Source organism: Cydia pomonella, chromosome 8 (genome assembly GCF_033807575.1).
Source record: "Cydia pomonella isolate Wapato2018A chromosome 8, ilCydPomo1, whole genome shotgun sequence".
NCBI lineage: Eukaryota > Metazoa > Arthropoda > Insecta > Lepidoptera > Tortricidae > Cydia > Cydia pomonella.
In genome coordinates, this window is record NC_084710.1 from 13618301 (window position 1) to 13762479 (window position 144179).

Sequence of the window (144179 nt, forward strand, 5' to 3'; positions counted from 1 at the left end):
TATGCAGGAAGTTTTATCTGGCAGCAATAATTTAATTGGACATTGTTAAACAGGCCAAAATAATAAACTTAGACGTATGCGTAGGCGTATCGCGATTGGATCAAAAAGAGAAAACGTTTTTCCACGTCTAAATATTTTCTATTCTCCATGTTTTTATTTTTGTATGTTATTGACACAATGAAAAACTAGGTTTATAGGTTTTCCTTTTTTTTTTAATTTGCAAAAATTTTTTTTTTTAAAGCGAAACCTATAAACCTAGAATATATTATGCAGAAGCGATCGACAGCAAGATCAAAGTGATTTGTTAAGATTTGGTTAGTGGAAAACGTTTTCTCCCGAAATGGAATTACATACACTTGTAGCCGCCTGCCTCTTTTCATTTGTACCGTCCATAAAATATTCAGAAGCTTAAAGTAGCAATTTCACAAACTTTACTTAGTGGTAGCAGCACCACCTATCGTCGAGTAGAAGTATCAGGTTTGGTTTATTATTCTACAAATAAAACAAATTGGAGCTTGTAGTGCCATCTGTTATCGAGTAGATGAACTCAAACCATATTAGAATATTAATAAAGTTACGTTTTTGGTTCGTGCGAAGTATATAAGATTGTTTTATTTTATGTATTCCATACGAAAAGTATTCCAATTGAAATATCATTAATTTCAATCAAGTGATTCTGCAAATTAAAGAGAAGGCTAAAATTTATTTTGGGGCTTTGGTATTTTTGTGCGTTTTTGGTGGTGGTTTTAGTCGTTGACGTGTATTTTTATTCTTATTTGAATTGTGTTAATATTTTTGTATCTTATGGGCATGTAGTCTAGAATAAATAATTTGAATTGATTAAAAGAAATTAAAACGTGGTGATTTGTTTACGCTACATTATAACATAAAATATTACTAGGTACCCTTACAAGGCTTACAGTTTACATTAAGTAACCATTTATTAACCTCGTGAGACAGAGTCAATTGTTTTGTTTTAGAATTTGGATCCCTGTTAGTTCCTTAATAAAAGTTCAGAATAGATTGTAGTATTTGTATAAACATTGTAAATCGTAACATTTAACAAATTTTACATTGTAACAAAATATTACTCTAATTAACATTTACATTCACTATTTTTAATAAAATGATGTGTGTCAGTGTCATTCGCATGAATCGCATGTGACCGCTAGTGACATCTAGTGAGTATTTTTTAACAAAGCCGTGCCTTGGAATAGAATTACATATTTCCTTTAACGGATTATATTACACATAATGTTCGTTTGGTATAATTTGGTAAAACAGTTTTATTTCGAGAGTAACAATCGCGGAAATCGAAGACAATATTAGGGCTGTGCCTCCTTTATTTTACTGACATCTAGTGGAAAAATGTTAAACCATTTATAAGAGTAAGCACCTAACTACATAGGTAGTACCATATTCCTTGGTTTTGTTGGAAGTGGAAATGACCTAGAACATGTTTAACACAACAGATGGCAGAGCTAACCAAGTATTAAAGATAATTGATTGTAATAGAGAGTAAAGTCATAGAAAAAAGTGCTCCTTATTCTGACATCCAAAACAGATGGTGCTGTTCTGCGCCATATGTTTAGCGGTTACTTAATTGTCAAACGTCAACTTTTGACAATCAGAGCTACCGCAAAATGTATGGAACTGTACAGCACCATCTCGTTTAAGTACACAACAGATGTGCAAGTTGCGGAAAGGTTAATAAAATTGGATAGGTTTGCGCAAATTTCAGGAAAATTTCATGGGAAATGTAGGAAACTGACATTTTCGAAACGGAAAATGATATCCATGCAGAAATATAAAAAGTTTCCGAAATTTTTCAGTGTGGAAATTTCGTAACTTATTTGTAAACTATAAGACGGCCTAAAACCTATCTGGAATATAAAAGTAGAGCTTAAGATTCGGCATGTCACATCATTCTTCGACATGTCTGGAGACTGATGCGCTTATACCTACCTAATAGGCTTCAATGTTCGCTTAATATCAGGCATTCAGGTGGGTCGTGCCCTACTTGTTTATCGTCACCTTAGTGCGTAGGTAACCTATTACCTATTAAAAAAAAAGCATCTACTGTTGGTAAGTTCTTAAGCAACACCTATTCCACACGTGCGAGGCCGTATTTTGACAGATAATGATTAATTTATCAAGTGCGGCCATGTTCGGCGTTATAAAACTTTAAAGGGATGCAATTTAAAAATGGTGGAGGTGATTAGTCGGTAAAATATATTATTGTGTCGTAAACGACGCCACCATAGCTGTTCAAGCACGTTGTAGAGTACAATAGAATATCTAACGGACTAACGGTACTAATAACACCAACTTTCTCTGCTGCATGCGGCGCTCCCTATGCCAATAACCAAGTCTCAAATAGTCTTAATTTTTCTAGAATTAGTTCCACTATTGTATGCAATAAGTGAGTTAAGTGAAGTGGCCACATATCCGGTTCACGCTTGACGAATTCTTGAGCCACCTCGACTTGCGTGTCCGAGTTAAGTTGCGGTGCCAGTGCGGTGTGGACGTGTCGCTCTTTTTTTTAAGTGTTTTTTTTTTGGGACAGTTATTTTTTAAAGACTCTTTTTAAAAAATGTAAGTATTATATCTTCAATTGTACTACATTTTTTGAGCTTATTATAAAGGAGTTTTCATAATTTAACTGAATTTTACATATTAATTAAACAATAATATTTATGTAAGATACGATATGGTTAAAATATATTATACTTCGCGAGTTGATAGTTATAATGTAAATCGGTTGCGTATTCAGTTGTTGTTTTATAACAAGTAAATAGAAAGTTTCGTTTGCCAAAACCCGCGGACGTTACGGTCATTTCGCTTTCTTTTAGTATTGCGATTTCCCGCCAAACTTTCTGCGGTGGCCGATTAGTTGGACGACTTGTCATAATTCTTCAAGTTATTTTGACTTTTACCGGATTGCTGCAAGCTATATTGGTTGATCTGTGATAAGTTAAAATTCAGCATCTACTATTACAACTTGTATTAAGTTAGACCCTGTCGGGGTCATGAACCCTGTGTTTTTATTAACACATATGTGATACATATGAAACATGTTTTCACATATATATGTTACTTTATACTTATTATGTAGTACAGTCGCCATCAGATATATCGGAGCGGCGAAGGTGTTCAGAAATATTTAAACGAAGCCTCTAATCTCAAGGCGTTAAAGTGCATGTTCAGATATTTTTGAGTACCTGGGCCGCTCCGTTTTATCTGATGGCGACTGTACAATGAATACAATGAATAAATAAATAAATGATTATGCCGCATCCTTGTTCGAAAGCGTATTAATTTTGATTTATTAATTTTATAAGGTGCCTTTTTTCGTGTATTAATATTTTTCTTATTCATTTATAGTTTTCAAACCTAACACACGTATGTGTCAATCATGAGACGTAAGTTTATGTACTGATTCTATGCATTTCGGAATAATTAATCTAAAAAAAAGTTAAAGTTTAATTAGTTAATTATAGGTATCGTTGTTACATTTTAAATAAACCACAATTTATCAATGATAAGTATTAATATAATTAGCAGAAACCGCAAATTCATCATTTAAATACTTGAAATCATTATTGATCTAATTACCTACTCGTATAATACTAACCTAGTGATAAAATGCCTGCAATCCTAATTCTACAGTCTTTACTATTAACACTACCACCCAGGGTAGGTCCCGGTAGGTACAAGTGTTCTTTAAAAAATCAGTCCCAGGAACCGGGAAATCCCGGTTCTTGCCATCCCTACAGTCAGGCCCGAGAGCATTCCCCGACATTCCTAACTACTATTTGTTCCGTAACCAAACTGTATTTAATTGTTCGCTATAAGTTCTTGGCTAGAAATGTGTGCCGTGAGTCAATTTGATTGTGGTAATAGATACTAAACTGTAAATTCTAAACCTAACCTGCATCTACGGGGCTCTAGAATCTCTAGATCTAGCTGTAAGTAACGGCCCAGTTTCTATTCACGACGCTTCACGAGCTCATCGTGAATCGTGAACCCTACCAATCCAATGTGAGTGTGATCTCTGATTGCGTACTCGTATCTCGTGCTCACAGTTATAATGGTTTACGAGTATATGAGTGGAACGCTTGTCGGGAAGCGATGAGAACGACGTGCGGCGCGCCAATCTGATAAAAAAATAAAACGGCTTACAAACATTAATAGGATCATACGGCCCGATTCGAACTTTAAGATACATCAAATATTAAGTCTAGATACGATATGGCTCGGATGTCTCATTTATCAAAAGTGACGTTTCTTCAAACAAAAACATCACTTTTGGCACTGACATGTCCGATCCATATCGTATCTAGACCTTATATTTGACGTATCTTAAAGTTCGAATCGGGCCGAATATACACATTTTAAAGTGTGCTTAACTCGTTCACGTCTTTCTTATAGACATCGCAAAGTTAAGAGAATCAAAAGCTAATTTTTCTGGAAGGTTAGCCGACTTGGACAACCTGCCCCATAAATATATTTTATTTTTGTATCAAAAAAAATCTTCTACTTTTTCCTAATCAGAACACGATATTAAATATGCGCTTAAACGGATCCCCACTATTTTTGTTAGACCTTGTATATACCCGGGTCGTTAACTTTATCGTTTTGTCCACAGAAGTGAACCTTCTCTGAAATAAAGTTTGACCAAGTAGCATGTCGAAGATTTTCGAAGTCTATGACACTCATTGTAGGTATCTATGTTCTTAAAAATGTCTACTTATTCATAGGTTTATGATAACTGTCCTGTTTAAAGAATAGGTACAGTAAGCATATATCAATAGTAATGTATGAAACAAACGCAAAAGTATCCGCCACAGCTATCAGTACCCCTAGTGTAAATTTGATCGACATCATAACGTGACGAACGCGTTTGCGTTAAGTCTCATTTTGTATAGGATTTTGAGTTTCCAAAACGTCCCGCTTGGCGCGCTCTTTCTAAATCCAATACAAAATGAGACTAAACGCAAACGCGTACGTCACGTTTCGAAATCGAATTTATTTACACTAGGGGTACTGAGATTGATAGATACTTTTGTCGTAGTCTGATACGCTAATTTTGATGCAGACAGATGAGAGGAAAAACGGATAAAAATATCGTTGTGGATGTGCAATATTATAAAGCACAGTACCCAACAAATCAAAATCGGTAACTACCTTTTCAGTGAGGGTCATACTCGTATAATAGTTCATTTAACATGATTTAATCCAATACGTAGGTACGACAGTTGCCAAAAGTGAATATCTACTTTGTCGTTTAACCGGTATCTAGTCATATGCTGCAATGATATTAACAGGCACATAATTCTAAAGACCACCACATACTAGCGTCTTTTGAGCGTCGGCGTCTTGTCAGCGCTGTGGAAAATGGTGTCGCTGCGCAGGTTGCGTTAACGTTGCGTCGAGCAGCAACATATAGAGTTGACTAGACGCCGACGCTCCGAAGACGCTAGTGTGGGGTGGCTCTTACTTATAGTTAGTGCAGTAATACAGGTTCACTCAGTGCAGTATTTGCTACCAGGAGAATGGGATGGTTCTAGAGAGCAATTCCGAAGCTATTGATTTTATCTATTTTATTTCGGTATGTGGCTGATAGTTTCTTTTATTTTTGGCTAATAATAGAACATAAACGGCAGTACCTATTGTACAAAACCAAGTGGTGTATAATACAGTTCAGACAGTTCTCGTGACCATTTTCTCTCGTCGTCTCCATCAGACACAGATCGTCTTTATGAGCCCCGATGCAGTTCGTCTAGTGAAAAAAAACATATGCATATAAAATTTAATGAATGACGTAAGTAGTAATGGGTCCCATAATATTAATGTTTTAATGTAGTTGACATGGAACGCATCCTTAACGAACGCAGTTCGAGCTCTTCCGCGTTTTCCATCCGTCAGCTGTCATCAACCGTGTGCCGAAGGATTAATGTTTTACGTTACTATCGCTATTAAAATATTATCAAATCAGTTATAAGTATCATTTAACATTACATGGTGCCGAAACCAGGGATAGCCATCAAAAAATGGCAGAAAACAACATAAAGCCGCCCAAACAGTTCATCATAAACTCTAATGAAGATGTAGCGAAAGCGTGGAGGCTGTGGCTCCAACAATTCGAGTGGTATGCCATCGCTACAAACCTGGAAGAGAAAAAACCAGCGGTGCAAGTGGCGGTCTTCATGGCATGTATCGGACCTGACGCGGTGGTTATATACAATACGTTCAATCTTTCAAGTGATGAGAAGTTACAATTACAAACCATTAAAGACAAATTCACAAATCACTTCACTCCAAAGATCAACGAATCATATGAAAGATATATATTTAATACCATAATACAAAAAGAGGGCCAACCATTTGATGAATTTCTCACAGAACTTAAAAGTAAAGTGAAAAACTGTGAATATGGTACCTTAGAGGACAGCCTCATTCGTGACAGAATTGTAATAGGAGTAAGGAGCGACTCCCTTAGAGAGAAGTTGTTAGCTGAACATGACCTTACACTGCAAAAAACTATTGACCTCAGCCGCTCAGCGGAGCAAGTTAAAATGCAAGTAAAAACAATGAAGCAGGCTCCTACTGTAGATGCGGTTACCTGGAACAGTCAAAACACCAACATTAAAAAAAAAAAGATAACATCAAGATGAATAATAAAAAAAGAGAAGATAAAAGTGAAGAGACATTTCATTGTGGTAGATGTGACACTATACATGGCTGGAGAAATTGTCCTGCTTTTAAGAAAATATGCTTGAGATGTAACCGGAGAAACCATCTCACCAAATGCTGTAAAATAAAAACTGTGGATTCACTTCTCCAGAATGAGGAATATGATAGTGAAGACGGATTCATGGTGTCATCAATAGATACTGATGATGACGTGGGTACAGAAGACTGGTATGAACCATTAACCTTACCTAATGGAGTCACAGTGATGTTCAAACTTGATTCAGGCAGTCGGTGCAATGTTATTAATCGTGAAATAATGGATAGAACAAAATCACATCTCAGTCCCTCAACAACCAGATATCTGACATCCTATTCAAAGCATAAGATGCAAGTATTAGGCGAAGCTAAACTGGTGACTATAATTAAAGGACGGCAAAACCTTATTAAATACTATGTTGTTGATGAAAAAGTGTCACCAATTCTTGGCAGGAAAACATGTGAAAAATTAAATTTAGTGAAGAGAATTGATGCTATTACAATAAACGATGACTTGTTTGAAGGAATTGGTTGCTTGAAACAGTACAAATATGATATTGATTTAGTAGACAATCCAAAGTTACCAATATGCCCGGCACGTAAAATTCCCCACACAATAAGACAAAAAGTCAAAGATGAGTTGGATAGCATGGTAGAACAGAAAATAATTAAACCAGTGACAAAGCCTACACCAGCTGTTTCACCTATGGTTGTGGTAAAGAAAAATGACAAAATAAGACTTTGCCTAGATCCCTCAGAAATAAACAAAAATTTAAAAAGGAGACATTACCCACTTAATACTCTTGAGGAAATTGCTGCCAGAATTCATGGCTCTAAATGGTTCACACTGCTAGACTGTAGAAAAGGCTTTTGGCAACTACAAGTGACACCCCGCACATCAGATTATCTCACATTTAGTACACCCTTTGGAAGATATTCTTGCTTAAGAATGCCCTTCGGCTTAGCATCAGCTCCAGAAGTCTTCCAGCAAGTTATGAGCTCACTCTTAGCGGACTTGGAAAATACAGAGGTATCAATGGATGATGTACTTCTACATGCTTCGAAAGAAGACTACACAGAAAGTACTGGAAAAGCTTAGGAACGCAGGTCTCAAACTCAATAAAGAAAAGTGTGTATTTAGTACACAAGAGGTCAAATTTCTGGGCCACATAGTAACTAGCAAAGGCTTAAAGCCCGACCCAGAAAAAATAGAAACCATCACAAAAATTAAGAGACCAGAAAATATAAAAGAACTGCAACGGTTTCTAGGTTTAATCACCTACTTATCAAAATTCATAAAAAATATGGCAGATATTACCAGCCCCCTAAGACAATTATTACACAAAGATGTAGAATGGATTTGGGATCAACCACAAGAAGAAGCGTTCCTCAAATTAAAAGAGCTGTTAAAAAACCCACCTGTTCTGGGATTTTATGATCCTCAAGCACCTATTTTGCTCTCTGTTGACGCTAGTAGTTATGCCTGTGGTGGTGTAATGATTCAAAAAGAAAAACCTATTGCTTACTGTGCTAAATCTTTCACTAAAACTGAGCAAGGCTACAGTCAATTGGAAAAAGAAGCCAATGCAATCTTAGTGGCTTGTAAAAAATTCCATAACTATATCTGGGGTTGCAAGGACTTAACAATAGAATCTGATCATAAACCTTTAGAAACAATTTTCAGAAAACCACTTACCAGTGCACCACCAAGACTGCAAAGAATGTTATACCAGATTTTGCCATATAACCCCAAAGTGACATATAAAAAGGGTTCGGAGATGTATGTAGCTGACACTTTGAGTCGAGATTGTGAAAAGCTAAACTGTGAAGATGTTAACTCAGAAAACTTGCAAGTATGTGCCATCGTGCCATTTTCAAAAAATCGAAGACAAGAAATCAAACAAGAAATTGAGAATAGCAGTGAGTTGAAGACCTTAAAACAAATTATACAAGATGGGTGGCCTGAAAAAATGGAGCAATTACCAGATAACTTAAAAAAATACTGGCACTATAGAGAAACGCTCAGTGTATATAACAACCTCATTTTCAAAAACGACAGGGTACTAGTACCCATATCAATGGTACCACTAGTGATGAAACAATGCCACCTGGGTCACAAAGGTATTCAAGGCACTATAAGGCTCGCCCGAGACAACGTATTTTGGCCAGGTATGACTACGGATTTAGTAAATTACACGAAATCTTGTACAGCATGTGCAAAAGTACAAAAAGATAATCCAATGGAGCCTATTGTTGTACAAACAGCACCAGAACGCCCCTGGAGTCTTGTGGCAACGGATTTATTTCATTTGAAAGGCAAAGACTATATATTGATAGCAGATGGCTACTCAGGATTCTTTGACCTTAAAGAACTGAATGGAGTTACCAGCTTTGACATAATTGATAATCTGAAATCTTGGTTTGCAACATTTGGAATTCCAGACATACTATTGACTGATGGTGGTAAACAATATGACTGCCAAGAGTTTAGACAATTCAGAAAGGAATGGAACTTCGAACACAGAATATCAAGTCCACATTTTCCACGCTCCAATGGATTATCAGAACGCTATGTTCAAGAAGCTAAAAACTTGATGAAAAAATGTATGGAAGACAACACAGACATACAATTAGCGTTACTGCATCACAGGAACACACCCCGACTGGACCTCGGATCACCAGCACAAAGGATGTTTAATAGAAGGACTAAAACCTTACTCCCTACAAACATTAAACTCTTTACACCAAAAATAATAAGAAATGTTACTAAACAATTACAAAAAATCAAAGAAGACGAAAAGAAATATGCAGACAGAGGAAAAAAGGAAAATAAAGAGTTTGTTACTAATGAAAACGTGATGCTACGAAAAGGTCATCGAAACTGGGTCCCAGCAAAAATAGTGACAGAAGAAGGTCACCGAGCCTACAAAGTAGAGACTGATGATGGTGCAATTTATAAAAGGAACTCCTGGCACTTAAAACCGACAGAAAATTCTATAGAGCTGGCCACAAAAGATCCAGTGCCAGGAACAGAAGATCCAGACCCTGTCGGACAACCGTCACCTATAGACCAGTCACCAGTCTCTGTAGGACAGCCGTCACCTATATCACCAGCAAAACCCACACTTCCCGTGGCGGGTCCAGAACCACAGCCGCTACTGACAGCTCCTCAACCTCGAAGTACTCGCAGTGGGCGGTTAGTGGTCACGCCTGCTAGATATCGCTGAAAAGGAAGGATGACATGGAACGCATCCTTAACGAACGCAGTTCGAGCTCTTCCGCGTTTTCCATCCGTCAGCTGTCATCAACCGTGTGCCGAAGGATTAATGTTTTACGTTACTATCGCTATTAAAATATTATCAAATCAGTTATAAGTATCATTTAACATTACAGTAGTCTTACCTTATATATATCCTAGTATTCCTCCAACTATATAAGACTTATATTGTTGAAAAAGTTGATAAAACAACATTGTCCTTTGCTACTGCACTTCTGATTTTATTATGGGCTCGAAACAAAATTGACAGCTGGTAGAGCCGTGTCGCTTTCCTTGGTAATACTTAGTCCTTTCTACATCTGTTAAATTCCTACCTTATTAAAAAAAAAAAAAAAATTTCTCATTATATAATTGGTATTTCTTGGATTATGAATATTTCTATACATAATTAATAGTACATTATTGCAGAGGCCGGGAAATGGCAATTCGTGGACGAGTTTCGATTTTGTCGGACGACGCGCAGCGGAGTCCGACAAAGAAGACGAATCCACGAAATGCTGTTCCTGCCGAGGCCTATATAGTGCTTTTTTCCAAACATGCGAGGAAATCAGGTAAAATAATTATAATTTAAACATGAACCATCACTCAAATCGTACCTTCACATCAAAAACGTCAAAATCAATTTACCTCTTTAATTATTTTTTAAAAGTTAAGGGCACAACTATTCTGCCATTCAATACCATTCAATATTCGCTCATTCAATATAACTGTGCAATATAAGCTGTATTTGCACGCATGAGATCCTTAAAAAAATATAAAAGTTGTATAGTCTTTGATTTTATTCAGCAGTATTCACACGACCATACACGTCAGTCTTACACGACTCTATCCTATAGCTTGAAATGATGTTGACCGGGTCATGTAGACGCGGCCCGCAGCTATATTAATTGGCTGTATGCGTTTTTCTTAGTGGATACATGTTTTTAAAAAGTAAAAAACAATACAGCAATAACTTTCCCGTCCGCTAAAACACGACAATAATGGTTTGAATTTTTTTCATTTGTGTTTGACTATAACGAAGAACTTAACGTACTATTTTTGCTACAATAAGGTGAACATTTCCGAGTACATTGGAGAAAACTAAATTAATATGAGTCTTCAACGGTATTGATTTCTAGAGCTCCGTACAAAAATTTCTTGGCGGAGCTCTTATGGAATCACTTCGGTCTTGCAAATTGGTTAAATGCATTTTTTATATAAAATATTTTCTTGTACAGGGTAGAAACTCAGAAAATGCTCGGACAAGACGAGAAGTTATGCATCGGGACATAAAGTCATCGGTTCCAGTGACTTTATCTAAATAAAATAACTAGCTGCGTAAGCATTATAAAATTAATATATTAAGAGTTAAGCTATGCGTTAAGTTAATGATGATATTTGCTTATTTACACAGTCGAAACTAGTTAAACCGCTAAGGCGCTAATGTTTGAGCACGGCGTACATAACTAATATAGGTACTTATAGCCGGTCTAACAACTTTGTCAGTAGAAAAAGGCGCTAAATTCAAAGGGCCATGGGTAATTTTGTATGGAGCCTGGTCCAAAAGTGAACAGACATGAGTGTTAGGCCATAAATAGGTAGGTATTTCTATGTACTTCATATCGTTCTATGGGCACCAAGCGAAATTCCATTGCAGAATTTAGATACTTATTGATATTTTAGTCAAAATGTCACCCTTACTACCTAAGCAATACAGTCCAAGTAAGTAAATTAATTGCTGCAGGGTAGATGTTCGCGCACTGGTGGGCGAGCGCGGCGAATGGCTTGCCACCTTCGCCCAGCGGTGGACTCTATGGCCTGGGTAATAAGGGTGACGACATTTTGACTAAAATACCAATATCTCAGGTCTGCAATGGAATTCCGCTTGGTGCCCGTAGAACGAAAGGAAGTTGATAGAAATACCTATCTAATAATGATTAATGACCTAACTCTCAACTCTGTTAGTTTTTGGACCATTTTGACCCATATCCCTTTTCTATTTCTATCGTCGCCTACATTTTTTTTTAATTGCCGCTTTTTTCTACTGACGGAAGTGGCTTGACAGACTTTAACTATATTATTTGCAGTGTTATGCAAGTACTTAATACAGCCATAATTAGTTATGTAAAATTTACCCAGGTTCGCTTTAATACTCGTATTTTGCTATAGAAATTGACCAAGTAATTATCCTCGTCCTGCCCATTGTGATTCTTAAAGGACATATTCCATTTTTGGCAAGTTATGAATGAAAAGCCGGTGTAAGTTGAGTTTACACTGAAACTTCTTTTTTAACTTAAAACGTGAAACAACCCTATTTCCTAAAAAAAGTGGTTTACATTTCAATGGCTTAAACTGAGTATGGTGGGCACGGCGAGGCTATAGCGTCGATAAAATGGGGGGCTTAGTCAAGATCAAAATGGTTGATGGAATAAATAAATAAATAATACCTTCCGTTTCTGTATAAATCGCAAATTTAAGGGAATCTGAAGCAAATGTTTACGCGGCATCTATACAGGCGGGATTTGTTTTGACTGAAATAAGAAAAACGGGATATATACCAGAGTCGTTAACTTCTATTGTATTGTCTACAGGAGTGACCTTATTCTAAAATCTGTTTGACTCGTATATAGTTCGTTCGATTGTACAAGTAAGGGAGTGTCATACAAATCTGATATTAATGGTGACATTAATATCAAATTTCTATGATATTTTTCATCGCGAATGCCATGCAAAATTACCTTGGTTCGAGTCTAAGCGCCACTAGTAACATCCCACTAACCCGGGGTTAAGCGGTTAAATCGTTAACCCAGTGCACAGAAAACCGCCTAAATCGTACTGGTAACCATGGTAACTCCAGGTTTAACCGGATGGTGCAATAGGATTGTTTCCATCTACAAATCTTAGGGCAGAATTGTATCCCAATAAATTCTTTTGGATTATAAGAACATGTTAAACTACTTTTAGGGGACCTGTAATGACCATATTTTAGTAAATATTGAATTTAAAATATCTTTTGGCACACGTCACGTGACCAAACTCGAAACGTCTTTGAAGATTAGGATGACGTCACAACTCTCGGATTGACACTATTGACAGTTAGGCGATAAACAACGAATGACAAATGTCAGTTGACAGTTCGTATCTTCTACGTGTGTATGTAGTTATGTCTCAAACCGTAAACTGTGACGTCACACAATTTTCAAAGAGCGTCTTGGGCGCGAAAGCATCTGTCAAAATATATTTTGTTAATTTAACATATTTAAAGCCGTTTTTAGCATAAAAGTTGAATTTTAGGGCAACTTTTAGTTAATATAGAACGTAATACAAGCGTTTCAAAAAATTGGAAACAACCCTATTGGCGCTAAGTAGGTCGACACCTGCTCATGCGCTTGAAGTGTCAATGTCAAGTTTACATAAGTTTTCCATTTAGACCACGAGGTGGCAGACTACATACATATATACAAACAAATGCAGCAACGCTATCGCTGTAGTATCTAACATACCTACAACATCCAAAACAGGGTTTTCCGTGGTCACTGTCAGCTAACAACTATGGATATTATAAAAAAAATAAAGAACTCAGTTTAAATATTTAAGTTTTTAAATTCCAAAATGAAAAAAGGTTTAATTCGATATCTAACATTTTAGTGAAAAATAAATTAAATGGCAACAATATACATAAACGCAATATTTCACCCTCAAAATAACATATAAATTCATCCCCAAAACAAACCGGATCGACATATAAATACCATGTCATTTAGATGTAGCCTATTGATTGTCAATTCATATCCCAACTTTACCAAGAGTAACAATAAATTGATTATTTATTATAAAAAAATGTTTAAAAATGATAATGGTAAATATACGTGTCTTCTAATATAATTATCTCTGTAATGTATAGCATACAATATATTGGTGTTGTAGTAACCTAATAAATTAAGTCTTGTCTGAGCTATCATAAATAATATTAGTCTAAGTGGAAACTGTTTTGGCTGTGAATTATCTAAATTAAATATTTTATTGTACTATTTTGCCTGTTTGTTTCCCGTTTAAATAAAAAAAATATGTATCTCCTCCCGCGGACGCTCCGGCTGTGCAATAAGTTTCTTGCCGAGGTTTCCTCGGGGAACTAATACAGTATGGGGTTCTTCAAAAAGGAGTGTACATGTTTTAAAGGGTAGCCAACGCGCATGTAACACGTCTGGAGTTGCAGGCGTCCATAGGCTACAGTAACTGCTTACCATCAGGCGGACCATATGCTGTTTTGCCACCGACGTGGTGTATAAAAAATAAAAAATCTTTCGTTTATAACCGCTCCCGCTGTGCCACTACAATACAACTACAAAGCTCAAGAAGTCCTTGCCATTTTGCCGTCCTTTCTCTGTTAATGTTTTTTATGAAGTTTATTTATACTAACTATACTATCATGGCATACCTATTTAGCAATGCATTTTGCAAGCAATCGCTGCTTTAACGCTCGACCGTTGCCATGTTTTTATATAAACTTCCGGAGCGATATTTGATTTTTTAAATTGAAAGTTTCGAGTGATATACCCAATTCCCGTTTATTTAGGAAAAGACCGTCATCAGCGAACTTTCAAATCTTGTTATTTAAACGCACAGACGCATCATGGCACACTGCATCCGATTCGCACGTCGCTCCGAGGTTTAAGTGAAACCACGCTATAGCGTAGTTAGCGTACATCCCGCTCGCGCGTCAGAGCGGCCAAAGTTGAAATTTCAACTACATACAGTACCTACTCGTAATCACAGCATATTTGCGCCAAGCCACGCCGTTTTATATTTAAGGCTTCGATGTGATGTATTCGATGATGTGGTAAAGTGAATATATTATTTATTAATTAATTTATTCAGTATATAGTGGTCAACATTAAGGGGACAAGCCCGCCTATGTACTTACTTTATTCATTTTATCTTCGTTAAGTATAGAAATTTGTTATTGTAGGTACTTTTCTTATATTTCACTATTAATATCACAATAGAAAATATCAGACTACTCTCCCAGAAATTCGTGTTTTAGCTCTCGTAGAAGTTTTTCATGTAAGTTTCTGAAACAAACTTGCCATCAAGAACACTATTCATTAGATTTAGGTAATTATTTTGCTAGTCAGGGAAGAACAAGTACTACAAATAATATTTTGTTAATTTTGAAGTATTTTACAAAAACGTTCATATCTCCGTAACTAGAAATGAGCATAAGGAAACAACCCTTATTTCATGGAAAGGTACATATAACTGTTTGAACACAAATTGTCCCAATATACCTGTCCTATGTAACTTAAGTCCCAGTAGCCAAAGTACTGGTTTAACAACAATGAAAACAACGTTCTTATTCCAAATTTAAACCGATTTATCGAACGGCCCTATTCGTTCAATGCCCCGCGTTGCACGCCCAAGGTTAGCAGATCCGTTAAGTTGCGTGCAAAAGTACAAGTAGGTACAATGCAAGGTACTTTTAAGTATGAGTTTGCGTAATTGCTTAAGTGACACGAACTATTCATTACTTATGAATTATGGGATAGTGGGATTGGTGGGGCAATTTTCCATATCTTGAAATCATCTTGAAGTAGGAAATGTAGAAGGATATTTATCTTCATTTAGAACGAAGTACTTTTAGATTACTTACGAGTATTCTGCAACAAATTTTTGGATTTTAACAAAACAGAACTTTAAGAATAGGTACCAGAATTAACCAACTGGGCATCAAATAGGGTTGATTCCAATTTTTGAAACGCTTGTATTACGTTCTGTATCAACTAAAAGTTGCCCTAAAATTCAACTTTTATACTGAAAACGGCTTTAAATTTAAATATGTTAAATTAACAAAATATATTTTGACAGATGATTTCGCGCCCAAAACGCTCTTTGTAAATTGTGTGACGTCATAGTTTACGGTTTGACACATAACTACATACACACGTGGAAGATACGAACTGTCAAGTGACATTTGTCATTTGTTGTTTATCGCCTAACTGTCAACAGTGTCAATCCGAGAGTTGTGACGTCATCAGAATCTTCAAAGACGTTTCAAGTTTGGTCACGTGACGTGTGCCAAAAGATATTTTAAATTCAATATTTACAACAATATGGTCATTACAGGTCCCCTAAAAGTAGTTTAACATGTTCTTATAATCCAAAAGAATTTATTGGTATACAATTCTGCCCTAAGTAGATGGAAACAACCCTATTACTCACAACCATATTTACAAATTTCAATAACATCCTAAATTCATTCAGTTAATTTTATTAATTGAACGTTAAACTAAAGATGGCGTAGGTATATGTATAATCAGAGCCCCTAGTGTACATTTATTCGATTTCGTAACGTGACGTACGCGTTTGCGTTAAGTCTCATTTAGTATGGGATTTAGAAACGGCGCGCCAAGCGGAACGTTTTGGAAACTGAAAATCCCATACAAAATGAGACTTAATGCAAACGCGTACGTCACGTTACGCCATCGAATAAATGTACACTAGGGGTACAGTACGCCGAAAGTCTGAATGAATGATTTTGGCGTAAAAGGCATTAATGCAATTCTTAATCGGTTAAGTCAATGGTTCTCAACCTTGTCTTAACTAACGGGCCACGTTCATATTTTTAAGCACCTACCGTAAATTGATGATGAAAAATTAGGTTCTGAATATTTTATTATTCAAAATTAGTTACCGTGGTTATGTTATAATATGCCGAGATCCTATGAATTGCTGAGACACTCACGAACTACTTCTGGCAGTTGTCCGACTAGTGACGAGAAAGCAACGAACGATTAACTATTTTTTCGCACAAGAAACGTACTTCTATATAGATTCCTTAAGTGAAATGTATACCAATGTCAATGTATGATTATTACTGAATAAATGATATGATATGATATGATGCCGTGCGAAAAAAATGAATCGAAATATTAAATTCATATTGTAGTGTGTTAAGTACTCAAAACTTCGTCACATTCGTGTTGCATTTGTCTCTTTAAATGGCAACCGAATGTGACGAAATCACACCAAGCAAAATGAATTGCCGTTATAAAACACACGTCTGCAAAAAAACTCGCTACTTGCTGATCGTCTCCAGTCGGAGGTCTATGCCTCTAATCTAATACACCATTTGAGAACCACTGGGTTTAGTGAAGTGGCGAGTCGAGTGATGCAAGCGAGGCTCGGCTGGCCAACTGACATGGATTTGAGCAACTAATGGTTACTACACTGTTGACCGCTTCGGTTGTGTTTGTGCCAATGTTTGGACGAAAAAATGTGAATGAATTCATACTTGATTTTGATTACTGGTGACACACTTTGCAATAAGCCTCTAAATCTAATACACTACTACTCTCACTTGCGTTTTAAGTAGGTACTAGATACAATTTTCAATTCATTTCCTTCTTTTGGTTAGAATTAGATGCCGGCTAAATGCCATATGCAAATATATGTCTATTAATTGACTAGGTACTCGTCCTCCACGACAACAAACTGTTGCCAGAAAAGTGGGCTAGGTTAGAACTGCGTCTCCCAAGATAGCCAAGTGAATATTACAGCAAATAATATTAGGGAATGCAAAAATGTAACTTGTTTTCATTCATTTTTTCTTCGTTTTCCCGTTGTGTTTTTAATTCCCGCTTATGATGCATTTTTGATGTGGTCCGGCGGCTTGATAGAACAAAGAGCAGTTAGTTTATGATTATGATACAGCGCATTTCTCGTACGATGGCACGAGCTAAGCTAATCAGTTTGACCGTAAGACTAGCATAATGCATAATATAAAGCATCATCTCAGTCATGTGACAAGAAAGGTATTACAAATTAATGTGGAGGGAAGTATTGGAGAGGAAAACCGAGGAAAGGTGGATGGATTGTGATAGAGATGATATGAAACGGACGCGAGTGAATGATGAGGTGACGGGCGAGAGAGGTATGGAAGAAAAAAACATGCTGCGCCGACCCCAAATGAATGGGATAAGGGCGAGCGAATGATGATGACCTCCGCTCTCACATTTCAATTAACAATAATGATAGGACCACAGACTAGTAGCCACAAAACCACAAACATGCTTGGTTTGTTACAGAGGTGCCGTCCGAAAGTTTCCTAAATTGTGAAAATCTACATTGAAACATTTTGGAAAGTTTTACTTTTGTATTAAGATCGAGATTTCCAGTTTCCTTAATTTCCTTTGAAATTTTCCTGATTTTTCAGTGTATTTTTTCCATTTTTCGCAATTTCCACATCTGCAGGTTTGGTGTTCGTAGCTGTACTAGCTGATCTCAAACTCAAATATTTATTGAGCAAATAGGCCACTAGGGCACTTCTACATGTCACTTAAGAGGCCGTTATCGATTTTAGTCGCAAAAATGTCAAATTGATAGATTTAGTCGATGAAATTGTACACCTTTTGTTAACTATTAGAAATAACAAGTACTGGTTTATATTAGCACGTCTTGTTATCTTTCATTTTAATAAATCATTTTTTTTTCTGATGGACGTTTAGGTTAAACGCGCGTAAAGCACTGATTTTGTCGAACTTATTTGTAAATTTCGAAAAGTAAGGACTGCTAAAAATGGTATGTTTGTATTACACATATCCTGTACTTTAACTTTAATAAACTACATTTTTGTTATTATAAATTTGAAGTAGTGTAAATGAAAGTTAGACGAAATCCATTTTCTCCAGAAATTACTTCAAAACAAGTGACAATTTCTCTGAAATTCGACTTAATTTCAACGTAATTTTGATACATAAATAATCTACAACATTTGCTGAAACCGTTCTTGTACATTATTTTGTACAATATACCACCATATTTTTTTGATGAATTTTTAAAAACTGTCTCTTCTCGTCACATATAACCGGGGACGGACGCTTGCGACCTCATTATTAAAAAGCAAGATAGGAAGACTTGCTAATAGAAACCGATACTTGTTATTTAGATATTACGTAACAAAAGGTTTATAATTTTAACGACTAAATCTATCAATATTACATTTTTGCTCTAAAATCGTTACCTGGCTCTTAACATTTTAAAAGCAATAAAAATAAATCACAATGAAAACTATTAGAAATGGCAATTCAATTAAATATTACATCATTAATTAGAGTGTAAGGCCTGACCAGTAATATATGATCACGCGCCATATTGTGGAATTTCATTGGAACTAAATTTTTCATACTTACATGAGAGAAACAGCGCCCTCTTGACAATAATCATAGATTTCTGGTCGGGCTTTATATACTCTCTAAATGTCGAATTAGGTACAAAAAGAACTAGAATAAAAAAATAACAAACAATAGACAAAAATTTTAAAAATACGGGGATAGACGACCAGTCTGGCCTAGTAGGTAGTGACCCTGCCTATGAAGCTGATGGTCCTGGGTTCGAATCCCGGTAAGCGCATTTAATTGTGTGATGAGCACAGGTTTGGTGATCGAATATTTGTTTCTGAGTCATGAATGTTTTCTATGTATTTAAGTATTTGTATATTATATATATCATTGTCTGAGTACCTACAACACAAGCCTTCTTGGCTTACTGTGGGACTTAGGCTATCTGTGTAAGGATGTCCTATAATATTTATTTATAATATAATTCATTTATGTATTTTCTTTGGTTTGCAAGCAAAAACAATATCTTGAAATTAGAGTTAAGAGTAACGTTATTTTTATTTATTTATAATAACGTAGGAAAAAGACCTACATAACACTAACTACTAGCAACAATTAAATTTAGTCTAAATTACTAGCAACTTAGTAAGAAATATTTACTTTCCGAGGAACCATAACTGCTACTGCTACCGATGCATTTATTAAAGAACAAGCTGTTACAAGATAATGATTGGTTTCACGACCGATCTGGCCTAGTGGGTAGTGAGCACAGGGTAGCAGACAGCTATGAAGCCGATGGCCCCGGCTTCGAATCCCGATAAGGGCATTTATTTCAGTGATGAACATAGATATTTGTTCCTGAGTCATGGGTAAGAGGAGATGTGTGTGGATGGAGTAGTAAGTATGTATTTATACGTATGTATACCGTTGCCTAGTAGCCATAGTACAAGCTTTGCTTAATAAGGGACTAGGTCGATCTGTGTAAAAGTGTCCCCAAATATGTATTTATATCGATAAATGGGGTTGGCAACTGTCATGCAAAAGTTTTCGTGGATGGCGCCAGAATAGGTTTTGCCTGTCTCTAGCTTTGTTCTATGAGATTTGTTATAGAATCCAGACCATAAAGACAAAAAAAAAATCATAACCTGCTCACTAAATTTCATGACAATAGGTTGAGAAATGCGACCTGGAGAGGAGAACATCGGGACATACGAAAACATTTTTGCCCCAGCTGAAACGATATCTTTCGCTAACGCTCGCCCAATAAACCGTTTTGAATTTACTAGAATAAGTAACATAAATTAAACTTAACATTCGATACAAACCCAGACGCTATCAAGCCATGATAGCCCTAATGAAGCAATAGTTTAAGTACTAACGCAGAGATAACAGTTGTACCGCCGACCTTTCGTACAGAGCCGGCCGTTGCGACAGCGCGTCTCGATAATATACAATATACTCATCCGTATATCACACGTACGAGATGAACTCTTTCGTATTCATATGTACCACGTTCATTAACGCTAGTCTAAACGTGTGTACACGTGTGTTCCTACTAGTGCTGAGTGCGAGTGTGTACCAAGGGTTTGTGCTCGTGGAGGTGTTCCTGAACAGCTACAATTTGGTGTATCCCCCGTATTTTGCGAAGTCTATAACTAGGGGACAGTATTATGTGTCGAGTGTTGTCGGTGGGGCTGTGACGATAGTAGCTACAAAGGTTGGTTTATTTAAATTACTGAAGCAAAAGCTGACACAAAACCTTTTTTGTTTTAGAAACTTACGCGATATTCTTGTTGCAGAAAGTCCGGTACGTAGAAGTATCAAAAATATGATACTGATTTATCGTTAGTGCTATACCTTGTTATTGGTCCTTTTATTATGAGATCCCTCCCTCGGATACCTACTGCTATAATAACATAAAAAGAACTTTTTAATAGACAAAGTCTTCTATACCTTAAAAGATTTTTATAATTATGTATTTAAACCTAAATGTATATTAATTAAAATATTGTTTGAGATAAAATTAATTGTATGCCCGAAAAGGGTGAAACTGTTGATACTCATCAAAAAATGTACCTAGTTATATTCTTGTACCTACACAATTTACACAATAAATATTTCTGAGTTCTCATATGCAGGGTAACAATACACAAATGAAAATAAGACACCTTTTCCTGTTTTTTTCCATAAGAACAAACTTTTGGTTGGAGTTTGCCCTTGCAAATAGGTACAGTTTACTTTCCTTGTGAATTTTTTCAAGGTTTTTCCCCTAGATTAAGATATAAAAAATGTAATATGTATTCTTATTTCTTACTATAAACGAGAGACACATATTTTTCACTCTATAACCTGTACAACCGTGAACTGTTTATAATTATTAATTTTAAATGCATACATTTCAGCAACAGACCTTCACAAGAATAGCAATGAATGTTGCGAAAATGCAATGTATGAATGTTGCGAAAATGCAATGTAAAATGCTGTGTTCAGGTACAAACGAACAGCAGCAAACGTTTTCTTGTTGATAGTTGATTTTATAATTCAAGGGGATCCATTCATAGTTCTCCTGTTTTGTTGCGTGATGATGAGACTAATTAGTTTGCCTTGTATTATTTAAATAGTCGAACAGTTTAAGTAATGACATTGAGCGTTGATTATTGACTTTCGCTTAATTTGTGCTGGTAACGAAATGAAAACTAAAACAAAAATAAGAATATACCTAAACCACATCATGTTGAAGTAATGAGGACATTTAATGCAGGGAAATGAACAGTCTAATAACGAGCTCATATCAAACTTTAATGATATAGTCACGTCAAGAATGGAAAAGCCAAACCAAATTATATAATTAAGACAAACGGTCGTAATAATGTGTATTCGCATCTAGTTTAAAAGCACACGTTGCTTTTTTTCTGCGCTCTCATCGAATCCTAGGACTCCATCCACGAGCGAACACTTACTGCCATGTAATCTTTTCCAGACCATCATGCTAAACGGCTTCATGCGATGGCTGCTCCGTTTCCTAGTGTCCCTGATAGCCATCGGGGTGCGGCCGCTCACGTATCTGCTCACCGTGCGCCGCACGCGCAAGTGCCCGCCGCCCGTCAACCCGACGCTCTTCAAGTCTGCCACCGTGCTCACAAACATGATCAGGAACAAACAGGTGGGGATTGACACATGATATTCTAGACCATCATGCTTTGGCTGCTCCGGTTCCTGGTGTCCCTGATAGCCATCGGGGTGCGGCCGCTCACGTACCTGCTCACCGTTCGCCGCACGCGCAAGTGCCCGCCGCCCATCAACCCGACGCTCTTCAAGTCTGCCACCGTGCTCACCAACATGATCAGGAACAAACAGGTGGGGATTGACACATGATATTCTAGACAATCATGCTTTGGCTGCTCCGGTTCCTAGTGTCCCTGATAGCCATCGGGGTGCGGCCGCTCACGTACCTGCTCACCGTGCGCCGCACGCGCAAGTGCCCGCCGCCCGTCAACCCGACGCTCTTCAAGTCTGCCACCGTGCTCACCAATATGATCAATTGATCAGGAACAAATAGGTGGGGATTGACACATGACACATACATGCAATTTGTCACCTGAAATAAACTATGGTCACGTAGACCTGACCATTGTCATCTAAAATGGACAACACTAATGTGACATTACTACTGTGGGTGAGATGAACGCAGATTTGTAGTGTGATGAAGCCTAAACCTCTTACTATCCGCGCTAAAAAGCAACGTTTGCTTTATCATTAAATTATCACACAATAACAGCATCCTTTATTAGGCCTGTCCATTCAACATGTGGGGGATCGGCGTGCTTGTCTTCGACGTAACACCACATGATGAGAAAAATGAGATCAAGTGCGTTATTCGACTTGAGTACGCCAATTTTTTCATTATGTCACTTATGGAACTCAAATACTTATGCTATGCCTAGGAAATAGTAGGCGATTATGATTAAATATGCAGACCTGTGATAAATACTGAGAGTTGTCGTTTTCAAAATAAATAAAAAAGGAACGGCAAAAGACCAATGGTTCGATTCAAGTTTCTTTCAAACGCATTTACTTCTATGTACACATTAAGTACGAGTATACCTGCCTAACATATAGGTATTCTGCGATTTTTTTAAGCATTCGATCCGCGTCCGCGAATGATTCTTCATCAGTTATTTACTTACTAGTATTTAAATACTTATTTATTTAAATAAGTGGGTGGTTACAAGAAAAGCACGTACTTAAATAAGTATAGGTATTGTCGTATCGGATTCGACATGAAAATACTTGTCAAGATTTATGCAAATGTTAATGAGAAAATAAGACAAAATAAATATTATTGCAACATAGTACAGTCTGTAGCAGAAACATTTAAACAGGTGACGTGTTCAAAATGGTCTGATCATAACTTAATTGTTAAGAGAATCAGATCGGGTGCTAGTCATTCTGAACACCTGAGCCGTCTAACTACTTCTGTCGCTGACTGTACATGTTTTATAATATACTTCGTTTATTTTGGCATAAGAAAGGACTTTCAAGAAGTAAGATTGAGGTTCAAAATCGGGCACTTTTTGCAGTACAATTTTGAAGTAAATTATAAGCACTGACCATGCTATATCAAATAATTCCATTATTATTAACAAATAAAGAGCCCGATAAAAACTGCGCGCTTACTTCCGTGGAGTTCTTTTTAATGCAATGCAAAAAACAAAGCCTATTCTCAGAGTTTCAGATTATTAACGCAATGGTTATTAAAAATATTATAAAACTTTTCAGATCACGTCAGAAGAAGTGGTGGCGGCCTACATAGAGAGATGCAAAGAGGCGAATCCGTACCTCAACGCCATAGTGGAGCCGCGATACGAGCAGGCGCTTAGAGAAGCCCGGAGCATCGACAAGATGATCGCTTCCACTGATCGCACGCCAGAGGAGCTGGGCAAGGAGTATCCCCTGCTGGGTGTGCCTATGACTGTCAAGGAGAGCATTGCTGTTGAAGGTAACTTTCAACTAGAACACTTTCGTAAGACTCAACCCCGTGGATCCCTGATACAAGCAGGCGCTTAGAGAAGACCGGAGCATCGACATAAAATGATTGCGTCTACTGATCGGACACCAGAGGAGCTGAGAATGGGGTACCCCCTGCTGGAAGTGCCTATGACTGTCAAGGAAAGCATTGCTGTTGAAGGTAACTTTTATCTAGAACACTCTCTAAAGGCTCATCGATACAAAGCAGACGGCTAGATAAGTTCGGCTAGATAAGCATCGACAAGATAATCGGATTCCGGAGAAACTGGGCAAGGAGTATCCCCTTCTGGGTGTGCCTATGGCGATTAAGAATGGCGATGATTTTGTATGTACAATGATACGAGTAGACTCTGCGGGAGGCCCAGAGCATTGACTGTATGGTCGTGTCCACTGACCATAGCCACAAGCTGGTGGGGCTGAACATGGACGTAATAACTTTGTGTTAAACTTAATAAATAGTAATTATAATACCCATGCACCGCTGGTACCTATCGAACATGCTTGCTACTGTTGTTTGCTTGCCGCATTTCTCCGGTGTATCGAAAAACTAACTCGCCTGTAACTCCACTAGAGTTACAACCGCCCATAGGCTGCGCATGTGTACCCGCAAAAAGCGTCATGCGGCTCGCCAACCGTGACTTGCCAACCTCAGTCCTAACGGGCTTAAGTTTGGCCTTTTTATAAAATACAATCTACCATAATTTTAGGAATGAGCAATGACAGCGGCACCCTTCGTCCGAGCCGAGTGCCGGCCACCAAAGACGCTGCCATCGTCAGCCTGGCGCGCGCCGCGGGTGCCATTCCCATCGCCGTCACGAACACACCACAGCTCTGCATGAACTGGGAGACGTACAATAACGTCACTGGGCTTACGATGAATCCTTATGATCAGAAAAGGACGACTGGAGGCTCTTCAGGTGGAGAGGTGAGATACACTTTATAAAAATACTTTAACAGATAATATCACGTATAATGAATTTTAACGGGAGACGAAGTAAAAATACAATATTCAACTCCGTCAAAATTAGGTTCGAACAATTCGAAATATCTGCCGTCCTATCACTAAAACCTATCTAACCCACAAATTATAGTTTTGAGATATGGGCAAAAAACGTTCAAACCCATATCTCTAGAAAATGTGTACATTTCTTCCGGATTTCTTTTGTGCAAAAATTAAAACTAAATTTATCCTTACTTTGTTTGAAAACCATTTCCTCAAATATTATATTATTAATTAGAAAATCACAATTTTGTGTTTTAGTGTTGCAAATAATTACTAAAATATGTGCGATATTACTCCTAAAACACCGTTAAGTATACCTTAACCGTTCTTTAGAATTGAATAACATATAAAAAATAACTAAATAACGGCCAAGTCAATTTACGTGTTTATAGTATCGTAATTGTGAATTGTGTAATAAACAAAACATAGCTTAATAACCGCAAAGGTACTGAACAATTTTATAGTATTTTATCTGTTAAAATATTACCTAGAAAACATTTGTAATAAACACGTTATTGGACTGTAACCGTTTTTTAGCTATGTAAAGACTATACATATTGAAGTAATTTGTGTGCATTCCTATACTAAAAGCCCGTTAAATGACGAACTAGTAATGCTCACTAGGTTTAAGTCTTGGAAATATTCACAAAAAATGGTTTATCGTATTAACAAAATCATGTTAACCTGCATTATACTACTAAGTTTTAAGAGAAATTCAATATGTTAAATCACATCTGTATCGTATATGTATTTATTCGCATGCAAAAATAAAACCAAAAACTTAAAAAATACTGACAAATCAGTCGTCAACTTTTTAAAATTTTAAAAACGCAAATTGTGTCAGTCTCAAAAATGTATTAAATTTTATATAAAAAAATGTACGTGAAGAAGTAGATTACTAGCCATTGTAAGGTGTCTGATGCATGTAAGGCCCAGTGTCTAATGAAGCCCACTTTTGAAAATGCGCTTTGATTGCCAGTTCAAAAACGACTACACTAAAATCTATCATTTCTCAGATACCTACTAGTTTTTTATACGGAATTTGTGACTTCCTGAGTTTTACTACGGTAAAAGGTAAGTGAACATGCTACTTACTGGGTTTAGAGGCATAGAAATCTGTAGTAATCATAATAATTGTGCCGATTTTGGAGCAGGTGTCTCTGTAATCGGGTGAGTACTTACGAGATGGATACAAATAAGATAAAAAACGAATTTCCAATAATTAGTTACCCACCTTACCTAGTAGGTTTTTATATAGGGCAGCCAAAATCAGCCTTTAACACCCTTCGCATAAAAATAAAGCATTAATCTCATGCATTATGGAATGGCTGTAGTACAATATGCGGAGATGATCAGAGGCTTCACTTTCATAATTCCATTGAATTTAGGGACCCGCTAAAGTGTGGTAGTTTCTTAAGTTACTTGGGAGTTAGTAAATATTACAAAGCTCAATTAATAGCTTTTTTTGATTTCGACTCCATTAATCTGCACTTCTTTTCTTCTGAATTTTTTTCTCGTTAAGTAGAAAAATCTAAAACTTCCCTTCTAATGCATCTACTTAACTTTTTTTAATGTTCGTCTCGTCTAAGGCCGTTGGAAAAGACGATGCGAGCCAAAACATGATCCTCCCTCTAATTGACCTTATTGATCATATCATCATATGTATCCTCGATAGCTCTATTCTTCTTATATTTTCCAGTCGCTTTAGTAAGATGCCGTTAGAAAGTCCAATTCCTTCTCCTTCTCAAACTACCGCTCTATTTATTTCCATTTCTTTGTTTCCTCTCTTAAGTTCTTGAGTGTCTTTTGTACATAAACAGATTACCGTTTTGAACAGACATGCGCTCATGAACCCATATTAACCCGGTTACCCTACTCGGCATAGTACAATTATCGCTCTTGTAAAAATACTGCAGATATGGTATATCACGGTGTTATCATTCTTGGATTTCGGTAATGCTTTCAACACGGGTGACTTCGACATCTTAGTAGGCATATTGCGTTCTCTTAATGTATTTCCTGTGACAGTGAACTAGTTTCATAGTTATTAATTAGGGCGTCAACAGAGGTGGATTGCTCTTAATCTTCATTGTGCCTGCACAGGATGGGGCAGCGTCTCCTGTTTCATTTCCTTACTTTATATACTCTAACACGTTATATTTCCTTCTTCTACCACTTTAAACACACTTTAAACTACCATAGACTACATATCTGCACCATGAACATGAACACTAATTTAGTAAGCATTTTGATTTGGACTTTCACGTTACGGTCTCAAGGTAAATCCACTGAAATTTAAGTTATAGTGATAGGTACCTAGGTCAAAGTGTTCTGCCAAGACTGATTTTAGTACTCTACCTGCCATTATTTTTAACGGTACCTATTTAGATTTCCTACTCTCCCCAGGTCTCTTAAATCTCGCTATTTCTCTATCATGGATACCTCAGATGAGCGAGTTTAGAAGGAATTTTTTTGATATAAAAGCATCACTCCGCAGAGTTCGAAACATTACGCCACTAAGATTGCATTAGCTCAATCCCTCTTACTTACTATATTAGTTTATGCTGACACTTGCTACTTAGACCTTTGGAAGACCAACTCAATATGTTTAAGCAATTCCAGCAACTCTCTATTAAGTATATAGTTGCTTTTTAAATTAGATCATGTCTTCGTAGTGATCATGTTCTCGCTACGTAGAAATCCACTACCGACGTGAATTATCATTGGTTTATCGTTCTCCATTTTTGTATGTAAATCGTAGCACTTACTTTCGGTTTTCGGATTTTTTTTATATAAGCATGCATCCATCAGTCACCGAATATAAAAGACAACTTACAGCGCACGGCGCATTGTTAAACTGTCTGCCTTACGTAATAAAATTCAAGGGAATGTTTTACACTTAGCGGGGTTTTAGCGTGGCATTGTTGGTTGGCCGTGTTTAACTGTTGTATTATTATTCTTTTTCTCAAACATAATTACCCGTTAAGCACACTAAATAGGTTTTAGTGATTTATTTGTTACATGAATCGCAATAAAAGTCTTTTACACTAACGGTTAAAGAACGTTAGCCATGTTTAAGCATAGTAACTGTTTTTTTGTGTAGTATTTAATAAAAAAAATTGTACTTGATAAAACATATTAATAGTTTTTCCAAGTAAATGTGTTTTAGCTATGTATAACGTAAAAAATTAATTAAAATAAAAAACTGGCTAAGCGCTTTTATATTACTTATAGAAGAATAATGTAGGTTTGCGATTTTATAGTATTGAGAAGTATCAAATTATAATGCAGTTAGCGTGTTAGGTCGAGTCTGTATCTCCGTAACTACAACAGATAAAAATATGATTCCAAGACCAGTCGATAGAGAATTCTTTTCTCTTTTAGAATATTTGTCCAAATGAAAACTGGTATTATGCAGCTTTGAGCGGTTTTAGAGATAGGACGGCAGATATAATTCCGATAAAATAGTTTTATTTCAGGAGTAACTGTCGCGTGCGTTAACCGTAGACAATATTACGCAACTACTGAAATTTACCCGTTCTACTCGTAGGTAGTCATTTTGTTAAATCGAGGTATGACTTTGGTTGCAGGCAGCGTTGATCTCATCGGCAGCGTCCATCGTCGGCGTCGGCTCAGACATCGCCGGCTCACTGCGTCTGCCGCCCATGTTCTGTGGGATCTTTGGACACAAGCCCACTCCTAAATTATTATCCATTGAAGGTATCTAAGCGGATGAAAAATAATGAACACTGCTTAACAAACGACCTGTAGATCATCAATGATGTTATATAACTAAAGATAGGTTATACTCATAAATAAGGAGCACAAAAATTAATTCCATATTTATTCCTATACCTACGAAAAAATCTGTTAGTTTCTTCTAAGTTTCGCATTCCATTCACACTTTGTCATGCTCGTTGTTAAACATAAGATTGTCTATTTCGGTGTACATTTTGTGGTATGGAGTTCGTTAGCATTTTGCTCATTTCTCGCTTGCCCAGACGCGACTATAAATGCAACTTGTACAATTTGTAAAAGGTAAGCGCTTCAATTTTGGAAAACCTATAACCTATCTGGCGTTATAATATCTTTGCCTGTAGGTAGATGGATTTTTATGTGAAATGAAATTTGTTGCATAAAAAGTTACGATTATAGATATAAGTACACCTTAACTTATTAGCTACGCTCCGAGCGTACTTAAATAACACGGAACAATTGCATGTTATTCAATCATATTCAAAGATGTTCCAAACCGATAAGCTATCATCAAAAAAAATGTGCTACTTTTACGAATCAGTCAAGATGCCTAATTTACAACGCCACGCCATCTAACGCGTACTTTTCAATGCTAATCAATTTTACTTTAACGCCATCTAGTGACGAATAGTGAAACTATAATTAAACGATGGATGTTGTGTTTAATGAAACTTCAGTATCGCAATAGTTTAATTATTTGACACTAGGTGGCGCTAAAATAAAAACCATTTTAATAATCTTAACTTTTTATTTACTGTTGCCAGGTCATATTCCAGATTGTCTGGACTCAGAATTTGAAGAATATTTTGCTTTGGGACCTCTATGCCGTTACGCAGAAGATCTTGCGTTACTTTTGAAAGTTTTGAGACAGCCTGGCGCTCCAGATGTGCCTTTGGACAAACCCGTAAGTATCATTATAATATTAGGTAATCTTCATAAAGAAAATAAATGAATACTTAGTTGGTACCAATTTATTTTTTTATCTAGAATAGCAGTATACGTATTCAAGGGTTTTGTTACCTACACTGGTAGGTATACCTACTATAACATTGTGATTCTGTGTTGACTGTTGATACTTATATATGCATTAGTAATTATAAACCATAAATTTAAGGTGGATGTGTCCAAGTTGAAGTTTTATTACATGGAGGGCGACAACAGCAACGTCACAGACAAAATCGGATCCGATGTGAAAAAAGCGATGGAAAAAGCCAAAGCACACATTAAGAATACATACAATATTGAAGTCAAAGAGGTACAAACCATTAAGTAATTAATTAATAGTAAATAGTCAATTGTATAGACATACTTTACATTATTGTAAACTTATATTTATGTAGTTGGAAAGGGTTCTCAGTCCTATATAATTGTTCTCACTCATTATATGGTGATTATAAACTTACACCCATATTTCGCACTTTTTCTACTCAAGTGATTGCGCTTTCAATTTTTTTTTCCTTCAGCTCAAGATAAAAAACATCGAACACATCTGGGAGATCAGTATTAGGGTTCTAATGAATATTCGTCACGTTCGCAACATCTACACTGATCCTGAGAAACGAGACCAATGGGTGTCGGTCTGGCCAGAAGTTCTAAAGAAAATGGTCGGTCTGTCAGACCATAATTTCACTTGTGTAGCTTACGGACCGCTGCAGAAGTTTTTCGACTCGTTACCAAAGAGCTATTATGCGAAATTGTTGAGAATGTTTGAAGAGATTAAGCAAGACTTTGAGGTAAGTGGATTATATTAGTTGTATTACGTTTACTTAGATAGAACTTGACGTAAACGAGAGAGAAACAGACTTTAGCATGGTTATAAACTTACATAAATGCCATATACTAAGTAAAAGTGACCAAGGCCTCCAGTGCCCCAATAACTCTGAAAATAATTTAATTTTGTTCTAATACTTCTAATAGTGCTTAGCATGGTATTTACGTTTATAGGGTCGCTTTCATTTCCCAAGTCAGTACTTATGTGAAAATTATCGGCACCGATTAAGCTTTAAGATTACCATTTGATATGTATAAGAACTGTGTACCATGGTTTGCAAGAAAGTAATACCGAATACTGAATACGGATTATCTAAGGCAAGATTAACAAAGAAAAAAAAATTGTAATAGTCATTTTAAATTTCTGATTTAGGGTACAAGGTCGAAGATCTTTTAACGCACACATTCCTAACAGTCACTTTTCTATAATTTGGTTGTTATTTTATACCTAATTTATCATCATTTCTTTTACAGAAAGCGCTAGGAGACGACGCCGTATTAATATACCCAGCGTACCCCTACCCAGCCCATCTCCACTACCGGGTATACTACAAATTCCTAAACTGCGGGTACCTGACCATCTTCAACGCCCTAGGTCTCCCAGTCACCGCCTGCCCCATGGGTCTCACAGAAAAAGGCCTACCAGTGGGTCTACAACTTGTGGCCAATAAGTGCCACGATCATTTGACGATAGCTGTCGCTAAAGAGTTTGAAAAGGCCTTTGGAGGCTGGGTGCCGCCTAATAGAGAACCTGTCAGTGTCTAATTTTATAAGTTAATTGTATGATGAGATTATATATAGAGAAAACTGCGTTAATCGGGGGAAAAACCTACTTTTCAAGATATATACCTACGCGACTGCAACCATTACTTTGTTATGGGAGCAACCCAGAATTCGTAAAAGAATGACGTGTCCCATACTAAAAGTTCAATTCGACATGGTACACGATGTATGGAAACTAGGATTTTTATTTTTTGTGATATCAGAGTTGCTGCTATAGTAGAAGTTACTATAGAAATGAATACAATCGCGTGCTTAACTACATATACCTTCCTCTTATCGCCTAAAGATGTTACTTGGCACCCGGTATTGCGCTACACCATAGAGAAGTAAGGAAGCATAGAGTTCTCGTTCACTCCAAAACGCTTATTATTTTCGTAGTCGACATCTAGAGTCAAGTAGCAGATTTATCAGTAGGTACTGCTACTTGACAATTGACGTCGTGACGAACGAAAATTCTGATGCTCAACAATTTTCAGCTAATATTATAATTATAACCGGATTAACCGGAACTGTATTTTCGACTCCTTCTGCTTGTAATATTAGTTGTTGATCAATACACTTTTCGTCAGTGACATCTAGTGGTACTGATAAATCTGCTATTTGACGCTAGATGTCGACTACGAAAATAATAAGCGTTTTGGTAATAAAATTGATGTATGGAGAGAGCAATCTATGCTTACTTATTTCTCTTGTTGTCACTGCTGTCGTAACCTAAATAAATGAGATGTATCATATCATAAGAATAATTCTTCCTTCGTCTTGGTCTTATATAAATAAAAACTGTCTCATGAACGGAATTGCACCGGTTGACTTTAGAATAATACAGGTACGATTTATTTTGAATTTGTAATGTGACTGAAAAGCAGTTCTTTATATACATTATACATACTTAGTATGTATCTAATAGATATTAAATTGTAGTATAAGCAATTAAGCATAGGTATTTTAGAAGTCTTAATATCTTTGTAACTTGTATAAGTTTCCACTGTGATAATGTCATTACAATAATAAAACTAAGTTAATAAAATGTTTAAATTGTGGCATTAGTGGCAGGCAGACGCACATCATAAGTAGTAGGTGCCTTTTATTTAAAGGAATAATGGATAGACAAAAAATACTTAAATTGTTCACGTGACTGCACATAGCTAATACATTATTTATATGTTTTCCAAATAAAATTTTATACCAAATTAAGTATTTAGTTTGATGTCTTTTCCGTACACGAAACAAAAGGTGTCGAAAAAACGGTGTCTCGTAAATTTGTGAGACACGAACTTTCCCGAACTTAACAGTGAAGAAGTAAAACGGACATGACGAATCTATAAGGGTTCCGTTTTTTGCCATTTGGCTACGGAACCCTCAAAATGGGTCTTACACATTTTATAGTATGCTTAACGCGTTCGCGTCTTTTCTGGCCCTTACAGGCTGGATACATATTTTCTGTATCTACTTGAGACTCAAGGAAAACGGGGCTATATATGTATCAGTGTCGTTAACTTATTGTATTGTCCACAGTGACCTTTTTCTAGAATGCGTTTGTCCCAAATGTACCTAGTAGTTATTTTTTGTTGAGAAAGCTGATTTTAAGTCCTAAGCAAACGATATATAATTTGGCATATAACTATAGCTTTTCACCTCAGCAGTGAGAACATGTATTAGAAGGAAAAAATTCTAAGATATATTTTAAAGATTACGTAATCTTAAGAAAACACATATGAATACGAAAATCGAATATTTCGCACTGTTTTTAACTATCAAATCCCCTCTTATAGGCTGTAAGCTGGTGGGGGAAAAATAAATGACCCTACTGAGACAAATAATAATAGAACTTGGCTCTGTGAGCCGTCGGTAGATCTCGCGATAAGCTTTCGAAAAAATAAGTTCAAAAACGAAAACCACAGCGAACTCACAAGCCTTAAGCACCATAGATCCTAATAAATAATGCTTAAGCCCTTCGTGTGAAAACGAAACGGAAAATAAATTATATGTAAATATCGAACCTGCTTGCACAATTTGATGAGAATCGGTTAAGAAATGCGACCTGTACAGGCAAACGTCCGGAGTCCGGAAGCATTTTGGCCCAAGCTGAAACGGAGACCTTCGCTAACGCTCGGTCAAAAATAGCTACAAATAATCAGTAGTATTTACGTCTACTTATAAACATATCTAGTTGACGGCATAGTTACAGTTACAGCTGGTCTCTGCCAAGGTTAATCCCTGTCTAGGCCGACACATGACATTGTGAGGTAGGTTGCTAGTGGGGCTTCCTCCATTTCTCGTACTAGTACGAGAAACCTATGCCCATGCATTGCATTCTACTTTCGTATATGAAGACAAAAGCCACTTATTTATTGTTCCACTCCATTTAGTTTGACAAATGCACCAATGTAACCTATAAATAATTTATGTACGGCTACAAATCTGGTATGCCCATTGGAACCATTAAAACGTCGCATTTAAGGTATCTAAATATCATTTTATAATTCAACCCTTGGACCTTAGATTCTTTCATCTTCGTTTCCAAATGTAGGTACAGCTTCTTCTTAACCAAGTAAATTATGTACTTACCCCTTCTAAGACGTAATATACGACGGCTGGAATGGTGGCATTTCCGTGGAAGGGCGTAAAATATCAAACCTAAGATACGCCTGCGGTATTTCCGAACCGATACGACCTTCAAACGTTCAAGGAAAAAGCGTACTCCTTAAATCCGGCAACGCACTTACAACCCTGGTGTTGCAGGTGTGCATGGGCGGCGGTAATCGCTTACCATCAGGTGACCCGTCTACTCGTTTACCTCCTGTGTCATAAAAAAAAACGCTGTCGACACCACTCTTCTGACAGTCAGCGAAGCAGGGAGGGACTGTCTTTTAAACAGGATGGAAAGTATGAGTGAAGAACTCGGACTATCGATCAATAGTTCCAAAACTAAAGTCATGATATTAGCACGCAAACGGAAAACAACTTCATATGCCTTGGCTCTACCATAAGCAACAATAGGTCCTGTGATATGGCTTATGTGAGGAAAGCTGACTGTAACCGAATTGATACCTTTGAGATGTAGTGTTGGAAGTTCGATTCTAGATGAACTGAACATCACAACCCGACTGTCTACCATCTGCTTACGCAAAGTGCTTGTGTATTTTGGCCACAAGATAGTGATAACCTAGAAAAGTTGGTAACCACTACTAAAATCGAAGGCGACAAGCTGAGATGCAGAAGCCCAATGAGGTAGACAGACCAAATTCACTCAGCCCTTGATGTAACACTCCACGGTGCCCTAAATTCAGCGACAGGCAGAAAGAGGTGGTGGAGGAGAGGTGTCAAAGAGAAGCTGTTCCCTAGAAGTGGCCACGACCCTCAGTGATGAGGAAACCGATGCAAGGAGGACCTCTTCTAGCTATCATAAGACATGGCTTCCACGTAAGCTTTATAAATATAAATATAAATAAATCGTCAAGGGGTGTCGCGAACGTATTGCGAACCAGCTAATATTTGCCAACGTCATGGAGTAGATGGCGCTAGTAGTCACGTTTAATTTAAGTAACCGCTTCTAGGTTATTGGGATTTTTTGAGGGAAGTTGAGAGGGTAGATGAGAACGACAGTAGGAAAAAGGAGGTTGTGTGCGAACAAATCGACGCGGCAGTGATACTTGCTTTTAGATCAAGTCAAGAACGTTCTTATGGTGTTATTAGAATAATGATGTGTCTCTGGTATATTGTGACCAACGTTATCAGTACTCAGAGTGAACAGTGATCCAGTGAGGCTAATATGAACTTAAGGTAAACTTTGTGTGAGGAATGGGGTCGCTATAAGGGGAGGTTTGGAGGCGACTATTAAGCTCAAGAAACCAGGTGGATAATCATGTGATAATAAAGTCGGACACCAGCACAACTCATATCGTCATCTCACTAACATCCAGGCCTCGTATAGGTATGTAGTACATTTACATATCGCTTTCCAGTATCCGTAAAAGCATTAGCTCATTCGATAGGTTAATAAGTATGGTGAGCTTGACGACAAGGGGTTTATTTTAACGAGATTACAATCGCCTTTCGAAATATGTACAAAAACATCATTCCAATCGACTAGGTATCCCCAGAAAAACTGCGTACTATGCGCTGTCATGCGAAGCCGAAAGCCGAGCTGTACGAAAAACATTACCTAGGTACACGTAGGCGTAGGACATGTCCTACGTAATTACCTACAGGCTTAAAAATCGAATAGATAGTCCATAGGAGACTGTAAATACTAAAATTTGGGCTTGGCGAATGGCCAAGTGCGGCATACACTTCGGCTGCGTCCTGATATCATCTGCACATCGTCTATTTTGATTTCAGAATCTATAGGAATATAGTTTGTTCTAGTTATCAGAAGATTACCTAGGTAACATCAATCGCTATTTGCTCACAGTTTTAATCTTATTAATACACGTGTGGGGGAATAGCCATGGGTTTCTTGAATCTAGTTACAATAATAGGATTATACGGTCGCTTCACAAGGTTCCACGTTCGTGTATATAAACGGATTTCAAAGTGTTTATGTCGGCAGTTGACAGCAGCGTGTATGTATACCAATCATAAGTCGCTAGGCCCAGTGACCGGATTCTTGTAGTATTTAATCGTTTTGCGTTCGAATGGTTGTTCGCGCGTTGTGTCGTTGGTACGTGATATTGTGAAAACTTTTGTACTTATGTCTAACACGCGAAGTGCTAATGTGAAAAACGTATTTGTGAAAGTGGTGTGCCTTTGTTGAAAGGCTTACTGTAAGGACTGGTTCCCGCGCGTGAGGAAGGACTTCGGTCCTCGACCCCCACCAGCCAACATGGATTGCTGCATGTCAGAAGAAGCTAAAGAACAGAAAAGAATCAACCAAGAAATAGAGAAGGCGATCAAGAAAGACAAAAGTGCTGCCAGGAGAGAACTCAAACTTCTACTTCTCGGTAAGCTATAAGTAGTTTTGGTTCTACCTTAAACATGGGGTGGATGGATAGGAAAACTCAGTAAAGTCAGTAATCTCACAAGAATATTTCACACTGCCAAATATATTTTTTGATATCTCTCCATTTTGTAGTTGTATGACGATTGTTTTCAATGAAAAAAAACACAACTTACTTAACTGCATAACATAACAGTCAGTAGTTCAGAAAATTTTTCGCAAATTTTACTTTCTAGTAAATAAATATTCTAAGCCACAAGCTACATAAGTTTGAATGCAGGTTTCAAGTAATAATATATATTGAAAAGATAAACACGTTCACAAATAGCTAAACCATATACTACCACAGACAACCACCTATGACCACCCTCAACAACACACAAGCCACAACAATGGAGCGCTCTTCCCAAACTCCAAAACGCCAGCTGTGGTCAGCTATTAGGTTAGTTTTTTACACCATTTTACACCCCAAGCCAGTTGTATCTTCATGGGAGGTGTAAGTACAGAATTAACGCCAAATGGTCTCAGCACTCTTAATGTTTCAAATACAGATAGACTTAGGGACAATTGTCCCACGACATTGCGAGCCTTTCATATGATGTCGCCCGACATATCGAGCGAAGTCCGGCAACGTCGCGGCACTTCGCCCGACGTCGCTGGTGGCACGTGCCGTGGTCCACGACTCGTATCCCTCGTGGGACAATTGTCAATAATCTATCCGTGGCATTAGTGTCCCCGTAAGATGTCTGGCGTAGTGACTAAAAACTACAAAAGAGTAAAGCCGTAAAATCTTCCAGTATCCCGTATTCTTGAAAGCCTCAAAGGCATACTTGGACAGTTGGATACTAAAATCCTTATTCATAAAATTTCCAACCTCTGGTATGAACCTTTTTGAATTATTTTTCTTTCTAACAAACATAAATGTCAAAAAATATTAATAACGCCATTAACTGTCTACGGTTCATGCATGCTCCCTAATGGCGTTATGGCACAGAAACCCCCTAATAACCCCCTATTCATTGATGCGAAGCATTATTTATTTATTATTATTACAATATATTTACACAGCATTACAGTTCGCACCAAAGCGCTGGCAAAGGGTCTAGAAGGCTAAGGAAGGAGAAGTGGCCCCTGTGACGAATATCAGATTTTTATAATGTAATTTGTTGGCTATCTTATAATATAGAAACACCTTAACTTTCAGCCCCCTATCTTGAACCGTCACCGAGATAATGTCAAAAACGTCATTTTATGGACACATTTTTTAAAGTCGTTTTTCTCCTGTAGGGCTAAGATGGTCGGCTCTTTATCATTTGTCACCATACCTGTCACGTTCTAACAAGTATGTAAGCGCAAATGTGACGGGCATAGTGACAAGTGATAAAAATGGAACCATGATGCCACCACTGAACTATATACGGTAGAGCAATCAAACCAATTCATAGCTACAAAGAATGAGTAGGAGTACCTATAACTCAGATTTTTTTAAATATTTAACTCCCCGAAAAAACAATGATTAAAATGTCAGAGATTTGTTTGCCAGCTCTTTTCAACAAGTATTTGTAAAGGTACCTATGAAAAAAATCACATAAACTGCAAATAGTATGAGATAATACCATGCGAAAAATCAATTCAATATAATTGGTGCAACATAGTACCTACTCGTACTATGCAAAAAAGAGCTAGCGTGAAGTGTAGGGAGCTGCACATGCTTAAAAGCGTGAATTGTTTTCGCTTTCAATTCAGCTCACAAGTTGGCAGACCCCCCAACACGCATGGTCTCTATAAATACTTCCGTGATTTAAAAGACCAGCTACAATAAGCTACTAAAGTTCTGACGGAAGATCAGCGCTGTGGTCTCCGCAGCATTTATGCTGAGTCAACGCCTATTCTGTACCACAACACATGACCCACTACTAATCTAAAAATAAGACGTACGTGTTCATTGTTATAACTATAAGTGTCAAATTGTATGTTACTTTTTCTTTGTCTCTTGTCAATTTTCTTTTTGCCTCTTGTTATTTGTTTGTGTCACCAAGCATGTAAGTTGTGGTTGAATAAAGATTTTATCTATCTATCTATCTAGGCAGTACCTAAAGTTTTAATTTCGGCACATTGCGTATGTTCTGGCCCACAAGATCAGGCGCAGCATGCATTTGGCAACATAGCATACTTGCTTAGAGGCTAGGATACCTACTTGTAGGACGTTAGTATATCAAATATTAACTTACTTGTTCACCAGGTACTGGTGAATCGGGCAAGTCAACATTCATCAAGCAGATGAGAATCATTAACGGTGCGGGTTACAGCGACGATGACAAGAAAGGTTTCATCAAGAATATCTATCAGAACATCTTCATGGCGATACAGAGTATGATCCGCGCCATGGATATGCTCAATATACAATACGGGGATCCATCTATGACGGTAAGTGATCATAGCAATGTACCTTTTAAAAATAAATAAATAAATATTGGACATTCTTACACAAATTGACTAAGCCCCTCAGTAAGCCCAAGAAGCTTATGTTGTGAGTACTCAGACAACGATAAATACAATATATAAATATTTAAATACATAGAAGACACCCATGACTCAGGATTCTCAGGAACAAATATCCGTGCTCATCACACGAATAAATGCCCTTACCGGGATTCAAACCCAAGACCTTCGGTTTCATAGGCTACCCACTAGGCCAGACCGGTCGTTATTTTGCAGAACCTTTCTACAAAAAAAGATTTTGGGAAAGATCTCGACAAAATAACTGATTTGGTCAATTCTTTTTTGAGTCATGCAAAAAGGCAGAGGTCATACATAAGGACTAGATAAGACCAAATTGGATTAGGTACCTATATATAATTGCCGGATATTCTTGTCAGCAGCAGAACTGTACAATGCACATATATTCGCACAAATAATTGTATCATATATTTCCAGCCTCAACCTAGAAATCGCAAAAAATAAAATTTTCTGCTTCATACATTTTGATGTCGATATTTTTATTCACACTAAGTATTCCACGATTTTTTCAGTAACATTTTTTTTTACTATTTCAAAGTTGGGATTATATTTAGTGCTTTCGGTAGTACCTACACAACCATTTTGGCTCAGGGTTGAAAAACGCCTGTTTTTGACACATTAAAAATGATTTTCAGGAAAAGGCGGAATTGGTATCTTCAATCGATTTTGAGAGCGTGACCTCATTCGAAAGTCCGTACCCGGAGGCGATCAAAGATCTCTGGAACGACAGCGGGATTCAGGAGTGCTATGATCGCAGACGAGAGTATCAACTCACAGATTCTGCTAAATAGTAAGTATGTCTCCAAATAATATTTCTGTCTTACTCTTTTTTAGAAAAGGCTTAGAAAATAAATTGAATTAATACGCGTTTATTTTCTTAGTACAATAGTCTTACTCTGGATCGACCACAGCGTGGACTATTAAGTTTCATTCAGGTCAAATAAATGTTATCTTAAGGCAAGCTTTGCTAAGCTCACAGAAAGATTATAGGGTAAAGGCACCTATTACCGTGGTAGTTAAGGAACTTTTCAAAAGAGATCCAAAAATTAAGGGTATCAATGCTGTCTAACAGCCAGGAATTTTTTTTTTCATCAGAGCATTTAATGAACTTTCCGTTTCACACGTTTTTGGATTCATTTTGGGTTATTATATGTATTAAAATATTTTTTGAAGCCAAAATGACCAAATCTTCTATTACCGTGGCAAGGGACAGGCTGTGATTCTATTATCGCGAATTGAGCTTTCATTACCGAGGGTACAATTGGCATGATTTTTCTGCAATCGTTAACAGAAACCAAACTCAAAATTCGAAACCTAATACCGAGGGTTAAAACAATAATAACGACGTGGGTTCTGTATATTATTTTTGTGTCATTAAGTTTAATAATGACACAAAAATAAAAATAAAACTATAGGAGTATGTTTAAAAATAAGAGATATATTCGAAGAGATTATAATTACACTTTGGCACAATCAAATACTATTAAATAGTTAACTTACCAAGTACCCACGAGTACCTGTATAACAAGTTATAAGTTGAATGTTTTACATGTAAAACAACAAAAAATATTGATAGTAAAGTTTTACTAAGGACGTATATGACAAATAGGCCTGCCTGTTATTAAATAAAGTAATTTTTAAATGCTATAAAGATTGATAAGAGTTTGTCTTACTGACATAATTAGCTGCACAAAAAAACAAGTAAGTAACATTTTCTCATAAGGCACAGCGCAAATTATAGTCGAAACTTTATAAGCTGGACGTTTACCACCTGAGTGAAAGTTTACCACAGTGAAATGGTAAACGTCCACCTTATACAATTTCGACTATATATAAAAACATGAAAATTTTTAATTCTAATATTTTTGATAAGGTAATTAAGTTAAATGAAGTCTCTCACATATTATGTGTTATAATTTACCCGTTTATAACTAACAAATCACAGTACTTTTCTTATTGCTGATTCTTATAGCTAAAAAAATCATGTCTGAGATTTTGGACTACTGTATAAATAAAATTATATAAAAAAAAATCTAATCGGAATTGTCTGGCAGTTGGGTACCCTTCCTTGTCTGTCAGAGTAATAACTGAATCAGAAAACAGAAGAATTTAAATCTGATAATGATAACTGAAGTCTAAATTTTATCAACGAAATCTGTACTTGCGGTACCCTAAATGCGATATTTCAATACAATACCAAATAGTCACTCGGTAATAGATAACTCTTTAAGAGCCTATTACCGACCCATTCGATATTTCTCTGGGTCGGTAATAGATTTCTATACATTCTATTACCGAGGGTAATATGATCATACCATCGGTAATAGGCTTAATTTGGAGTTTAATTAAACCTAATTCCGACCCATAAAAAGAATAAAACACAGATGTTTTTTCAAATCAAATCAAACACGTATATTACAAGCTTCTTGTAAAGACAAAATCACATAACTGGCAAGTAAATTTTAGGTTTTAACTCAAAATAAAAAAAGTTGACAGATTAAGGGTTCCCATAGAAACAAGGAAATCGGTGCTGAAGTTTTTGTTAAAAATTAAGGGTTAGTTGAATACTTTCCATACCACGGAAATAGCTCTTTAATAGCGTGAATAGATCAAGATTGGAATAAATAAAAAAAAATATAAAATTGATAATTTGTACCAAAACTAAAGAGTAAATAACAAAACTACCACTTTTTCTATTACCGTGGCATACCACGGAATTACTTACCACAGAAGTAATTGGCGCCTATCACCGCTGTATTTTATTTTCAATTTTAAACGTATTTTCCGGTCAAAAACTAAGTTAAAAGTAATTCAAAATCGTGTAGAAAACAATACACAACCTCTTAAAAGGCATTGCACTAGTTTATTTGCCATAACTATTACGTAAAACACTAAGTAAGATTGGAGTGCACTTACCTGTGGTGTCACGCGTCTGTATGGAACAACCGGTTCTTGCGCCGCCGACGCACAAACTGACGAATCGCGAGTTTTTTGTTACACTCACACAAATGCACACTAATGGGCACGATAGACCAATGAATGAGCTTGTTTTGTGTATACTTTATTTCTTAGAGAATAGATCTGTTTGCTTGCAAAATGCGTATTTGTAAACACCGCGGTGTTAGACGTCGATTTTGATACCCGCGTTAATAGCCGCCGTTACCCTATTTTAATGTATAATTAATTAAAGAATCGGTGAATGTCTTCAATTCTGTAGATGCAATATTTAGTTGTGCATGATGTATTTCAGTTATTTAAGCGATCTGGCCAGAATTGAAGCTGCGGATTATCTGCCGACGGAGCAGGACATCCTTCGCGCGCGACAGCCCACTACCGGTATCCTTGAGTATCCGTTTGATCTTGATGGCATCATATTTAGGTAGGTATGTCTCAAAGCGTAAACAGGGTGAAAGATGTAGAAAGCTAGTATTGCCGGTACAATTGTTGCAGGGTAGGGATGAGACCCACCATATGAACTTGGTAAATAATGTATTGAATAAGCTCATATATCCACAAGCTAGAACAGAACCTTTAGCGATCTACAAAACAAATGAAGATGGCGAAGATGTTGAGTGATACCTATAATATTCTATAAGTTTTCAGCAGGCCTGTCACACTGAGAGTAACTAGGCCTTTTTGAGATTGTACGATGTTTTCCTTCTAACCGTCGCTTGATCAATGATTAGCTTTGTTGGCGTTCCACGGGGAATAAGCATCCTTTGATTTCGGTTCTACCAGATTAGAGGCAAAAGCATTCAAAAACCTCATCTGGTTTATGTAGCGACCAGGAATCAGACGAACTTCCTAAAACATTAACAATAGTTATTTGTTTGACAAGGGGACAAAGTTGTTTTTTAACCCTCGTGCTAATTAATACCCGAGAGCAAGTGAAATATTTCAGTAGTTTAGTAGTTCTAAAATGGAATTTTAGGCGTTGCGAGGGTTTCAAGGCCCGAGGATGAAACAAAAAGTGCGCCACCGAGTGAAACACAACCACACCAAAAAATACATACCATCAAAACATTAAAAATCAAATCCAAATGAACGCTGTTACATATTTATTTTATAATTTATAATCATCACATAAATGTTAAATCTGTCAGCCAAAACGAGGAATCCACTCAAGATTTTCATGTAATTACTTTGCCGCTCTTGTGGATAAAATGCAAATTCCTCATTCGTTTTTGAAGTATGAAGAGCGCTTTTAACAGCTGGTGTGGTGAAAAACTCTTTTCTTATCTAGTTTCATTAAACGTATGTATATTTTTCCCATCAGGATGGTAGACGTCGGGGGCCAGAGATCCGAGAGAAGAAAGTGGATTCACTGTTTTGAAAATGTCACCTCCATCATATTCTTAGGAGTACTTAGTGAATATGACCAAATTTTATTCGAATCTAATAATGAGGTTAGTCCTTTATTTATTTTTTTAATATTCCGTATTTACACCGAAACTAGATTGCCAGTTAAATTTTATTAAAAGCACTTAAGCCCTCCTATGCTTAGACTGTAGACCCGGATCCGTGCGTGGGAATTTAAATCGGGTTAAAGATATTTTTAATTATCAAAAGAAATATTACATTTCACTTAATGAGATAAGTCGATACAAATCTATTATTTAAATGTCAAATTTGACAGGGCGCATACGAGGGGTAAAAACCCGCCTTAGTGTGTGAAATCTGTGTATTTTTTGACGTACGCGTTTGCTTTAAGTGTCATTTTGTATGAGATTTTTGACTTTCCAAAACGTCCCGCTTGGCGCGCTGTCCAAAAACCCATACAAAATGAGACTTAACGCAAACGCGTACGTCACGTTTCGCTATCGACTAAATTTACACTAGGGGTACAGATCCGATTGAGTTCACGCAGTCGCTAACGCAAACGTCAAGTATCAACTCATGATAGCCGTACATTTTTTTTATCAAACTTAACATCCCTTTTAATGATCTGATTTTGCTACAGTCACGTCTGAAAATATCGATACGGACCAAGTGCCAAAAAGATGTCTACACTACCTTAATATTTGAGCAATAAGGTTGTGTATACATATTTTTTCACTTTGTCCGTATCGATATTTTCAGACGTGACTGTACCGCATAATAAGGATGCAATTTATGTTTATTTTCAGAACCGGATGGATGAGTCAAAGGCGTTGTTTAAAACCATCATCACCCAACCCTGGTTTCAGAACTCCTCGGTCATCCTCTTCCTCAACAAGAAGGACTTGCTCGAGGAGAAAATCATGACGTCACATCTCTGTGACTACTTCCCTGAATACACCGGTATGGAGTTTCATACTTAAACTGTACCCCTAGTGTAAATATTTTCGACAGCGAAACGTTACGTACGCGTTTGCGTTAAGTCTCATTTTGTATGGGTTTTTGAACAGCGCGCCAAGCGGGACGTTTTGGAAAGTCAAAAATCTCATACAAAATGACACTTAACGCAAACGCGTACGTAACGTTTCTCTGTCGAAAATATTTACACTAGAGGTACTGATATTCCTATAGAACTAAATACATAGATATAATATAAGAAAAGTAAAGTGACCAGGAGGTCAATTCAAACTTACATTTTGACATCAAAATGATGACATTTTGTTACCATTCGATTCGCCTGTGTATCTCGCCTGCATCAATACATAGGTATTAGGTATATGAACCAGCAAAATCACAAAGTGGCCAGGACCACATGGGAAAAGAAAATCAGGAAAACCCAAAACAAGATGGTCGAAGGACATTATAGATATAGCCGGCGAAAATTGGCCAATTTAAGCCAAAGACCGAGACAAATGGAAAAACATGGAGGAGGCCTATACCCGACAGGGGTGCATAATAGAAGTATTATAAGCAATAGGTATATAATAAATGTTCAAACTAGAATCAAAATCAACACGATGTAACAAAAATGATTATGGAAATAAAAAGGCTTTATTATTATTATTATATGAACGAGTACGAGCTAATTTCTCGCGCTAATTATAAATTTGATCATTTACATATCAAAATGTACGTTGCCTGTACATTACCGGGTCGATAAGTATTATTAAGGATAAAGTCCAGTGCAGACGGGATGATCAAATCGACTTATTTGATCAGAAATGAAATCGGCGTCAATATCCAATTTAATCAAATAATCACCAATTTTAGATTGATGATAAATGTGAATACTAGCGTCACGAATTGGTTTCTTGCGTCCGCACCTCCATTTTATCGGTAATATCGGTCATAAAAGGTCGAAATATGCGAGCAAAATTGGCGTTTGCGTCCACACGGCCTGATTTGATCAGACAATTTAATCAGATTGGCGAAAAATTGTTCCCGTCTGGACTGGCCTTAATACGTAGCGTCAATACATATTACTTGTTGGACCAGCATTGTACAGTGAATTATCATCAATGTCAGTAGCTAATTATCATAATGATGGTCCAGAGGCCAGATACGTACCGAGTCTACGCCAGACTAACAAAACGTACAAATCCTCAGGTCCGAAACAAGATGCCCCAAAGGCGATGGACTTCATACTACAGAAGTTTCTGGCCGAAAACCCCGATCCGGACAGACAGTGTTACTCCCATTTCACGACAGCCACAGGTTGAAAATCATTTCTGCGATATACCTATACTAAGGATGACTCACGTAAGACCGGCCCAGGGCCGGGCCGGAGCTTCCGGCGCTTCGTTTTCTTTGGAAAGCACCACGTTATCATAGATCAGCCGTCATAGAAAATGTAAATTTAAAAGTGAAAAAAATACTATCTTGGGTAGACTTGAACTCACCCAAGCTGCTGCAGTGTCCAAGCTGGAGTATCGATCCAGAGACCGTGAGTTCAAGTCACACCCAAGGCAGTATTTTTTACACTTTTAAATTTATTCTAAGCTTAATAGCATCGTTCGCTGACGTTTCTGCTTATTAAAAATTAACATAGAGTGTGTCGTGAGACGTACCTAGTCGTAGTCGTAGATGTTGGAAAGTGCTGGCTGTTCATATTGTCTATGATCGCGGGAATATTTGAATTTGTTTTCTTGACATGGTTTTCTATTTTGATGTCATTATATCGATCGTGTAACATGTGTTGATTTTCTCTCTGAATAAACCTAATCAATACTGCATCAATATATTCCTTTTATTTCGTCACTGCTTTCCACCATCAGTGGTAGCAGAGCGTGGTTAGTAAAAATAAAAGTGATAAATAAAATGGAAGAATAAAAAAGTGTAAAAGTGAGAAAAGAAAAATGGGTTCGAATTTTCGTAACATCGAAACATTAACGAAATCTAATTACGACACATGGTGCCTACAAGCACAAGCAATCTTAATAAGAAGTGACTTGTGGGAATACGTGAGCGGCGAAAAAAAGTTATTGGAGACCGCGACTACTGATGAAAAAAGTGCTTTTGAAAAAGAAGATAGAAAAGCAAGGTCTGAGTTATTACTGCTAATATCTCCAGCAGAACTTAAGCAAATTAAAGGTTGCAACACGTCAAAAGAGGTATGGGATAAATTAGTATCCATCTATCAAAGCTCGGGACCAGCCAGAAAAGCTACCCTATTAAAACAATTAGTTTTGAAGAAAATGTCACCTCAAGAAGATGTAAGAGACCATCTCAACAACTTCATGGATGTCGTAGGTAAACTTGAAGACATGAAAGTCACTATCAACTCAGAGCTGTTAAGCATAATGATGTTGTACAGTCTGCCTACAAATTTCGACAGCTTTAGAACGGCGATTGAGTCGAGAGATACTTTGCCTAGCCCTGAAACTCTCAAGGTAAAAATAATCGAAGAACATGAAGCAAGGACGCAATCTAAGTCCCAAACTTCAGAGGCATTCTATGTGAAAGCAAAGAAAAAGAGTTTAATGTGCAGCAATTGTAATAAAAAAGGGCATTCAACGGAAGATTGTTGGTCGAAGAAAAAACAAAAGAAAAACGTAAACAAAAATCAACAAAAGAGCTTCAATGTATGTCTGACAACTGAAAGTACTGATACGTCAAAATTCAAAAATGGATCGTGGTGTCTAGACAGCGGCTGTACGTCGCACATGACAGGAGAAGAAGATTTGTTGACAAACCTAATCCCTGTGTCTGATAAATTACGATTGGCGTCAGAGAAGCATACTGCAAATGTAGAAGGTAAAGGAAAAGTGGTACTACATGCTGATGAGTACGAATATATTTTAAAAAATACGCTTTACGTTCCGGACTTGACAAATAATCTAATGTCAGTAAGCAAAATAACAGATAATGGCTTTAAAGTCTTATTTGAAAAGAATCAAGCTAGTGTACTAGAAGACGAAAGTGTAATCTTAAAAGCAAAGAAAAGAGATGGGTTATACTACCTTGAACTTGAAGAGTCGACGGAGACAGCAAATTTCACACCTGTAGTAGAAAGCGAAATTATGAAGTGGCATAAAAAATTAGGTCATGCTAATGAGAGAGACCTGAAACTAATGCAAAGAAATGAGATGATAAGAGGACTTGATTTCAAAGAAAAATCTCTTGAACCATGTGAAACCTGTATCAAAGGTAAAATGTCAACTCTACCATTTCAAAGCTATGGTGAAATATTCTCTACTGAGCCTCTACAGATAATATACAGTGATGTATGCGGTCCTTTCGAGCATCAATCATTGGGCGGTTCGAAGTATTACGTCACGTTCATAGACGACTTCACAAGATACTGCTGTGTATACTTCATGTCAGAAAAAAATGAAGTTATCGAAAAATTCAAGGAGTATAAGAAGAACGTCGAACTATTCCATAAAACCAAGATACAGAACCTCCATACAGACAATGGTGGTGAGTACCGATCAAAACCTTTCGACAACCTCCTCAAAGAGTATGGTATAAACAGAAGACTGACTACTCCTTACACACCTCAATCGAACGGGTGTAGCGAGAGAAAAAACAGATCTCTGATGGAAAAAACAAGATGTCTAATGCTTGACTCCAATGTCCCTCCATATTTATGGGCAGAGGCAGTGAACACTGCTAATTACTTGATAAACAGAAGCCCAGCAAGAGCTCTGAAAGGAAGTTCGCCCTACGAGAAGTGGACAGGAAGAATACCATCAGGAAATCACCTACATGTATTCGGAAACAGAGCGTTTGTTTTGAATAAAAATCGCAGAGGAAAATTGACTGCGAAAGCTATTGAAGGAGTGTTTATAGGATATGCGAGAAACGCAAAAGGTTTCAGAATATACATACCGGCGAAAAATGACATTGTTATCAGCAGAGATGTACGAATAATGGAGAAGATGCATTTCAAAATTAATACTGATGAACAATATGAAAATATTCAACGAGCACGTTCAGAATCTAAAAAAGAAGAAATTGAAATTGAATTAGAACCTTGTAAAACTAATAATTATTTACCTTTTCAGGAACCTAATCAATTTTCTTCTGATTCAGAGTTTTTTTTCCAACCTGTTGTTGCTGATCCAGAAATTTCAGAGCCATTTGAGATACCTGACCCTGCTCCAAGTGCAAGACCACAGAGAGTAGTGAGGCCGCCAAAATGGACACGAGATTACGAGCTAAGTAGTTGTGTTACTATGTCTGCGTCTGAAAATAAAACTGACTGCTCGCTACTTACTTATGAAGAAGCTGTGACAAGCACGGACAAGCGAAATTGGGAGAAGGCAATTCAATCTGAGAAGGATTCACTCGAAAAGAACAACACGTGGGTAATAGTTGACAAGTCAGAAGCCAAAGGACACAAGATTCTGTCCAACAAATGGGTATTTAGAATAAAAGATGACGGTACGTACAAGGCGAGATTAGTCGTACGTGGCTGCGAGCAGAAGGGTAACCTGGATTTTGAAGAAATTTATAGCCCAGTTGTAAGTCAATCTGCTCTAAAGACATTATTAGCCGTTGCCGCATCTAAAAATTACTACTTCATGACTTTTGATGTCAAGACCGCTTTCTTATATGGCGAACTGACAGATGAAGTTTACATGAAACTACCTGTTGGCTATGACATTGGCCAAAATGGAACGGAAAAAGTTTGTCGATTACGAAAATCACTATACGGATTAAAACAAGCTCCGTTCACATGGAATAAAACCTTTACCCGAGCGATGTTTGATTTAGGGTTCAAGACAATAAAAACCGAAAGATGCGTATTCGTAAACGAAGACAAGTCAATAATAATTGGATTGTTTGTTGACGATGGACTGGTCATAGGAAAAGACCGAAAAAAGATAGACTGCTTATTGAAAAAACTTGAAACAAAATTCGAGATGAAAAGAAATGAAAATCCAAATACTTACCTGGGTATGGAAATTCATAACTCCAAAGAAGGAATAAGGTTGACACAGAAGACCTATATTAACGATACTCTGGAAAAATATAATATGAAAAATGCTAAATCTTGTGACACACCTGGAAGCAACGATGCCAAGTCGACACAGGAAACTCCTCAGGAGAAGGAATACCCCTATAGAGAGGCAGTGGGGAGTCTACTGTATCTATCGACCAGAACGAGACCTGACATTGCACAGGCTGTAAATTTAGTTAGCAGAAATGTTGAAAATCCGACTAAACAAGATGTCGTAAAAGTGAAGAGAATATTCAGATATCTAGTTGGAACGAAAGAGAAGGGCATACTGTTTAAAAGAAATAGCCCGTTAGAAATTATAAATGCCTACTCGGATTCTGACTATGCGGGAGATCCGAAGACGAGACGAAGCACATCTGGCTCAGTACTTATGATAGCAAATGGACCTGTTTCATGGACATCCAAGAGACAACCCATAGTGTCCCTTTCATCTATAGAAGCTGAATTTATTGCTGCAGCAGAATGCTGTAAAGAAGCGTTATACCTAAAATCGTTTTTAAAGGAAATAACAGATATAGAAGCAAAAATAAATCTTCATGTCGACAACCAAAGCTCGATACAGCTAGTAAAATCTGGTTCCTGCAACAAAAGATCTAAGCATATAGACGTGCGATACCATTTCATACACGAACACTTTGTGCAAGGGCTGATCAACATAAGCTACTGCCCAACCGAAGTACAGTTAGCAGACATAATGACAAAGCCATTGGGTAAAGTGAAGTTTGCTGGACACTGTGAGACGTTAATGTGTGGATAGTGCCATACTGCAGCCACATGAGCATCCACCAGGAGAAGGTGTTGGAAAGTGCTGGCTGTTCATATTGTCTATGATCGCGGGAATATTTGAATTTGTTTTCTTGACATGGTTTTCTATTTTGATGTCATTATATCGATCGTGTAACATGTGTTGATTTTCTCTCTGAATAAACCTAATCAATATTGCATCAATATATTCCTTTTATTTCGTCACTGCTTTCCACCATCAGTAGACGTGTCGGACGCTTCGGCCTGGGCACGGCCCGGTGCCCAAGTGCTGCGGCTCTATGAGGTGCACAAAGACATACCAGTTGAGTTCTTAACTTCTTAGACCACTGGAATAGTAGATTGAGTCACAAGGGAGCAAAATGTCATTTTTACGGCGAGGGCGTACGTTGAATTCCCTGAACGTAGTGTGTTACGCCTAAGATGGAAATAATTTTGCTATCATGTGATACTGCTTCATCATCTATGAGCAAATTATTATGTTTCAAAATATTATTTAAGCTAAAAAAAAATATATATATAAAAAATATAAAAAAGTGTCCTTAAACAAAAAAGTGCTACTTTGTTCCCTCATGGCAGGGAAGAAAAGTGACACTTTGATCCCTCCTGCCAGAGAAGAAAAAGCCCTTTTCTAAGCAGGTGATGTGAAAAATACATTCCAGCCTGTATATTTATTGACTGGTGGTCGTTGACTCTTCTCTAAATATGCCGAACCCTGCGCTAGACTATAAATTGTCACTCTTGTGTTTATATGATAGCGTCTGCGTTTTTTAGCTAGATAGTATGTTGTGGTGACTAAAAAAACATTTAGATATTAGGTCTGATCTTGCCTCAACCACATAGCTGTCCGTCCGTGTTTTTAGGGTTCCGTACCGAAAGGGTGAAACGGGACCCTATCACTAAGACTCCGCTGTCCGTCCGTCTGTCTGTCTGTCGGTCTGTCACCAGACTGTATCTGATGAACCATGAAGATGAATTATTTCTGTTACCGCTATAACAACAAATACTAAAAAGTACGGAACCCTCGGTGGGTTCGTCCGAATCGCACTAATTGTCCGTTTTTTTTGTTAGTTTACAATAACATAGTCGATGTCGTATAAATAGATCTCCTTTGTCCGATCAGTAAGGCTACCGCCAGTTTTACACTGACATATTCTATATACCTTTTTGTTTCTAAGTTTCATCCGACATATATCGGATAAAAACACTCTTAGGGTAAATTTAACAAAACAAATGTGGAAAGTCCATGTGACCACTTGAAAGGTTTCCAACAGGCGATTATAGAATATAGACGGATAAGCGACGAATTACGAAGCCATAAAGTATATTACTTTGATTGTTATAAAAAACGTGCTTCTATAATTTTTATGTAGAATGCCAGTACCTACATATTGCACATGCTGTATATTTTCTTTAAATCTTTCTTTTAAATAGTTCATTCACACAAAGTTCAGGAAGAACTAGTGTAGGTAAGAGTAAAAACATCAGAGATCATTTAAATACAGTTTTAATAATCAGATAATCACAAAATACGAGTATAATACGCTCTAGATGATACGTGAGCCGATTCGCGCTCAAAACCAATCTACCAGTTCTACCACAACACAAGACGGACGACGCCGCTAGTGATGTGGCACTGCCAGTTACGATTTACGATTGTGATGTGTGACCACCTAAGTGGAGTGGGTTGATTTTCGCAACTCGGTTGACTGTACCTGCATTGCATAGCGAAAAAATCGTAAATTACCACATAGCGTCAGACCAAGATGAGTTGGCAGAGACTTTGAAAGCCTAGACAGCGTTATTTTAAACGTTAAACTTCTATGAAATTTTGACGTTTATTTAACACTTACACAGGCTGGGCTATTAAAGTCGCTGCCAACTTAGCTTGGACTGCCTCTAATTTGCTAACTCTACAATCGGCAAAATTAAATAAACTTAATCTTACTCTTTTGCCCTATTTTTCGAAATGTTGGTCACCCTTAGAAACATATCTAAGGCTTAGAACGTACTGCGATTCATTTTTTGCTGTTTCTGTTTTGCATGTGCGTGCGCTTATGAAGCATGCCGTACGTTACACTTTTTGCGGTTCTGAAACCGCATGAAATTAATCGCAGTACGTTCTAAGCCTAAAGAAATTTTGTAACGCGCTGCTTCCTGCCTTAAATATTTAGTAAAAAAAAGTATTATTGTGTTGGACAAAAAAAACATCCTATGATTCTTTGCTATTTGTTCACGAAGTTTTTTTTACAAAGTTATAATACTTTCGTATGTCTGGATTTTCTCCTCTGTCTGCTTATAGTCGGTGTTCCCTTCCCTTATAAACGGTTCTCTCCACATTGACCTTAGCTTTACACCTTCTTTGCAACAACAAAAAAAAATTGTGATTAATAATTTGACACCTCTTATGGTGGTACCTCACCACTCAGTTACTTGTCTCTCGTTGGCTTGAACTGACTTATCCTTTCATCCCCACTTTGTGCATGTAAATTTCTTTAACAATAAGTATATAGAGTAAGGCCAAGATAATTTGGCAGCGATTTTGATAGCCCAGCTTGTGCAAGTCGTCATAATTTCATAAAAGTTTGACATTTAAAATAACACTTGCACTGTCTGGGCTGTCAAAATCGCTGGCAACTTATCTTGGTATGACCCTAACCTTTTATTTATTTATTGTTTTTTCATGCTGCCTTGGATTATTTAAAAGACACTGAAAACATCAAATTGGTGTTCTGTGCCGTAAAAGATACAATTATGCAGGCTGCTTTAAAAGAATTCAATTTGGCTTAATGCAACGTGCATGTGTTCTATAAATTACTTAATTAAATATATATTTTTTATGACAGTGATTGTTTTCTTTCTCTTCCCTTCAAATAGATTACATTCGGATGGCAACTGCAGTGCAGCAGCACTACTGCTGCTACTTGTTAGAAAGTGACAGGCATGATAACAGATGATAAAACACCGACCATATTAACCCTACTGGAGATTGACAGTGAATACAGTGGTCATTGATATATATCTAATGGGGCCAACACAGCGGTGTCACGCATTCGAATTCGAGCCAATCGTGCAGTCTAACGCCACAACGCGATTTGATGAGTTCACATCACGCGCGCGATTGGTCGCAAGTGTCGCAACTAGTTGCGTTAGACTTTAAAGGCCCGTCCTTAGAAATATGTCAATGACAGTGATAGTGTACTTTTATAGGGAGCGTACATAAACTGTAGGGGGCAGCACAAGGGCCGCTTGTTTATTGGTGCAAACTGTAAATGTCAAGTTTAAGCTTCCAATGTCGACCACAAGATGGCAGAACCGACAATGCACATAAAAACGCAGGTGAACTGTAAAGGGCAGCACCCACTTTGGCGTGAAGTGTCAATGTTATTATGATTCCAGTTTAGACCACAAGATGGCAGACCCTCCAACACGCACGGCCCCTATACAGTTAGGACCTTTAAGGGGAAAGGAGATAACGTCACGTGATCGCTTCTCACTACAACGTAGTCCCCATTTTCTTTGCAGGATTTTTTTGACTTTTTGATTATTATAAGAGTCAGGAGCGTTCAATAATTTGAATGAATTGTTTATCGATCGTAACTTTTATAACATTCAATAAATCAAAAAAAAGTGTAACGAAGAAACACATCTATGATTAAATACAATAAATTGTGTAATAATATTTTCCATAATGGCTGTATCCAGGGAGGAAAATGGAGTCCTACGTCTGTATGGAGAAGCGGTCATTCTCTACACTATCCTTTCTAAAGATATTTTTATGATCTCCGAGACATGCTTTTATGTACGATGTACACACTACCGGGTGTGGCCTGTAACACGAGCAATAAATTTGTTAAACTAGCAAAACTGTAGGCTGTACTCCTCAACATACTTACCAACATTTGTTCAGCGATTTCTTAATTTGAATTCTTCAGACTTCCTATTTTTAATACAAATTAAATATTACCTTCAATGTACGCTGTCATCAGTGTAATTGACGTTGATTGTCACGCTGTAAACTAAACAAAATACGCAATGCATTGCGTCTTAGAATAAACTTTAAAGTGTTCTAAAAATCAAAATAATAGTTATTTTTAAAAGTTGCTGAACAAATGTTGGTCAGTTTGAGAAGTACAGCCTACAGTTTACTTTTTTGCTCCTGTTACAGGCCACACCCGGTATATGGAATACATATGGAACGACTTGGTAGTGATGAACTTGGTCGCACAATTTTTAGCATCCATGCATACATATTTCTATGGAGGGCTGTTAAGCTAATATAATTGCTGACTGTAGTGTACTTCTCACTTTCTTACTTGATGCGAAAACTTGACCGAAACGGACTATAAATAAATAAAATGCATTATCAAATGTTTTCTTTCAAACTCGTGTCAATTTATTCAAATTCCGGACACCACTTTACTATTGATCATTGGGAATATTTAGCTTATGAGAGTAGGTACATACTTACCACCTAACACCACTACCGTGACTACCGCCTCAAGGCGAGGCGCATATACTCACTACTTTTAATGGATAACTAAATAGGTAGGGTAACTCTGCTTTGATCACTTGAGCGTTGAGCATCGAAACAGGAATTTAGCTAATTACCTCGTCAGACCAAAATTTGCCAGCGATTTTGGCAGCCCCGATAGTGTATAGTCGTTAGATTTGTAGCTGGCTCCCAACGGCTTATCCTTTGTCTATTGTTAACTAAAACGGCGCGTGCCACTACCTGCAAAAAAAGAGCCCGGTCACTTTGACCGGTTATTTAATTACAACTTCTATGGTAATTGAAATAAGATTCAATATGAATAATATGGAAAAATAATTTGCGATTTCTTGTGTGTTCCCTATACGGTGACTGAGTGCCGACGAGTTGAACGCTACCGAACCAGTCTAGAATGTGTCTCGATATGCGTAACAAAGGCGCGTTATCGGAGAGCACACATACACTGGTTTTTTGAGCGTTGGACTAGCCCGCGATCAGGTGCCAATTAGAATGATACGACCCTTTTTTGCAGGTAGTGGCACGCGCGGTTTTAGTCAACAATAGATAAAAGATTAGCCGCTTCGGGCCAGCTTCAAATCGAACGACTATAAGTGTTATTATAAAACGTCAATCTTCTATGAATTTATGACGTTCACTTAACCCTTGCACTGGCTGGGCTATCAAAATCGCTGCCAACTTATCTTGGTCTGACTCTAATACTAAGAAGGTGTAAGGCCGCTGATATGCGTCCGTTGTTGCCAATCGTGCAGCAGTCTAATGCCACAACACGATTTGATGAGTTCACATCACGCGCGCGATTGATAATTAAATATATATAAGTACATGGTAATTAAAGAGTATGTCATGTCACTAGGTGTCACTGTATCTTATCATCATCGTGACCCTCTAAAACAGTATGGAGTTATTTATTTATTTAGAGATGGAGAGTCCGCCGTCCTTTTTCCTCTTAAGTATATTCCTCTTAAGCATACCAAGACAGGTATAATAGGGTGAGAAACTGTAAGGAATCTATTACACGTAGGTAATACCTATTTTCTATAGGAAATTTAACTAAAAAGGTTTATTTACAAGAATACCTAGAATCAAAATGTTGATATTTAAATTAATAAAAAGTGATATTTAAGGCATAAAAGGTATTTGAAAAATATTGTAAACTGAAGTAATGAGAATTTACAACGCCATCTAGCCTGTATTTTTGGAAGTCAACGTAAGTTTAATTTTTACGCCACCTCTTAGACAATAGCAGAACTACAATTTTAAGAAGGTTACTAAACTATTCAAAGCTAGGTGACGCTAAAATAAAAATAAAAATTTCTTATTTTATAGACAAAACTGCTCGTTTCTAGGTGCTGACTACCTGCGACGATTTTATGACTTGAGAGTCAACAGAGTGAATATGACCATAGACAATTTTATCTTTTCTTAGGACTTTGACAATGCCTCCATAGGTTATCTTATTTATTAATAAAAGGGAAATCATTTTTAATTTCCCTTAAAAGTTAGTTTTTTAAGTTATTTTGAAATAGAAATAATTATGCAAAGTCACTTTAAATTTACTAAACTTTCAGCATTTTTTAAAGACGAAGTTAGCAACATTATGCATCTTAGCTGTCAATTATTTTGATGAGAATGAAAATTATATCTGATTTTCATAATCGGGTGGGGAAAAAAAATTCGCTATCGGACACTTTTTTTTCAATTATATATTTTTTCTTAGCTTGATTGAATTTCGGTTCACATTTTTTTTATTTTAATACTACTCTTACAACGCACGCGCAGAACATCGCCAAAAATCGCCCAGCGCCATATTGAGAGAGGCGGACGTTGTATGACTTGAGTGATTAATCGTGGTTAGTGCAATAAATTGAAGTGGAACATTTGATCGTGCCCTATGGATAAACATTCGGGTACGTAACAAGTAAGAAAGTGCACCTATAAGGTTCCTATCGGCGTCTATTATGCAGTGGCAAATCACATCGTAACCTAGACATAGGCCGTTCTAGTTATCAGTAGATTACCTAGGTATCATCAATCCGCTATTTGCTCACAGTTTTAATCTTATTAATACACACGTGTGGGGGAATAGTCACGGGTTTCTTGAATTTAGTTACTATAACAAGAATATACGATCGCTTCCTACGACTCCACGCTCGTATATAAACGAATTTCAAAGTGTTTATGTCGGCAGTTGACAGCAGCGTATATGTATATGACCGATCATAAGTCACCACACCCAGTGACCGGATTGTCGGTTTTAGTATTGAATCGTTTCGCGTTCGGATGGTTGTTCGCGCGTCGTGCCGTCGGTACGTGATTTTGTGAAAATTCGTAACGTTTGTTCAAGTCGCGAGGTGTCAATGTGAAATATGTATTTTCTAGGAGTGGTGTGCCTTGGTTGAAAGGCCTGCCGAAAGGACAGGGCTCCGCGCGCGAGGAAGGACTGCGGCGCTCCGCTCTGAGGAAACATGGACTGCTGCATGTCAGAAGAAGCCAAAGAACAGAAAAGAATCAACCAAGAAATAGAGCGGGTACTCCGGAAGGACAAACGTGATGCCAGGAGAGAACTCAAACTTCTGTTGCTTGGTAAGTTATATTTTTGTTCTAATTAACATGCTGGTGAATACTTTGACAGAAACCTGGCACAAATGAAAATATGGGGAAATGTTAATGGTTACTATCTGATAAGCCAATGTTCCCTTAAAGCAGCCATACCTACCGAACATTTTAAGTATTGATGAATAATTCTTTTGTAATATTAAGCATTTAACCATGAATTGATTCTAATGAAACAAGAATACTTTGGTTATAATGTGTGGCACTTGGCTAAATTCTGAACAACATGTTTTCTGTCAATTTGAGTATTTTTCTATAAGTCAGCACCTGTTGATTTTATGTTTTAATTAGTAAAATTTTTATTTTTCTTGCATTACCATTACTTTTCATCTTTCTACTCAGTCTTAACTACAGACTTAATATTTTTAAAGATTAGATCATAATCTGTTTGCCTTTGTTTCTTACTACAATCTTATGACAACTTTTTGGTTATCTCACTTTCATTTTGTATCTATGTATAATGTGTTAGCTTATTCGGGTTTAGTTAGTTAGTTTTTCAAGGCCTTTACTGCGACTCGACATCCATTGTACCTATTTTGCGTGAAAAACGAGGTAGCGCTACTCTAGCTACCCCAGCTCCTCTACAAAACCTAACAGTGTTTTCAGGTTGTTAAAGACCTCTTTCAGTGTGTTTGGCGATCCTAGGTATTTGTTCCTGTATACATCTACCTGTTTGCATTCTAGAAAATATGTTTTGCTGTTTCCTCCTCCTCTATGCATGCTCTGCACATGGGGCTGTCTGTCTTACCTATGTTATGCAGGTGTTTGTTTAGTGTGTTATGTCCTGTAATTAATCCCTTTTATTTCGCATAGTAGCTGTTTGGGTGTTTTCAGTAGTGTTTTTATGAGCTTGTAGTTCATTTCTGGGAGAGTTTCTTTCGTCTATCTACATGTGTTCATTTATGTCAGTATTCATTGTGTAGTGGTTTGTGGTGTTGGTCAAGTTGGTTTATTATGTAGGATACTGGTAGAGGTACTATGGGTTCGGGTCCGTATGCCGGTGCTTCTGAACCCTTCCTGGCCAGTTCATCCGCTGCATCACAGCTTATTCGGGTTATAGATGCACATTTTATAATATTTTTATATATATATATAAATATACACACATTTATTACAATACAGTTCAAATATAAATTAAGTGTATCATAATAAATCTATGTAGTGATCCCAAAAATTTCAACCCAAAAAGGTCATATACCAACTGAGGAAAACTGTAATTTTCGTTACATAGGTAATGTCAACCTATTTCAGGGGTCTCCAAGCTTTTCTGAGGACCTTGCGCTGTCTGGGCTCCTTATCTTAATTTTTATAAGCAGGCAAGATCAGTGGCAGATTTGCAGCTTTGACCGCCATGAGCCCCAGGCTGCCCTTTGCTTAGCACCTTTTTGTATAGACTGCCCCACCTGATATCTATCTGCTCTAGCCTTGGGCCTACTCAAGCCTTAGGGCAAATCCGCCACTGGGCCAGTATGTATGTCGCTTCGCTATCCTGCTTCCACCACTTGAGACCTCTCTATATAATAAAAGATTTAATTTTTGTTTATTAAAAGTCAGTGGCGGACTAGCCTAGAAGCAGCTGCTATGGACATTTTTTGTTTCAATAAAGATTTTTTTCAATATTTTACAAGATTACAATACCTATCCTATTGAGCAGTGAAAGGCCCATAGATAAAATGGGCTTACCAGCTTAACTTAAGTACGAATGTGGTACGTCGTCAAAGTTGTAATGACGTTTCGGTAAAGTTCCCAATGGTTTACCGTAAAAACACGTCAGTGGTTAAGGGTTAAAGTCTGTGCAAAACTATATTTGCATTCAGAGTATGTCTGAGTTTGTTGTAATAATGTTCAATCTTGCAAACTTACCTGTGAAGGATCAGATTGCACACAGGGACTGAAAAACCGCAAAAGACCGGTAACCTAAAATAAAGGTATCAATTGAATAGGTATCCAAAGCTAAGGGTACCCGAATAAAATCGCAAAAGACCGATACCTAAGATAAGGGTATCAATTGAATAGGTATCCAAAGCTAACGGTACCCGAATAAAATCGCACAAGACCGATATCTAAACTAAGGGTATCAATTGAAAAGCTATACAACTGTAACGGTACCCGAATAAAATCGCAAACGACCGATACCTACACAAAGGGTATCCATTGAATAGGTATCCAAAGCTAACGGTACCCGAATAAAATCGCACAAGACCGATACCTAAACTAAGGGTATCAATTGAAAAACTATATAACTATAACGGTGCCCGAATAAATAAAATGTAAGAGGTACATTTTTCAAACGGTACCGCTACATTTGAAAGGGTACCGTACGGTACCGTTTCAAGTAGACTTCTACTTTGGAATCCAAGATGGCGGCTGTGCACTCGTCATAAAAGTCGTCATGGATATCGTTTTATAGGTTTTAGGGAGTGCAGATTTCGAAAATGATGACCATTTTGGAATCCAAGATGGCGGCCGTGCATTCTGTCATAAAAGTCGTCATGGATATCGTTTTATAAGTTTTAGGGAGTGCAGATTTCAAAAATGATGACCATTTTGGAATCCAAGATGGCGGCCGTGCACTCGTCATAAAAGTCGTCATGGATATCGTTTTATAGGTTTTAGGGAGTGCAGATTTCGAAAATGATGACCATTTTGGAATCCAAGATGGCGGCCGTGCACTCTGTCATAAAAGTCGTCATGGATATCGTTTTATAGGTTTTAGGGAGTGCAGATTTCGAAAATGATGACCATTTTGGAATCCAAGATGGCGGCCGTGCACTCTGTCATAAAAATCGTCATTGATATCGTTTTATAGGTTTTAGGGAGTGCAGATTTCGAAAATGATGACCATTTTGGAATCCAAGATGGCGGCCGTGCACTCTGTCATAAAAGTCGTCATGGATATCGTTTTATAGGTTTTAGGGAGTGCAGATTTCGAAAATGATGACCATTTTGGAATCCAAGATGGCGGCCGTGCACTCTGTCATAAAAGTCGTCATGGATATCGTTTTATAGGTTTTAGGGAGTGCAGATTTCGAAAATGATGACCATTTTGGAATCCAAGATGGCGGCCGTGCACTCTGTCATAAAAGTCGTCATGGATATCGTTTTATAGGTTTTAGGGAGTGCAGATTTCGAAAATGATGACCATTTTGGAATCCAAGATGGCCGCCGTGCACTCTGTCATAAAAGTCGTCATGGATATCGTTTTATAGGTTTTAAGGAGTGCAGATTTCGAAAATGATGACCATTTTGGAATCCAAGATGGCGGCCGTGCACTCTGTCATAAAAGTCGTCATGGATATCGTTTATAGGTTTTAGGGAGTGCAGATTTCGAAATGATGACCATTTTGGAATCCAAGATGGCGGCCGTGCACTCTGTCATAAAAGTCGTCATGGATATCGTTTTATAGGTTTTAAGGAGTGAAGATTTCGAAAATGATGACCATTTTGGAATCCAAGATGGCGGCCGTGCACTCCGTCATAAAAGTCGTCATGGATATCGTTTTATAGGTTTTAGGGAGTGCAGATTTCGATATTGATGACCATTTTGGAATCCAAGATGGCGGCCGTGCACTCTGTCATAAAAGTCGTCATGGATATCGTTTTATAGGTTTTAGGGAGTGCAGATTTCGATATTGATGACCATTTTGGAATCCAAGATGGCGGCCGTGCATTCTGTCATAAAAGTCGTCATGGATATCGTTTTATAGGTTTTAGGGAGTGCAGATTTCGAAAATGATGACCATTTTGGAATCCAAGATGGCGGCCGTGCACTCTGTCATAAAAGTCGTCATGGATATCGTTTTATAGGTTTTAGGGAGTGCAGATTTCGATATTGATGACCATTTTGGAATCCAAGATGGCGGCCGTGCATTCTGTCATAAAAGTCGTCATGGATATCGTTTTATAGGTTTTAGGGAGTGCAGATTTCGAAAATGATGACCATTTTGGAATCCAAGATGGCGGCCGTGCACTCTGTCATAAAAGTCGTCATGGATATCAATTTATAGGTTTTAGGGAGTGCAGATTTCGAAAATGGTGACCATTTTGGAATCAAACATGGCGTCCGTGCACTCTGTCATAAAAGTCGTCATGGATATCGTTTTATAGGTTTTAGGGAGTGCAGATTTCGAAAATGATGACCATTTTGGAATCCAAGATGGCGGCCGTGCACTCTGTCATAAAAGTCGTCATGGATATCGTTTTATAGGTTTTAGGGAGTGCAGATTTCGATATTGATGACCATTTTGGAATCCAAGATGGCGGCCGTGCATTCTGTCATAAAAGTCGTCATGGATATCAATTTGTAGGTTTTAGGGAGTGCAGATTTCGAAAATGGTGACCATTTTGGAATCAAACATGGCGGCCGTGCACTCTGTCATAAAAGTCGTCATGGATATCGTTTTGTAAGTTTTAGGGAGTGCAGATTTCGAAAATGGTGACCATTTTGGAATAAAACATGGCGTCCGTGCACTCTGTCATAAAAGTCGTCATGGATATCAATTTATAGGTTTTAGGGAGTGCAGATTTCGAAAATGGTGACCATTTTGGAATAAAACATGGCGTCCGTGCACTCTGTCATAAAAGTCGTCATGGATATCGTTTTATAGGTTTTAGGGAGTGCAGATTTCGAAAATGATGACCATTTTGGAATCCAAGATGGCGGCCGTGCACTCTGTCATAAAAGTCGTCATGGATATCGTTTTATAGGTTTTAGGGAGTGCAGATTTCGAAAATGATGACCATTTTGGAATCCAAGATGGCGGCCGTGCACTCTGTCATAAAAGTCGTCATGGATATCGTTTTATAGGTTTTAGGGAGTGCAGATTTCGATATTGATGACCATTTTGGAATCCAAGATGGCGGCCGTGCATTCTGTCATAAAAGTCGTCATGGATATCGTTTTATAGGTTTTAGGGAGTGCAGATTTCGAAAATGATGACCATTTTGGAATCCAAGATGGCGGCCGCACGGTGGGCTGAAAATCGGCCTTCATAGAAATAGAAACCGAAGTATTAATTTTGAACTTTTTTTATTGGAATAGCTTTTGTTGGGTTTTATTACGTCCAAAAATTAATCTTAGCTAATTTGGTTGGAAAAATAATTAATTATATTTTTTTTTTTTCAAAATCTTTGTATGGCGCGTATCAGAAAAATCGAGTTTTCTCCGAAAATAAAATTTAACCGTAATATCCTGACAGATGATTTTAAAACCAATTATTCTTGATTTTTCCACAATTAGAATTTTCCTACGGGGTGCACTTTTTTTTAATCGATGTATTTTTTTAGTAATTTTTTATTGTAATACGGTTATACTTGTTACTTTGACTACAAAAAATTAATTTGGGTTTGATCGAACCAATAATCTACGAGTAGTGAATTTTTGTTTTAATCAAATGTATGGAGCGTACGAGCAAAATGTTTTTTTTTTTTTTTTCAAAAATTAAAGGTATACCGTAATATCCTTACAGATGATTTAAGTACCAATTATTAAGGATAATTTGTAGACATGCGCGAAACAGTACTTCAAAAAGTAATGCTATATCACATCACTTTTTCGAAAACGTAATGTTACAATGAGATATCACATCACTTATCACTCGAAACGAAACATTTACCCGAACGAATACAGCGCGCGGGCGCGCGCGTGATGGCAACGTCACACTCATTACAGTACTAACTACATTACGCAGCGAGTGTTAGGACTCTAGGGCGTATCATATCGGCGCGTCGATCTATTACGAATTGCGTTTTTTCACCGCCATGTGATAGATCGTTTTTGTTAATGTTTTATTTTTATAGTCGTAAAATATGCATCATAGATAAAAAAAATAAAAGAATATATCTGTTAATTAATGAGATAACGCCATAGAGAGTCACATGGTAGTATTTTTATTTGGGTATATCAATAAAATTATGATATGATACTGATATGAGAATGTACTGTAAACACTAGCTCACTATTAAACTAAAGATAAATAAGTAACTTCACTCGTGCTTCATTTAGTTTGCCGCAAAAGTCAACCAAACCAAACATTTCACAACAATAATAAACAGTAAATACGTTTTTGTTCGTCAAATTCAAACTCGCAAGCGAATTATCATTTAGCCGCATCATTATAGGTAAAATACTAAAAACATTGTAAGCTCTATGGTAACGCATTACAGTTTTAAATCGATTGCAGGTGCAAAAATCCGTTATCGTATCAATTTAATGAAATTTGCAATAACTCAAATGCGACTGCTACCGACCGGCCGAGCGGACCGATCCGAAGTGTTCCGAAAGCATTGCGGAATGAGAGCGAGCGAGCAGTGAGTGCGGGTGCGAGCGGGATAGCAAAGTAATGATAACATGGCAAACAAACATCACACATCACACCATCACGTCTCATTGCTCATTATACATTACGCGGATTGTATATAGACTTGAACGGACCTTTCGTACCGACTACCGGGTCAATCTATATTGATGCTTTATGAGTTTACGCGCGCTTCGGCCAGTCATGTGCTCGAGTAATGCTTGGTTTCTCGGAGTGATGCGTAATGCAATATTACGCGTTTGAGTGATATCTCATTTGTGATGTTACGCGCATTACTTACACATGTCTAATATTTTGACATAACGCGAACTTTTCTACCGTATGCACTTATTTAATAAAAAATAAAAAACTTATTTTTTCATGCTGAAATAACTTTTGCTCATTGTTTTAATTAAGTAGATAAATAATAAACATACAAGAGTTACAAGTAGAAAATTGAAAATAAAACCATTACATCCATAATTCACTACGCGTAAGTTATTGGTTCGATCAAACTCAAATTCATTTTTTGTAGTCAAAATAACGAGTATAACCGTATTAAAATAAAATATATCGATTTAAAAAAGTGCACCCCGTAGGAAAATATTAATTATGTGGAAAATCAAGAATAATTGGTTTTAAAATCATCTGTCAGGATATTACGGTTAAATTTTATTTTCGGACAAAACTCGATTTTTCTGATTCGCGCCATACAAAGATTTTGAAAAAAAAAAATATAACTAATTATTTTTCCAACCAAATTAGCTAAGATTTGAGCTATATGTTTGAGCCTTTTGGGGTGGAAACCCTTGGGCCGTGGGGACCTGGCGCTCACAACATTTTTAAAGAGCTTTCGAAGCGCCTCGTGTAGGCAACGGGTGACAAGGGGGCTGGCTCTTACCTCGCACAACGCATTGGCATTGCTGTCCAGCGCGGAAATGCCGCCAGCCTTCTAGGCACCTTGCCACAAGGCACCCAGCTGGAGCCAATTTTTTACTTATAACTTTAGTTGTAGTTTTAGTTTTGAATCTTTTTCCTTTTTAGCTTTATGTAGTTTTGTTTAAGGTATATTTTAATGTAGTTTTTATTTTTTTATTTTTTAATAATATATTCTTAGCCGCTACTTACGATAGATTAATTTTGGGACATAATAAAACCCAACAGCTATTCCAATAAAAAAAAGTTCAAATTTAAGACTTCGGTTTCTATTTCTATGAAGGCCGATTTTCAGCCCACCGTGCGCCGTTACCTAACTAGTGACGGACGGACGGTCATTTTTTGGTAGGTACATGGAGATTGTATTCCTTACGTCCGACTTACATATTTAAATTGTATCAATTTTATAGTGACATCTGGTGGCGTAGTTTGCATAATCGGAAGTCGACTTTAAGCTAAAGTTAGAGATGTCTCGATTCAATTAATATAAATCGCCTCCATCTTAACTAATGATAACTACATTTCTAAGTGTCGCCCCATAAGTAAGACTGACACCGACAAGGCCAGAGTCGAAACGCGAGTGCAAGACATTCACCATGGAATTCGTGGATTTAGATAAAGTGAAAAGTAAAAGTAAGTGTTATATTCATAATAATATAGGTCCTCTGGGATCCTCAGATATCGATTTTCATCTCAATCTGAGCTTAAATGCCGAAATCAAAAATTGCGTGCGTTTTCTAAAAATTTGACCTCAGATTCACAATAAAGGTCCTCTGGGATCCACAGATATCGATTTACATCTGAATCTGAGCATAAATGCCGAAACAAAAAATGGCGTGCGTTTTCTAAAAAATTGACCTCAGAATTATAATAAAGGTCCTCTGGGATCCTCAGATATCGATTTACATCTGAATCCGAGCTTAAATGCCGAAATCAAAAATGGCGTGCGTTTTCTAAAAATTTGACCTCAGAATCATAATAAAGATCCTCTGGGATCCTCAGATATCGATTTTCATCTTAATCTGAGCTTAAATGCCAAAATTTAAAATGGCGTGCGTTTTCTAAAAATTTGGCCTCGGAATCATAATAAAGGTCCTCTGGGATCCTCAGATATCGATTTTCATCTGAATCTGAGCTTAAATGCCGAAATCAAAAATGGCGTGCGTTTTCTAAAAATTTGACCTCAGAATCATAATAAAGATCCTCTGGGATCCTCAGATATCGATTTTCATCTGAATCTGAGCTTAAATGCCGAAATCAAAAATGGCGTGCGTTTTCTAAAAATTTGACCTCAGATTCACAATAAAGGTCCTCTGGGATCTACAGATATCGTTTTTCATCTTAATCGGACCTTAAATGCCAAAAATTTAAAATGGCGTGCGTTTTCTACAAATTTGACCTCAGATTCACAATAAAGGTCCACTCGGATCCTCAGATATCGATTTTCATCTGAATCTGAGCATAAATGTAGAAATAAAAAATGGCGTGCGTTTTCTAAAAATTTTACCTCGGAATCATAATAAAGGTCCTCTGGGATCCTCAGATATCGATTTTCATCTCAATCTGAGCTTAAATGCCGAAATTTAAAATGGCGTGCGTTTTCTAAAAATTTGACCTCAGAATCATAATAAAGGTCCTCTGGGATCCTCAGATATCGATTTACATCTGAATCTGAGCTTAAATGCCGAAATCAAAAATGGCGTGCGTTTTCTAAAAATTTGACCTCAGAATCATAATAAAGATCCTCTGGGATCCTCAGATATCGATTTTCATCTTAATCTGAGCTTAAATGCCAAAATTTAAAATGGCGTGCGTTTTCTAAAAATTTTACCTCGGAATCATAATAAAGGTCCTCTGGGATCCTCAGATATCGATTTTCATCTCAATCTGAGCTTAAATGCCGAAATTTATAATTGCGTGCGTTTTCTAAAAATTTGACCTCGGAATCATAATAAAGGTCCTCTGGGATCCTCAGATATCGATTTTCATCTCAATCTGAGCTTAAATGCCGAAATTTAAAATGGCGTGCGTTTTCTAAAAATTTGACCTCGGAATCATAATAAAGGTCCTCTGGGATCCTCAGATATCGATTTTCATCTTAATCTGAGCATAAATGCCGAAACAAAAAATGGCGTGCGTTTTCTAAAAATTTGACCTCAGATTCACAATAAAGGTCCTCTGGGATCCTCAGATATCGATTTTCATCTTAATCTGAGCTTTAATGCCAAAATTTAAAATGGCGTGCGTTTTCTAAAAATTTTACCTCGGAATCATAATAAAGGTCCTCTGGGATCCTCAGATATCGATTTTCATCTCAATCTGAGCTTAAATGCCGAAATTTATAATTGCGTGCGTTTTCTAAAAATTTGACCTCAGAATCATAATAAAGGTCCTCTGGGATCCTCAGATATCGATTTTCATCTCAATCTGAGCTTAAATGCCGAAATTTAAAATGGCGTGCGTTTTCTAAAAATTTGACCTCGGAATCATAATAAAGGTCCTCTGGGATCCTCAGATATCGATTTTCATCTTAATCTGAGCATAAATGCCGAAACAAAAAATGGCGTGCGTTTTCTAAAAATTTGACCTCAGATTCACAATAAAGGTCCTCTGGGATCCTCAGATATCGATTTTCATCTTAATCTGAGCTTAAATGCCGAAATTTAAAATGGCGTGCGTTTTCCAAAAATTTTACCTCGGAATCATAATAAAGGTCCTCTGGGATCCTCAGATATCGATTTTCATCTCAATCTGAGCTTAAATGCCGAAATCAAAAATGGCGTGCGTTTTCTAAAACTTTGACCTCAGAATCATAATAAAGATCCTCTGGGATCCACAGATATCGATTTTCATCTTAATCGGACCTTAAATGCCGAAATTTAAAATGGCGTGCGTTTTCTAAAAATTTGACCTCAGAATCATAATAAAGATCCTCTGGGATCCTCAGATATCGATTTACATCTGAATCTGAGCTTAAATGCCGAAATCAAAAATGGCGTGCGTTTTCTAAAAAATTGACCTCAGAATCATAATAAAGATCCTCTGGGATCCTCAGATATCGATTTTCATCTTAATCTGAGCTTAAATGCCGAAATTTAAAATGGCGTGCGTTTTCTAAAAATTTGACCTCGGAATCATAATAAAGGTCCTCTGGGATCCTCAGATATCGATTTTCATCTCAATCTGAGCTTAAATGCCGAAATTTAAAATTGCGTGCGTTTTCTAAAAATTTGACCTCGGAATCACAATAAAGGTCCTCTGGGATCCACAGATATCGTTTTTCATCTTAATCGGACCTTAAATGCCAAAAATTTAAAATGGCGTGCGTTTTCTACAAATTTGACCTCAGATTCACAATAAAGGTCCACTCGGATCCTCAGATATCGATTTTCATCTGAATCTGAGCATAAATGTAGAAATAAAAAATGGCGTGCGTTTTCTAAAAATTTTACCTCGGAATCATAATAAAGTTCTCTGGGATCCTCAGATATCGATTTTCATCTCAATCTGAGCTTAAATGCCGAAATTTAAAATGGCGTGCGTTTTCTAAAAATTTGACCTCAGAATCATAATAAAGGTCCTCTGGGATCCTCAGATATCGATTTACATCTGAATCTGAGCTTAAATGCCGAAATCAAAAATGGCGTGCGTTTTCTTAAAATTTGACCTCAGAATCATAATAAAGATCCTCTGGGATCCTCAGATATCGATTTTCATCTTAATCTGAGCTTAAATGCCAAAATTTAAAATGGCGTGCGTTTTCTAAAAATTTTACCTCGGAATCATAATAAAGGTCCTCTGGGATCCTCAGATATCGATTTTCATCTCAATCTGAGCTTAAATGCCGAAATTTAAAATTGCGTGCGTTTTCTAAAAATTTGACCTCGGAATCATAATAAAGATCCTCTGGGATCCTCAGATATCGATTTTCATCTCAATCTGAGCTTAAATGCCGAAATTTAAAATGGCGTGCGTTTTCTAAAAATTTGACCTCGGAATCATAATAAAGGTCCTCTGGGATCCTCAGATATCGATTTTCATCTTAATCTGAGCATAAATGCCGAAACAAAAAATGGCGTGCGTTTTCTAAAAATTTGACCTCAGATTCACAATAAAGGTCCTCTGGGATCCTCAGATATCGATTTTCATCTTAATCTGAGCTTAAATGCCGAAATTTAAAATGGCGTGCGTTTTCCAAAAGTTTTACCTCGGAATCATAATAAAGGTCCTCTGGGATCCTCAGATATCGATTTTCATCTCAATCTGAGCTTAAATGCCGAAATCAAAAATGGCGTGCGTTTTCTAAAAATTTGACCTCAGAATCATAATAAAGATCCTCTGGGATCCACAGATATCGATTTTCATCTTAATCGGACCTTAAATGCCGAAATTTAAAATGGCGTGCGTTTTCTAAAAATTTGACCTCAGAATCATAATAAAGATCCTCTGGGATCCTCAGATATCGATTTACATCTGAATCTGAGCTTAAATGCCGAAATCAAAAATGGCGTGCGTTTTCTAAAAATTTGACCGCAGATTCACAATAAAGGTCCTCTGGGATCCACAGATATCGTTTTTCATCTTAATCGGACCTTAAATGCCGAAATTTAAAATGGCGTGCGTTTTTTACAAATTTGACCTCAGATTCACAATAAAGGTCCACTCGAATCCTCAGATATCGATTGTCATCTGAATCTGAGCATAAATGCCGAAATAAAAAATGGCGTGCGTTTTCTAAAAATTTGACCTCAGAATCATAATAAAGATCCTCTGGGATCCTCAGATATCGATGTTCATCTTAATCTGAGCTTAAATGCCCAAATCCAAGATGGCGGGCGATCATTCAAATTGAGTGACCGGTTTGTATTCGGGTATCCGATCGCGTGGCAAGATACTTTTACTTAAGGGTACCGTTTGGACGGAAGCTTGTTTGGATACCCAAAGTATTGATATCGCTTCCGGAATGCTAATTTAACGGTCGGGTACCCTTTCAAAATTGTTTTAAAGTCTAAGGGTACCGTTTGGATGGAAGCTTGTTTGGATACCTAAAGTATTGATACCGCTTCCGTAATGCTATTTCAACGGTCGGGTACCGTTTCAAAATTGTTTTAAAGGTACTTTTATTTAAGGGTACCGTTTGGACGGAAGCTTATTTGGATACCCAAAGCGTTGATATCGGTACCGAAATGCTAGTTTAACGGTCGGGTACCCTTTAAAAAGACCGGTCAAAACCGTTTTTAAGGGTACCTTTTCAGTCCCTGATTGCACATTGTGTAATTTGACTCAATTTATGTATGGGCAGATAAGCTGAGATAGCTACACATTCCTGTACCTTATAGTCTGGGTGGCAAATTCTAAGTAATGGTAGCGTAAAATTAATAAATTATTGGCTAGCAAAGTGCTTTGTAGGAGTGGGAGGAGGGAACTTTCGAGGACCCACATTTTAGTGCCATTTGACATGAGTCAGCTGGCCAGCTGGCAAATGATTAAGGAGTCCACTGTGCCAGTCATGCCCACAGTAAAAGCTCTTTCCCACTGATATCCAGTTTTTTACGGGTACGGTTTTCTGCAGGATCCCGTTTTAATAATATATACATGCTAATATAGTAACATTCACACAAGCGTTCTGCTTGCGCATACTACTAAAAACGGGATTCTGCATAAAACCGCACTCTTAAAAAACTGGATGTCCGTGCCGTCCGTGGGATGTGGTCGGAAGAGCTCAAAATGGTCAAAGATAATACTAGTCTAAGTTTGAGATATTCCCAGTCTGACAGAGTTTGATTACCAATCTATACCTTGATGGCTAATCTTGTTTGTTTCTGGTAATGTTATACATAATTGCCAAATGATTATTTGTTTGCTAGCAACCCGGCGGCTTTGCACGGGTTAACAAATTATACACCTACAGAATGACTCTAATGATAGATGAAAACCGCATGAAAATGCGTTCAGTAGTAGTCGGGTTTATTGAGAACATACAGACAGACGGATCCGGCAGTGGACTTTGTTTTATAAGGTGTAATGACAGGTAAATTAGTACATTTGAGTTTTTTTTTTGTTGAACATGTGAATCCTTAAAACAAATTACCATATCTCTTGTAGGTACATGGTATGTAGTTTCAGATTTCTCCTGACTGTCCCATGTTATGTGATCATCCTGAATGACATGCTCCATAAATTGTTGTGAGGCACACCTTTACATTAGGTTACTAATACTAATTAGTGAACAGTAAAAGGCACATTATATTTTTGTAAGCTGTAATAGATTCATATTAGTTTCATTATTTTTTTTGTGTAATTCTGTTAGCTTTGAGTTTATTATATTATAGAATAATATTGCTGGTCACGTCCCATAATTTCGCGCGTGCCACAGAGATAGGAACAGACGGGTCAATGTACGAAATTCTTCGTGCAGCTGTCAGCTATAAATAATAGTTCCAAATCTCCAGAGTAGCACTAGAGCAGCTAAAAACCTAGGCGTATTTGACAGAGTAACTCCTCTGGAGTTGCAGGTGTACATAGGCTACGGAGGCTGCTTACCATCAGGCAGGCCGTATGCTTGTTTGCCACCGACGTAGTATAAAAAATCTTAGCAACCTCTTACAAACCTCAGTTAAATTTTGTGTTATGGAAGGTGGAGGTAAGGAAAGAAATCCCCATATACCAAAAAGAGTCATCAAAAAACCTTTCATAGGTGGCGCTACAATACCTAGAGTACTTGAACAAAAAATCAAATCATAGACAGCGCACTTCACTCCGTCAATAACGCCTAGGTTCTTAGCTACTCTAGTGCTACTCTGGAGGTATTTGGAACTATTATTTATAGCCGACAGCTGGACGCTTTTGCAACAGTTCTACCATAAGAGATTGCACTCCTTTTAATCCACACTCCATATTTTGTGTCTTTCTGACAAAAATAAATTTCAAAATGACAGATAGGGACAGTCAATTTGTTAGATTTGGCAAACATTTATGAATAACGAATATAATAATAATTTTGTAACAAAATGCTACAAAATTTTAATCAGGATTTTTTTGTACCATTAAATTAATATCAATACTGTATAACTAATAAATAAAAAACGACTGATTTTTTTAAAAAGATTTGTAACTAAAGCTAAAGTCAAATGGCGTTCTAAAAGTTTTAATCATGTGTTGAAAGATGACAGTAAATTTTCTGTGGCTACAAAGTTTTCTTTTAACAATCCACTTCTATTTCAAAATCTCTTTGCTATAATAACGTTGCTGCTATGGAAGGTAGAGGCAAGGAACAAAATCTCCATATACCAAAAAGTGTCCGACAAAAAACCATAAATAGGTGGCGCTACAATACCTAGAATACTTGAGAAAAAAATCTAATGTCACTTTTTTATACTACGTCGGTGGCAAACAAGCATACGGCCCGCCTGATGGTAAGCAGTCTCCGTAGCCTATGTACGCCTGCAACTCCAGAGGAGTTACTCTGTCAAATACGCCTAGGTTTTTAGCTGCTCTAGTGCTACTCTGGAGAGATTTGGAACTATTATTTATAGCTGACAGCTGCACGAAGAATTTCGTACATTGACCCGTCTGTTCCTATCTCTGTGGCACGCGCGAAATTATGGGACGTGACCAGGACCAACCCCTACACACTCAGTAAACGATAAAGTAAATGGTGATGGATGCTTTCATTTTAAACGTACCTAAAATAGTCCACCAGTATATATAACTTAAAAGTATTACCATTTACTGGTAAATTATGCGGTTCAAAAGCGACAGTTTATATTTCGAACGCTAAGCGCCACTTGCACCATTCCACTAATCCAGGGTTAACCGGTTAAACCGTTAACCCAGTGTCAAATTGTACTGGTAACCATGGTAACTCCAGGTTTAACCTTTTAACCCCGGTTTAGTGATTGGTGCGAGTGATCCTAAATGAGCCTGCAACATCAATGACGTCATCTCTGTGCAGTGATACCACTCGTACCACTACAACAAAATTATCTGTACAGGATTACTCGGATACGAAAAACGAAAAAAAAATTTCTTTATTTGCCTCTCTGTCGCTCAAATATGCAAGAGCGATCGGATAGAGGTAATGAATTTTCGATATTTGTTTTTCGCAGTAAGCCCTCTGAATATTAATTTCATAGAATTTCTTTAACTCTGCTCAAGATTTTTTGATTCAGTTCATGGCAACACTGAATGATATAGCCATGACGTTACCTCAAATCATGGAGTAACTTTCATATATACGAGTATTTCAGTCACCATACGCACCACAACGCCATCTAACGGTATATGTGGAAAACTGACCAGTACAAGGAATTTTATTAGGTTGTTTAAAGGTATTTTAATAAAAAAATGCAAAAAATAGGTACACCCAAAAGCTTTAGACGGTGCTTATGAGGAAAGGATCCCGAAAGATTTTAACAATGTATTCCTGATCGTATTTAAAGACTAAAATGTTCTATTAAACTTTTCTAAAATCACCTAGTTTCAGAATTAATAGTAACAAAAAAAAAAACATAATTTTGTCGTTATTAGTGCAAAATGCCTTTTTTATGGCGATGTTGCCACTATGGGCACTGTGGGACCAATTCTAAATATTATTATTAACGCGCGTAATAGACGTCAGAAAGTGGCAAGTAACACTTTCCAAAAACTAGGTAGGTATCACGAAAAAAAAAACATTTAAAGTGACATTTACCAATAGCATTTACTTTTTATGTACATTAAAGTTTAGTAGCGTTTTCGACTTATCTAAACGCTTCTACAAAATCCACCAGTAGCCTTAATTACATAGAGGAGCACATTAGAGGATACCGCGGCGGTGGGCGCCGGCATGCCGCGGCATCCCCCGGTATGCACTGAGGCCTCCTAGCGGGACTACGGGAGGGGAAGGAATGGCGCAATTCGGCGGACGACGGGGGAGAACTGGTGCACACTAGTTACTAATCTGTTTTGATAAAGTACTCGCGGCGGTAGACGGTGGCATGCCGCTGCATCCCCCGGCATGCGCCGAAGTGGTCCCTGGTGCAGCGGCTGCCGGCGCCGCGCTGGCGGGCTCTCGCGGTGTCGCGGGGGATTTTACCTCGTCGGTGTGCACTGCGCAGAGTAAATCCTCCTAGATGATCTGCGCTGCGATCCGCCGCCATTCAATAAAAATATGCTTTATGCTATTAACCTTTTCAACGCCAAAGACCACTAAAACGGTCATCGTCTGTTGTGCCCGCGACGCCAATGACCATTAAAAAGGCTATGGCGGAAGTTGTCAAAGCGACTTTCCCACTGTCAGTTAAGATTCATATTCGCTCTTCACCAGTTAACTTTTTGGCTTCTATGACATTTCTTGACACGCGTGGAAAAGCGTTGAAAAGGTTAAAATACTTTTGTACACGGGACAGCGGCCTTTTACGTTTAAAACTCAAAAGTAGCAGGTGACTTTTATACGTTTATATTTAAATGCCTTTTTACTATTTATTATTTTAGGTTTATATATAAAATGGATAAATAATATAATGCAGGTGAGGAACGCGGTGTTATATGGAGGTTGTTCGTCTTGAATATTTACTAGTCTCTGGTACAGTTCTGTTTATCGTTGCCAAAAAAGCATCAAATGCACGAGGTTTGAGCTGGACTTGTTTGTTTAACTGAAGTCATAATTTTCATCAGAACATTTTTGAACAGTGGGTAATCGACCGAAGCGTTACGGAAGGTCTCCTTTTTGACTCGGGCGTTTTGCTTTCGTGTGTCCGGATGTCCTCCTCTACAGGTCGCATTACAATTCTACAATTCTTAACCGATTCTCGTGAAATCAGTCAGTCAGTCAGATTCTATGATTAAGTAGATTTTTTTTACAGATCCAGTGTTTGGATTATATTCGAAATGTGGAAATTGGAATATAAGATTTAAGCGAAAATAGCGTCTATGGCGCCCATTGTGAATTCACTGAGATAACGAGTCAACGAACTAAGTATTTTTCACTTTTACATTTTCTAAGCTTAACGCGAGGTCTACAGCTCAAATCAGAGCCACTAGTTTTACTTTTTGCTGACAGGCTTACTTTCCCTAATAGAAATAGGTTGTCTGGTAGAAAATGCCTTCTGGCATTAAGTCCGCCTTTTGTACGATAAGTTTTCTTTTGTGCAATAAAGTTAAAATAAATTAAAATCAGCACATTATCTGAAAGAAATTCCGGAGAAACCTTTGCAAGCGTTTTTTTATTTATTACGTATACGTGTTACATTGGTTTTCTTTAAATTTCTTTCATTATCAATTAGACTCATCTTATATCTTATAAGGAAAACGTCGATCTACATCTACAAAATAATTTAAAATGTATATTTTACCCAACTACAGCGTTCTTCGTATAGAACCTCTTTCCTTTTGGTTGTCTATGTTATTTTTATTTATCACAAAATGGAATTACAAATATCGAAGCAAATGTCACAAAATACAACCGCAAATAAACCGCATTGTAGGTATCTTTCAATAACTATAAATTATTTTGATCATATCAACTTTCGCAACAAAACAAACTACACTCGAGAGCAATTTAAACGGGTTATTTTGCTTGGAAAACAACGTGTTCCGTTTCTCTTCAGCGTAGTTAATTTGAAATCGACTAATAAATTTAGGTATTTACGAATTACGATGATACCCAAGATGATTTTGTAACAGCCTTGTTTCTATTGAGGATTAAAACTAGTATCCTCCTAAGGCCCAGACATATAAATCAAAAATCCAAAATGCTAGTGAAATTTGAACCTATAGTATAGAAAACAGAGTTGATTTTGTTTTAAAATTGAACAGTGCAAAACAAATGCTGCTCTGTTTCAATTGAAAACGATTTAAAATTCTTCAAACTTAATAATTACCATCAAGGTATCATCAAATATCGACACGGACGAAGTGCCAAAAATATTTATCTATACACGACCTTACTAACCCATACACGTGTGTACATATTTTTGGAACTTTGATCGTGTCGATATTGAATCCCTTGACTTTACTATAGCTAGGACCGTGAGCGTTAGGAGACTATGATGTACGATGAATTTGACAATAGTACATTGTGGAACGAGGGGGGTGAGTGAAATTCTGGACACGAGGGTGGTAATTCCCGACAGCCGCAGGCTGGAGGGAATTAAAGACCCTAGTTTGCAATATTCTTACCCCCGGAGTAACACACAATGTTTTTCATCACACTTGCAAAGAAAAAACTAAATTTTAAGCGAAATAATTCTTAAATACGGTGACATATCAAACATTCGTCCGCCATTTTGTAATTTCTTAACAGGTTAGGAATCTCCTATAGGCCTATTCGGCATTCAGCCATGATTGAAAATTATGTAAAAATATTTGAAACGGCGGTTAAACTAATCAAATTTAATAATTTAAAAATATTAAATTACAAACGTCAGTATTTTAAAACTCATTTATGCTACTTGGTTTGTATCAATAAGTCGCACAATTAAAAAAAAAAGCTCCAACTCCCTAGGGAGTTGTAGCTTTTTTCACAATCCATAACTCCCGTGGGAACAAAATAGGCCTTTGTCCTTCAGTACACCTGCATGTAATAAGATCTTTTTCGAACAAGTGTGATGAAAAAGAATTTGTTTCACCAGGCACTGGCGAGTCGGGGAAGTCAACATTCATCAAGCAGATGAGAATCATCCACGGCTCCGGCTACAGCGACGATGACAAGCGGGGTTTCATCAAGCTCGTCTACCAGAACATCTTCATGGCGATGCAGAGTATGATCCGGGCCATGGATCTACTCAAAATACAATATGGGGTTCCGTCCAATGTAGTAAGTGATCGTGATTAGATTAGCTTGTAATTTTAGTAGTTTGGTGTTAGAATATTCGCGGTCAACTAATAATAATCTTTATTCTCATTTTGATCCTCGTTAGCAAGCCCACGATAGTCCACGGCTGGACATATGTACACCCTGGGCCAAAAGTATGGAAACAATGTTTTTTACTTTAATTAAATAATCATATATTGCAGAATTAAATTTCCATATTATATTAATAACTTATTAATATACCTACTTAGTAAACCTATGTTAATAAGCATGTTATAATGTACTTATGTTATGTACATTGACTATTATAAGCATGTAGGCTACTCCAGTACTGCCCGAAAGCGCCATCTACCCTGTCCGCGACTGTGGCAAGCAGACCGTTGGCGCTGCCGCGCACGCGCCGCACGAGCGACGCCACCCACTTGCGCATGATGGCGTGCAATTCGTCGTTGCGCGCCTCCGCGAACATACCGCTAGCGGTGCAATAGCGCGGCAGCCCCCACAGCATCATAAAAGCGTTATATAATATCTCAGGTTTCTATTATTATTGTTGGATATTGAAAACCAAAAATTTAGATTAAGCAACGCAATCCCAAATGACTAAAAATATACACGATGTATTAAAACATCCTAATATTGTATATATATTAACACGATGTATTGTAAAATAATATCAATAATTGAAATTTAGCTAAAGTTACATAACACTCTTAATATTAATTGCATTTTTACAAAATGTTGAACTGTCAATTATCGTAACCCGAATTTGAGTTAATTACTTTTAAAATGCTCTATCATTTTTACTATTTTGTGTTCTAATTGTTAATGATCAGTACAAATATCCGTCGCATGAAAATTGCAGTTTGTTATTGTACTATTATAACCTTGTTTCCATACTTTTGGCCCGGGGTGTAGACACCTCCCTTTGCGCGCAATAACATTTTATGCTTCGCATCCAGTCCCCATTGCCAGTGGTTTTAAACCTAATTAGCCAATGTTTGCCTACGGGTATTTTTATATGACAGTATCCGCGCCTTGCATCTACTCAAAATACAATGCAGTAGGTGCTTGTGTTCAGATCATGTCGCAGATAAGAAGATAAGACTAGGTGGATATTTTGGCAGTCTGCTCGCTCGAATATTAGCGATTATATTAAAACACAACATAAATAAATAATGCTCCAGAGCGGTGGTAGCCAAACAGTAAGAGAGTGTTACTTTAAATCCGGAGGTTGTGGGCTAAAAACCCGGCTCGCACCATGAGTTTTTCGAAACTTATGTACGATATATCCTGTGATATTTACCATTTCCATTTCCATCGAAACAACAGAAGACATCATGAGAAAACCGGAGTAATCCTAACAAGGCCTAGTTTCCCCTCTGGCTTTCGAAGGTCAGATGGCAATCGCTTTCGTTAAAACGAATGTCTACGCCAATTCTTGGGATTAGTTGCCAAGCGGCCCCCAGGCTCCCATGAGCCGTGGCAAAAAGCCGGGACAACTCGAGGAAGATGAGAAATAATGCTTTGAATTTGCTTTATTTTTTTCCTGTGGTAGCAGGCGCGTCAAGAATGAACCTACGTAAATTAATTGTAGTGCAGGGAAAATTCATATTCTTTTCATGTAATTACTATTACTCAGGACGGTGGCAGATTGAATTACAAATCTGATTTCCTATACATTATTTACTAGAAGTAGATATAGACCTCTTTTATGTTAGATTTCTCGAGAAGAGAAGGGCAAGTAAATAATAATTTAGGAAACTCCAAAATGAAACACGAAGCATAGGGAAAAGTTCGATTTAGAATTTCATTTCCGCAATGTCTCACATTCCACGCATACATATAGCATGTAAATATAGCTATATAAATAAGTGTTAGAGAATAATTTTAAATAAATAGTAATACAGTATAAATATAGGTATTTTAAGCGGTGATGGAGCTCGTTACTAGCCTGAACGTTTTCCTTCGCGTGTAGGTATATAATCCGTTAAGTGTAGGTATTTTCCAACCTACAAACAATAAAAAACTTTGCGTATCATAGGATTTACACAAATACAAGTTCTTACGTAATAAAGGATTTATGCAGGAAATGCTTAAAAAATCCTTATGCTTAAAAATGCTTAAAAAAATTATTCATGGCGTTTACGTAAAAAAATGGTGTTCAAACTACCGATTATAAAAACTAGAAGGGTTTTATTAGGGATATAAAGGGATTATAAAAACTAAAAGATGTTATTTTGTATTACTCCTAGATAGTTTTGACAAAATAACATTTTGAAATAGTAACCTTTGTATCCATTAGGTAGCGCGTTAATGAGCCTCTAATTGTTGACCTAAATTCGGTATTCGTCAGGAGAGAGATAAAACTGCCAACCGTTTCTGGAACTAATAACTCACTTGTAAGAGATCGATCGTATGACGAATGCCTATATTTAACGCATTACAAATTATTTTCAGGAAAAGGCGGATTTGATATCATCAATCGACTTTGAGAGCGTGACCACGTTCGAGAGTCCGTACGTGGAGGCGATCAAAGGTCTGTGGGCCGACAACGGGATTCAGGAGTGCTATGACCGCAGGCGGGAGTACCAGCTCACTGACTCTGCCAAATAGTAAGTTCATAATATTGTCTACGAGTCCGGAAATCAGCGAAGATTGGTGTTGGTGTCTCATTTTTTGTCTCCGAGGACGAAAGATACCGTGACACTAATATTCGCTGAATACAATAGTCATCATCAAATATTTGGACCGACCCTCGGGAAAAAAGTGCCATAGCAGCAGCCATTTGGTTAAATTAGCCAGCTATTGGATGCCTAGGCCGTATTGAAAGTCAGCCTTTTGAAAATGAGTGATTCACTCAGCCATTAACTTAAAAATACCAAAAAAAAACCTATGAAATAAAATAAGTAAATAAATAAATTTAACAAAAAAAAAAAAAACCTAAAACAACCAAACCAGCCCATCATAAATGCACTAATGCCCAATTTACAAAATGATTACACGAAATTAAGCCATCTGGTCAAACATTGTGATTAATAACTTGGCTGGTTGTTCTTCAGCTATTTCATTAGATGCCGGTGTTTAAGGGTCGGCCTAGGCGTCTCATTAGCTGGCTAATTTAACAAATTAGCTGCGACATATACAACAAAATGTAACGTAAACGCAACGCGTAAAACACGTTACTATTGCGCGCTGCGTCAAATTGGATGATCGGTCCTTGAAGTTTGACATATTTTTTTATATATATTGACAAGGTGCTCTGATATTTCGATTTGTGAGCATCATGTCAAATGTATTTGATGCCGATTGGTCCCCTAGTTTAATGTCATACTCTAACTCAACATCTGCAGTTCTACAGCAAGCGCAATGGCCATAAAATAAGTATAATTCTCTTTTCCAAGAAATCTGTGTTGACTGAGTGGAATGTCGACTATAATATTTATGATATGCGTTTGATCGTCTAGTAATATCGATAGTTAAAGGTAATACCAGACGTAACTATCAAAACATTACATCATCCAGATTGTATGACTGTAGATACTATTACTTCACTATTAGTAATCATCTATAAATGATTCGATTATCCTATAAAATTTATCTATTGTCATAAAGTAATATTATTAAAATTAATAAGGTGAGTGGATGGCAGCCATTTACTTAACCATTTGTTCCTCTGGGGACATAAAGCATAATAGGACGTTGCCATATAAGCAAATCAATAATGCTACGCCTTTATTGGCAAACATTCGATACAATCTCTTAAATTAAATCCTTCAGTAGATTGAGCGCGTTACAGTTGATCGTTACTGCTGAAATAAAACAGTTTACAGTTTAGTTTACACACCAATCAACACTCGATTCAGACACTTGTCTTTATGGTCCAACCATCGGCATAAGATTAGTCAAGACTGGTCATGCCAAGCAACTTTGACGTTTAAATACGAATCGCGAACACTTTTGCAACTAAAATGCCATATGTTTCCCAAATAGCTGTTTTAAAATCCATTTAGATGCTTGGCACTAAAGATTCCATATTTGTTATTTCGAAACAAGAGATTGAGGGATTTTTTTTCTATAGCTACTTGCAGGAGATAGACCGCGTGGCGGCCCCCAATTACTTACCAACCGAACAAGACATCCTTCGCGTGAGAGTCCCCACGACGGGCATTATAGAATACCCCTTTGACTTGGAGGAGATACGATTTAGGTAACATTTGTACTTGCGGGGCATGCGTCGCTTTATGTCTGCGAACTCTTCAGTCTTGCTTCTGTTTCGGTGTTTAGTTTAAGAATCGGTGGATGTCTGCAACTCTGCATGAGTATTATAGGTGCTTTGTTTAGTTGTGCATGATGTATTTCAGTTATTTAAGCGATCTGGCCAGAATTGAAGCTGCGGACTATCTGCCGACGGAGCAGGACATCCTTCGCGCGCGGCAGCCCACCACCGGTATCCTTGAGTATCCGTTTGATCTTGATGGCATCATATTTAGGTATGTCTCAACGCGTGGAGTTGGAGTGACCCTGCAGAAAGCTAGTCCAGCCCCTGCGACACTAATCGCTAAGCTATTTGTTCCTGAAATCCTTAAGATGTTTAATATTCCGTGGTATAATATGCTACGAAATCCAATCATTCCTGTAAGTAGTAGTTGTATGCCTTACTGCCGCCGATGTCGAGGTGAGGATGGTTTGATGATATCGCCCTATTGTGTTTGCGCATGATCTTTTATCCTTTTATTGTGACTAATTTTTCAACTACTAATATTTAACAATTCGCAATATTTCACAAGCAAATATTTCTAGATTTTTTTTTTGTCGTAACGAATATTTACGTTACGATATTTTCACTATTTTTATGTAAATCAGTACATATGGTCTTGTTATATGTAAATTAATAGTTTGAAAAATTGCGAGTTTGTTCAAATATCTATTTTTAACATAATCTGGTTTTGTGCTTACTTCCTGTTTTAACAGCTTGGTCTATGGTGCATGTGTGGGTGATGTATAGTACAGTAGATACACTTAACATTGTTGTTCTTTATATGTTTTTTGTGTATCACTTTAGTGCTACCTAGACTGCTCAAAGACTCGAAAATTGTAGAAACTTAATAGTACATTGTGCAACGAGGGGGGTAAGTGAAAATTTGGATAGGAGGGTGGTTAAATGTATGATTAAAGACCCGAGTTTGCAATATTCTTAACCCCGGAGTTACACACAATGTTTTTCATCACACTTGCGAAGAAGAAACTAAATTTTAAGCAAAATAATTCTTAAATACGGTGACATATCAAACATTCGTCCGCCATTTTGTAATTTCTTGGCAGGTGAGGCATCGAAGGCACAGACCCATTCGGCATTCAGCCACGATTGAAAATTATGTAAAAATATTTTAAACGGCTGTTAAATTAAACAAATTAAATAATTTTAAACATAAACAAAAATACTAAATTACAAACGTCAGTTTTTAAGAGTAAAACTCATTTATGCTACTTGGTTTGTATGAATAAGTGACATAAATAAAGATAAAAGCTATAACTCCCTAGGGAGTTATAGCCTCTTTTTTTTCACAATCCATAACTCCCACGGGAACAAAATAGGCCTTTGACCTTCAGCTCACCTGCATGAAATAAGATCTTTTTCGAGCAAGTGTAATGAAAAGTATTTTACGTGGATATCAATCTGTATATCGCATTCTGCGGCAGAAGTTACAGAAGAATCTACACGTAAACAAGAACCCGCTTCCCAAAAGTCTTAACATGTTATCATATGCTTTTTATCTATTGATCTGTTCTACTTCGCCAAATGTTGCTATCCGATAATATATGCAAAGTTCTCTATTTCTACTTGTTCCCATCGTCAAAACCTGACGCGATGACAAAGTGACTAATTTTAAAGTTATACCTGTTGATACGTCAAAAACTCCGGAAACCGTGTTGGGTATAACTCCAGCCACGCTTACCTCGCAGTCAAACTTATCCGTATTGAGCTAAATAAGGACTTAGCTTTGGTATTTTAATTAGCCGGTAGCGCAACCCAAACGAGGGTAATGTGTTTAACATTATGTGTCGCCTTTAAGCGATTCCGCGTCGATAACTGGACGTATTCATCCTCAAAAATTAATTATGTAAAAGAAAGACTTTAATTTTTTTCGGCTTGGATCCTTTTCCCTAAATTACGTCAAAGTGAACCACCAGAGAAAGTCCTATATTATTGAATTATAATATATGTATATTTTTTTCCAACAGAATGGTAGACGTCGGGGGCCAAAGATCCGAGAGAAGGAAGTGGATTCACTGTTTTGAAAATGTCACCTCCATCATATTCTTAGTAGCTCTTAGTGAATATGATCAAATTTTATTCGAATCTGAAAATGAGGTAAGTTAAATAATATATTTATTGTTATTACCCTTATATTAATCCATCTGCATCAATAGAAGTAGAACTGTATACATACATACATACAACATAACTTATTCAGAAATGTACTGGACATGGGTATGTCCTTAAACTACGTCCAAAAGAGGTATGGGCACTGTGAATGTCATCTCGCTTTGTGTGGTAGGGCACAGCACAGCGGATGTCATTTCAGATCTAAAGCAGAGCCCAAATGTGCTACTAAATAATACTAGATCCTACTCATAGTGTTGTGTTCCTGCCGGTGAGTAAGGTTGCCAGAGCTCAACGAGGGTGCGGAGTGTTAGGGTCGGCAACGCGTATGTGTCCTCTGGCATTGCAGGCGTACATAGGCTACGGAGACCATCAGGCGGGCCGTATGCTTGTTTGCTACCGACGTAGTATTAAAAAAATGTATGTTAATACATTTAGTAAATTTGGAAATGTATACTACTTTGATACTTATTGCGCTAACCATTATAATGGTTGTGTTATCCTGACAGCAAGATAGCTCATAATTAACCCTTTATCAGGCTGACAGTTCAAAAATGAAAATCGAATGTCAGTCTTACTCATCGAAAATAGAACACAAGCTTGAAGAGCCGTATGTGATATATCTCCCTTAGCCTGGTAAAGGGTTAAGCTGTTGTTTGGAACCCAGATTCCACTTTAATATTTAATCCTGAAACTGTACAGACGCTAGTATCTGCAAAATTGACTGACTTTCGACCTTCTAACCCTGAGCGGAGAATATAACTTACACTATAATAATAATAAAAGAATACTTAGAAGTACCCAAATCGTACCATGGTTGTCCTCGTTAACAACATGGCTGAATGGTTTAAATGTACGCCCATGTTTCGCCACTGGACCTCGGTTACTCAAAATATTCTTTACAAACGGGATCATGAAAATTTGGTCAAAAACAATATTCAAATGACGTTACTCTGAATCTCCATCACCTTAACTAATATACACATTTCCCTGTTTCCAGAACCGAATGGAAGAGTCAAAGGCTTTGTTTAAGACCATCATCACGTACCCCTGGTTCCAACATTCTTCCGTCATCCTCTTCCTCAACAAGAAGGACTTGCTCGAGGAGAAAATCATGTATTCGCATCTTGTCGACTACTTCCCTGAATACGACGGTATGTACACAATCTTGCATCATGGTACTGAAATATAAGGAATATCAAAGGTTTTCCGATCAGGGATCGGATACCGGTATTTTCTCCATACACAAATACGATGTTATTACATTCTTTTTCTACTCGTCGACTATAATGGTTGAATTAAGATTTCGTATACCAAACTATAATTGCGTACCTTTCATGTATAGGCTCCCACTCAACTATATGATTCATTTCGGTACGCTGTAGTCAACTGAAAAAAAACTGACCAATCACGTGTCACCGCGCTCCCATAGAAAAGACTAAACCGGCGCGGGGCGGCTGTCGCTTGTCGTATGTTATTTGTACTACATTTTGTCTACTGAGATACTTACCAATTTTCATTAAATATTTAGGTTTTATAGTAAAAAAAATATTACTTTAGATAACTCGTAGAAAAAGTATTGTATACAGTAGTGATATATATCTCGTACCTTATTTAAACACGGTACTCGACTGAAAAGCTCTCTATTATATCACGATTGTATAAAATACTATTTTGGTTTATTATTTCATTAGGACTATCTAATGATACAAAGTTGTTGCCTAAATACATGGTTTAGTCCTGCGTAAAGACGCTATTGCGGGTTTTTTAATAATACCGGTTCCGAGCTCTTGTTTTCGAGCATATCCTATGAAAAATGTCCTATGATCTTGCTCAGGAGTCACACTGAAAAATGTCCTATGTTCTTGCTCAGGACTCACACTAAAAAATGTCCTATGTTCTTGCTCAGGACTCGCACTGAAAAATGTCCTATGTTCTTGCTCAGGACTCGCACTGAAAAATGTCCTATGTTCTTGCTCAGGACTCGCACTGAAAATTTTTCTATGTTCTTGCTCAGGACTCGCACTGAAAAATGTCCTATGTTCTTGCTCAGGACCCGCATTGAAAAATGTCCTATGTTCTTGCTCAGGACCCGCATTGAAAAATGTCCTATGTTCTTGCTCAGGACTCACACTACCTTCTTACCAATTTTCAACTAAATCGATTGAGTGGTTTAATTACACACAGTGAGAGTGAGAAGTTAATGAATCAACCTTAATTTTGATTTTTGCCCAATTTATGTTCGATTGAAATATATTTTCGCTTCACAATCGTGGTAATAAGGTGTGAACTAATAATACATACCTACAAATACTTAGGTCTAAAGCGAGAACAGCCAACACGTCTAGACTTCATACTATAAGACAGGTTGACAATCACGATATTTTTGCTAGGCTGATAATATCGAAATATAATAAGCATGGGTTAGTAACACTTGAACTTTGAGAAATAAAAATCTGACAATTTTTTTTACATTTGCAAATTAGCAACACAAATGCTGTTATTTGCAATAATGTTTTATAATTTATATTTCGTTACTACTCTTTGCTATATTTCGATGGCTGTAAAGTTAAATTACACATGATTTTTGTGCACTATGCTAGATTATTAACCTTATGATTATGAACGCCAAGGACACCTAAAGTTGTCGTCATTGGTCGTCAACTATAGGTGTTATGGCGGACGCGAATAAAGTAACCTTCACAATTTCAAGTAAAGTTTACATTAGCTTGCTTGCGCCCGGAACCAATGTCAGTAACGTTTTTGTTGGACGTAAAGCATTCAAAAGGTTAATTTATTATATATAGACACTAGTATCGTGTGTTAAGCTAATTTGTCTTAAAATTAAGGTAAATTTTAGCACGAATGATAGCTTCCCTTGTTGAAGTAAGCTAAAACACGATTATATTCCCATCCAGTTGAAAATACTGCGATTAACATCTGAGGGCCTATCGCCAACATTAAAAAATCGTTGTCTGTCTCTCTATACTCGAATATGCAAAAGTGATAGAGGCAGATTTTTAATTAAGCGGTAATTTCATATGTAGGCGGTAAGCCCTTTGATTTGAAGCTATCTTTAGTTCCGCTCGTGGTGTGTTTTAAACGTCGCTGTCAGGAGTTTTCTGGTAACGTCGCTATGTACTGTTATACGTTAGGATTGGAGCCCGTTGACTGCAATCCTTACTTTGCGGGTCCAGGTTTACCTAAGGGTCCTCAGCAAGCTCGATTCTCCATACATAGTTACGCTCTCATTTTAACCTTTTGACCGCCAAAGACGTCATATGACGCGCACGGATACAGCCCAATATCAACCTTCATGCGTACCAACAAGGTTCACGATTACGCGCCGCGTACGATAGGCGTGGCGTTCAAAAGGTTAAAACGACTAGCTAGATGGCTCTGAAACTTTGTAATTCGGTACAAGAGGATATGGTATATCTGTAATTAGTTCATGTATCCTCAGATAACATAGTTAAAAAAACAGCGATTTTTTTTAAATTTTCACACAACTCTTGTTTTTTTTTCTATTTCGTTTGTTTGGAGCAATATAAAATAATTTTAGCCCTAGATATACTTCAAGTCATTGTATGTGCAAAGTTTCATTACAATCCAACACGTAGTTTTAAAATGAGAACGATACTCCGTTTGTATGGGAAGGTGAAATTCGGTCGAGCTTGCCGGGGACTATTCAATTTATGTGAAGATATATTGATTGTAACAGAGAGGTAAATAATAAACTGTGCCCACTAGTGCGACAGTCGAACCAGTAGACGCTGTCATGCGCCATACTTTTTATGGTCACTGAATTGTCAAATGTCACCTTTTGATTACTTGAGTTATATAATAACTATGGAAGGTAGAGGCAAGGAACAGAATCTCCTTAGGCAGAACTGTTGCAAAAGTGTCAAGCTGTCAGCTATAAATAATAGTTTCAAATCTCTCCAGAGTAGCACTAGAGTAGCTAAGAACCTAGGCGTTATTGACGGAGTGAAGTGCGCTGTATATGATTATTGATTAGATTTTTTTCTTTAGTATTCTGGGTATTGCCTCTATCTTCCATAATAATAACCATACAGTGCCTCAGTGGAAAGGCAGCCTTAAACTTTCCACATCTAAGGATTCCACCTGTCCAATTTCTTGGTCCAATGTGTTTTTGCTTAATGAGAGAGTGAGACGCAATTCACATTAGACAAGGAAATTGGACAGGTGGAATACCATGCCTTCATAATCAATGGATCTTTTATTTCGAGTGAACCATAATCTCTAGTATTAGTAGTTATAGATCTACCATTTATCTCAGTCGGTCGGACAAGAATTTGCGCGATGGATTTCTAGTAGGGGGTCGCTGAGTTTTGGGATGAAATTATATTGCTACTTAACAATATAAGCTGATTTGTTTTATGTTAATGTATCAATACGTTTTTAAAAGGCGCTAGCGGTAAGAACGTGCGACATTCAATCCGGAGGACTCTGGTTCAAACCTCGGCTCGTACCAATGAGTTTTTAGCAACTTATGTACGAAATATCATTCGATATTTATCAATCGCTTTTCGGTGAAGGAAAACATCGCGAGGAAACCGGATTAATCCCAATAAGGCCTAGTTTACCTTCTGGGTCGGAAGGTCAGTTGGCAGTCGCTTTCGTAAAAACTAGTGTCTACGTCAATTCCAATTGCCAAGCGGACCCCAGGCTCCCATGAGCCGTGGCAAGAATGCCGGGACAACGCGAGGAAGATGATATCAATACGTTTTTAAGAAACATATCTTTCGTCTGCGGCGGCTAATGCTAATATAAGACAAATCAGCTTCATGCAGCCAAGTCGTCTAACCAATCTGTAGCTAACTATTAATAAATGAAACCAACCGTCTCATTGGAATGGTAGATCTATCTATGATGTTGTGCGTGTGTACGTACTCTGTACGTGTGTGTGGTGCGCAGGCCCGCAGCGCGACGCCATCACGGCGCGCGAGTTCATCCTGCGGATGTTCGTGGACCTCAACCCGGATGCGGAGAAAATCATCTATTCACATTTTACTTGTGCGACGGGTGAGACTACTTGTTTAATTTGTACTTTTATTTTAGGAGGTTTAACAGCCAACATTTGACACTTGCCTGTTCGTCAACATTTTGTACTGATTAAGCTGGGACATATCGATTGCCAAATCTAGCGATTATGAATGACATGTTGATTGATTATATTGTATTGATTTTCCTAAGGCGCCATTCGTTTATTACGTAAGACGACTTTTGCCAGTTTTTGATCCCCTCCCTCCCTTATGTAAAAAAGTAAGAATAGGCCGATTTTTTTTAATCGGCCTATTCTTACTTTTTTTACAATATCCCTAATAGTATTTGTCTTTTTTTATTTATTAATTTCATTTACATTTACCTTATATGAGTGGTTTGTTGTGTCAAATGTTGTCAATTAAAACAATATAAGAGAACTGATAAAATGGAACGTGAAACGGTCCCAAAATGGCCGATAAACTTCTTTTTATTATGCCCGGAATGGCCTGCGGTGGCAGCATGGTTGCATTTTTATTGCCTGTCACTATGCCTGTCACTTTCGCACATACATACTTGTTAGAACGTGACAGGCGATAAAAAATGCCACCCTGCTACCGCCGCTGAACAATGTAGATATGGCGATAAACGTCTGTCAAACACAAGCCGCCGATTATTCGTTTATCCCTGTCGATTATTTTGGCATTTGTGTTTGCATTTGCAGAGAAAGAGCCAAAAGGCAGAGATTTGCTAAGTTTTTTTAAATTAAGAGCGATAGTGTTTTAAAGCCTGACCAGTAATATATGATCACGCGCCACATTGCGGAATTTCATTGGAACTAATTTTTTCATACTAAACTGAACTGTCACCCCATACATGAGAATAACAGCGCCCTCTTGACAATGATCATATATTTCTGGTCGGGCTTATGAAATCATCTTAAAGTTAAATATGGCTTACTTGACTAGAGCCAGTCGCTAATTTTAGTCCGTTTTAAAGAAGGTAAGCAATCTTGACGTGTCTTTTTTATAAAAAAAAATACTTTTGAAAAATAAGTCACAGCAAATATGTAACAATTATAAATCATATACGATTATTTACATTCTTATGCTTTGTAAGTAATATAAACTATTTTTTAAAAAGCGTTTTTCAATATTTTAAATAAAAAAACGCCAAGATTGTATACCTTTTTTCTAATGCTAAAAAAACGAACTATAGTTAGTTTAATCAAGCGCTGGTGGCCTAGCAGTAAGAGCGTGCGACTTGCAATCCGGAGGTCGCGGGTTCAAACCCCGGCTCGTACCAATGAGTTTTTCGGAACTTATGTACGAAATATCATTTGATATTAAATATCAAATGATATTTTACCAGTCGCTTTTCGGTGAAGGAAAACATCGTGAGGAAACCGGACTAATCCCAACAAGGCCTAGTTTACCCTCTGGGTCAGATGGCAGTCGCTTTCGTAAAAACTAGTGCCAACGCCAAATCTTGGGATTAGTTGTCAAGCGGACCCCAGGCTCCCATGAGCCGTGGCAAAATGCCGGGACAACGCGAGGAAGAAGAAGAGTTAGTTTAATCAAACTCAACCCTTGAGAAACAGGATTTTCACATCATCAAACTACCTACAAACAGCAACTGTCTTAAGTGTCCATCAGTGGACCTTATGCCTTATATAATAAGGTCCACCGATGGACAGTCAACAGTGTGGGCGATGGTACAACACGAGCCTTACTGTGCTTAATGTGGAACTAGATCAATGTGTACTTTTGGATTTTCTGGCCTTTTCCTCAAATGGGCAACCATTGTGCCTATTTTGCGTAAAATTATCCTATCATAATATTTACTTACTTGTCCACGAATTCTCAAAAGATAATATAAATGGTTTTGGTTTTGTGTTGGAACGTGTCCCTTGTGTTCCAGACACCGAGAACATCCGGTTCGTGTTCGCCGCGGTGAAGGACACCATCCTACAGTCCAACCTGAAGGAGTACAACCTCGTGTAAGCCTCGTGCTCCGACACAAATCTGTGATTGTGTATAACACGTAACTTAAACATCATCAATTCACACGGCAGAATGTGTACATTCACGAACTGAGATCGGATGGACGAACTTATTCATCTTAAAATGTTTAATGAGAAAGTAAGGATAGATTTAAGTCATTTAACCTTGGAGTCATTTTACCGGCGGAGATCGGACCGCGCGAGACGCGTCAGGTTTTTTGACATGATTTTTTATGATGAAGTTATTCACAATTTATGTATGTGTCTGTATCGGTGAATATTAAATTGTGCATTTTAAAAGTTATGGCGAGTCTTGGGCTAACCATGAGCTGCTTTTAGTCATTGTTTTAGGATTTTTGTAAAGTTTGTTGCCATAATATCTTTCTACATTAGAATACATTTATTATGTCCAGACGGATGGATTTGAACAAACTAGTCCAATGAACTTACGCGTGTTTTATATCATCCTCACGGGTCGGGCTCGACACAGGACTTCCTATTAATGTATCGATCGGGTCGCTTCCGTGTTACTATTACGTATTTATTTTAGTTACGAAATGTCTCGTAGAGTTACTGTCGCTCCGGAGCTTGCAGGAGTTCGAGATGCGGAGGGAGGCGCCGAGAGATTTCCTCATCCTACCTCCTCAAAGGACAGACGTATTTTTCAAGCGTGCATTCACGTAAACCTTGATATCTGCGATTGCTGCATTTGTTAAATTCCTCAACAGGAGATTATACATTTCAGTAATTATAAACGGCTCACGGTGAGCGTGGAAAGGCACGTGTCAAATATATCTGCATAAACGAGGTCTAAGGCCAGACTTTATTCATAGGATTCTCAATTTACATAGCACAAATATGTCTATGGCCCGAGGAGGATGTGCGCAATCAGGTACAGTCCAGCGCGCCCGATAACGGAGAGGGTGGCCGCGTGGACTGCTCGGCCTCTCCCCGCACCGACCGACTCCACTGGTCCAATTCAGTTTACACATAATAATTATAACATTACCGTTTGTTCCGTTAGCTTGAAAGGTTTATAAATTTATTGTATTTAAAGAAATATTACGTTACTTTTGTACATTTGAATTTTGTTACTTGAATATATGTTATTATTTAAGCTGTTTATATTTAAATATGGTGTTTTCTACACGAATTGACGCAAGTTGTCTTACGTTAACTGTAGGCTTTTTTGTGTACGCAGTGGTCTGGTGTATTTGGTTTCTTCCTAATATCCGTGTACGAGAATTCCAATCAGCTAGCCGTATGTCGAACATAGGGAGATAACTACGTTAGGTGTTTAAGGACATTTTTGATGCATTTGATATAAACTTTTTTTACTAGAAACCCAAGGGATTTCAATAAAGCGAAAATGTGACTTGTAAAAACCGATACCAATGTTTTTTGCACGAACGCTTTTACCACATGGATGTAATATATTGTACATTTGGGTCTAAATGTGCTGAGTGAATTGAGCTGACAGTTCCGTGCCAGGTTTTGCTATTGGCATATTGTGAAGCACAAACATAGGTACCTACTTGTACACGTTTAAACTTGTTTACCATGTTCAGAGATTTATGTTATCGATTTAGTGTGTTGCTTCGTGTTTATTTAGTGACTTACTTGTTTATAGTAAGAAACATAGTTTCTATTATGGAGATATATGATTTTATTGTATTAACTTATTTGTTGTTACGTCTTTATTTCTATCGCGCCGTTAGAGGTCGGTTTCATCGAACGCACACGACATCAGACTTTGTCAATAGCAAAGCTTTAATTGAGATACAGCTGTCTGATATGCTCAAAGATTATGTGAAATTGAAACTTAGCGCACAATATTGGAAACTTTCTTATCGATGTTAACCACTGATGTGCAATCTCTGTGTATGCCCTGTACATAGACACGTTTCGGTTTGTGCTTTGTACCAGCCGGGTGCGGCCCGGCGTGCAGCGCGGCCGCGGGTTCACTATAGACTGATGTTTTATATAATGGACGTCCACTCGGCGCCCGACGGCACTTCGTAATGTCTTCAATTACAGTGTAGCGTTTAAAAGGAAACAAAGCACAATGAAACTTATTGTATTGGTGATTAGTTATATTTTCAGAGGCCCCGCGTGCCGCGCCGCGCGTGTCCCGCGAATGGACCAGAGCCATACGGACGGACCGGTACGAATGGACCGGAGCCGTACGGACGGACCGGTACGAATGGACCGGAGCCGTACGGACGGACCGGTACGAATGGACCGGAGCCGTACGGACGGGCCGGTACAAATGGACCGGAGCCGTATGGACGGACCGGTACGAATGGACCGGAGCCGTACGGACGGACCGGTACGGTTCTTACCTATTTGATTTTACGGTTGGGCGATGACTACACAAATATTGCTAAAACTATATTATAGTCTAACGTTGCTTTACCTTTTGCGTGAGATTGTGAGAGTTTTAGCTTAAGTTTACGACTGAAGACGGATGCCTGTATGAAATATTGTAAATTATAATTTCTCATAAAATATAATTTTTTTCAGCTAGCAAGTTGTTTGAATTTTCCTAATTCGATGTTTTAGATAATTTAAGTAAATTAAAAATAAGAAACTCATGCAATCAATTATATTTATCCTTATGGATTGCTTTAGAAATACCTTTATCAATTAACTAACTATAATTCAATAGTTGCAGGTATATCCGCTTTAGCTCCTATTCCGATATGCTAGCCTGCCTGCCTGACGATCCGTAATTTATCCGGGAAGATAGTGATTCAGTTATAGAAAAGAGTGTACTCCCGTCTTAAATACCGGCAACGCTCTTACACACTAGTGTTGTGGGTGTCCATGAGCGGCGTTAATCGCTTACCAACAGGTGATCCGTCTGCTCGTTTGCTTCTATATCATAAAAAAAATATCCGCCTTACGCTAGCCTGCCTGCCTGACTATCCGTAATTTATCCGGAAGATAGTGAAGATCCATAAATAATGTGAAAACAGGAAATAACCCAACAAACGCCACAATTTTCTGTGGCAGTAGAGAATTTGGGAACAGTGATAATACAGTAGTAAAAAGAATAGGTATTCATATCACTGGAGCCACGGGTACCTAAAATTTGCAAATACTTCCGTTTGGCTAAGATTGGAAATGTTTTTATAGAATATAGAGTACCTACACCCTGTAGAACGCAAGGACCTAATAATTACTTAATGGATGTCTAATTCTCAACACACTTGCTGAAACCGCGTTTTTATTCCACCGATTTTTGGCTTATAATCCTAGATATTAAACACGCGTGCTTTTTCATTATATTATCCGACTGAGTTAAGAAGGTAACTGATTGCTAATAATATGTATGGAAGCGGAGCCTTCTTAAATTGGTCGAGTAGATTTTACAACGTGGACTGACGGGAGCCGGGGCCGGCCGCCGGCGGCGGGGCGAGGGGCGACAGGCAGTATGACAGATGCACGACTTTTACTGATTTAACAATTAAAAAAACCGGCCAAGAGCATGTCGGGCCACGCTCAGTGTAGGGTTCCGTAGTTACTCTTCCGTCACATTAAGCTAAACTGGAGCTTAAAGTATAGTAAATTGTTAACCAAGGGATGAAACGGTACCTTTCACCCGAGTTAAACAAATAGGCAAATTTGCATAATCAGTACCTAATTAAAGTCTTTTTACTATGAAGGGAAAACTTTTTGCGATAACTCAAAAACAGCTAAACTGATCATGTCCGCTATAGTTTTCATTTAATGTCTTTCTTAAGCTCTACTTCCACGATTTTTTTCATATTTTTTGGACCTATGGTTCAAAAGTTAGAGGGGGGACACACATTTTTTTTTCTTTCGGAGCGATTATCTCCGAATATATTCACTTTATCAAGAAATGTTTCTTAAAAACCCTTATTAGTTTTGAAAGACCTTTCCAACGATACCCCACACTCTAGGGTTGAAGCGAAAAAAAAAATTCACCCCCACTTTACGTGTAGGGGAGGTACCCTAAAAAAAAATTAATTTTTAGATTTTATTGTACGACTTTGTCGGCTTTATTGATTTATATATCCATGCCAAATTTCAGCTTTCTAGCACTAACGACCACGGAGCAAAGCCTCGGACAGACAGACAGACAGACAGACAGACGGACATGGCGAAACTATAAGGGTTCCGTTTTATGCCATTTGGCTACGGAACCCTAAAAATTGATTAATATGAAAGTTTCCTCGCAAGTGTGTTGAAAACCGTCGTATGAAACGCGTGTGCTATGGTCATTACACACATCAACAACAATACAATATCCCCTCGTGTGTAATAACCAACTTACAGTTGTGTGCAATATAATAACAGTATATAAGAAAATTTTAATTAAGGGAAAACTATAACTTTAAATCAAAAATATTCTATCTTTTTATATAATTATTCTGCATTACTTGATATTGTTTCAAAATTAACTGTAACCTTTACTTAAATGATATTGGAAGTAAAAAAAAATATCATGAAAATCGGCTGTTTTCACTAAGTTGCGGAAATTCCTATAAAAACGTAAAACCCTACAAAAATATATAATTGTAATTTAGAATCTTTCCTATTATTTCCAATCAAAGATTTACATCTAAACCCAAGTCATCCAGAAAAAAATAAACTTTTCTATAAGACGATCTTCGTCGCAGAGGGTACTGCTATTATATTGCACACAATTGTAGCACACTTGTATAACAATGTACTATTAGTTGTCCAGGTTTTACGGGTTAAATGTGTTACTATGGAGAGGTCCGAAATTATATGAAATAAATACATAAAAATGCCATTAACAATTTTTTCTCCAATATGCTTGGAAATGTTCACCTTATTGTAGCAAAAATAGTACGGGAAGTTCTTCGTTATGGTCAAACTCAAATTAAAAAAAATCAAACCATTATTGTCGTGTTATAGCGGACGAGAAAGTTATTACTGTATTGTTTTTGACTTTTTAAAAACATGTATGCACTAAGACAAACGCAAACAGCCAATTAATATAGCCGCAGGCTGCGTCTACATGACAGCGTCATTTCAAGCTATAGGATAGAGTCGTGTCGTGTAAAATCGTGCGAATATTGCTTAATAAAATCAAAGACTATATGTATAACGTTTATATTTTTTTTAAATATCTCATGCGTGCAAATACAGCTTATATCGCTCTGAGCGAATATTGAATGGTAGTCAATGATTGAATTGAATTGATTGCAAGAATAGTTGTGCCTTTAACTTTTTTTTTAAATAATTGAAGAGGGAAATTGTTTTTGATGTGAAGGTTCGATTTGAGTGCTGGTTCATGTTTAAATTATGATTATTTTACCTGATTTCCTCGCATGTTTGGAGAAAAACACTATATATGCCTCGGCAGGAACAGCAATTCGTGGATTCGTCTTCTTTGTCGAAACTCATCCACGAATTGTCCTTTCCCGGCCTCTGCAATAATATACTATTATATAAGTTAAAACAAAAACACTTCAAGTTTGTATTGTATGTCTTCTTAATATAGTTCGTGTCGTCTACGATGACGCGCAGATTTGTCAAACCTTAACCTTTAAAAACATGAAAATACAACTCAAGGCACACGTCGTGAATGACCCGATCTATAACTTGATTGCAGGAATAGAGGGTTCTTTGCTACACTTTACATTTACAATGATTCTAACTATACAACTCCCGTGGGACTCGGAACATATTACAATAAAGTTATTTTAATTTTAATATTTACAAAGATTTTAAGTAACCTTTACATGCTGTTTTTAGGGTTCCGTAGCCAAATGGCAAAAAACGGAACCCTTATAGATTCGTCATGTCCGTCTGTCTGTCCGATTCTGTCACAGCCACTTTTTTCCGAAACTATAAAAGCTATACTGTTCAAACTTGGTAAGTAGATGTATTCTATGAACCGCATTATGATGTTTACACAAAAATAGAAAAAAAACAATAAATTTTGGGGGTTCCCCATACTTAGAACTGAAACTCAAAAAATCTTTTTTCATCAAACCCATACGTGTGGGGTATCTATGGATAGGTCTTTAAAAATGATATTGAGGTTTCTAATATCATTTTTTTCTAAACTGAACAGTTTGCGCAAGAGACACTTCCGAAGTGGTAAAAAGTGTGCCCCCCCCCCCCCCCCCCCAACTTCTAAAATAACAGAATGAAAAATCAAAAAAAAATATATGATATACATTGCCATGCAAACTTCCACCGAAAATTGGTTCGAACGAGATCTAGTAAGTAGTTTTTTATTAACGCATTCACTGCCACCGACGCATATATGCGTTCACCGTCATACAAGTTTGTTCCTAGGCCACGCCCCCTGGCAGTGAATGCGTTAATACGTCATAAAAATTCAAAAAAAAATTTTTTTTCATCAAACCCATACGTGTGGTATCTAAGGATAGGTCTTCAAAAATGATATTTAGGTTTCTAATATCATTTTTTTCTAAACTGAATAGTTTGCGCGAGAGACACTTCCAAAGTGAAAAAAAGTGTGTCCCCCCCCCCCTGTAACTTCTAAAATAACGGAATGAAAAATCTAAAAAAAATATATGATATACATTACCATGCAAACTTCCAACGAAAATTGGTTTGAACCAGATCTAGTAAGTAGTTTTTTTAATACGTCATAAATGGTACGGAACCCTTCATGGGCGACTCCGACTCGCACTTGGCCGCTTTTTTAACTCTGAATCAAAGCCATTGCTCAATAGAAAAAGTGTAACTCGTGCAGTTCGAAAGCCTACCTTACGAGAATATAATTAAGCCAAACGGTTAGGAATTAATTAGTCCGCAGCAAGCTGGGTTCTCCATACAAACGTAGTTACGCTCTCATTTTAAAACGACTAGCACGATTGCTCTGAAACTTTGTACTTACAATAGGATAAGGTATATCTGTGCCTGTAATTAGTTAATGTAGCCTCAGATACATAGGTAAAAATACAGCGAATTTAAGTTTTTCATACAAAACTTGTTTTTGCTCTATTTCGTTTGTTTTATAAGCTGGAACTATATAACTAATTATAGGTATATACTTTATATACCTCATGTTATTGTACGCGCAAAGTTTTATTACAATTCAATACGTAGTTTTAAAATGAAAACGAAACTCTGTATGTATGGGAAGGTGTAATGCGGCCTCCAAACATTTTGCAACGAGGGGAGTAAGTGAAATTTTGCAAAGTAGGTAGTCAAGGCGCAAGTTTGCAATATAATAATATTGCAAACTCCCGGAGTTACATCTCAATTGCGAAGAAAAAACTAATTTTAAGTGAAATAATTCTTAAATACGGTGCAATTTCAAACATTAATCACACATGTTGTCACTTTTTGATAGGTTAGGCATCGAAGTCAGAGACCCACCCGGCATTCAGCCACGATTGAAAATTGTTTAAAAATATTTTAAACAGCTTAAAATTCATCAAATTAAATATTTTTCAACAAACAAAAATATTGAATATCAGTATTTTCAAAGTAACACTCATTTATACCTACATGGTTCAAATGAATTAGTGACATACCTAATCCACAATCCATAACTCCCGGTAACGAAAGGTTTGTCCTTCAGTAGGTACACCTGCATGAAATAAGATCTTTTTCGAGCAAGTGTGATGAAAAAATATGAATGATGGATGTGTTTTAGACAAATACAATTTTTTCTTTCACTTTGCATGTTATTCCACGCACACGTACACGTACCTTTGAACTTTAGTAGGTATGTTATGTGAACATACCTATATCGCGTGTAGTGCACTCGATCCAAATTTTAGAAGGATTTGAGAAATTAAGACGAGTTACCCAGTTTTTTATTTATCTAAGTAGTGAAATCGTGCTAAGTGAACTCTGATTTAGACGTACCAGCATCAGCTGCCTGTCTAAAACTAAATAATATTTATAATAAATTTGTGCTAATATAGTCCAGAAAGTAGATTCCATTACGAGCCAACACAATTGCAGCGGCAGCATAATTGTTTCCTTTACTGTGTAATTAAATTTACTTATCGGTATGTAGGGTTTATAAATGCCACTGAGTGACTTAACGCCTACATAGTGTTAATATTAGTGATGTTACTGGCATCAGAAATGTGGCTGATAACAGGCGATTAATGTTTTTTGTTCCATCAACTTTGTTTTATAGAATGTGTCTATTGCCGATATATTATTAAAACTAATGAACCGTGTTGGGCCCGATGTGTTTCGTGCATAACATTTGATGTCATAGTCAGATTAACCTCGGTCGACATGCCAATCGATGGCGAGCTTAACGACGACTTAATGTTATTCAACAAAAATATAACCGCGGCCCAAAATTTAGCCATCAACGCGGCAAAGATAGCCCTAAATAATTTTGAATGGAGATATGTGACCATGGTTTTCCATAACTCCTCAATTCTTCTAGGTTTAACTGCATTCATGCAAATTTATCGGAAAAGTGTGATCGTCGGAAAAGGAACATTTCTCCATGGCAAAGAATCATCCGCAGACAGAATCAGTCAGTTTGTGATATTCGGATCAGACTTGGTTGACATAATGTGTACGCTAGACTGGATGCGGAAAAGGGAATTCGACAACACCGGAAAATTCATTGTCATTTGCAATAACTGTGACGAGCGAAAAGCGATGGACATATTCTGGAATCATAAGATCTTAAATGTGGTTTTTATCAATGATAGCTCTGGAACCAGCAGTATAATTGGCTTCACTTATTCTATTTATGATAACCAGAAATGTGAAATAAGTCCACCAGAGCCACTTCTAGACTCTTGCATTCATAATTCTTGTATGGGAGTATATCCTTTGAAACTCAGAAATTTACACAAATGCCAGATTATTGTGTCTACCTTTGAACAAGTCCCATTTATGTCTCTGAAGACGGGAACCCCAATAGGAGCTGACGGCGACCTTTTACTTCTCATCGCTGAAGCTTTGAACGCCACCTTAAAAGTGATGACTCCACATCGGGGCGCCGGTTGGGGCCAACTGGACAAGGACGGAAATTGGCTAGGATCTTTGGCAGATGTCTATCACGACCTCGCTAACTTCTCCATGACATCAGCAGCCATAACTCTGACAAGGTTTAAGGCGTTTCATTTGTCCACAGATTACCATTCGATAAACATGGCCTGGGTAACTCATCCCGCTGTACCACTTCCAGGTTGGCAAAAACTTCTCCGTCCATTTAAAATGAAAGCCAGGATATCTCTAGCTGTTACTTTTGTGCTCATTATATTAGTCGCCGTGTTCGTTAAAAGCAATTTGTGGGCGAAATTGAGTAAAAGAATTAATACATCGGCGCGGCCTCAAACATGTGTCCTGTTTTATTCTTGGACCATTTGCATGGGCATGCCTGCGACGACTTTACCATCCAAACCGACATTTCTGACCATGTTCCTCTTATGGATGTTCTACTGTTTTATGATAAGAACGTTTTACCAGACATCACTTATTCACGCTATGAAAGATAACTTGAATTATCCAGAGTTTGAAAATCTTCAAGACATTTTAAATTCTGGTTATCCATTCGGTGGTGTGCCGGCACTCAAGGATTTCTATATTGATGACCCTGAAGTGTATAACAACTGGAAATCCATCAACAGCACCGAGATCAATGATATGATGGTTAGTTTGTCGAGGGGTATGAAGTACGTTCTAGCGATGAATAAGGTTACCGCCCAGAGTTTTATTTTAAAGCATTATGGAGATATACATATTGTGCCTCAGATGATTGTGACGAGTCCAACAGTTTTGTATTTTAAGAAATTCTCTCCGATGGTGCAGTCTCTGAATCTTATTCTAGATAGATTGGTAGAAGGTGGCTTTACTGAGAAGTTATACAAAAATCACGCCAGTACACATGCAAGAAAGAAGACTGATAGTACGGCGCCAATGAACTTCGAGCAGTACATGGGGTGTTATGTAGTCTTGGCCGCCGGGTGGATTGTATCAATATTAGTATTTATTTGTGAGGTATATTGTTATAAATTCAGTGTCAGCCTACAAAATATTTAGAAGTTGCTTAAGTGAAAAATAAATGCTAACCTTATTTTTATAGTTTTCAATGCTATTATATGTACCCCCTCATTACATATGTGTAGCTTAATATATAAGACTTATATAATATAACCCCTCGTAGGCACAAATTTATGAATACGAACGAGAGTTCGAATAATGTATATGTTATGGACCAAGTGATTAATGTGGGCATTATATATAATGCCCGGGCATTATGAATAGGTAATGGCAAGCTATATCAGGCCAAGTGATAAATTATTATCTGAACTTCATTATTTATCACATTATCTGGTCATTATGAATATTTCTACGTGGTCGTTGGGCAATTTGATATTAAAGATACATTGCGTTGACCAACCAGAGTCCGTGATAGCAACGTGCGGACGTCAAATGATTCACTGTTTACTGTAAAACGCTCAATGTTTTTATTTAGTTTTGGACTGAATTAAAACCGAATACGGATGGACGCGGACGAATCTTATTTTTGTAATTCAGTTTCGAATAATAGTAAAAACCAACTTCATTTTTTTTACTTCCCTTTCTGGGGGGTTTGAGGTGGCTATTTCTGGCCCTTTTTGGCGGCGCTCTAACAATCGCTTGGAGACTCAGCGTCTCTTAGCAGGAGAGTCCTGGCAAGTAAGTCTTATAGATCCCCAGCTTTGTGCGTATGGGGGATGGCTGCTGTGGAGCAGTAGACGAAGCAGGGTATGCGCAGTTATAGCTCGTCTGACTAACTCCTCCGTGTGTTGTACCGTTGTGCCCCTGTGTGACTCCTAGGTATTTTGCCATGTGCTGCCCCTATATCTCCTCGCCTAGTAGTTGCTCGCATGGGTTGCTCTCGTGAGGAGCGGCTGCGTCTTGGTGACGTTCACTTAGAACCTCCGTTTGCTCAGCCACTCGGGTAGGACATCAAGCTAGCGCTATTGAATAAATATCAATACAAAAATAAAAATACACCAATTCAATAATAACGTAAGACTATTCAAAGCCTAGTCAAAAATCTCGGTCTAATAAATTTTGCATAAACACCGCCTTTTTAAACATATTCAAAGATATTACCTACAGCGTTTTTACTTATTCAAAATAGAATGTAAAAAGGCTTTTCTCAATAAAAAAAGAATAGTATGTCTAGCCTACATAGTACGTGAAATAAACAAAAGTGCCAATTTTGTTTTGGTTATCCTGAGAGGTTAGTTTTTTTCAAACCTGACCATATGGAACTTGAGGCGAGAATTATTATTAGTCGTCTTTAGGTCGTCTACTTAGAATGTCATTACAGTGCTTGTGAGTGTTGTTATCACGGATTTTGTTTGTGTATTATGGTGTCGGTTCCCCTTCTCCTGTTAAAAGGAAAATAACATGCGCTAACTAACTAACTAATAAGTATTATTGATAGTATGATTTCGCTCAACTTTGGTCATTATTTGCAGTAACTATCAAGATTTCTATTATTTTTTTTACTATTCGTATATAATAGAATATTACTGTAATGCCGACTGAAAGAATGAGCTAGATTTTTATTCTACGCAATTTACCTCTATTTTACCATTATTTTTCAAAGATACAGAAAGCAAGCTTGTCTTATGTTATTTTATCAAACCGGTAAGGATATAAAAGATTTATACATGTTTGAAAAATTTGTCGTTTAAGGACTAAATGTAACTTTTACTCCATTTATTTATTTAATCTTTGCACAAAAGAAAACACACTGTACAATAGGCGAACTTAATGCCGTAAGGTATTCTCTGCCAGTCAAGTTGGAGGCGGTGCAAAAACATGAGGTATAGGTGATACAATTAGGTACATGTACGAACACAATACAATCATAAGAAATACCAAACATAAACATACATATATATATATATAAATATGTAAGTGTATGTATTTGTATCAATATTATTTATATATATATATAAGGAGACTATTCCAAAGGCGAGTTGCCTGAATAGAGAAAGAATCGGACATGTAACCAGTTCGGTGAGATGGTATAGACAGAGATAGATTGTCAGAAGAGCGAAGCTGACGGTCACGAGAGACACCATAGTAGTGGAAGAAATATTTTAGATATTCGGGGGATTGAGGGTCCTTAAGAACAGAAAAGAGGGTGCAGAGCATGCGAATGTTGCGCCGAATACGAATAGGAAACCAGCCAAGTTACACATCATACATCACACATTATACATTATATCATATCATCATGTCATATTTACATACATATTATTTTGTGAGTATAACCTAATTTTTAACCGACTTCAAGATTTCAAAAGGAGGAGGTTATCAATTCGGGTGTATGTTTTTTTCGCTTTTTTTTTAATGTTTGTTACTCCATAACTCCGTCATTTCTGAACCGATGAAAATTATTTTTTGTTTGAATTTATAAATATACAGATTGGTCCCGTTTTTTTCAAAACTCAGTTCTGATGATGGGATCCATGAGGTATCGAGGGAACTCTTCAAATGTGAACGGCATACATACAGTGATTTTTGTATTTTCTTTAACAAATCAAGCATTTACATTAAAAAAAAGACATTTGATGAAGTGGAACTGCTGATGATGATCAGAATGGAACTCTTCAACGACGCATAGTACACGTTTGGCGTTTTGTCCTTTTCCCTGTGTTTGTTAAGTAAATTAAATTTTCAAGATAAATTTTTGTCAATTTCGAGTTCTTACGATGGAGTCCATGAGGAATCGAGGGAACTCTTCAAATGTGAACGGCATACATATAGTGATTTTAGTATTTTCTTTAACAAATCGAGCATTTACATTTAAAAAAGTGACATTTGATGAAGTGGAACTGCTGATGATGATCATCGAGGTATCGAGGGAACTCTTCAAATGGGAACGGCATACATACAGTGATTTTTGTATTTTCTTTAACAAATCAAGCATTTACATTAAAAAAAAAGACATTTGAAGAAGTGGAACTGCTGATGATGATCAGAATGGAACTCTTCAACGACGCATAGTACACGTTTGGCGATTTGTTCTCTTCGCTGTGTTTGTTAAGCAAATAAGACTTTCAACACACATTTTTGTCAAGTTGGAGATCTGACGATGGGGTCCATGAGGAATGGAGGGAACTCCTCAAATGTTAAAGGCACATGTATAGTGATCTTAGTATTTTCATCAACAAATCAAGTATTTACATTTGTAGAAGTGACATTTGATGAAGTGGAACTGCTGATGAACAGAACGGAACTCTTCAACGATGCATAGTTCACGTTTGGCAATTTGTTCTCTTTGCATGTTTGCAAAGCAGTTAGGTTTTCAAGATACATTTTTATATTTCTATCCTATTTACTTTTTTAAATAATTATCTGGTGCTTTATTTCATGCATGGTGTGAAATAATTTATCTTAAATACAGTCGAATACCCTATAGCGGGTATCTTACCAGTCAACCATAGGGAAAATCTGAAATGTGCCAAGGTGGGTGAGTGACAAAAAAAAACATGTTACCTCCTTTTCTACATAATTAGGCGTAGGATGCTGCCTTTTTAATTTCATTGTAAGAAATCCAAAATCAATACCTAATAATCGAGCTTTCACCGGTCTCCCTCATTGAAGTCGGTTATTTTTTCTTAAAAATTATTGACTAAAAATAGTCCGTTTTTGGCCGAATCCTTATAGAACGTAACCTTTTTTTTTATACGGAGCCGTATTATCCGGATATCCGTAGCTGAAAAATTTACGGATATTGCAAACCCTATTTAGGTGTTAATGTAGGTAGGTACAACAGGGAAAAGGTACCAGTACCACCCGTGCATACAAACTTCTATGCAGGGGTGGTACTTTTTATCTGCAGCTGACTGTGCAAATAAGCCCTAATTTCTAATGAAGAGTTAGACCATTTCATTGCCACATTTTAGAGTATTCGAGCATTTTTGTATCGTAACACACAGCTTTGTTTATATGTACACAGGGAAAACGTGATCCCGACCTCCGAACGCCAAACCCCGAATTATCGTATCCAATAGCAATGGTATTATTATTAGTTTCTAAAAGTCCACAAAACAATAGTTGTAAAGTTAAAAAAATTAATGGAAAGCGATAAAAAACTCGTAATTATACTGCTATTCTGAATGCTGTCTATTAAGAATAGTTAGTCATCGAAGAGATAACGACTGCAATATGTGGAGTGATCATTTTGTAATCACTGATTTTTGTATAGCGTGACCAACCACTGTATGCGCTTATTTCATACAAAATCCTAGTGCAGGATTACGAACCTGTATACGGCCAGGTAAATCAAACTTTTTGAAATGACTTTAAACAACACCCAGTTATTCATCAACGACAATTTCCCATTTGTAAGAAACATGAGCAAGATAGCTGCAAAAATCGCATTTTACAATTTTGAATGGCGATACGTTGCTTTGGTGATGTTTAGCAATATAAACTTAATCGGTATTGCGACGTTCTTGAGCCATTACGAGCAGTCAGTTGTGGTGAAAATGGGAAAATTTATACCTTACCACCGAGCTGTGATACCACAGTTCGTGTTGCTCGGTCAGACATCTTCCGAATTGGTAGGTATGCTTCGGTGGCTAGCTCAGAACCAGTATGATACAACAGGAAAATTTGTCATCCTTTGCTATTCAACGGAAGATAACACATGCAATGAAAAAGAAATCTTTGAAACTCTATCCAGTGTTTTTATCGTAAATGTTTTATTAATAAAGGGTTCTCTTGGAGACAAAGAACCCACCATACTGTCCTACTTTATGGTTTTACCAGACAAATGCATGAATAGCGAACCTGTTAAGCTAAACATTAGTTTGAACTGTGCAAATGATACTTGTTTCAAATCTGCTTTCCCAGAAAAGTTTTCGAATATGTATCATTGTCCTTTTATTGTTTCAACATTCGAGCAACACCCATTCATGTATTTGAGCAATGATAGCGCGCCACAAGGTAAAGATGGTGATGTTTTGAATTTAGTGGTGGACATTTTAAACGCTTCACTTGTCATAAAAACGCCGAAGGAAGGCAGTGACTGGGGCAAATTCGTGAATAATAACTGGACAGGTTCTCTTGGCGATGTGTTCAACGGCCTAGCACACGCTTCAATGTGCTCTGCTCCGCTGTCTCCAGCAAAATACGCAAATTTTCAAATTTCTTTTACATACAGTTCCATGGATATAGTGTGGGCTACGGGCCTGCCCACCCTCAAGCCGTCCTGGGAAAAATTGTTACATCCATATCAAATGCCTGTAAGGATCATTATTTTCTTTCTGTTTATTGGGATAATTTTGACGAATAGTTTTACTAAGACGCTTGCTTGGAGAAAAGCTATACGCGCCCTTAGAATTAGCCCGCCGAAGTCGAACCTACTGTTTTATTCTTGGATTCTTTTTATGGGGCTGCCTATTGTGAAAATGCCCACGAAGCCGTCTTTTCTAATAGTGATTGGACTCTGGATTTGGGCTAGCTTTATTATCAGGACGGTGTACCAAGCGGAGCTGGTAACTATTATGAAACAGCGTATATATGAAGAGCCATTTGAGACATACCAAGAAGCCTTGGAAACCAAACAACCTTTTGGAGGTCTTTCTATATATAAAGAATACTATTCCGATGATAAATACGTTTATGACAATTATATTGTCAAAAACTTAACGGAAGCTCGCCAAACTATAGACAGGATATCAAATGGATCATTGGACTTCCTGATTGCTATGAAAAAAGAGTCAATTTATTTCAGATTAACGGAATGTAAAGGTACAAGGCAATTGCAAATAATTCCGAAGAAGATCGCAAACAGCCCAACAGTTATGTTTTTCAAGAAGTTTTCGTTCTTAGCTAATTCTGTGAGTCGCATCTTGAGTGTTTGTTTGGAAGGAGGCTTCATCCAGAAGATGTATTCAAGTTTCTTCACAAGGGCGATTTCATTTCTTCACCACTCGAATAACCAGGGCCCATCAGCGCTACGGCTTGAACATTTCATGGGTAGTTTCATAATCTTGCTTGGCGGTTGGATTCTCTCTTCTATTTTCTTCGCCGTTGAAGTAGTATGTGGTAAAATAGTTAATGCTAATGTTCATTCTTAATTAATACAACTGGCTGCGTAGCCAACGTGCCAATCGTAAACGCTCTGTATCGAACGAAACGCAACTGTCACTGTCGCACTAGTAAGAAAGAGTGATAGAGAGAGATGACTACGCTATGCTACGGAGCGTTAACGATTGGCTCGTTGGCTAGGCACCCTGGATCACTTGTGTTACTGCTACCTATATGCTAAAACGCTAAAGAGCTTTATTAATGTTTCGTCTTCTGTAACTCCATCGGTCACCAAAAGAGTTGTAGCCCTTCGCACAGCGCATTAGTTTTGTAATAATCATAACTTTTTTTTTTTTTATCTTTATTTAACGAGCTTAGTCTAAAAGACGATGCCGCTCAGTAGTACACATCGAGAAGTGTTCTTACACTAAAACATTTAAAACCTAAACAGATCATTATTTTCGTCTTTGGATGCCCACCATCACCATACTGAACAGACCTATGAGGTAATAATAACGGCAAAAATATTAAGTAAGAGTAAGATGCTATCCACGGGGACCTAGGTATTTGGTTGTGATTAAGTTTAAAATAAACGTATCTAGGAGTAAAATATTCAATGTAAGTAGAAACTTTTTATGTTATTTAGTCACTACTTGCCTACGTATATTTGTGTAAAGATAGCTTTTCATATTATTTAATCACTACGTATTTGATTACAACACTTACCTTAAACTCAGTCCCATAAATCCCATAATACAAATATGGTTTTTAACGTTGCTTATTAACGACTTTTAACTAGCCTTTAATTTGTACTCGTTACATTTATTTTGGAGCTTAGATATACTAATGCTTTTTTAGGGTTCCGTACCTAGAGGGTCAAACGGGATCCTATTACTGAGACTCCACTGTCCGTCCGTCTGTCACCAGGCTGTATCTCATGAACCGTGATAGTTAGCCAGTTGAAATTTCTACAGATTAAGTATTTCTGTTGCCGCTATAACAACAAATAATAAAAACAGAATAAAATATGTAAATATTTAAGGGGGCTCCCATACAAAAAAGTGATTTTTAGATAATGGTACGGAACCCTTCAGTCCGACTCGCACTTGGCCGATTTTCTATATTAGATACTCAACATAATTTGTAATATATTTAGGTATACCTACATATTTTACTAGAACTTGAATTTGGACCATAGTTGTAAGTTGTGGACTAAAGTTACCTGAGTTTACGGTATCTAATTCTGTCACTAAGATTATTGTACTCTTAACCCTTTTCCAGGCATAGTACGATTTATCGACCACATACGCGCCATTAGAATTTCAACTTTAACATTCCGATTTAAGGTTCAAATTAGATTACACTTTCAGGAAATGTTACTTGTCTTCAAATGAATCATCAAAGCTGGATTAATTGGAATATATTTGGATTTTTTGGGAAAACCTTGTAGATTGGTGCGGCCTGGAAAAGGGTTAACTCCTTATAAAAGTAATAGAAGTACTTGATACTTAATAAAAAAATATCGATGATTTCCCATTTTTTTTCTTACTCCTCCTTATATTTGCAACAGAATATTACCTATTAGCATACTAAATTATCAGTAAAGTCCGTCTAAACTAACTCTGCATCGACATTAATAGACCAAAGTGAACGAGTGGCATCAAAACATTGATGTAATGCATCAAAAGGGAGTTTTCAGAAAATATTGTATTGTATTTATTTGCAAAGACCCGAACCTACCCAACCTTTCAACCCTTTTGTTTTTTTGTACCTACCCAATTAGCGTGAATAGTTAATTAACGTTAATCGCTGTCAGTTTTGTGACGACAATTAAACATGTTTTTTTTATGGGAAATAACTTTTTGCCTTTTCAGGGTACCGTACCCAAAGGGTAAAACGGGACTCTATTACTAAGACTCCGCTGTCCGTCTGTCACCAGGCTGTCTCATGAACCGTGATAGCTAGACAGTTGAAAGTTTCACAGATGATGTATTTCTGTTGCCGCTATAACAACATACTAAAAATTACGGCACCCTCGGTGGGCGAGTTCGACTCGCACTTGTCCGGTTGGCAACGCGCATGTAACTCATCTGGAGTTGCAGGCGTACTTAGGTTACGGAGACTGCTTACCATCATGCGGGCCGTATGCTTGTTTGCCACCGACGTAGTATTAAAAAAAAATCTAAATAATCAAAAGCTATGAACCCTGACGTCTTAATGACTACAATTATCTTATACCTTTAAACGAGCAATTCTTGTATATATATATGTATATATATTATATTTCCGGGATCTCGGAAACGGCTCTAACGATTTTGCTGAAATTTGGTATAATGGGGGTTTCTGGGGGTAAACAATCGATCTAGGTTAGTCTTATGTTTGGGAAAACGCGTGTTTTCGAGTTTTCATGCGTTTTTCTTTCGTCGCAGAATATGGTCGCTAATTTTGTATTGCCGGCCTCTGTCCGTCTGGCCCAGCGGGTTAAGACGCGGACTGCTAAACGAGTGTTACGGGTTCGAATCTCGCCCGGTGACCAACTTTTGCTTTTTTTTTTATATGTTCAAGTTAATAAATAGTTTTTTTAATTTTTATTGTTTTAGACAAGTTTAATTTAGTAAAAAAAATGTAGTTAAGATTATCACCTATACACCACCATATTACAATAAATAGTTATAACCGAGCAAAGCTCGGTCGCCCAGGTACTTATTAATTATATTAGGACTAATGGCTCTGTGAGCGGTAGACCTTGCGAGCAAAGCTGAAAACTGAATAAATATGGGTGTGTAATGTTTTTAATAATAACAATTTGCGAAATTTCATTTTTCATAATTTGAATTGCATAATTTTGATATGCAGAAATTATGATTTGGTATAAAAACAAATACAATAAAAACGAATTGCATAATTTCGAAAGTAATTATAGTTTAGTAGCATAGTAATGTATTTGCATAACAGGCAACCAATATAATGTTCACTCTGTATACTATTTTATACTCAGAACGTTTTTTATTCATGAAAACCAACAGCATAATGTTGAAGGTGTGGTTTCACAATCAAACCACGGGAAATCGTTCATAAACTTTATTTGATTGAGTTTGCTGAAAGTTTAACAACACTGAATTACTAATTAATAAAAAAACATAAAACATTATATTTGCATGGAACATAATCGATTTTTCTAAGCGTCAAACTTACCTACATCCGTACTTTACGTCTGTCGACATCAGTGCCGGATTAAGATATTTTGATGCCCTAAGCATTTCTAGACCATGGTGCCCCCTCATCAGGATTACATTGAATTTTCTTAGTAAATTGAGTGACGTTTATTGCCGCATTACTGCTGAGAATAGAATTTTCAAACGCAGCAATGTTCCAACAGTAGGCAAGTGCTTTGCATAAGTCCGGAGGCCAAGTCAACTAATATTTGGATATTAGTTGACTTGGCCTCCGGCCTTATGCGAAGCACTTACCTACTTTGTAAGCGAGGACGTAAGACAGGCCGTACTCCGCACAGGGTTTTGCAACCTCTAGAGCTTTCTTGCGAAGCTCATTCGTGTGAGGGCAAAGGCCTTCAGTAGGGGCGTAGCCATTGGCCATTGGTTCTTGTCGTTGACGTTTCAAGGACGTTGTCCCCGTGGTCTCTGAGAAGACGGGATAAAATCGACATCATTATCTTGACGTTAGAGGTAATTTTAGAACTTAATTAAATGCGATTAAGTCCCGTTTTCTTAAATAATAATGTGTCACAATTAGGCCAATAAAATTAGATTTTTTCGAATTTAGTCCTAAAAATGCGTATAATCCGAGTTTGCTCCATTCCAGGAGGTGTGCATAAATGTTTCCTCTTTTTCGGTTTTTTTGCTTGTAAATCGAAAACAGTACGTCCGTTGGAAAAATTGGTTTGAACGAGATCTAGTAAGTAGTTTTTTTTTTAATACGTCATAAAAATAAAAAAAAAAATTTATAGGATTATAGGATAGGTCTTCAAAAATGATATTTAGGTTTCTAATATCATTTTTTCCTAAACTGAATAGTTTGCGCGAGAGACACTTCCAAAGTGAAAAAATGTGTGCCCCCCCCCCCCTGTAACTTCTAAAATAACGGTATGAAAAATCTAAAAAATATATATGATATACATTACCATGCAAACTTCCACCGAAAATTGGTTTGAACGAGATCTAGTAAGAAGTTTTTTTTAATGCGTCATAAAATTATTAAAAAAAATTTTTTTTTTCATCAAACCCTAAATCGCGAAAGTATAAAAATCAGTGTTTTTAAAAGCAAAGGCTGAGCTTTCCATAAGGCTGAACGCGCGGAGCGTTCGATCGGCGCTTACGGATAGGCCAAAGGTCGAGCTGGAAGAAAGCCAGCCTTGAATTTGACCAATGGCTAGGTGTGAATGGCTGGACGTCCGGAGCGTCCGATCGCGGCGCGTTATCATACAATACAACCAATGGCGAAGTGTGAGCAAGGCAGAAGGCCCTGCTGCGAGAGAGGACTTGGATTTGGATCCATGGCCAAGTGAAAGTGAGGCAGTTTGCATAAAGTAGAAGGCCTAGCGTCGCATAAGACTTAATGCCGAACTGCAAAAGAGTGGCTTGAAATTGAACCTATGTAATCACGGTTCTCCTACTGCTCGGCCTTTGGCTTTACTCGAAAGCGCAACTTGATAAGATATTTTTGGTTTTCGGCCTTCGCGGGGCCTTTTGTAACACTTTGACAATTAGATCGCAGGATCACGGCTCTGCAGAAACTCGGCCTGGCCGACACATCTGGCGTGCAAGAGAGCAAAATTCGCTACAAAATCGGTAATCTACGTCGAGAAAATCGGTTGGCCACAAGCCCGACGGTAAGATTTTTTGGCCATGAGCTTTGAGGGCCTCCGCGTAAGTTTGGAGATGTGCTTACGTGTCCTCACTCTCTTACGACCCTTCGTTATTAGATTGGAACACACGTATCAAAAAGTTTCGTGTACATAAGTACTACACTACGACTGCGATGCTGATGCAGCCTGTGCGTTTTTTTCCCTACGATTTTGGTGCCCCCCCTAGACGTGGTGCCCTAAGCAAGTGCTTATTTTGCTTAATGGTTAATCCGGCACTGGTCGACATATATTTTACCGCAAAGCAGCGGCCAGTGTGAGTTGGAACCTTTGTGGTTCCTAAAGGATTCAGATAAACTTCATATAAACGCCTAGTAAAAATGAACAAGCAAAAATACAATTTCCAAGACATATGGTTCTCCACATATGGTTCTCCCCATATGGTCGCAGTTCTACCTAACACTCCTCCTCGCTTCGCTCGTCGTCGTACCTAACGGCGACCAGCTTTAAAGTTGAATAGGTAGATTGTTGTATAATTTAATAGTTTGATTGACACCAAGTATATTTATCATAGAACACTATGTCACCATTCGTTAAAATTTAGTACTATATTTTAATTATTATACGAAATGTATGTTATAACAAGTAAAATTATTCCTAAGGATTGTTATGAAGAATGTTTTTATGATGATAGAGCATTCTGTCATTAAATTAGTATGACTAACAACTTTATATGTTTTGTTTTTATACATAATGTTTATTATGAGTTTCAATAGTAGTTAAATGAAATTATGCTAAAAGTTTGTATTAAAATTGAACGGCACCCAATAAATATAGGTATGGCTCCGCCGCGGAGCCCGCCGTTTAGAAGAATTGAGAAAAACTAAATTGACATAATTATCGAACCTCCTCATAAAATTTCACGGAAATCGGTTATTATTGCGTTTATTGGGATGCGTGCGCATATGGCAGGTTTACTACCCATAACTCATGGTAGTTAAAAAATTCAATTTCCGATATATTATTAAAACTAATGCATCGTGATAGATGCCTGGTGCTTTAGTGCATATTGTTTAATGTCACAGAGACACCTAGGACGACATGCCGATAAATAGCCACCTTAATACCGATTTAATTCTGCTCAATGAAGAAAATACAGAGGCTCATAACTTAGCTGTCACCGCTGCTAAGGTAGCCCTCAACAACTTCGAATGGAGATACATAACTATGGTTCTCCATAACTCCTCAATTCTTCTCGGATTACGCGCGTTCATGCAGGTTTACCAGAAAAGTGTGATCGTGGGCAATCGATTCCTCGATTTCGAAGAATCCACTAGAGAGATCATACAGTTTGTGGTTTTTGGATCAGACTTGAATAACATAATGTATGTACTGGATTGGATGCGCAATAAGCAATTTGACAACACCGGCAAATTTATTGTCATTTGCAAGAACTGCGACGAGCGTGAAGCGATGGACATATTCTGGAATCACAAGATAACAAATGTGGTTTTTATCAATGATGGTTCCGGAGCTAGCAATTTAATTGGCTTTACATATTCTGTTTATGATAACGAAAAATGTGAAATTAGTTTACCTCACCCACTTCAGGAAACCTGCATACAAAATTCTTGCACGAAAGTATTTCATATGAAACTTACAAATTTTCACAGGTGTCCAATCATTGTATCTACAATAGTTCAGGTCCCACTTATGTCCCTGGAGTTGGGAATCCCGCGAGGCGCTGACGGCGACCTCTTGCGTCTCATCGCAAAATCTATAAACGCCACTCTAAAGGTCATGACTCCACATTGGGGCTCCGGTTTTGGGCAGTTAAACAAAAATGGCTATTGGTCAGGATCCTTGGCAGATGTTTATTATGACCTTGCTAATTTCTCTATGACATCCTCATGTATAACGCTGACTAGACGCAGAGATTTTCATATGTCCACAAACTACTATTCTATCAATATTGTTTGGGTTACTCATCCTTCAATGGCGCTGCCAGCTTGGCAAAAACTTCTGCGACCGTTTCAAATAATAGCGAGGATATCTCTAGTTGTTACATTTTTATTCGTCATAATGGCAGCTGTGTTCCTCAAAAGCAAATACTGGACTAAAATTTCCAAAAGAATAATCACGTCGGCGCAACCTCATAAATGCTTTTTATTCAATGCATGGGCAATTTTCATGGGTATGCCCAGGACGATAATGCCTTCAAAACCGGCATTTTCGACCATATTTTTGCTTTGGGTATATTATTGTTTTATGATACGAACGTTCTATCAGACTTCACTTATACGCGCCATGAAAAATAACTATAACTCTCCCGAATTCGAAAATCTTGAAGATATTTTAAGTTCAGGTTATCCATTTGGTGGTGTGCCATCGCTCAAGGAGTTTTTCAATGATGTTCCTGAAGTATATTACAACTGGAAACCCATAAACAGCACCGACATTTTTAAAACTATGGTCAGTCTATCTAAAGGAATGAAGTACGTACTGGCAGTGAAAAAGGTTACTGCTAAAAATTTTCTTACAAAACATTATGGAAATTTACATATTGTGCCTGAGACCATTGTGACGAGTCCCACTGTTTTATTTTTTAAGAAATTCTCTCCAATGGTGGAGTCCGTCAATCGAGTTCTTGAGCGCTTAACCGAAGGTGGTTTCACTGATAAGTTCTATAAAGATCATGCCAATATACAAACAATGAAGAAAATAGAAAGTTCAGCAGCAATCAACGTTGGACACTACGCGGGATGTTACGTAGTATTGGCCGCTGGATGGATTGTATCGGTAATAGTTTTCCTTTGTGAGATTTCTTACAAATGTAGTAAACAATAAATAACTGTCAATGTTTTATTTATTTAAGTACACGAGCCTAAACAATCAAAAATATGTTTTGATTCGTATTTTTTAATAGTCTTTGTTTAGACTACATCGACTCCTTTAGGCCTCTACATCAATCTCATATTTAATAGGCTTTTATTGTCGCACAGTTACAAAGGTGCCTCGTAATCCTACGGCAAATAAATGACTTAACTAGTGAAAACGGCTTTTAACCGAATAATTAAGGAAAACTAAATTTAGGGAAAACAGGTGTTAACATACATCGGGTTTTACGGTACCGCGTACAAGCTACTCAAGGGTTAATAAATTGAGAAAACAGGAATGAAGAAGGACAACATATAAGATATTATAAGCCCAAGAAGTGATATTTATAGTTCAATTATTTACCTTTTTAAATAAAGCCAGTAGATATTAAACAGGTGTCTTTTAGGAGCTGAGTTTTGATACTGTACGATAACCGTACTACGGGAACCACAGGAATCGTAAATAATCACCACACTTTATATTTAAAGTACTTGATAATTTATTCAGCAACACTTAGAAGCTATTTTTATCAGCGACCAGTAAGTAATCAATTCATTTCAATTGAACAAAGACAACCAATGTTGCCAACAAGATAATACATTTCTATATTGATCTTTATTTTACATTAACGACATTAACCTTTGCTTGTAAATACTTCTAAGCTATTTATATACATTAAGTTTAATATTTAATTAGATTAAAATACATATCCAACTAAACTTGTATAATTATAATCTATGAACATTAGAAGCAGTTAATCACTAAACTCAAATGATTTCAATTATACCCTCAACTTTCAATCATGAAATACAATGTTTACATTGTTTACCCACCATTCGCTAACATTCGGCCTTTTCTGACACCGTTAGCGTCCTCGCGTGTAGGTATTGTGTTAAAAAAAATATTTATGAATACACAAAAACAATTCATACCATTCGTTATCACATTAATAAATATTAATCTCTCAACATAAATAATCTTAAAGCAATCTTATAAGTGTAAAAATCACAAATATTACACATCATCACATACATTTACTTGATAATTAACATTATGCACTTTAAATCAACCAGTTTATACTGCACTTGCTTTCATTACAACACACCAACACACTTACCTTTCGATGCCACTCAGGGCCAACAACGCCACCAGGGCTAGTAACGCCATCAGGGCTAGTAACGCCACCAAGGGCTAGTAACGCCACCAGGGCTAGTAACGCCACCAAGGGCTAGTAACGCCACCAGGGCTAGTATCGCCACCAAGGGCTAGTAACGCCACCAGGGCTAGTATCGCCACCAAGGGCTAGTAACGCCACCAGGGCTAGTAACGCCACTGAGGGCTAGTAACGCCACTGAGGGCTAGTAACGCCACCAGGGCTAGTATCGCCACCAAGGGCTAAATTTAATTAAATACACATTTACATTACAGTATAACCATCCATTAACACAATAATATTTAATTAGTATATATACGTATGTGTTATACAATCATTACTCTAAATGATAATCAATTCAAATAATGTACTTTACACTTTAATACTTTCTGTGTCAGAATCACTCTCCATGGGATCATTTTCAAAAACCAACCAAGGATGTATCTTATCTACTGCAAATACTGATTTGTATATCGGTTTTCCTGCCTTTTTAGTAATAGGCGTATCTTCAACCTCATACCTATCGTTACATAAAACTTTGGTAATTTTATAAGGCCCGCTACATTTAGGTTGCAATTTCTTACTTTGACCAGTTGGGTTACCTATTTCCCTTTCAATTCGCACAAGGTCACCTACATTATATTTATGTGGACATTTTCTTTTGCTATCAAATCGCTCCTTTTGTTTCTCTTGTTCTATACGCATCCTTTCATTAGCCTCTGCTCTCATTACATCAGGATTCTCATACTCTTGAGCTTCGGAAACTATCGTATTCATTACCCCATCAGAACTGCCTATGGGGCTTAAGCTAAATAATAGTTGAGATGGCGTTTTATTAGTGGCCTTATTGATAGTATTGTTAAGACCCCATTGGACTTTTGGTACACAAACGTCCCACTCATTATCAGGTTTTCCATGATTCATTGATGTAAGTGCGTCTACAATAGAACGATTGTAGCGTTCAATCTGCCCATTTGAGCGAGGACTAGCAACCGCGTTAAGTATGTGAATAGATCCTTTATCCTTTATATATTTTTTAAAAGAGTTGCTAGTGAAACTAGTCCCCCTATCTGTGATTAAACGCCTCGGTACGGCAAATATGCTGAAATATTCTTCAAAGACATTTATGGTGGTGCTAGTCTTACAATTTTTAACAGGTTTTATATATATGAATTTGGTAAATGCATCAATTATTGCTAGGATGTAAGCATTTCGCCGTTTACTTAGTGGGAATGGACCGCAATGATCTGCGTGTAAGGTGTGAAACGGTCTATCAGGTTTTTGGATAGGGTGCAGCATGCCTTCTTTAGGGCCGCCGGGCACTTTGTTATACGCGCAATGTAAACATGCATTACAGTATTTTTTGACAAATCGGCGCATCTTTTTGAACCAATACACATTGCGAATTCTTTCATAAGTCTTTTCATACCCAAAGTGCCCAACGTCATCATGATGACTTTTAAGTATCTGCCACCTAACTGATTTTGGAACAACCCACAGCAAAGTCACGTCCTCACCCTTTTTAACCATACGATATAGCCTATCATTTTTATACACAAAATTATTTTTAATATCTACCGTTGTGTTAGTTTCGGGGTCTTGTAAAATTTGGACTATTCTTTGTAATTCGGGGTCGGCCTGTTGAATAGTTTGTAGCCACTTATCATCAGCTGTGACATTTGACTCTGTACCAACTATGTGAAAGACGTGACAATCATCATCGCGACATGGTGGATTATCTGCTGCAATAGCATTTCGACTCAGGGCGTCTACATGAGTCATCTTTGTGCCAGCTCGATATTCTATGGCAAAGTCAAACTCTTGCATCGCCATCCACCATCTCGCCACTCTAGGGACTAAGTCTTTCTTAGTCATGGTACTACGAATAGCATGGCAGTCCGTTACTAATTTAAACGAACAACCCAACAAATAAACTCTAAATCGGTTCAGAGCAGTTATGACTGCCAGGGTCTCCAACTCATAGGCGTGAAATTTTTGTTCCTCAGGCGACGTCTGCCTACTATAAAATGCTATGGGTTGGAGTCCCCGACCAGCATCCTGCAACAAAATGGCTCCAAGACCCATCTTGCTCGCATCTGTGTGAACCTCCAAACGTGCATGAGGCTCATACAATGCCAAAACAGGTCTGCTGACCAGTATATCCTTCAATTGATTAAACGCTTCTAATTGTTTGGATTCGAAACGCCAAGGTTCGTTCTTTTTCGTAAGAATGGTAAGAGGTCTAGCTATCACAGAGAAATTGCGAACGAATTTACGGAAGTAACTCGCTAATCCTACAAACTGTCGGACCTCGTGTACGTTTTTAGGAGTGGGAAACTTCTTAACGGCATCGATTTTGAATGAACCCGGCCTAATACCCTCGTTAGAAATTTCATAGCCGAGATATTCTATTTTTTCTTGAAAGAACACGCATTTCTTTAAGTTCAACGTTAGCTTAGCGTTACGCAGCATAATAAATACCCTTTCAAGCTTTTCCAGGCCCTCTTTAACAGATTTTGACGGTACTAAAAGATCATCCATGTACGCAAGAACCAGTTTTTGCCCAACACCATTTACCATCGAGTTTATTGCGCGCTGGAAGACACTTGGAGCGTTTGCCAAACCGAACGGCATTCTATTGAACTCGTAGAGGCCGTCCGGGGTGACAAACGCTGTCAAGTGCTTACTGTCCTCAGCCATCGGTACTTGGTAATATCCGCTAGCTAAATCGAGGCTGGTGAAGAAATTGTTGCCACCAAGACAATCTAATTTATCCTCAATACGTGGCAGTGGATATTTATCTTTCAGTGTTTTACGGTTCAACGCCCGATAATCAACGCATAAACGTTTTTGTCCGTTTTTCTTGCTAACTAATAACACTGGACTTGCATACGATGATGAACTTTCTCTGATAATACCGTTTTTAAGAAGATCTTCTATAATTATTGATAAATGCTCTTTTTCTTTGAGGGACATACGGTAAGGATTATAAACTACAGGATTATCATCCTTTAGTTTAATATTCATCTCCACCAGATCAGTTTTTCCTAATTCGGATAAGTCTAATGCGAAGCAATCGCGGTATTTCGACAAAAGCGTATGAAATGCATCGCGTTCATTTTCATTTAATTGCGTCCCTATTACGACATCTTCTGTTATCAATGCTTGCTCGTTTTCATCTGTGGTTGACAATAACCTAACTGTTGGCTCGTTAATTTCATCATAACTACTTCCTCTAGCTAATACTTGATTTTTATCAAACTTTAGTTCCGCATCGGCCAGATTTGAAACCATAACGAACCCGTGGCTGTCATGAAAACTATACATCCCGGTAAAATGATATAGTCCTTTTGCTGTGAATTGCAAAATGTAGCAGCTACATAAAGGGACCCAGTAAAATTTGTTGTTGTACTCACTTCTATAGGTGAGGTACAACTCGCCGCGATCGTCACGTCAACAGCTGTATTTAAAGTGTATTTTGTGTTAGGTAAAACACATCCTTCCCCAGGAGCTCTATAGAAAGTTAAATGTTTGGAGTTTTTATAACCACGATGTCCGGTAATTCCGTAAAAGTGCGGCCTATCATAATTTCGCTTGGCATGTGATGGTCGGGTACGACAATAAAATCGACTGGACTTTCTACCTCATCTACACTTAGAGTGCCATTCACAGAACCCAAGGGTCGCACGATCCCATTACCAAAACCTCTTAAATTTCCCATATTGTCAGGGCGTTCCCATGATCCAAATATTTGTTTCGCATAACTTTCCCTAATCAAAGTGCGTGCACTTCCAAAATCAATGAAAGCAGGCGTAACTATGCCTTCAAGCTTAACTTGCTTATAGTACTTCTCGCTTCCGGATTCTACTATTTGAACATCGGGTGTTTCAGTGTCATTTGTTTCAATACGTCTTACGTCGTTATTGTCAGATGCTGCAGGCAGTTGCAACAAGCTGCTGTTGTTAGTATTGGTCGATGACCCTAAAGTAGTCTTATTACGACAATCATTAGCCACGTGCCCCACCCTACGGCAAATACTACACTTCTTCATAGGTTTTGTACATTTGGAGCGAATGTGACCGATCTCTCCACAGTTATAGCAAACTATTCTGGTTTAACTGGCTCGTTACTTGTTGCTGTATTCGTGGCGTTTTGAGTAGACCGTGGATCTTTGTTCCAAGGTTTACTGCGTTTTTGTGACATTAAATAACTATCATTCTGAGACAACGTTCGTAAGTATGAGAATAATTGTTCCGGTTCCTCAAAACGGCATGAATTTGCACTCATCCTGACAAACTTGTCATCTATTCCGTGCACTAAACATCCTACGGCTTTACGGCCTGTTATGTCACATTTATTAATCAATATCATTTTTTCGTAATAGTATACGTCTAGTGGTTGCCCGACTTTACAACGCACATTGAGCATTCGTTGCAAAAGATCGCCATAATTTTCGTTTGAGGGAAAAGCTAATTTTAATTTTTCCATCCATTGCGGCCAAGTGTATAAAAGGGATGGCAGTCCTTGATACCAACGCTTTGCCAAACCAGACAGCTTAGGTAGAGCATAATGACACGTCTGAGTATCCGTCCACGAATATATTTGAGCGCACTCGTTGACCTTGTGAATCCAGCACTCGATATTTTGAGCTCCATCGTTAGGGTCAAACTCAGGCACTACGTTAATATGTGCAGTATACGCATGACCCGGCAAAATATTTCCCACTGACATACTGCCTGTACTGGTTTGATTCGCCACAGCAATACTCGCAGACAGATTCCTAGACGGATGATCATTACTGGAATTACCTTTTGAAGGTAACGGCGGTGTAGAACTTTTAGGCCCTAGACTACGATAACCTTCGGGTTTGTTCGTCAGAGCATCCCTTTGTTTACTTTTGCGATGGCGATGTTTTCTTTGTTTCTTATGTCGCCGACGCGGCGGCGAATATGTCGAACTACGTGATGATGACTTAGATATGCTTCGACCAGAAGAATTTGAATAACGCCGCTGATGTTTAGAGCGACGCTTACGTGATCTAGAAGCCCTATCTGATCCCATGGTTAATAATTCTGTCTGTACTTCACAATATGATACCTACGATAAGTCAACTATCAACTAGTAATTACTAAACTTATTAGGAAGTACACAATACATAACATAAATCATCTAATTGCATAAACGGCTATACTAAAACCAATTATTTTGTACAATAATAATTAACCAAACTTGTTTTATTACTAATTAACTACTATTGTTCTCACGTATCTTTACTTGAACTAAGGTGTCTTTGTATAAACTCACGTAACTAATATAATAAACACATATAAATTCCTCTTTGCAACGATTTCATTACGTAACGGCTTCATTATGAACGTTAAAAATTAAACGGTTAATCGACGTCTAAAGTTTAAGTATTTTATGTTTATCACTTCACTATTCTAGGCACCAACAATGATCAAATCATAAAATAAGCACAAATCACCAATTATATAAAATTGTCATCACTGACCTTCACTCGGGGTCAAATACCTCGGTTCCAGGCGACGTAGGTTGCTTTTCCAGGATCGTCACTTCTGATTTGTACGATAACCGTACTACGGGAACCACAGGAATCGTAAATAATCACCACACTTTATATTTAAAGTACTTGATAATTTATTCAGCAACACTTAGAAGCTATTTTTATCAGCGACCAGTAAGTAATCAATTCATTTCAATTGAACAAAGACAACCAATGTTGCCAACAAGATAAAACATTTCTATATTGATCTTTATTTTACATTAACGACATTAACCTTTGCTTGTAAATACTTCTAAGCTATTTATATACATTAAGTTTAATATTTAATTAGATCAAAATACATATCCAACTAAACTTGTATAATCATAATCTATGAACATTAGAAGCAGTTAATCACTAAACTCAAATGATTTCAATTATACCCTCAACTTTCAATCATGAAATACAATGTTTACATTGTTTACCCACCATTCGCTAACACATACAATAAAAACATTGAAGATCTCCGTAATACATTTAAAAATGGAAGTGACTAAGTGCAATACACCTACTCAAGACGAGTTCAGCGGTTGTGACTTGCGTTAATGACTCTGTGAGACTCTTCATTTTACCCAAGTGTAGTATTTATGTACCGGACAAGTACTGGGGCCAAGTAATTGGCCAAGACTGGAAACGAGCCTCGACAAGCCTTGAGCATACTTATCTCTAATTTTCAGCATGACTGGGCAAAATAATTGTTATGTCGGCCCACACTGATCTAGATTTTATTTCAGAAACCGTGAAAAATTAGTTTTAGTTTTACTCTGCACATTTTTTATCGAGTGCCGATATCGAAAAATGCAAATCGAGTAATTTTAAACTTTGCAATAAATAAAAGTGTCATGTCAGTCATAATTCATTATGAAATATCCGAGAATGGAATAAATGTGAATTGATGTTTTTGTATTATAAAATGTTACGTTAACAGCCGCTGGCCAATATTCAACGGGATGATAGATTTACAAAAAAAAAAAATGAATAAATGGTATCTGTTGTTGTGGACTTTCACACAACTTGTATAAAACTTTTTATACAGCTTAATTAGAGCAATGAATTATATGTATGATCCACAAAAAAAAAATTTAGTGCCCTTTGGGAAGGTAAAACCCATTTTCGAATCCAAAATTCTAAATTTACAGAAAACTACAATTATCCGCTGTCGTTTAGTTTTGGGGCCTATTTCGCGAACCATGTGCCCATTTCTCGAAGAATAAGGGCCTATTTCTCAAACGGTATTAGACTAATAATATTAATCCACGAACTGTCAATTCGTATGGGTTACCATGGCAACACACTACTATTATTAGACTAATACCATTCGAAAAATGGGCCCAATAATAGGCTAATTTGATTAGTGTGTTATCATGGGGCCCATTTATCGAACGGTATTAGTCTAATATTATTCGTGTGTTGCCATGGTGACCCATATGATTTGACAGTTCGTGTAACAATATTAGTCTAATACCGTTTGAGAAATGGGGCCCCTGGAGATAAATGAGAAGATTGATTTATAAATGCACAAATAAGCAAACGCACGGTCAAGCATTTTGTTGAGGTTATTACATTTAATATGAAAGAACGTATACAAGTTAAAATAATATTAGTGCATCAACAATAGGAATTATGGGAATCACTTTTTTATTCGTCTACTAATACCTTTTTTTCAAAGCGTGCGCTCTTGGTCCATTAAGTCGTCACCACAATACAATTTGTATATTAATCAGGTACCTACGATTTTATCCCTTTATAAATAAATTTAATGTCTGCCCGGCATTACCATAATTAACAATTTACCAAAGACAAACTTGCAGGAAACAATCCATCAATTCTCATCGGAAATTCCGGGAATTTTCGAAACCAATTATGCGACAAACGCGGATGGAAGAGGGGTACGATTGTGCTGACATAGATTAAATAATACGTAGCTGCTAACAGATATATCACTTAAAAAAACTAATACTTTCATCTGTATCATTAATTACAATTACGAAGGTGGAGATGATGTGATCAAAAAATTATTCAATAGTAGAATATTTTATGACTTTAATTTTCGAGGTTGAAATAGTGCTGTATTTCTCCCTTACTTGTCTGCTGACCGCATTGTGAATGTATGAATGTTTCACGTACTTCTGTTATAATTTGTCCAAATCAATGTACTAATTAAATGACGGTAAGGGACACAAATGGAAGAATTCAAAAATCCGGTATGCAAGAAAAAGACGCCAGGACCCTCGGTATAGCCCGATGAGGATGTGCTTTCCAACATAATTATTTATCAAGTATTTTTTATTGCAATCACTCTTGCTCCATTTTTTCCCTTGAACTCGAAAAAACGAGATTACGAGTACCTATACAATTTACATGTTAGCAAAATGGCGGTGGAAAAGTTATCAAACTTGCGATAAAGATGATTCTTGAACATAAATAAATAAGTAAAGTTTTTCTATGCATACTAGACGACGGTATACATACGAATATACATAGAAAACACCGATTACTCAGGAACGAACATCTGTGTTCATCACACAAATGAATGCCTTTACCAGGATTCGAACCCGGGACTATCAGCTTCATAGGCAGGATAACTAGGCCACACCGGTCGTTTTTTCAGACATGTTTTTTTGAGTAGCGTGTCTTAATAAGTAATATGATATCTGCAATTTCAGGGCTTAAGGGGAACCTGTAGGGGAGAACTGATTATTCCCCTGAGTGACATTTGGTTGAGGTCTTTTTTTCAGCCGACTGACAACGATTAGGTATTTGGTGAATACAAATGTTACAAAATAATAAGGTCCTACCGTTTTCAATTTTGTATTAATGGTTTTTTGGCTGAGAATACGTTTGCCATATCCATCTTTGAGTAAAATTAGTTGTTTAATGATTTCTATTATATCAAAAAATATGCTATAAGTTACACCAATCGGTAAAAAAAATATATAATTATATTTTTCAAAAATGTTGTGCTATATTCGCATTTTACTAGAATAATTTACACTTAACAAAAAATTATTACATAAGTTTTGACATAATTATCCAAAAACGTGTCATGGCCTACATTGTACGTTTATTATTTACTCATAGAAAATGGATATATGGCAATATCAAAAATGCTTCTATTTCATAATTATCACTATATTAAAAATGTTTGTATGGTACTAATAGAAAAATATAAATAATTTGAATCTATCCTAAATATAAAACGTTCCGATTTTTTTTTGCTTCGTTTAGTTCTCCTGCGAACCAAATGTACACAAACATATTGTCACCTCACGAATTGTTAGTAGTTGAGACGTCACCATTACCAAATAACAGAAGATGAACATAATTTATCACCTAGATTGATTGTTGCGTAATTGTATTTCATGGAAGAAAAAGACTGAAGTTTAAATAATAAAAATCTTTATTTTATATACCGGATTGATAATAGATCTATACAAATAACTCACGAGTACCTATAATATTTTCATTCTTTGAGAGTCATGTACAATGCATGTGAAATAATCTTATTCCGTTGTAGATTGTAACGAATGTGTTTTCAAATCAAACAATTTTTAATCAAAAGCTAGTGCCCTAAATGTTCCAGAGAGACCCAGGTTCTCGTCGAGGTGATCTATGAGCCTGAGTTTCTCATTGGTGCATGCTCCTCGCATCATGTTCATGTAATTGATATGGTCTTCGGTTGACAGCTCTTGTAGCCATTCGTCTGAAACCATACGATCGTAGTTATTATTTATATTAATGTATTGAGTATTTGTTATTTTTACTTTTGTTATAATTATTATGCACTTTACTAATTGAAAATATAAATAAATAATATTATATCATTTATTATCAGGTAGCTAATACCCATAAAAATACACGGTGCTCGTGAGCATTGCGAGTGATTTTAACAGTATGTTCCTGATCATATTTAAGGTCACACATACATACAATAATAACAATCTTAAAAGCCTAAAATTATTTCATAGACACAGTTTTCTATTTACAAAACAATACTCTTTAATTGTACACCTCACATAGTTTATAATAAATGTACAGAAACAAACAAAGACAATTGGATAAAGGTGACAGTAGGCGGTCTTATCGCTTAAAAGTGATGTCTTCTAGACAACCTTTGGGTGTCGAAAACAATAGAATTATTTAATATATTGTTTTGTTTCTAAATATTTATGTATATTTTTAACAATATGTATTCAAATCTTGCATTTAATTACTTTTAGTGGTTGTACATTTTTATCTTTGTTTGTCGTCGTTACTTGGTTTCTACTCATTTCCTCAAAGGTTAACTAGAAGGGATCCCACATAGGGTTAAGTTCGCCTTCATAGTTAATTTACTCTGTAATTGTGCTTGTCATGTTTCTTTTTAAGTAAAATAAAAGTCGTTTTAGTCATATCTTGTTTTAGTTTCCTTATAGTTTTTATTATTAATTTTAATCATATATGTATCTTTACTGTAAAATAAAACACGTATATAAATAATACACGTATAAAAATGTCACGTATCACTTTCATTGAAGTCATGTATTCAACTTATGTCTTCTTGATTTATTCACTGTATTTCATATAAGTTTTTGATCTTAGGTATGAATTTAGTCGAACAGTATAAGTAAAATGATTGGAGTATGAAACTTCAAATCGATATACAATGCACGCGTCTTACCATATAATGTCGAGATTGACCTTTCATCTCCTCCTAAATCCTCAGGCAACAATGATTTTGGCACGAATTCGAACAAAGTTTCAATTGTTTTATGAACATGTATGCGCGTGGCCAATTTCGCGCTAAACACCTGTTTGAAGATGATTACTAGTGTATCGACAACCTTTGAAGAAGAGATGATGTGAAGACCTTTCATTCGGATCCCGTAACCTTCCTGAAAAATAAATAAGCGTATGGTGGTTTCTTTCGAGGTCATGCGCTTGGCGAGGAATAGAAGCCTATGGAGGAATTTGGTCTTCAACAGAAGGAGAGTATGTCACGATCCTCAGCATTGAGGGACCGACTGAAGAAGAAGAAGGTTTCTTGGTAGATAAGTAGGTAGTAAGTAGAGTAAGATTCGTTTTCTTTTAAAAATTACATAAGTACTTACCAAAATAATATATATAAAGAGGCGTAATGCTAAAATATGTGATCTTTATACTTATATAAAAATACGTCACAGACATCCTCTTATTTTTGCAGAACATAATATTTTTACGTACCGTTAAAAGTGATATAACGTTTTGTAACTCATAAAGATTTGTTCTTGTCACAAAATCCATGACATTTGCATCTCTGTGGTCCAAAATGATTGTGAATCCTTGGCAATAGTCGTGTAGCTTTATATATTCAGCTAACTGAAAAAAAAATGGAAAATATTTCTTTCAGGGCATAAACTATGTAATTGGGATTCCAAAAGATAAACAGCGCTTTCTAATGAATTAAAATCGTTATCGTTCGATGTTACATTCCGATTGAGATACAAAACGATTACTACGATTATTACGATTTTGTGTCTAAACATGTATTGCTACTCAATAATAATGTTCCTACCATCTTATGATGTATAACATTTTTATCGCAGTAAAGTATTTTATTCATTCATTCATTCAATTATGTACGCAGGGGTGCTAAGCTAAAAGTTATGCTAATTAAACATAAACATATAGTTTAACTGATAAACAAAACCTTTATTTCATTAATGCAGAGCCGTCCCGGCATATGCCAAAGTAACAATATCGTTTCTTAGAGCAACGGTATTGTGATACTCTTAGTATTAAGGTTGAAATTTATTTAACAGCTCATTCGGATATAACCCGTTTGGTGATATAGAACGCTGGGTAAAATATTTTGGGGATAACCTTGACACTTATCTAAGAAATAACAGTCGTTGATACTATCACACTCCGCGATTGATATGTCTGATGTATGTATGATTAGGGTCCTAGCTAAATTGGTTGTTCAATACTTGTTCTATTGAATGTCCAGTTTAGAGAGTAATGGCTCAACAACCACGGAGCGTGACTGTACTTCCCAGAGATATTTTCTATCAGATCAGACCTATTTTATCTCCTCGGAGCTGATAATATTTAAACTACTGAACCAACTTTCAAAAAATCAATGTCTAAACACTCGATAGTCTCCTGTCAATAATAAGAGCTAATCAATATGTATATATTTATGCAAGCTGATTTTTTCCAAGCGTCGGAAGGAAGGTAGAGTAAGTATTTCCAAGAAAAAAATGATCTAAATACGTACAATTATAATGAACTTGAAAAAATCCAAATTACTATATTGTAGTGGCAGTGGTTTGGCCGTTATCTTTATTAAAGTAATTCTGTAGTGATCCTCCGTTAGTTTTGGTAAATTTATCGTCTTTCTGGAAAAGAAAAAAAATACTGACCTAAATTCTGAACCGGTAAACTTACATACCTATCGGCATACTGAATACCATTTTTTTAGGATCAATTCCAAAAAAAGTTGTGATTTCATTCATTTAAATCCCGAAGTTTTTCTTTCTTGGAGATTTCAAAACAATCTAAATAATAAAATGTGTGTAAATTACTAGCACAAAATAATGTAACTCATGTACATAGTACAAGCATAGTTGAGTTTCAAGAATAGGTAAGTTAATTATGTATCTATTTTCACGTTAGTATTGGCACGTGGGCGGATGTCGGAGGATCTTGAGGGAGTCAGAAACAAAAGGCGTGTGCTTCGTATCGAGTATATAGGGAAAAGAAGCACATCTATAATTTACCAGCTTAAATTACTTTTTGATTATAACGCCGCCTATAGACTGTATAGGGAGCTAAGTGCCCGTATTGGATGCGTATTAGTGATGTACCGACTAGCCAACTAGCCGACTAATCGGCGCTGGGACGGCCGGCTTGTCGGCCGAATGCATCAAATCATATTTCTCTTTAAATTAAAACACAAAATATTTCTTTGCTAATCCGCGAAAAGATAACGTGCTAGTTATTCAGTGCTAACCCGTTATACTTACTGGCGTATTTTTATTCTACTTTTCAAGCGCGAGTGAGATGAAAAAAATCGTAATAACGTGGACGACGCAACTGAACATTCAACTGTTCGTTAATACGAAGACTGTTCGTTAGGCCGTTATTTTTCATCACACTCGCGCTTGCACAATAGAGGCTAAGGTATAAATATGGCTGACCATTCTAGACAGCTCATTCAATCGTCGGACTTCGGACCGTCAACATCTCCTGAGGATGCCTCGTAGAGAGGCGAAACACGTGTCGAGTTTTATACTTTCGGTGGTGGATTGTTATATTTATTTGCGTATTTATTTTTTAACATTAATTGCTTCACTAGACGATGATGATATTAAAAAAAAATGTTTCTGTAAGTTGGCAGCAATGCACTTAGTTTGAAAACTATTAATATTGATTAGGTTAGGTTGGTAGCCATAAATTCCAGTATCGTTTTAGTGATTTTAAAGCACAAGTGCTGTTACGAGTATGAGGAATAATCAATATAGACTTTTCTTTAAACCTTTTATGTATGTTCCTATATTAGTGTTCACGTATAAAATGACAGATAACAGTAGAGGAATAGACAAAGATACTAACATAATGTCGTGCAGTTCCATTAAGTCGTTTTTTGCGTCGGTCTTGTCAAATAATTGTGGTGAAAACGTCCTCATAGTACACATTTTTTCAATTCGTCTCTTAGCAATTTCTACTGATCCTTTACTTGAAATTAATATGGATTCTAAATAAATTCGAGCTGCAACAAAAAAGTTTATTCACCTTTTAATTTCGTAAAGTTAAGCGTCATCCTTTTCTTTCTGGATCCTTCAATAGTTTCTCGAATCAGTGTTATAATTATAATTTTAACATGGAATAGAAATATATACAACGTGTTATACGAGCCACTAAAAGTGGGGTGCGTACACGTTGTATACGTCACATTGAGCAACTTTTATTTATTATTTATTTATTTAAAACTTTATTGTACAAAAGAAAAACTTAATGTACAAAAGGCGAACTTAATGCCATGAGGCATTCTCTACCAGTCAACCTTAGGGCAAAGCAGAAAAGATTGTAGGCGGTGCGTTTAAAACTAAAAGAAATACTACTACTTTACTATGGATTCAACCCAGATAACGCGAAAAAAAAACTCTCTCCTACAAATTGATTGGCTGATTTTGATATCTTGTATGGGAGAGTCCATTTTTTTAACGCGATTTTGGGGTTGGTCTCAAAGTAAAAGTTGCTCAGCATGACCTACATATACAACGTGTACCTACCCCACTTTCAATGGCCGGTGTAATACGTTGTATATAGAACTCAACAAAATAAAACATGGAACTTATCTTTTTTACGAATTCTTTAAAATCTGATTTATATTTTAAAGAATTGTAAGATGAAAACAAACCAAGAAAATGGAGGCACTCCTAAGTTTGCCAAGTCAAGTTCGGTATTGACTAGTGCTCTTAGTTAAGACCCGATACTATAAACACATTACGAAGCTGAGGAGTCAACCCTAGGACTTACTTGGTCCTTGAAACTACAGGTCGGTCACAATGCTCTCAAAATAATATCAAAATGTCAGTGTTCTTCAATGAAAAGGATTATCTTTCTTAAACAACTTTTCGTTTTGGTTAGAAGTCAAGTAAAAATTACTTCATACTTACAAACTCTGAACGTACATAAGTACCATCATTTATTTATAAATACATCATTAGATCAGTTAAATTACGAATAAATTTGTTGAGTCAAACATTTCTACATACACATCAAAAATGTTAGTGCTTAGTTTTAAATTTAGTTGTAAAAGTATAATAATTTGTGAACAAAAACTCACGATATATCTTTTTGATAAAATGTGTCTGTTTCAAGATCCATTCTTGAAGCAAATCGACTGCTTCATCCATCCTTCCCGGGCTTTCCAATTTAAAAACCGTTTTAACAGCATGTAGGGTGTCAGAGTGAAATGTTATTAATTGATTCCTTATTGTTGATTCCATTTTCGTAATCTGTAACAATAGTGCATTTATAGTCTTCTTAAACTTAAAATCACTCATTCCTAGAAGATTTTTGGTGTACTTTTTTTGGGGGAAATTGTAGTATTTTTAGATCTGGATTGTACTCTTTGCTCTGACTTTTATTTATAGTAACGAGGTCGTGCATATATATATATGATAATATTGTATATTCGACTATGAGCCGGACGTTTACAAATTTCTTCTCTTTTGTTTTTGCTGACATATATTATATATTTTTATGTTCTTTATCTTATATCCAGTTACCTACGTCACTATCGAGAGTAAACAAGTCTGTAGGGTTTCCGTTGTATTTACTAAATAAGTGGACAGTACTAATAACTTTGAAAATCCAAGTCAGTGGCCTCTTTGTTTCGTCTCATGATACCACCGGGAGCGAAAATTAATCAGCTTTATTTATACCTATAAACTGTGGGCTCGAATAACCAGACAGATTTTGAAGGTGTATTCTTGGCCGCATTTAAAGACTAAAATGTCGTAAAAAGTCTTCCAAAAGCGGTCTTGTTTTTCTGTTTTTTGTTTCCGTGATGACTCAGTGAAAAACATCTTTTGGTTGCGTCGCTGCCGCTACGTGACTTAGTTTAAACATACCTACAGACCATTAAAATTTTAATGGAAACTCGCAAAATTTATCTGTAAAATAAAAAAAAAACTTTACTTTTTCTTTTTAATGTATTTTATACGCTAATATTTAAAAATAAATAACGTGTTGTGTACAGAAAACACACACACAACTATTTTTGACTTTTTTTTTCAGAAATCTTATAACATTTTTTAGCTCCTTATGACCTAAGGTACGGTATGATACTTAGATGGGTACCAGGGCACACCGACATTAACGGAAACGAAGAAGTGGACGAACTTGCTAGAAAGGGCGCAGACACACCCCTGGTCAGCCCAGAACCGTTCTATGGATTTACAAAACGGGATGCATATTCTCTGCTCAGCAACTTAGAGAAAACAAGAGCAATCGATTGGTGGAAGTTCGTCAAAAGACAAGAACACTCGAAAGCTCTAATCAAAGGGTTCAACAACAAATTTGCTAAGGAGCTTTTAGAGCTCAAAAGACACAAAACCTGCGCGGTGACCAGAATATTGACTGGTCACTGTAAGTTGAACGTTTCAAACTGGGAAGAAACAAGATGCGACATGCAGGTTCTGCAAGGAGTCAGAGGAGACTGCAATGCACATTCTCTGTTCCTGTGGACCACTAATGTCAAAAAGAAGTACCCACTTAGGGCGGCACGTATTACAGCCCTATGAGGTACAGAACATTACGGCCCAGAGAATCTGGAATTTCCTGGATTCAACGGGCATCAGCAATGAACTTTAAAGGGCTGTCACAATAGATCACTACCTGGTCGACGTGGCATTCAAAGGCTCAAAAACCCCAATAATAATAAGGTATGTGTGGTTAAAATCTGTCAGGTTACTCGAGCCCACGGTGTATAATATTTACATGTTCTCATGTATATCAATTCGATACCTACCCTAGCTTTTATGTAGGTAGGTTGGACAACCAGTCTTAGAAGCGCATTAATGTTACCTAATGTCTATTTATAATTTGACTTTGAGAATATACGTAGAAGGACAATTGTCCTTCAAGTTAAGATAAATATGTATAATATTCAATTTCATTTTATCTTATCTGAAAAATTATTTGTAACTTTTTCTACTCTAACGCCTCCTATTTCTTATTTAATATTATGAAAAGATCCTGAGCCGCTCAGATCTAGTTTATCAGATACCATGAAGTGTTTAGGTGTATACAGTTGTTTGGCTTCTCTTTGCAAAGATTATGCAAGCGAGCGACACGACACTTGTCTCTCCTGTCGTCGTGCATCACTGACGGCTCGGCACTATGTAACTGTCGCGTGTCGAGCACGCGGGAAGCATGGGTTGGTGGAATGAAAATTGCAATATTAATGATCTACTATGCAACCCATAAATAAACTAACAGAACCCTTAAGTCATATTATCAGGTTTTGTGTCAAGAACTCCGATGCAGAAAAGATTCAGAGAGAAGGAAACTAAACATACCTATCAAGGTATGTTTAGTTTTCCTTATATTGTTAAGATAGATAGTGATTGATCACGTTTGTCTGATGTTTGATGTGTGTTTAATAAGAAACCAATGTGTAAAATGGTCAGCTCGTATGCTATTTATTTATATAGTTATATTCTATGTTCACAGTTTTAATGATTATTTATTTTATGTATTTTACGCAAAAATCAGAATATGAAAAACATGTCAAACATTGATTCTAGATTTTAAAGGTTTTTGGTTTTTGTTTTGATATAAAGTTTAATGAAAATAGAACTTAATAACGAAGAAAAATACGTGTATTTTAAATGATGCAAAAAATATCTTCTTGCTGACATTTTAAAAACTAAACTTACCGTTTAGGTTGGAGCAGAAAATAGTACCAAATATTCTGAACAATTTTCCTTGTACATTGAAGCACTCAAAAACAAGCGTTAACAATGAAAATAAAAACTAAACAAACTTGCGTGTGCCAAAACATTTGATAAAAGCTATAACGAATATTTTAAAATGTTATCTGAGCAACACAACGTGTTTGTCACTGCAGAAAATATGAGCGATTTTTCCACGGCACAGCTCGCTTTATGGTTGCCGATGGTAGTCCACGCAATCTCTTATCTTGTGTAACGTTGTTGAATAAACGACCTTGTATTTTTCAAATAGGACTACATATTAAATGCGACATACAAGGTAGTTGTGTCGTTTAGGTTTTAAACAGTTTATATTGCACATTCGGCGTCACTGCATTCGTGTTGTTACATACTAACTTTTCAACTATTGGATTTTGTTGGCAGTACATGATCAACATTTTCGAGTTTATTAAAATACTCAGTCATGAAAATGGAATATACTTGTTTTTTTTATAAATCATCCTACGAGCGTTTCGAAGTTTTTATATTTCTACTACAAAGATCTAAGAAGGTTTATGAACCCATACGTACGCTATGGGTTTTGAACAAAATATGAATCTCATTTACATACCTTTATATTGTATGTATGTGGATTGTAATCACTTTGTATAAATTATATAATGTTAGAAATTACTATAATCAGTAAGTAATAGTAGTAGTAGTAAAACATTTTATTGCACAAAACAAGTACAGGACAAATAGCGAATAGGTACATTAAATGTGTACAAAGGCAACATGCCCCTTTAAGGGATCTCTTCCAGCTAACCTTAAAGCACCTGAGAGAGATAAATAGATGATGGTAGTGATATTAAGGTTTTTTACTTGTTGGCAAGATTAAAAAGAAGTAGCTAATCCTAGAAACATGTCTTTGCTCCGTGATCGTTAGTGCTAGTACAGTCAGCCAAGAAAGTGGTTTATCACTTTTCGACTCTATTTGTCAAGTAATAGAGTCGAAAAGTGGTAAACCACTTTCTTCGCTGACTGTACTAGAAAGCTGGAGTTTGGCATCGATCTATAAATCAATCAATCGGACAAAATGGTAAAACAAAATGTGAAAATATGTTTTATTGAAAAATAAATGTAAATAAAAACTAGTATTGAGTTTCGCATATTGCACTTGATTCATTAAACTACCGACCAACCAAGCACTTGGTTAGTCTCGCTAGGTCGGAAGTCGAAAGGTAATTAAAGCTTTAAAATTATAGTTTTTTTAATGAAATGACGATGAAGCTAGAGATTGTTTGTTTCGTTTGTAACCTATTGGGTTTTCAAATTATACATGGTTAACTAATAAATGTGTTTAAAAAACGGCTCGTGTATCTATAAGTCAATAGAGTATAGAAAGATAAGTAATTACAGTGATAAGTGTATAGAGTGCAAAGTTTATAAGACTATCCTATGACTATTTTTTTACACTTAAAGTTAAACACAGTACAAATAGTCTCCGTAACCAAGATAATTAAACCGACATTATACATACTAAACCTAGTCTCAAGGATTAGCCTCGCTTTAAAACAATGTTACCCTGAGACCTAACATCCTTTATGTAACAGTTACAAAGAGTAATGACCAGAGGAATAGACTTAGCCCCGAGAAAATTCTTTTGTAGCAACTGCATGGTTCTACAAATGTAACTTTACGTTTGACTTGGGATTAACTCACATACAAAAGTCGGAAATTTACTAAGTATTTGGTCGAGTTTTAGATTTGGTTGGGTGAAAATTTAAGTTGGTTTTAAAGATATGGTACAAAAACATGCATAGTTCTGCCTGCAGTGTATCTATTAGAATAGATTTTCATTTCGCCTTACGTATTATTATTTTAGAATAAAATATATGTTTTTGGTAATTATTCTGCGGGGCCTGTTTATTTAAAGTTTCTAGATTATCTCACACGTGTTTACTCGAAATATGAAATTTGGTTTTAACAAAAAATCCGTAATATCCATAGTTACTTATATATGTATTTCTAGTAAAAACAATTCAATTTATTAAGTATATAGGTAGATTTGATTAAAATAACGCAAAATTCATTTAAGCCCAAGTTCATCTACCTTTCAGAAACTCTGCATTATTAAGTGATATACATGTAAACCACGAGCTGAATTGCGTCTACTATTTTTATGTAGCTAAATTTTTATGAATACAGTCTAATGAACATAGATGCAACTTTAATGTAGCGAGCGACGCTCACATTTTTTAGATATAACTTTTTTTCTTTGGTAACTGAAAACAAAAAAAAAAACATATGAAAAGTTTTCTTGATTTCTATTTAAAGTTAAATTGTTTTAATGTCTTTAATGCTTCATCTATGTAGTAATTTGTTGGCCTCTGTCTAAATTATGTCGGATAGTACCAAAAACACATTTTCAGTCTAGAATTTTCGCGAAATATTAAACATTTAATCAAACTTATTAACGACTTTCCGATGTCAATATAGCTTAATTCCGTTTTAATAGAACTTTATAGGGAGCAAGTTTAATAAAATCTCAATATCCTATCTTATTTACTTACAAGGTAGCCTTGAAAGTGGTTTCTGCTAACTTTCGTCCCAAGTATCGTGGCAGCAAAAAAAAAATGTAAGAAAACTAAACTATAACAAAGGGAAAGAAGTTTTTGAACGCAAAGACACAACTTTGCCGAACAAAACTTGCATCTTTCTTTGTGACACATGGTCAGAATGCTGAAGTTTTTTCTTTGTAACTCGATACTGGTTTTAATAAGAGACAGAAATATCAGAAAAGGATGTCTGTGAAGATGTGAACTGGAATATAGATAAAGTAAAATTAAATTTGTGGTTAGTTGGTGCAGAGTTCGAATCGGGCCGTATGTATTACAATTTCTCAACAAACATGAGTGACATACATAGATATAATTATGATACTTGAAAGTTCATGTCAATTTCCATTTTATTTCAGACAGTCTTAAAATATGAGTGTAACTTGGATTGTATGGTTGCGTAAAGTGACCCCATTTTACAGCAATAAATTATACCTGCTGGCTGTGATCAAAGTACTAAAACCCCAATATGACTAACAGTCAAAGTGAAATGGCGAACTCTTGTATCGTAATTGTATATTTAGAAACTCGGGTTCAAAACAACTATTCTGAAAGCGTTCACTTGTCGAGTCGGAATTAGAAGAACGAGTCAACAATGAAACTTCTCGAAAATTCAATTTGCAAATGCATTGATCAATTATTAAAATTATTAGAGAAACAATGCCTTAATTGTTATGTACTAATTGGACAATACCTAAATAACTTGACGTGTACCTACTATTTAAAATAAAGACGAGGTATGACTAAAAATGTAAGGAAAAGATTATAATAGACTTTGTGACTGTAAGTTCCAATCATGGGGGGAAGCAATTATTTACATAATTTATTTAATAATTGTCGAATTTCCAACTAATTCTGAGCGCTTGCCCCGACGTAAATAAGTAATAGCCTTCTCTGGTCTTCGCCGCTGAATATATATCCCACCAAAAACATTTCATGTAAAGTGTTGCCAAGACTAACATGCACCTATAGTTTTCACACTAAAAAGTCATCAGTACCCCTAGTGTAAATTTAATAGACATCATAGCGTGACGAACGCGTTTGCGTTAAGTCTCATTTTGTATAGGATTTTGAGTTTTCAAAACGTCCCGCTTGGCGTGCTCTTTCTAAATCCAATACAAAATGAGACTAAACGCAAACGCGTACGTCACGTTTCGAAATCGAATTTATTTACACTAGGGGTACAGATCTCTTAATACCAAGACTTTTACTCCGTTAATCCTAACCCTTTAACTTTATAAATGCTAACTTTACAAGCTTTAACTCTATAAAGCCATCATCTTGGTTAAACAGTACAACTTGGCCGTTTCATTGCTGTTTCAAATGTTGACCACGAGAATATATGTCTAATGTTACAGCAACGAAACGGCCAAGCTTCGTTGCTGTGACATTAGAGGGAAGCAAGGAAACCCGACATCGAACTCGCACGAAGGGGTCCGACCCCCTCTTGCAATGAAACTATCTACTTACACAAACTTCTAAATTAGCTAATGTTGTATTTATTACCGATTTACACTGTACCGACTGTTTTTTTTTTTTTTTTGCGGTAGGTCCCTTTAAACAAACCGCCTTGATGCATCAATGTCATATTTTATTCGCAAGTTGGCAACAAATTATCTGTGAAAACTTCAAAAACTGTGGGCTAGAGCTGCACTCTGGTGGCAGAACATAGCAGAAATACTATTAGAATAAACATTCCATTTTTGAAATTTTGAAATGTAATGTATGGTTTGGTAATTCATTAGTTGCTTGTGTTAAGAAGCCAAATTTCACCCACTAGTTTATCTGTTATTGTGCCGCAGTCGGGAAAGCTTCGCTTCTAAGCGCGGCGTCACCCGTTCGAATCTCGAAAATCTGTGTGATGTTTTTTTTTACCTAAATGTCATGTTTTTGACTGACTAAGCGACTGCGGAGCACGAGCTAAGCGTCTCTGTTTCACTTTAAACAAAAATGTTTTCATATTAAATATATTTTTTTATTAAGTAGGAGTATTTTTTATTTATTTTAGGTTCCATTAATATTTTTTTATTAATTTAGGTTCGTGTAATTTTGTGGACACATTTGAAGCAATTGCTCCCAAAAGTATTCACTTCATCAAAAATCTTTTTTGGAATGCTCAATCTTATTTTTAAAAACCTATCAAATGATAGACTTGGTTCCGTTATTGCAATTTTGAAAGAAATAAATAAAATAAATTTATTCAGGACGCTTACAATATTGCTTAAATCTATTTATATATCTTTGGCACAAAGTGTTGACACCGGAGCCATATATATAGTTATTCAGTTTAAAGCTATGCTCGCAAGGTTATGCCTACTCATAGTATGTGTTCCTGCCGGTGAGTAAGGTTGCCAGAGCTCAACGAGGGTGCGGAGTGTTAGGGTCAGTAACGCGCATGTAATTGCTTTGGAGTTCGAGGCGTACATAGGCTACGGAGACTGCTTACCATCAGGCGGGCACACGGCGCACGGGTCCGGCTTGTTTACCACCGAAGTAGTATAAAAAAAGGTCTACAGCTCACGGGATCATTAGTTTTTTAATTTTCAAGTCTTAATCGTGAACCGGCCACTTGTGTTTGTTGTAAGTAAATTTACTGCCATCTTTCGACAAATAATTCAAACTTTTAGAACGCCATTTGACTTTGATCCTTATTCTTTGACTGATATGTGTACTATTTGTTAGATATCAAAAAGTGGCGCCAAGTGGCGAAACAGTGGCAATACTATAGAGGGCGATGTATTTTTTTATTGTTGTTTTTTTATTACCATTCCAATCACTGCTACCACAAAAAACTTCACGAGTCTAGGACTTCAGGTACCAATGTTTTGAGGTTTGTAGGTATGTTAGGGAGTTGCAGGGTGAAAGTTACGCATTTCTCATGACCACATATTTTAGAATAGAGACTCGTCTCTACATGCCAAATTTCAGCCTTCTAAGACGGTTTAGGAAGTAGTCCATATTTACTATGACACGAATTTCAGATGGCTCGGACAGTGAAAATTAAGGTATCTATAAAATTTTAAGTATAATAGATAGCCTAATAAAACTTGGTATATTTGATAAGTCTCTAGCTTTAGCATTAGATTATATACGTAAAGATAGATTAATTTTATGCAAACCCAAAAAGCACTTAAAACCTAAACATTTTGTGTGTCTATCAGTGAAGTATCAATGTATCTGTAATAAAATAGATATGTACACAGACAATTTCTGAGCCCACTTTGGCTCCATGCCTGAGTAAACAACATGGTAGATGGCTGAAATAATAGTCCCCACAAATAATAAGATATTCAGCCTAATAATTTATTACCTAAGTTGATTAAAAATTCAACCGTTGGTTTCAGTCATCGAGTTTTAATCATCTTCATTACTTTTAAATACATTTTTATACGTATCTACCTATACACCGTGACATTGACCGAAATCCTGAGTAGAGTTCCTTCTCAGAAATGTTCTAAGGTGGTAAATTATTTAATTAAATTTCGGGGCTTCCTGTCACAGGTATTATACATACTTACTAGGAAGTCCCAACCATGAATGTGTTATGTTGTATACTATTTAACGAAATAAATGCTTTTTGATTTAGATATTTCTTTTTTGATAAACATTAAAAAAAATAGCATATAAACCGATTTGCAAAACCAAAGTGATTCCTTAAGTGTTCCGTGAACAAAGTTTTGTACGGAACACTAATTGTATATTTAAGTTGAATTAATTCAAATAAATCATCAATAAATAGGAGCATACTGTATTAGTCATTCACAATGACGATAAGATTAAAGTGGCAGCAATAGTAACATGACATACTCTTTAAATCTCTTCTTCCTCCTGCCCTCATCCCACATTATGTGGGGTCGGCACAAGATGTTTCTCTTCATTCTCCTCTATCTTTTGTCACCTCAGCACTCACTCCTTTCTTTCTCATATCCTCTTTCACACAATCCATCCATCGTTTTTTGGGTCTACCATCCGCTCTCCGTCCATCAACATTCATTCCTAACATTCTTTTTCCTATATGGCATTCATCCCTCCTCATTAAATGCCCATACCACGCTAACCTATCACTCCTTATTTTCTCCGCTACCGGTGCTACTTTCAAACTTCCCATTTAAATACCACTCTCACATACTCTTTAAATACCGTGTATTAAATCGTAAATTATTAATTTCTCCGTGAATACTGTGTCGTTTGGAATGAGACTTTGTACACAGGTTAGAAATACCTTAATCGACACGTCCTATTCATCTATGTCCAGAGTGTAGAGACACGTTGTATAACATTTAGGTAAATAGGTACCTTGTAACATCAATTTATTAATGTTATTTGTTTGACGTTAAGGGATGCAATTTGTAGAAAAGAATGGTATGGTACCAAATATCGCCAATCTCCTTCAAAGCTTCTCTGAAAAACATTTTATTTTTAAAATATATTTTATTTTTCAATTTATACGGATTCATTATGAATTTTGTCTATTGAAAAACAAATATCTGAAATTAATTGATACCGCATACTCAACCGTTATAAAGAACTGACCCACATTCCGTAACTCGTACTAAAATTATTATAGCACTTTAAGTATTTGGCAGTGAAATCGAATCGTTACGTTTCGGTCCATTATCTCTTTATGTGTCGACAGGAAAGGGCGACACGATTTTTTATTGTCAATTTTAATGGCATTTCTTTTTCCTCGTTATCTTTTTTCTCAGTCTGCTTAAATGTCCCACTGCTGGGCAAAGGCCTCCCCCCTTGATCTCCACGACTCTTGATGTGCTTTTTCCGGCCAGTTACTGAGAAAATCCTTCTCCACCTCCTGTTTTAGTAGGCCCTCGTTATATATAAGTTATTATCCGGAAGAATAATAAAATAGTTATTTGTTTTACAAGGGGGCAAAGTTGTTGTTTAACCGCTCGTGCCAATATTGATACCCGAGGAAGCGAAAGATTCCAAAATTGAACCACGAGGTGGAATCTTGAGCGTTGCGAGGGTTTCAAGGCTCGAGGGTTAAACAAATTTTGCCTCCAAGTGAAACACAAAATTTTTCACCACACCAACGCGAGGAACTACTAACTATGAAATACCAAAAAGAAAAAAACAAATTGAATCAAAACCAAATGAACGTGATAAAAAAATTATCATTCAAAATCATCATTTCAAAGTCAATTCTCCTGGTCAACATAAGGAAACAACTCAAAATTTGCATCTGATTACTTTGCCCCACATGTGGATAAAATGCAACTTTCTCATTAGTTTATGAACGATCAAGAGCGCCTTTACCAGTTGGTGTGGTGAAAATATACTTACCCTAATGAATCCGTTTAAAGACAGTGTAGAGCATTGAATGACCACGGTCAACTTATAACTTGCCATATTGATTATTGGATGAATTCACTAAAGGTAATATTAGTGTATACGAAAATAAATAAATAAGAAAATTAAGAATGATTGTTTTTTTTTTTAAGTTTTAAGTACTCATTTGCTGAACATTTCTCTTTCAATGTCAAACACAACAAATAGCTCACTCGAAACCTCCATAATATTAATCCAAACATATTTCAACAAAAGTATCGAATTTGTAATCAATTATCAGTACATGTTGAATTATTGTGTCCGCTATACACTCGACAACAAGACAAACATTTTTCCCGCACGCAGTCCCGTTCATGATTTACGAAGCAATTTATTATTTTTTCATTCGTTCTTTGTTTCGTAATTGTGAAAATCACACATTCTTTACGCGTGACCTATTTTCATGAACATTTAATTTTATTTATATTAAACAACCCTTTCATGATTACATTTGGTTGCAACGGATAATATGAACTGTACAGTGTGGGCAAAATTAATGAATCCTGGAAGAAAAAGTGCCCTAAAACCTTAAGTTAGCCCATTTTACTTAAATGAATTAAGACAAGTAAATTGTTAAAAATCATTGTATGCAGTTTTGTTTCTTTTTAATAATAAAAGAATGGTTCCTTTAAGTAAAATGAGCTAGCCTAAGATTTTAAGGCAACTTTCCCCCTAAGGCACTTTAATTTGTTGCACCCTGCCATATGTCATTTTTTTCAGAGGCTTGTGGACTTAAAACGTTGAGCCATTTCGTTGTCGGATAACGTAGGTACGCTTGGAAGTCGTTAACCATACTGTTAAATAAAGATAGCCTGTACGTATGCTAAACCAACGGTAAAACATGTATAGGCCCTTGATTTTTTCCTCCATACACTGTTACAATACGTAAAAAGATAAACGCAAGGACAAACATTTTATGACGAAAAAATAAAATAACGAACCTGTAACGTGTAACGCGTCGCATTTTCAAGGGCTCATAAAATAATGTTAATACAAGAAGAATTTATGCAATTTTGGTAGGTATTGTTTTCAGCCTTGATTTTATGCTTTTTGACATGTAATCAACAATTGATAATATACGTCATTACATTTGTTATGCAAATAATTGTACTTAATATGAAACACTTCCCCATTAGATACCATGGTAACAATTATAAGTAATATTTTTTCGTCAATCAGTGACAGTGACTCAATAGTTATATTCCAAGCACGAGTGTATTTTCCGTACGTAGGGTTATGCGCTGTACCGCTGTGCCTAACAGCAACCACAATGCTGAAACTCGTACAGATCATAGGTACCCACTTACTTGTATATGAGAACAATCTACAAATAAACTCTTTAAAAGGTAATTGAAAGGAAGCTGTTGATTAATTATTGTTTATTTAATAATCAGCCATAATACATATAAATAACTAAGAAGTGTCCATTAAGGAATGGCTTAATTGCTTGCGCTCAACTACTTTTTTTTAAACAGGTCTAAATATTTTATCAGAAACTTTTGCCCATTGCTTAGATATTATGACGAAGTTAATGCTCCATAATTTACTATTCCAACTTATTCCGAAGTCTGTTTTTTCTCAGCTTAGCTAATTTATTTTCAAACTTCGCCAAACAAAAAGCAGATGCCCCATATATCAACTCTAATTTCCATTCAACAAAGAATGTGTTAAGATTGCAATAAAAAACAACCGCCATAATACAGTTTCCACAAAAATAAAACACATTGAACAAGGCAATATATCTCGCCGAAACGCGCGTTGGAAATTCGACCGAAAAAAGGAATATTTATTTCGTCCCCTCATAAGTTTTGTTTCCTCAGGCGTTGAATATACAAAGAAACATTTGAAATTAGTATCTGTCCGGAGTACAATGGCCTCATTGTGTGCACAAAGGATACAACCCAACTATAACACAATTTCTACCATTTTCGCGACGAGGCAGTCAGTCATACAGAAGAGAACTATTGTGGGGCTCCCCTTACAAATGACTTGACGCTCTGTGACTGAAAGTTGCGTTTAGGCATGCTATCCTTTCGCGTTCAATGTAAGGGAAACAGTGACAAATGCCTTATTTTTGATACGTTAGCCAATCAAATCTTCTGTTACATTTGTTTGGAAAGGTAACTTTTTCAACCAAAATACAACATTTGAAGTGTAGAGGGAACAAATCAGATTATTTTATATTTATATATTGATTATAGCGCGTTTATAAAATTTTCTAGTTCTTCAGAAACTTATTGACATTACCATTTTTTAACTAATAATACAAGGAAAACAGAATTATATAACTAAGTACCTATAAAACTTTAAATTTCAAAATAAGTGTTGTTAATTTCCGTAGACATAATATTTCAATTTATTTTCTACGATAAACTCTCAGATACAGTATTTATACTGTAATTAAAATTAAATTAAAGTTTGAATACTTAATTGATACATGGTATATTTAAGTAAATGATGTATTCCCGATAATACGATGGTACCAGCCTGGGTAGCCAACGTGCCTATCGTTCACGATCCGTGGCAAACGAAACGCAACTGTCACTGTCGCTACGTTACAGTACGATACGCTACGGACCGTTAGCGATTACGTTGGCTACGCGGCCAGCTAAGCTCATGCTGTTGAGAAGTTCGTTTCGTTCGTTCGTCGAACATCATTTACAGTAAATAATATACAAAAAATATGAGTAAATACAGTATAATCTCACTAATCCGGCACTTCGATAGATCGGCATGTCCAATAATCTGGTACCCTCCGATAACGCCTCCCTCCCCCTCTACACCTTTGCGCTTCGATCGCTGCGTCGTCGAATGCTTTATTTTATTCATTACCTGTGACTTTTTCAGTATAATCCAGTAATCCGAACATTATAATAATCCGCCCCCCACCCCCCGGTTTTAATAGTGCCGGATTAGTGAGGTTACACTGTATAAGCATAGCCAATAACAGAACTCCCTGGAATTTATAAAAACAAAATAGATTCTGTGGGTAGACTTGAAACTTGTGCTCTACAAGAATTGATAGAATTAAAGATTTACAATAAAAAAAAAGAAGATAACAAGAAAATAAAATATGTAGATAAAGTTCTAATTTTGCATAAAAAATAAATAACAAAATATCGTAAGTTTTAGTTCCCAAGGTAAAATATTAGAATATTAAGCGTATGACCTTTGAATAACCTCATCTACATAATTATGAAGGTAAGGACTTAGAAGCTAGTTCTATTTATTTATTTACCCTGCAATATCGCATAACATTAGTTAGTTAAGACATTTATAATATGGACCCTTGATGCCTATAATGAATGAATATTATTATAACAACAAACACTGCTATTAATTCGGCCTGCACTACGCTTAATAACCGCTATGTTTTTATCAACGTCGCTATATTGTTGGTAAGAATTATTAATGGGCGTCACGTTTTCGGCCAAGACAGACGACGCATTTGGGGATAATTTACTACAAAGCTTTAGTGATATTGTCTCATTAAGGCTAGGTTCTTCAAAATCGAACTTTTTTTACCTACCGGATTATGGGATGGGTTTTGATTTTAGCAATCTATTATTACATTCTGCCCTGCTTATCGTAAGTGCAATACATCATATTAACATGGTTTAAATAATTAAGTTATTCAACGAGAACAAGATAAAGGTCGGAAAGTCATGCAATTGACTTTTCAAGTGTGATTACTGCATTTATTGTTAGCACGGCAGATAATTATGTAGGTGGGTATATTTGTGTCGTGAATTCGACCATAGCGTCAAAACTACTAAACTGATTTGTTGAATGAAATGTCAATTGGTTAGCTTTTATAACGCGGGTGGCATATCTCTTTCCTTACTCTCTGGCTTCATACAATTAGCGCGAACGAGATGCACTTAGACTGTATCAACATAATAGTATCAAATCAAACAGAGATATTAAAAGTTTGAATTCTGCTCTAGGTTTCTTGCTTTTATATGTAATAGAATGGTCACGACTGGTCGAGTTGGAGAGTAAGACAAATAAAATATTTTTCACAAGGGATTGCCCTGCGCTACTTAATGTTATTAAAGCTATTTGCTTATTGCTTTAGGGAGAATACAGAAATTGCTAATAATAAGCTAGAAGCTAGTCCGGATGGCCACATATTAGGTTTTTGTGTAACTGTGTAAAATAGTGTAAATATTTAAGTAGGTGCTGTAAGTTTTCGATGTTCTTTATTACACTTAAGTTTAAAATAAAATCTGATTAAGAGTAGTGAGTGGTTTGAAAAGTGGAATCATGAGCGTGGCGAGGGTTTCAAGGCGCGATGGTTAAACAAACTTTGACAACGAGTGATATACAATATTTTTCACAACACCACCGCGAGGAAAATACTAACTGTAAAACATTACAAATTTAATTAAATATTAATGATTCTAAATCCTACGAACCAACATCAGAAAATGACTCAACATTTGCATCAACTTACTTTGCCTATCTTGTAGATAAAGTACAACTTTCTCATCAGTTTTTGAAGAATAAAGAAGTTACGGGCTGGTGTTATGAAAATATAGTTAAACGTATAAAAATCAATGTTTTACCTCAATCAGATTATGCGTGCATACCGTACCTTGTACAATATGTTTACCCACCGTTTAGAAATCAATTTTGCATATGAAGGGGAGTTGCATGAAGGAAAGGAAAACTTTTATTAACCCTCAAATTCACAGTAGGTACATATGTAGTCATTCCAAAAATATATTTAAAAGCGTGTAAGTGAAATAAAAACTAAGTGCAGGAATACCAGCTATTTCACTCACATTTCTACCTCAATGCTACGACAAGCGTCAACATTCGGCGATAACTGAAAGTG

General features: G+C 36.8%; 7 protein-coding genes across 13 annotated transcripts; 6 read left to right on the forward strand and 1 right to left on the reverse strand.

The window, feature by feature from the left end:
- Window positions 1-20512: 20512 nt before the first annotated feature.
- LOC133520617 (fatty-acid amide hydrolase 2-B) lies at window positions 20513-32638 on the forward strand. 3 transcript variants are annotated; one of them, XM_061855139.1, is made up of 9 exons: window positions 20513-20821; window positions 22085-22267; window positions 23884-24103; window positions 24840-25057; window positions 28726-28855; window positions 29656-29795; window positions 30006-30146; window positions 30355-30624; window positions 31136-32638. In XM_061855139.1, exons 1-9 carry the CDS (start codon window positions 20588-20590, stop codon window positions 31424-31426), a joined length of 1827 nt encoding a protein of 608 aa, XP_061711123.1. In that variant the 5' UTR covers window positions 20513-20587; the 3' UTR covers window positions 31427-32638. The 3 variants fall into 3 exon arrangements, with proteins under 3 accessions (XP_061711123.1, XP_061711121.1, XP_061711122.1); XM_061855137.1 differs by lacking the exons at window positions 20513-20821; window positions 22085-22267 and adding an exon at window positions 22280-22461; XM_061855138.1 differs by lacking the exons at window positions 20513-20821; window positions 22085-22267 and adding an exon at window positions 22280-22461 and having other exon boundaries at window positions 29668-29795.
- Window positions 32639-35986: 3348 nt separating this feature from the next.
- LOC133520627 (G protein alpha q subunit-like) lies at window positions 35987-52852 on the forward strand. Its single transcript, XM_061855156.1, has 8 exons — window positions 35987-36387; window positions 38626-38810; window positions 39539-39693; window positions 42154-42282; window positions 43180-43309; window positions 44030-44183; window positions 45387-45494; window positions 52715-52852. Exons 1-8 carry the CDS (start codon window positions 36270-36272, stop codon window positions 52795-52797), a joined length of 1062 nt encoding a protein of 353 aa, XP_061711140.1. The 5' UTR covers window positions 35987-36269; the 3' UTR covers window positions 52798-52852.
- Window positions 52853-56113: 3261 nt separating this feature from the next.
- LOC133520628 (guanine nucleotide-binding protein G(q) subunit alpha) lies at window positions 56114-92076 on the forward strand. Of its 4 annotated transcripts, XM_061855160.1 has the most exons (10): window positions 56114-56427; window positions 56900-57103; window positions 75978-76162; window positions 78617-78771; window positions 80238-80366; window positions 80521-80649; window positions 82403-82532; window positions 83545-83698; window positions 87483-87590; window positions 89469-92076. In XM_061855160.1, the coding sequence occupies exons 2-10, from the start codon at window positions 56986-56988 to the stop codon at window positions 89549-89551; spliced, it is 1191 nt and encodes a 396-aa protein (XP_061711144.1). In that variant the 5' UTR covers window positions 56114-56427; window positions 56900-56985; the 3' UTR covers window positions 89552-92076. The 4 variants fall into 4 exon arrangements, with proteins under 4 accessions (XP_061711144.1, XP_061711143.1, XP_061711141.1 ...); XM_061855159.1 differs by lacking the exon at window positions 80521-80649 and having other exon boundaries at window positions 56116-56438; XM_061855157.1 differs by lacking the exon at window positions 80521-80649 and having other exon boundaries at window positions 56116-56427.
- Window positions 92077-92204: 128 nt separating this feature from the next.
- On the forward strand, window positions 92205-100525 carry LOC133520623 (uncharacterized). The gene has a single exon (XM_061855150.1). It carries the CDS (start codon window positions 97783-97785, stop codon window positions 99547-99549), a length of 1767 nt encoding a protein of 588 aa, XP_061711134.1. The 5' UTR covers window positions 92205-97782; the 3' UTR covers window positions 99550-100525.
- A 4-nt stretch (window positions 100526-100529) lies between these two features.
- LOC133520621 (uncharacterized) lies at window positions 100530-108315 on the forward strand. The gene has a single exon (XM_061855148.1). The coding sequence runs from the start codon at window positions 103818-103820 to the stop codon at window positions 105603-105605; it is 1788 nt and encodes a 595-aa protein (XP_061711132.1). The 5' UTR covers window positions 100530-103817; the 3' UTR covers window positions 105606-108315.
- Window positions 108316-111285: 2970 nt separating this feature from the next.
- On the forward strand, window positions 111286-113554 carry LOC133520624 (uncharacterized). Its single transcript, XM_061855151.1, has one exon. The coding sequence runs from the start codon at window positions 111479-111481 to the stop codon at window positions 113222-113224; it is 1746 nt and encodes a 581-aa protein (XP_061711135.1). The 5' UTR covers window positions 111286-111478; the 3' UTR covers window positions 113225-113554.
- Window positions 113555-123352: 9798 nt separating this feature from the next.
- LOC133520629 (uncharacterized) lies at window positions 123353-131528 on the reverse strand. 2 transcript variants are annotated; one of them, XM_061855162.1, is made up of 7 exons: window positions 131382-131528; window positions 128783-128954; window positions 127546-127702; window positions 126209-126329; window positions 125173-125307; window positions 124631-124844; window positions 123353-123673 (listed from the first exon to the last, which is right to left on the reverse strand). In XM_061855162.1, exons 2-7 carry the CDS (start codon window positions 128943-128945, stop codon window positions 123522-123524), a joined length of 942 nt encoding a protein of 313 aa, XP_061711146.1. In that variant the 5' UTR covers window positions 128946-128954; window positions 131382-131528; the 3' UTR covers window positions 123353-123521. The 2 variants fall into 2 exon arrangements, with proteins under 2 accessions (XP_061711146.1, XP_061711147.1); XM_061855163.1 differs by lacking the exon at window positions 127546-127702.
- Between the last annotated feature and the right edge of the window lie 12651 nt (window positions 131529-144179).

Coding starts and splice junctions, on each gene's coding strand:
- LOC133520617 (XM_061855139.1), top strand. CDS start 20,588: ATGAACTCTTTCGTATTCATATGTACCACGTTCATTAACGCTAGTCTA. Junction 22,268..23,883: donor ACATGATCAGGAACAAACAG/GTGGGGATTGAC, acceptor AAAACTTTTCAG/ATCACGTCAGAAGAAGTGGT. Junction 25,058..28,725: donor GAGGCTCTTCAGGTGGAGAG/GTGAGATACACT, acceptor CTTTGGTTGCAG/GCAGCGTTGATCTCATCGGC.
- LOC133520627 (XM_061855156.1), top strand. CDS start 36,270: ATGGATTGCTGCATGTCAGAAGAAGCTAAAGAACAGAAAAGAATCAAC. Junction 36,388..38,625: donor ACTCAAACTTCTACTTCTCG/GTAAGCTATAAG, acceptor CTTGTTCACCAG/GTACTGGTGAATCGGGCAAG. Junction 44,184..45,386: donor CTACTTCCCTGAATACACCG/GTATGGAGTTTC, acceptor ACAAATCCTCAG/GTCCGAAACAAGATGCCCCA.
- LOC133520628 (XM_061855160.1), top strand. CDS start 56,986: ATGGACTGCTGCATGTCAGAAGAAGCCAAAGAACAGAAAAGAATCAAC. Junction 78,772..80,237: donor CTCACTGACTCTGCCAAATA/GTAAGTTCATAA, acceptor TTTTTTCTATAG/CTACTTGCAGGAGATAGACC. Junction 87,591..89,468: donor ACATTTTACTTGTGCGACGG/GTGAGACTACTT, acceptor CTTGTGTTCCAG/ACACCGAGAACATCCGGTTC.
- LOC133520623 (XM_061855150.1), top strand. CDS start 97,783: ATGCCAATCGATGGCGAGCTTAACGACGACTTAATGTTATTCAACAAA.
- LOC133520621 (XM_061855148.1), top strand. CDS start 103,818: ATGACTTTAAACAACACCCAGTTATTCATCAACGACAATTTCCCATTT.
- LOC133520624 (XM_061855151.1), top strand. CDS start 111,479: ATGCCGATAAATAGCCACCTTAATACCGATTTAATTCTGCTCAATGAA.
- LOC133520629 (XM_061855162.1), bottom strand. CDS start 128,945: ATGGAATCAACAATAAGGAATCAATTAATAACATTTCACTCTGACACC. Junction 127,703..128,782: donor TTTTATCAAAAAGATATATC/GTGAGTTTTTGT, acceptor TTTTTGTTGCAG/CTCGAATTTATTTAGAATCC. Junction 123,674..124,630: donor GTCAATCTCGACATTATATG/GTAAGACGCGTG, acceptor GTATGGTTTCAG/ACGAATGGCTACAAGAGCTG.